This window comes from Saimiri boliviensis, chromosome 2 (genome assembly GCF_048565385.1).
Source record: "Saimiri boliviensis isolate mSaiBol1 chromosome 2, mSaiBol1.pri, whole genome shotgun sequence".
Classification (NCBI taxonomy): domain Eukaryota; kingdom Metazoa; phylum Chordata; class Mammalia; order Primates; family Cebidae; genus Saimiri; species Saimiri boliviensis.
Window position 1 is genome coordinate 172062627 of NC_133450.1, and position 126355 is coordinate 172188981.

The window sequence follows — 126355 nt, forward strand, 5'->3', positions numbered from 1 at the left end:
GGCTCCTCCAAAGCTCAATGCTACACAATAGCGAGGTGCAGTAGCTCACACCTATAATCTCAGCATTTTGGAAGACCACGGCAGGAAGATCCCTTGAGGAGTCTCAGACTGGCCTGGACATGGTGAGACCGTGTCTCTACAAAAAATATTTTAATTACCTGGTGTGGTAGCTCACACCCATAGTTCCCAGCTTCTTAAGAGCCCTGAAGCTGGAGGCTACAGTGAGCTGTGGCCAGGCTACTGCACTGCAGCCTGGGTGACAGAGTTAGACCCTATCTCAAAAAAAAAAAACAACAACAACAACTACTACACAATAGTATAAACAAGAAAGACATCAATGAACCAAGTTCTGTGTCTTGGAAGAAAACCTATCAGTGATGTATCCAACTCAGAGACTCACCAAAAAACTGACAAAATTCCAGAAATACTACTCCCCAGGACAAATGTTGTAATGCCAATGTACTGCCTAGTCTCGACGTCTCGACTCAAAGTACCCAAATGTACATATAACTACCATTTCCTTCAAGTAACTAAAAATCATGGAGAGATATTTATTCATGAGCAAATATACAAGTAAAAGCTAAAATTAAGGATATTTCACTTGCAAGTGGTTGAGTTTCTCATAAATAACATGCAGGTATCCCCTCACTTCATCCTGCAAATAAACCCAAAGAAATGGTCCACCTTTATTAATGGTTTTCCGCTAAAATGAGACAAGTTAGATCTCAATAATCTGTTAGCGGGTTCCCAAAAGAAGTCAAAGCTATCTACAAAGGGTCAGGAAATGGCGGCATAGAGAAAAGGATGGAGCATGGGGAAGAAACCTAGTGAAAACTGACCTGTGAGGTGAATTAACCCAGGGAAGGACAAATCAGGAAACGAAATAAGCCATAACTCCCCTTTGGTCTTATCTCTCCGAGTTCCTCCTTTTGTTCAGTAAACCAACTCAAACTTAAAGACTTTGGGATTGAGACTCAGTCTGCACTGAATGTGAATTAAATCAGAGAAGGTTATCTACCCACATCATATACTGCCAATTGGGACAATATTGGCATTGATTGATTTAAGGCCTTGAAGTAAAGATTTGAATACCCAATGAATTTAACAATCCTCCAAGTTTAACCTCAAATGAATGTCTGCTCCCCACCCACCCAGTTCACTTGGAGATGATTTTACAACTCAAATGTGTATGAGCTTGTCAGAGTCTGTTCTCTTTGGCCGAAGCTCAGCCTATTCATAGCACCCCAAGATTTTCAACTGTTTTGTTGCCACCCCAAAACTGAAAGGCAGATATTGGTAATCAAGCCTTTGCTAAAACAACCAGGCTACTGTCTTGTCAACTCGAGTTTTACAACTTCACTCAGATTCTGTGAAACACCTGGTCCCAACCAACCACGTGTCACGCCTCTGATAACACAATATACAGATGTCGCTCACCTCTGTGTTTTCAAAAGGCAAAATCCATCTCCAACTCAGGATTTCCCAGGCTGCCCCTAAAAATATGGTTTATGTGTGTGTAAACAGAGATTAAATGTGAGGTTTTATGTGAGTGAGGAAAAAGCAGACAGTCAGGAATGGTTCTCCTGCCGAACGTAAATAATGTTTGTTTAAGCAGAATGCCTAGGAGAGCCTGAGAGATTGCATGGTCAGCATTGAGACCAGAAAGCATGCCTGGGAAGCCTGCCTCCCGCTCTGGGTCTTCACAATGGCCAGAATGGACTTTGTTACAAATCCTGTGAAACATACCAGACAAGCTGTGAACAACTTAGTTACCAGGTGAGCACGTTGAGGAAACCTCTAATGGTGAAGGCCAGGAGTATGGTGATAAAGTGTGTCATAGGCTTGGTTTTCTTACCCTAAGCCCCCATCATCATTTTTTAAAGAACAGTGAAAGGGCCAAGAAATGGCTTGCCTGAGGCCAGTGAAGACTGGCAAAATTGGTTTTCAGTCATCCACCTACAGACAATCCCTGCATTATAATGATTTGACTTACAGTTTCGCAACTTTACACAATGGTGCAAAAACAATACACATGCTGTACACTTCTTCACTGACAATGGGCTATGTCCAGATAAACTCGTCAGAAATTTAAAATACTGTAAATCAGAAATACACTTTTGATTTCTGATTTTTTTACTTATAATGGGCTTATCAGACATAACTTGTTTGTTGAGGAACATCTGGGTTCTGTCTCTTGGCTGGAGGCCAGCATGTCTCAGTGCTGGAGCACAGGGCAAGTGCCAGCCATGGACCCCTGAGCTGAGTTTCTTCAGCCTGAACAGACCCCCTCCCTGCTTGAGTGAAGAGATTCAAGGTAACCCCTTAAAAGCAGGCCCCCATAACCTGAATCTTCTGCACCCTTTGCACGGTGAGGCTTTGCCTTCGTACTTGGCAAAGTACGAAGCTGGGATGGAAAACAAAGTCCTCATCAAACCCTGGTGGTCCTCACTCAACCCTTCCCTTACCAGATGAGCCCCCATCCCTTCTCATCTCATCTCCTTCTTCCTCATTTCTTTTTCCATCACTTATCTTTCCTTTTCCTCAGAGTTTAACATACTTTGCTAAGCACCACCTCTGGGCTCCAAGGACACAGGGGTAAGAGCCTAGTCCCTGCTTTAAGGGAACTCACCGTCTAACTGGGAAGCAGACACATCCCACACAAATGACAGTGTGTCCTACCACAGTTATGAAGTCCAAGTTCTGGGGAATCTCCAGCTCTTCTACTTCATTTGGCTCCTTCCACAGTCAGCACTCAGCGATTGCTCTCTTTAGTCCTAATCCTCTCTCACTGGGGTATTTGCAAAGGTCTCCTAACTGGATTCTTTAAATCTGCTCTGGTCTCTTCCAATCCACTTTCCACACAATAGCTAAAACTATTGTTATATTGCCTGTAAAACTTCATTTCTGCCTTCATTTCATTATTTATCCAGTCGTCATTCAGGAGCAGTTTGTAGTTGTGCGGTTTTGAGTGAGTTTCTTAATCCTGAATTATAATTTGATCACACTGTGATCTAAGAGACTGTTTGTTATGATTTCCTTTCTACTGCATTTGCGGAGGAGTGATTTCCTTCTAAGTATGTGGTCAATTTTAGAGTTGGTGCAATGTGATGCTGAGAAGAATGTATATTCTGTGGATTAGGGTGGAGATTTCTGTAGATGTCTATTAGGTCTGCTTGGTCCAGATCTGAGTTCAAGTCCTGGATATCCTTGTTAATTTTCTGTCTTGTTGATCTAATATTGACAGTGGAGTGTTAAAGTCTCCCACTATTATTGTGTGGGAGTCCAAGTCTCTTTGTAGGTCATTAAGAACTTGCTTTATGTACATGGGTGCTCCTGTATTGGGTGCATATATATTCAGGATCGTTAGCTCTTCTTGTCACATTGATCCCTTTACCATTATGTAATGCCCTTCTTTGTCTCTTTTGATCTTTGTTGGTTTAGTCTGTTTTATCAGAGACTAGGATTCCAACTCCTGCTTTTTTTTTTTTTTCTCTCCATTTGCTTGGAAAATCTTCCTCCATCCCTTTATTTTGAGCCTATATGTGTCTTTGCATGTGAGATGGGTCTCCTGAATACAGCACATCAAAGGGTCTTAACTCTATCGAATTTGCCAGTCTATGTTCTTTTGACTGGGGCATTTAGTCCATTTACAATTAACTTCAGTATAAACTGATATGTATATAAAAAATTAACTTAAATCTGTACTCTAGGGACTGTTAGGTAACATTTAAAATACCCAATCATAAATCCACCCTCCAGAAGTGACCATTGCAAGTACTTCAAGTATTATTATCTAAATCTGCACTAGCAGGTTCATTAATCATACAACATTTATTAGTCACATAGGAGTAAACTGCTGGGTTTGAGGACTGGAGAGACTAAACAAACATGACCTTATACAGATAATCTGAGAATCCAGCTACTATTATCTGAACGTGCCCCCACTCCATTCCAAAATTCAGATGTTGACAATGTGGTGGTATTAAGATGTGAGGCATTTAAGAGGCACTTAGGTTATGAGGGCTCCTCCTCTCATGAATGGGATTAGGTTCCCTAAAGAGACTTCACAGAGGGAGCTCATTTCCTTTCTGCCCTTCCACCTTCTGTCATGTGAGGACACACCATTCCTCCCTTCTGGAGGATGCAGCATCAAAGGCTCCGCCTTGGAAGCAGAGAGTAGTCCTCACTGGCACCTTAATCTTGAACTTTCCAGCCTCCAGAACTGTGAGAAATAAATTTCTGTTCTTTATAAACTGCCCAGTTCGTGGTACTCCTGACAGCACAAATCAACTAAAACACCAGCAAACCCAGTAGCCTGATGATCCAAGTCTAGCCTTGTCTTTGGTTCTGTGTGTCCAACTCTGTTTGCCTGATCTGAATAGGTAAGTTTTTGGCTGATCTTACTTTAGGAACATTCACCTTAGAGTAACTAAGTGTTTATCAGGGTGCCTAGGGTTGAACAATAGGACTCACTTAAGTTCAAGGAGTAGATTATACAAGTACTTTGGACCCGTTTGCTAGCATTTGTGCCCATGCCAGAATTTGGTCTGAGACTTGTTTTCACGGTAACACACCACCTCAGGTACTGAGGCTGTGTGGGTGGAGACACAGCCTCAGCCTCTCATGGATGGGAGCTGCCCATCTATACCATCATAACTTGGGAACTGTTGATCAACAAAAATGGCTTAAATCAGTTCACAAAGAGACTTTCTCAAAGCATGGTTTGAGTTATACCAGTCCTCTGCTTTAAAATCTTTATACCTTCCCACTGTTGTTAGGATAAGGACTGAATGCCTTAAAATAACCTGAAGGGTCTTACAACAGCCCAGCCCCATTTCTGGCCACTCTCTCTGGGTGACTGGCCTCAGTTCCATGAAGGCTCCATTCTCCTTCTGCTACCACCTTCTAATGAGACATGAATTAGCAACCACCACACCCACCACCATCCACTCTTGTTAAATCAGGGAAGGGCAAATACAGAGGCTATAAGATGCTTGTTAAAGTCTTTTAAATATTGATCAATTATACAACTCTTTTCCCCATCGCCTTGCAGCAAAGGCAGAGAGCAGGGCCTCTCCATCTTTGACAGCCTTGAGAGTTGGATGGGTGGATTGATGGATGGATGGATGGACGGATACAGATGGATAAAAGGAAGGGAGGAAGAGGTGTGGTCAGTGCTATGACAGGACATCCCATCCATCCCATGCCAGAGCTAAGTCAGCTGCAAGGGGCTGTGGAGGAAGGAGTAGGAAGATCTAGGAGGGGCGGCTTATATGACAGGACATATGGAGGGAGAAGGCAGGGTTCCTGAGTCCCCACCTACCACACAGGAAACTTGCTGGATAAGTAGAGAAAATGAATGCCTGGAAGGGCTGAAGAGCAGCTGGGGGCCATCTGGGTAGGCTCCCTGGGATGTGCCCCTGGACAAGAGAATGTTAGAGCAACTGACCCAGGACTCTGAAAGAGGGGTTACACAGGCTGGAAAAGGGCACTGTGATGGTCTCAAGTCAGGCAGGCTCCTGGAGCCCACGGCAAAAGTAGGAGTCTCATGGAATCTTCATGAGCTTCTTAACCTAGAAGAGAAATCCTCCTTAAATACCATTATTTGAGGTTTAGATGTTACCAAATCACAAAAAAATACATTTTTCCTTGATGTTTCCAAAGGAATTGTTTTCTAGAGTGAAGAGAATCCAATCTAAAGTGATTAACTATTTTATACTAAGAGCTTAAACATTTAAAGATCTCTTCAAATAACCAGCTCCTGGCTGTAATCACTCCTTTTTATAGATTAGTCTTGTAAATAAACATCATGTAAAGAAAAGCTCCATTGGAATCTAGTCAACACTTTTACATCTGTGTTCCCAGAAGCAATTATCGCATAGGTCTGAATGCTAACTCTGTGCTAGGTACAGTGGAAGATCTCTCTCTCTCTCTCTCTCTCTCTCTCTCTCTCACACACACACACACACACACACACACACACACACACGCACACACTCACACAGTTACTGTTCCCAAAGATTTTTCAATCTATTTCTTAGGTCATATACCCGTAAACTGCATGCCCTTTAAAAGCATTCCAAAATTCATTCTTTTCTCTCAATCTGAATGAAGAGTTGATTCTTGCATCTCTCTAGCACTCCCCTTCTTCCAACTTACCATTCAAAAACTACTATCCACAAGGTTTGTTTTACAAACCTCATTTCCTCTAATCCCCGGAGGAATCTGTGAGGACTCTGCCAAGTTGTTCAACCTCTCTGAGCATCAGTTGCCCATCTGGAAAGGCAGGAGTAACAAGAGAGGAGTTGCGTGGATTGAATGAGATGGGATGTGCTGGTGCTTTTAGAACTCAAAGGGGCTTTACACAGGAGATACTCGCATGAGTCCATTGTCCATCATAAATGAACTTTCCCAGGTCCCCTGTGTCTGCACTTCGGCTGTACAATAACCTCTCATTTATCAAGAAGCCAAACAATCTAAACTGTCAAAGACCAGCATATTTTAACATTCAGAGCTGACCCCGAGATGCTACAGGAGCCAATGAGATTTTCAAATCATAAAAGATAGATTGAACTACATGTTTGCAGGGCATGTGTATTTTATGGTATTCTAAACTTATTTGAAAAATTTATGATGAGTACTTGGCAGTACTTCTCCATGTGTGTTCCAACAGGTTTCACACAATAAAAGGGCTCTATCGTCACAGCTGAAAAATGTTGCTTCTTCCTGCTCAATATGCATCCCTCCCTTCCCTGGAAACTACACCTCGATTTTCCTTTGGGGATCCACCCCATCCCTTTAGCCCTCATGCAGTTCATGCAGTTCACACGAGATTGACCCGACACATACACACTGCTTCATCCAGGGGTGGACCCCAATTCAAGCCTGGATGATTAGTATTTTCTATTGCTACATTGATCAGCTCAGGGATCGGCATAAAACTCAAGTCGGGCAAGACTCCATTCAGGGATTTTTGGACACGATTCAGTGGTTTCAGGATACTGGAACCACTGGGAAGCAGAGGCCCTTTTCTCTCCATTAGAATTGCCAGCTAAAAGGATGTTGTAAGGTCAGTGTAAGAGGGCAATGTAGGAGAAAACAAAGCCAAAAGCTAAAGACCAAGACCTCATCACATCACCGGAGCCCCTGGTTCCAACTATGCCTAAAGTCAACAAAGAAAACCCTAGACTGCTCAATTGCCTGAACCAATAAATTTTCTTTTTTGCTTAAACACTTGTAATTGCAAGAATGCTGATTCATACACTGGGTTATATGAAGTTAAACAAGGCTTCTTTACTATAAGGCTTCACAGAGCTTTCCAAATACTAGCATGCATTACGAATCCCCAACAGGGAGACATAATATACAGCATTCCCCAAACTTATATGTCCAATGATTTTTTTTTTTGGAAGACCATATCATAGGGCTTGTAGTCCATAGAAAACACCTTGGGAAAGGCTAATACATATTACCTGTAAGTTAACCGAATATTAAAATACTACAAATCCCTATTCCCTTATTATTCTAGATAAATGAGACAAATGGGAATTCATTTATCCAACACTGTTGATGCATTTTTCCATACTTTAAAAATGTATGTATATAATTTTTTATTCTTTTTTACTAAATTGGGGTCATAAGCACAAACCATGGTATTTTTTCCAGACTTAATGAAATATATGTATATATACAGTCTTTTTTTATTATTATACTGGGATCATAATTTCTGAGCTGCTACACTTTCGAGTTCTGCATTTTAAAATATTTTGGGCCTCTAGCCTCAGTGCCAAGCTATCAGCTGTCACTCCGCTTCGTTTAATGTATCTACCTGTAGAAGCAGCCCCTAGTACTCTGCTGTGAGCTAGTAAACTGAATGAAAGAAACTCAGTGGAACTGTGTGTTTAAGTCTGGGGGTGGGCAATGCACTGAGAGCGAGACCCAGGGTAGGGGAAGGTACTGAGTGGAGTACCTAAGTTTCTGTACGTAAAATCTACATCGAGGTATCAGTGATTTTGGCAATTTAAAAGCCACTTTTTCCAGATTTCTGCCTTGGTTTTGGACAGCTAAAGTTTCCAAATAACTGACCTTCGAATATGGGAATTGTTACACTACTTAGCCAAGAAAAGAACCACTCCAACTTGATAGTAAGCACTGAACTCTGCTTAGGAACTTTAAAATGAAAAGTTCTTTTTTTAAAAGCCAGGAGCATCCCTAGTCCAAAAATTCCATTTCTTCCTAAGTCATCCATTGGCACAGAAGTCAAATTTCAGTCATTTTTCAGGCATTTTTTTCCTGCCTGTAACTCTCAAGTCACTGATTGCCTGTTTAAAGGGTATTTGCAGGCTCCCCTGTTTTATGATCTTATAATAAAACAGATGGGGATTTGGGACAACAGGAAGGTAATTAAACTCCCTTCTTGTCATTGAAAGTATAGCCTTGGCCCTAAGCAGTGGCAGAGACAGGCAGGCTGGCTGGTCTGGGCAACAAGGCCCATGAAAATCAGTGTTAGATTCGATCACAGCAGTGGAAACTCCTGAGTCTTTTTCATTTGCATCAAGCTGGGTTTGCAGTCATACTTAGAGGCTTGACAAGGAAAATGCATCAAGGTTTCTCTTCTAAGTATCCAAGGATCCAGAGGCTTCCAGAACCAGGGCACCTGCAGCCCAGTAGTGTGGCTGAAAGAGAAGCCCAGCCTAGCATTGCCCTGATGCTTTTTCCAGACTCCAGAGCACATGTTCTGGAAGGGTCACAGGCTCCTGGGCTACTGTTGCACCCTCAAAGTGGGGAGGAGCCAAGCACCTGCTCAGACAGCCATGTGCAATTCTGAACCTGCTCTGCCAAAGAAAACACCCCTGTCTGCCCCAACTCCAGCATTTATGCTCAGAAAGGCCTCTGTCTTCCCGGTTCGAGGGCTGCTGACCAGATGTGGACTGGGTGAAGGCGGGGCAGGTCCAAGGATCCAGGGGGCCATTAATCCGCAATTGTGCACACCCCGCCTACTCCACCTACTTCCTCTTGACAATTGCACAGCTAAAAAGCACTTTTAGAGGAAATGGATCCCTCAGTTCATCTTCCCAATGAGTCATTTTGGAAAGCTTTTTTCTTCAGATCTTGTTGCCCTGAGGCAGTTAGCTCCACTCCTGGTTTTAAAAGCAGAAAAGGGAGAAGGAGGGACTCATTTCTCAATATCTACATCACTTCATTTCCATTTTAGATATATAATAAAAAGGCAGAGAGAAGTCACACACAAAAGCAAAACCAGAAGACAGGACAAGTAGTGCTGTCTCCCCCACCTCAGACCCCAGCCAGGACTGTTGCCCCTGACCTCAGAACTGGGCTGCGGTGTCTGCTCAGCTGCCTCTGGTCTACTGGTGCTATCTGAGAGGGTGTGGAGGTGGACAGCTGGGGCAGAGGATGGAGGTGGGAGAGCACAGCCTCGGGGAATGGCTTGGGGTTCAGAGGCTAGCGACCCCTGCCAGGGTTCCCTTCACCCGCACACACCAGTTAGCCTGGTGCTTATTCTACTCCAGATTTGCCCTTCTGCCCAGCCAAGGCCAAAGTCACCCTCCAGGTATGCTTTGCAGTAGAGAAGACTCCAGTGAAAGCCCACGAGTGCTTCATCCGCTTCAACTGGCTCTAGGCCAGGTCTAGCAATGGGCTGCCTGGCTGTGCTTACCCCTTCCCACCCATCACTCACACGACACTACACCACAGTAGAGGCATAATGAAATATAAAATACCATTAAGAAGAAAATGGGAGGAAAGTCCTCAAGGGACAAGGGATTTCAAGAAATCTGAAGAGACAGGAGGTAGATGCTGGAGTGATGACTGACAAACATAGAAGAGGAGGCCACAGCCCAGAATGAACATACTGCCAGGGAGCTGGAGCCGCAGGAAGTGGGGTCTGCAGACACGAGCTGGCGGGTCTCAGGATTCGAAATGACAGGCACCACAAAGGGCAGGGTAGCAAGTGGTGCATCACTAACAAAGGACCTATCCTTCCCCATCCTCCAACCACTGCCCAGCACAAGAGCTTGAAGCCAGGCCAGAAAAGGAGGCTCGTCTTTACAGATATCGATGATTGAGAAAATGCAGCAAGCAGTAGAATAAAGAGGACTTTAAGCTGATTTGGTGCTATATTCAGACCTTAATGGGACAGAGGGTTGGAAAGTGAATTCCTGATCCCCCCAAAATGAGGGCAAAATACCAGAATCTTCACCCACACAGGTGGCCCCCTATGTAACGTGAACCAAAGGACAAGCCCTACCCTGGTGACCTAGGCTGCTGACAGGATGGCAGACCTGCCCACGGCCTGAGGCAGTCAAATAACACCATCTTAGGAGGACTGCATGCCCAGCAGATGACCCCGGGCACCATACCCTAAACCAGCGGACAACTTCCAGCCAGCCCAGGGCTTCCACACAGACAAAGCCCACTGTTTGCAGCCAATCAACCTCACTGGGAGAATCTCCTTTCCTCTGACAGAATAGAGTTTGCCATCCTTCAGCTATAAAAGCCCTACTCTCATTTTTCTCACCAGAACCTCGTCCCCAAGAACCTGCTCGATTCTGCATTGAAACAGCTTTCCTGCATAGCCATAAAACTTTTTTGCCTTGTGTTCTATTATATTAATATCTTTGACCTCTAGGTATTTCTATTTCATGACACACCTAAAGTTTTGGGAACCCTGGGCTAGGGTAGGTGATCAAGCTCCCACTTCATTCTCCTAAGTGGAAAATACGCAATATAAGCACATGCACACATTTTTGAGAGAAGACAACATGTTTGAAGGGTTCCATTGTCAGATTTCTTTTTTTTTTTTTGAGACGGAGTTTCGCTCTTGTTACCCAGGCTGGAGTGCAATGGCGCGATCTCGGCTCATCGCAACCTCCGCCTCCTGGGCTCAGGCAATTCTCCTGCCTCAGCCTCCTAAGTAGCTGGGATTACAGGCACGCGCCACCACGCCCAGCTAGTTTTTTGTATTTTTAGTAGAGACGGGGTTTCACAATGTTGACCAGGATGGTCTCGATCTCTCGACCTCGTGATCCACCCGCCTCGGCCTCCCAAAGTGCTGGGATTACAGGCGTGAGCCACCGCGCCCGGCCCCCTTGTCAGATTTCTTGAACGAGATCATACCAGGTATAGGGCAGTGTGTGCACGTGTGCATGTCCGTTCATCACAGAGCCTTTTACCAGCAAACTCAATATGAAAGCCCAGCACACAGACCTGCTAAGGAGGAGCTTGGATGAGAACTGAGGAGGAAACCAGGGCCCCATCTGCTCAGCTCCTCTTTCCTCGTGGCCCAGTTACTCTCTGAACCCAGACTTTCAGGGACACTTAGCAACCCTGACACAAAAAAACCAAAGAGTAATTTACCCGAATGAGGAAAAAAAAGCCTATTTTTACTTTGTAAAATATGTACAATAAAAAAACGAGCAATGATCCTTACCTGCACACTTGTAAACATTGACTGATGAAATGGTAAGGAGATTCAGCCAGGCCCAACTCAGCAATTGTCTTCCTCATCCTCACCTACATTTAATGAGAATTAACTGTGAGTCAGGGCTAAGTGACCTGCACATACACTATCATTCAATCCAAACAGCAAAACTATGAGGCCAGGATTGCTATTATCCACATTATCACATGCTGAAGAATTTGACCAAGACCTCATAGCTAGTGGTGGCAAGCGCCAAGGTGCAAGGCCAGGTCTGGACTCCAAAAACCATGCATGTTCCTCACTACTGTGCTTCACAAGGCCCCACAGTAGGCACTTTATATTTTTTCTGTATTTTCTAAGTGTTTTCTTTGTGAAAAGAAATGATTTCTTTAATCATTTTCATAATATTAAGGACATTCTCATTTGGAAGCCAATAAAAAAAAAAAAAGAGAACAGTACAGGAAGAGTTGGTTTCATAAGACTAAGAGGTAACAGGCAAGACAGGGATGCCCTAGGGTGGCCTCTCCAGCCTGGATCACCACGAAGAGGACCTCATTACAAAGACAGGCCTCAGACAACATTCTTCACTCCAACAGGGTCTGCACTCCTCCACCGGCCACGTCAATCCCATCTTTCAGCGTCTTCCCTTCCTGGTGATTGCAAACATTAGGAAAGCTTATTAGCCTTGATGTTACCAAACACTGTCATCTAATTATACCAGACAGAAAGGGAGAGTCTATGAGAAACAAAATTCCTCATCTGCCAAAACAAAGCATGACTAAAGTCGATGAATCAGCAAATAGCAGTAAATGCTTATTATTTAGGAATGTGAAAAGAAGTATTAGCAAAATAGATCATTTAAAACTGTTCTCTCTGGGGAGGTAACAATGGGGGAAGGCTCAGCAGCAGGGATCTAAGAGATGGCTGTATTTTTGTAAGCATTTTAGCACTATTTGGCTGTTCAAATTAAGTGCCAGTTTTTTTGATTTGTTAAAAAAAAAAAAAAAAAAAAAGGAATAAAAAATACCTCCGTTCTTAGTGTAATCCTTTAGCTTAATCCACTCCAGTAGGCTCAGACACAATGTGATTTGATGTGGTTTGTGGAGCCAGATCTGAGACACAGAAAATGGGTGGTACCTGGTGTTGTGGAAGAGCCGTGAGTCACAAGACCTGGATTCTCATCTTGGCTCTGCTGTTCTGGGCTGTGTGGCCTTGGGAGAAGTTGCTTAACCAATCTGAACCTCTCTAACCCCTAATGGCAAGCATTTAGACCCCATACAAACTAATGAGAGGAATTAATAACATAGATCCAACCCAACAAAACAAACAAAGCTCATGGTGAGGATGCAAGGTGTGGGGACCTGTGAGGCCTGGGTCAGGTGGGTGAGAGCTACGGAAAGATAGTGCCCTAGATAGGAAGGATTAGGCCCCTTGCCCATCCACCAGGCCCTGAGCCCAAGCCCAAGCCTCTTAGACATGAGCTGAACTCTCCTCCCCTTCTCCATGCTGCGCCCAAGTTCCCTGAGACCACGGAGCATATTTTAGGATTCTGTGAACTCGAGAGAGGTGAGTGTCCCAGACTTCAGTCTGCATCCCTCTGTGAGGCTCATCCACACCCATGAGTTCATCTAAATGGCACAAAGTCTTTCCTCAATTCTGCCCAATTAAAAAAAAATAATATTCAAGTTAATTGACTGTATGGGACCCTCTTTAACAAAGGCCCTCCTCGATTTTGCTCAATTTAAAAAAAAAAAAAAAAAAAAAAAAAAAAAAAAAAAAAAACTTCAAATTATTTGGCCTTAGAAACAAATGTGGTAAAACCTTAGGCCCAAAAGAGAAATTCCAGGGCAGAACCTGGCTCACTACTATTGTCACAGGTCTGGTCACAGCTGTCATTTTAAGACAAGTATATCCAGGCTCCCCTGAAACCAAGCCAGCCTGGGGCAATTTCTTCCAGGCTCTGAGCATTTAGAAGAGCCCACAGCTTTTGCTCACAGCTCAAGGACCAGGTGTCGACTGCCTGGTTGCCAACGGTACTTTTTCTCCCCTCTCTCCCTAGAATCATAGCCTGTACAGGCTTGGGGTTGGGGAGAGGTCTGGTAGGTTCATGCATCCCTGCCTCCCTTTTTCTTTCCCTCCACCACCTTTGACTAAAGAGACATACACCCCATTGAACAGCAGTATTCTTGCTGGTATGTCACGCAGTAAAGAGGTAGAAAGATGCTTTGTGAAGCAGCCCTGCACTCAGAGAGCCCAAAACAAGACACCAGACCAGGCCCAAGGCACCTCCACCAGTACTGAAATACAAAGCGGATGTCAGTATAAAATCTCCCAAAGGTCCTAAGCAATACAGACTACTCTCTGCACAGACAGCACAGGAGTATAAACACACAGAGCTACACATTCACTCCCCCCAAAATAAAATTTATTCTTTGGCACGTCATACTTGGCAAGGGTTAATCATTATGTCATTTCATACAATGATTAAATTAATAAAAATACATCTGGATCAGAGAAAACCTCAGAGACCAGCTTTGATTCCATAAGCACACAGTAAAGGACCTGAAAGGGGATGGGGATGCTGTAAAGGAGGGGTTAAGGGGAGTTAATTAGCCAGTGATTAAATGTCATTTTCCTTGAGTCAAGCGATTCTCGTTTTATTCAAGTGTTCTGGAAGTGGTGATGAAGATTTTTTTTTTCCATTTTAGGGAATTCTTTTTTTGTCCAACAAATAATTCTCAACTGTCTGCTTTTAAAAGTATTGCATAATTTCTAAATAATAATTTTTCAAAATCAGGCTGACACTTCCAACTTCCTCTGATTGGAGTTTTCTGAATCATCCACAGAAAGATGGCTGCTCTGCTGAGAGCCTGCCTGGGAAATCCGCTTGTATATCCTGTGCCCCGAAGCATCCACTTCCTTAAAGGTGTAGCCAGGAGGCTCAGGGTATGAAGCTAGGCACCTGCCCATTTCCTTGGGAGTAAAGCTGATGGTGTAGGTGGTCTGGGCCTCCACAGGGACATTTCCCCGAGGGCCAGACCAGTGAGGCTTACAGCTTTTGGTATTGATCGGTGGGTGGGGCACGTAGTGTGCCTGAGTGGTGGTCAGGTAGTCCAAGGGCTCGGTGGGAAGGTTCAGCTGGGGAATAGGCTTGACTGGCTCTGCTCGCATGCTGGACCACTGCTTGTAGTCATCCTTGGTGGTGGTAGAGCCTTCAAAGCGGCCGCTTTTCTTAATCTGAAGCGCAGGTCGGCAGGACAGAGCTGGGGCACCATTAGGGTATGTGTAATGGGCCTGCGCTGTTGTCAGAAGGTCCATCCTCTCTTCGGGAGGGACGTAGGGGATGGGAGCCTTGGAGAACATCTGGGGTGTTGGCCAAGCTTGGTACTTATCTCGAAACTCAGTGGTGTTAGAGAAAGGCATGTCTAGCCCAGGGGGACTGGCGAGAGGTTTCGAGCTCTTGGCAGGCTCCCCCATCAGGCCCCGGAAGGATTGTTTGTGAGTGGTGAGGCTCTCAAAGGGGATTTCACAGGGCCTGAACTTCTCTGCTTCGTGCACAAAGCGCTTCTCCATGGGGTGGGCCACGTAGCTCATCTTGTAGTTAGTCAGATCCTCTAACGGGATATTACAGAGCTTTGGCATGGCCAGAGGTTTACAGCTCATGGTCTTCACAAGGCCCTTTATGGGGTAATCGTCCTGGTGTGTGGTCCTATAATCAAACCTGACTGATGCCGGCCGGTATTTGTGCTCCAGGCGAAGTGGCTCTCGTCTTGGTTGGTTCCAAGGCAAATAATCAGCTGAAATTAAAGCAGAAGAGATGATTAACATTAAATCAAGTCAATCAACTTACATATATTCTACAAAGCCCCACGGTCATAAGCCAGTCTCCAATGAAGCATTCTTTGAGACAAAGGAAGAATAGAGCACATCCCCGCTACCACTGCAAACACCGGATGTGTCAACTCTATGGTACTTGCAGGCAGAAGAGAAAAATTTACAGGAGTTCTCATCACACCCCACAATGCTGCATGCAGGGATCTCAGAGGGTCCATGGCCGTGGGAGGATCCAGGGAATCCAATCCTTCAGAGAAATTCAACCACTATCTTACTCTGACCCTGGAACACTTCCTTTCTTCTGCAGGGAAGGTACTTTCTCTGAATCAGCATGGAAGGAGTGAGAAGGTGCATGTGATGTAGTGAGACAGGCAATTCACAGCCCACCACTGGCAGGCCACCAGCCGATGAACCAGGCCTACCTGGTCATCTGTGGGGTGGCAGCCATTACGTCCCTGTAATCCTCACATCTAATCCACATAAATCAAATAGGATGCTGGGAATAGGGCATTGTATTGGCTGGCGAGAGAACAGCAGCTGCCACTTGTATAAAACTTACTGTATAACTAAGGCAATGTTCTAAGTGCTTTACGTATTAACTCATTTAATCTTCAGACTGTCCTAAAAAGGTGGATACTATCAATGCCAGTTTTATAGATGTAGAAATAGATACATAGAAAATTAGGGTATTTGTCCCAGGTCACTTGGCTAGAGGTGGAAAAGCATGAATGCAAATTCAGACCCAGAGCTCATGTTCTAACCCACTCTACTCTCTGGTTCTAACAATTAAGGAATACCAAGTACATGTCAGTCAACTGTGCTCAAGCCTTTCCATAAAATGATCTTGTTTCATCTTCATAGTAACACTTTGTGATGGGTATGATTATCTCCAGGCTACAGATTTCTAAAATCAAGGCTCAGAGGAGCTAAGAACCTTGCCCAAAAGTCACATGGCTAGTGAGTTGATTTGGAATTTAAACTATATTGTTGACTCAAAAGCCATGTTCTTCTGATAGCTCATATCACATATATTTCCAGATGGAGTATAAGTTAAAAAAAAAAAAAAAAAAAAAAAACAGGGAAGATTTGCAGGAAGAAAAGAAATTCAGAATGTTTGAAGAAAAGAAAGAATTGGCCATTCTAGGAGATGTCCATCTCAAGAGAAACCTCTGCTGTGGGGCTGAAATGGCCAACATAAAGGGAGGCCTAGACCCAAAAGAAATCTGCACTAGAGATGGCCTCCATGCATCCTGAGGAGCAGATACTGTCTTCAGGCAGCACTGCAAGCCTTTCAAACTGACTTTACCACTCAGGGCCTCAGGCCGCACCAAGACTCAAAGTTCAGGGGAGAAAAATGGGACCACAACCATGTGATTCAACCTCCTTGGCACTGCTGGCATTCTTTCATAATACTCGACTGACATCCAAGACCTATGTTGCCCCATTGGGCCCATAAATTACCAGGTTTAGAATAGTCCTGGTGAGCCCTCCAAATCTACAGGAAATTCTCTTGCTTACTGCTTTACAGAAGGTTAGGAAAAAAGCAGCTTCCCAGGAGCCTTGGGTATATGCACCAACACTAGTGAAGTCCCCAGGCACAATTTATAACAGCTTTATTGGAGTCTAATTTGCATAACACAATGTACCATCTTAGGTGCACAATTCAGTGACTTTTATAGTTGTATACCCATCACCAAAATCCAGTTATAGAGTATTTACATCATGCCAAAAATACCAATTATCTTCATTGTAGTCAGTCCTGACTCCTATCTCCAGCCCCAGGCAACCATTTGCTCTTGGTCTCTGTAACTGCATTTTCTGGACATTTCATATAAATTATCTAATATGTAGCATTTTGCATCTGGCTTCTTTCACTTACTGTAATGTAACTGAGGTTCATCCACATTGTAGCTTATATTAGTAGTTCACACCTTTTTATTGTTGAATAATATTACATTATATGACACCAAATTTTGTTTATCCATTCACCAATTGATGGACATTTTGAGTTGTTTCTACTCTTTGGTTATTACAAAAAAATTCTGCTATGAGCATTTATGAAGCAGTCTGTGTGTGAACATATATTTTCATTTCTCTTGGGTAGATACTAAGAAGTAAAATTGCTAGGTTCTATGGAAAATTCTATCTTTAGCTTTAAAAAAAAAAAATACTGCCAAATGTTTTCAAAATGGAGAAGTAGATGTGTCATTTTACATCCCACCAGCAATGTAGAACATTCTCATTTCTCCATGTCCTCATCAACACTTGTTATCATCTATGTTTTTAAATTATTATAGACATTCCAATAAGTAGTAGTATCTGGCAGTGTCATTTACATTTCTCTAATCACTAATGATGTGGAATATCTTTGCATAGGCAGTGCTTAGATACTTTACGGATGAAGTTACATCAGTAAAGTATCTATTCAGACGTTCTGCCCATCATTTTAAATTAGACTGTCTTCTTGAGTTATGGAATTCTTTCCATGTTCTAAATACAAATCTTATACCAAGTATGTGATTTACATTTTTTCTAAGTGTATCACTTCTCTTTTCATTTCCTTATTTTAACAAAACACCCACCTGAGACCTCTTTTCATTTTCTTAATGGTGTCTTTCAGAGGGCCCAAAAGTTTCAAATTTCGATACAGTCCCATTTATATTATCTTTAATAAGTCATGCTTTTGATGCCCTAAAATCTTTGCCTGTCCCAAGATATCACAGATTTTTCTCTGTTTTATTTGAAACTTTTATAGCTTTAGCTATTACATTTCGGTTTCTGACTCTTTATTTTTGAGTTGGGATGAGGTAACTTCTTCTTTTTGCATGTGGATATTCAACCATCCCAGTACGATTTATCAAGAACACTCTCCTCTCCCACCCTGAAGTACCTAGGCACATGTGTGAAAAGTCACCGACAACGGAAGTAAAGGCTCATGTCTGTACTCGCAACTTAGTTGCATCGGTCATTGTACTTGTCTTTATGTCAGTACAACCGTCTCAATTACTGTAGGTTTAAAGTTTTGAAATCAGGAAGTATAAGTTCTTCAACTTGGTTCTTATTTTTCAAAAATACTTTTAGCTATTCCACTTCGTTTGGATTTCACATGTAAAACCTAAAATTACTTTGCCAAGTTCTAAAAAGGAAAAAGAGTCTGTTGAGATTTTGATAGGAATTGCATTGAAGCTACAGATCAATTTGAGACAACTCTACCTTAATAGTATTGAATCTTCCAATCCATGAACATAGAATGTCCACCATTTTTGTTTAGATTTTAATTTCTCCCAGCAACATTTGGTAGCTTTAAGCATATCAGACTTGCACTTGTTTTTTAAAACTTCATTCGTAGTATTTTATTAATTTTGAGGGTATTGAGGACAGTTTTCTTGATTCCATTTTGATTGTCCATGCTAGAATATAGAAACAATTTTTATATATTGTTCAGTATTGATGTCTTGCTGAACTCATTAGTTCTGGTAATTTTTGTGGATTCCTTGATATCATCTGCATACAGGATGATGTTGTCTGAGAATAAAGACAGCTTTGCGTTTTTCTTTTGAACCTAGATACGTTTATTTGTCTGGTTGCTTTTTTTGCATTATTGCACTAGCTAGAACCTCCAATACAATATGGAGGGGAAGTGGTGAAAGCTAACATCCTAGCCTTGCTCTCAATCTTAGGGGGAAGCCATTTAGTTTTTCACATTAACTATGATGTTTTATAAGTACAGATTTTTTTGTGGACACCCTTTATCAAGCTGAGGAAGTTTCCTTCTAGTCCTAAGCTTGTTGAGAGCTTTTATGAGTGTTGAACTTTGTCAAATGCTTTCTGTCAACCAAGTAGCTTTTTTCTACTTTATTAATGGGATGTATTAATTCATTTTCTGATGTTACACCAACTTTGAATTCCTAAAATAAACCCCATAGATTTCTAATTGATTCTGTAATTGTCTTTTAAATGAATTAAAAGAAAAACTTATCTTTTTAATGATTTAAGAAGAAAAATATCTATTTACCTAATTACATTAACCAGTATGCTTTACTACTTTGTGTAGATTTGTACTGCCCTCTGGTATCATTTCCTTTTAGCCTGAAGGACTTCCTTTAGTATTTCTTGCAAGCCAGGGAGCTATAACTTCTCTCATCTTCACCTGGGAATGTACTTTGCCTTCATTTCTGAATCATCATTAGATATGAAATTCTCAGAGGATAGATTCTTTTTTTCTTTCAGTCCTGTGAATATAGGACTGTGAATAAAGGCAACCAACTGCCTTTAGTCCTCCATTGTTTCTGAAGAGAACTCGGCCATTAATAATGTCATTTTCCTGTATGTGATGAGTTCTTATGCCTCCTTCCAAATCTTTGTTTTTGGCTTTCAACAATTTGACTGTGTTATGAATAGATGGGGATCTCTTGTACTTGTCCTATTTGGATTGTGCTCTTGGATGTATTAATAAACATTTTTCATAAAATTTGGAAACTTTCAGCAATCTATCATTTTTCTGCCCCTTTCCTCTACTTTGGGGGCCATGATTATGTTAGTATACTTTATGGTATCTAAAGGTCTGAGTTTGGACCTTTCTCTTAATTTTTTTTCTGTTCTTCAGATTGCGTGTCTCTATTGAACTATATACATTTGTGCTGATTCTTAAGCCAGCTCCAATCTGCTGTTGAGCCCCTCTGATGAATTTTCTATTTTAGTTATTGCCCTTCCAACTCCAGAGTTTTCATTTAGTTCTTTATTATTTCTTGTTACTGATATTCTCTATTTGATGAGCAATTGTTGTCATACTTTATTTCTTTAAATACGCGTTCCTGTTATTCTTTGAACATATTTAAAACAGCTACTTTGAAATATCTGTCTGCTAAGTCTAACATCTGGGCTCCTACAGAGACACTTTCTGTTGACTGCTTCATCCCCCCATGCATGGGTCATACTTTCCTTTTTCACATCTTACAGTTTTTTTATGTAAACGTAAGGCTTTAGATGACATGTTGCAGCAACTCTGGATTCTGATCCCTATTGGGAGTTGGTTTTGCTTGTGTTTAGTGGCTCACCTGCACTAATTCCATAGTCTTATCTTCCCTGCAGTGTATGGCCACCAATATTTTTGTTCATTTTTTCTTTTTAATTAGTTTTTATTTTATTTTATTTTTGAGATGGAGTCTCACTCTTGTTGCCCAGGCTGGAGTGAGTACAGTGGCACGATCTCAGCTCACTGCAACCTCCGCCTTCCAAGGTGCAAGCAATTCTCCTGCCTCAGCCTCCCAAGTAGCTGGGATTACAGATGTCCGCTGCCACACCCGGCTTTTGTTTGTTTTAAGTAGAGACGGGTTTCACCACATTGGCCAGGCTGGTCGCAAACTCCTGACATCATGATCCACTCACCATGGCCTCTCAAAGTGCTGGTATTACAGGCATGAGCCACCATGTCTGGTGTCCTAAGGGTCACTCTATGTCAGCATAGTTTAGTGGTCAGTCAGTGATTGGTCAGAAGTTAAACTGAAGCACATTAAGCCAGTTAGGCATTCACACTTTCCCAACGGATCTGTGTGTGGGTTAGGAAAAACACATATAAAGATCAGGCAGTTTATAAGTCTGAATTGGCTTTTACTTCCTACTGGGGTTTCTCAAGTCTCCCCTACACAAGTACGAGGCCTAACACCCACCCAGGAATGCTGAGTTGATAGATGGGCTCCTCTCTGATTGCCCTTGAGCCTGCACACAGCCTTGCCCACATGCACAGCCTTCCAGACCACCAGGAATACCTATGAACTTATCAAGACCCACTGTGTCTGTCTCATTCTCTGAACTTCCCTGCTTAAATTTCTAGCTGGTTTGCTGGTCTGTTGCTTGCCACAACTATCACTATAGCCTCAGACTAACTCAGAAGTAGTCTTCCCTGATTTCTTGCCATTGAGATCACTATTGTTTTTATTGAAACCCCTGGGTATGCACTCTATTCCCAATCAAGTCAGGCCCCACTGACAGCAGAGCTGCTTGTTTACACAGCCCAGCCTGCTCAGGCAGAGCCCCACACAGATGGAACAGTGGGGGTGGGGATGGGGTGATGGAGGCAGCCCCAGAATAAAACACCGCAGACTCCCAGTGTTCATAACCAAGGTACCATAGTTTCTCTTTAATAAATACTTCTCAATTTTTTGCATACCAGTGGTTGATTTCCAGAGTCTAGAAATGGTTGCTTTTCACTGTTTTGTCCAGTTTTGTCACTGTATTTTGGGAAGAGGATTTACCAAGCTCCTTATTCCTCCACTCCAGAAGTCCTGATATCCTCCCCATCCCCTGGCACACTCTTAAGTTTATTTTAGGCTGATAATACTACCAACTATTATCCAAAATTGGCTTCATTTTAATTGAAAATCTAATCTTTCTCCAAGAGCCATTAATGGCTCTATCAGCATCTTGAAAGCATTAGGGGGCCTTAGAGGGAACCATCTTGCTGAATATAAACCACATGTTTCCTCCCCACCCCCACCCCCACCCCCAGACTTTAGGCCTTGCTGAATAGGGGCATCTACCTGTAGATGCCTACATACTGCCTCAAGGTACTTGGGGGTGGCGAGGACAGGGCTTTTCTGGCTCTCTTCTGTGATGGATGAAGTGTTAAGAAAACAGGTTCCTAAGCTCAAAGTTGCCTCATATGATTTCTGATGCCCAACAATATAGTTGAAACCACATTATTATCCAAGCCTCCCGGCTTTCTCCACCCAGCATTTATTACCAAAAACCTCCAGAGGACCCTGAAAAACCTCAGAATTTCACATGACAAACTATTCACATGCCAGTAAAGCCCTTCAGGGCCAGAGTGTCATGTGGGTAATTGGCAAGAACTTCTTTAAAAAGGATTCCATTCAATAACGTGCCTTTAAAAAAAAAAAAAAAAAAAAAAAAAAAAACAGCTAAACCTAAAGCTGAGCATCAAGTAATTACACTCTCAATCTTTCCAATTGCACAGTGTTTTGAAAATGTCACAAATTACAACCAAATGCTGCTAGAGCATATTTTATTGGTGGTTTTCTGGACCCCAGTAAAGGTGCTGGCCCTACGAGTAAAAAGGGGAAAAAAAGATTTTTTCTGTGGAACCAATGTAAGCAAAGCATACAGACAAAATATAGATAGCACCCATTGAAATACACACATTTAATGATCTTGGTCTTTGGTTTCTTTTGGGGTGGTGGAAAAAGAAAATCAATGTATGCTCATAAAACATGAAGCTTGCTATGTAAAAGACTTACAAAAGTGGCAAATTTTCACAAGACACAGACAAGTCACCCAAGGGCTGATACACCAGGAGATAAGGGTGTGGCCCCTCACAAACGCATGGGGTTATTCAGGACTGACCTGACTGCCTGGTAGATGGCATGGGCCTTCTCAATCCTCACGCCTGCTCCTGACCAGGACCCACAGGGTAATAGGCTGGGTGGGATTTGTGCAGATGTGCCAAACTCCGTCACTTGGAGCTCTTGCAAACAATGGTTCAGAACCATTCATCCATTTATTCCCTCACTTGACACACTTCGTTGTGTCATTCCCTGTGTTAGATGCTGGGAATACAGATGCTGGGCATTCAAGGCACCGTTTGGGCAGCCACTTTATTACAGGTGAGTGATAGAACAACTAAACCACTTTAAGTAATAGAACATAAGTATTTGTTATAGTCTGAATGTGCCCCAAAATGCATGTGTTGAAACTTAATCTCCAATATGGTGGTACTGAGAGGTGAGGCCTTTTGGGAAATGATTATGTCATGAGGCCTCCACTTTCATGAATGGATTGGCACTGCTGCACAATGGCTGGAGGGAGCTAAGTCCAGCCCCTTTTTTTCCTCTGCCTTTCATCACATGAGGACACAGCAACATGGCACCACCTTGGAAGCAGACAGCAGACCCTCACCAGACACCAAACCTATCAGCTCCTTGATTCTGAACCTCTCAGCCTCCAGAACTGTGAGAAATTTCTATTATTTACAAATTACTCAGTGTCAAGTATTTTGTTACAGCAGCACAAACGAACTACGAAAGTATTATTCAAAAAAAAAAACCTCTTAAGACACACGTTGCAAAATGGCACCTATAATCAATATAAACATAAATATGTTTCCTTTAGCCACATACTGATTTGTTTTAAAATTGGAATTTCAGAGGAAAACTATGATATCCAACCTCAAATGCGTATGTTCCAAGAATAAAAACCCTGTCCATCTATGCATGCCTAGTTTGAGCAGTGCAGTTGAGACTTGACTGGTGTGCATTTATTAACTCTGTTTAAGTAGGCAAGCAGTTAACAGGTACCAGAAGTTTAAGGAAAGTGAGGAAGAAAACAGGATTTTTTCAATTTTAGCTTTGTCACTAGGGAAGTCGGCCATTATATTAGTCAGTTCTTGCACTGCTATAAAGAAATGCCTGAGACTGGCTTATTTATAAAGAAGAGAAGTTGAATTGGCTGATGGTTCTGCAGGCTATACAGGAAGCATGGTAGCATCTGTTTCTGGGGAGGCCTCAGGGAGTTTTACTCATGGCGGAAGGCAAAGTGGGGAAGGCGTCTTACATGGCAGGAGCAGGACAGAGAAAGCGATTTGGGAGGTGGGGAGGTGCCATATGCTTTTAAACAACCAGATCTCAGGAGAACTCACTCACTACACAGTACTAAGGGGGTAGGGGGTGCTAAACCGTTAGAAACCATCCCCATTATCCAATCACCTCTCAAAGAGCCCCACCTCCAAAACTGGGGATTGCAATTCAACATGAGATTCTGTGGGGGCAGAGTTCCAAACTCTGCCAGCCATGATTCCATTTAAGCTGTGGAATATGCACTCTTCTGTAGTTTGAAAAAGGCAGCTTGAGACACAGCTATATGGACAAAGGGTGGGATAGAGGAAACTTGCAGTGAAAGAAATGAAAGCAACAGTACTGGTGAGGTGGGGTGGGGTGTGTGTGCATGTGTTGAGTGTTAAGTAGTTTGCTGGGGAGAAGCAGGGAGAACCTCTCTTTAAATACTACAAATAGACCTCCTCCATCCTTGCCAACCCCTAAGACAAGCAAGGAGCATTTTCCACTTCCAGACCTCTCCATGGACCTAGGGCAAGGTGGGAGAAAGGGAACTAAACTGAAAGGCAGTTGCTCTGAAGAGCCTCTCCCTATACGAAGATGCATAAACCTACGGGGGCCGTAAAGACCATGTAGAGGAGAGGTGAGTCTGCCACTGGATATGCCCTATCAGAGTCCCTCATTTCCTCCACCAATGGTAGAAAGTGCTTTTTACAGCTTCATTCCTCTAACTCACCTGCTCAATGTCTGTGGTGCCTTATTTCTGGTCTCCTTGTAAACACAGGATAAAAAGGGAGAAGAATGCATTCAGTAGAGGCAAGAGTGCCCCCCAACACCCTGCCCGTGATCATGCACCTGGTTGTATGGACTCCTTTGTAAAGCACCTGTGTGGTGCCTGCTGTGAGAGGGTAATTGGCAAAGAAAAAGACCAACAGATCCCTGCCTACTGGAGCTTAGAGCCTGGCCATTAAAAGCAGCATTAAAAGTGCACAATGAATGACAAGGCAGGGGAGAACAAGGCACCTAGACAGCATCCAATCTGACATAGGGAAAGGGCTGAGAATGTGATCTTTCAGCTGCTAGCTGAAAGATAAGTGCCAGATCAAGGAAGCAGAAGGATTCTATATAGAAGGCATCACATGTGCTACACAAATGCCCTGAAGCAGAAAAGAAAGGAGGAAGGCACCTGAAAGAAGGCCCTGAGGCTGGAGCAGAGGCGCTCAGAAAGAAGATACCAGGGCCTCCCAAGGCATCAGAGGAGGTAGTAAAGGTTTGGGTATTTATCGTCATAGCATCAAATGATTTGAAAAAGTAATGATTTTATCAAATGATTTTTGGAGGCGTTTTAAGCAAAGGAGAGGTCAGATCAGATTGCCATGTTTAGAAGACCTCTCTGCTCCCTTTCTGTGGCAAATGGGTAAGAGTTGACAAGACGGGAGATATGCTCAGGTGTGTGCCCAGGTGTAGACATGGAGAAAACAGGATTAGGCCTTTGCCAGGAGGCAATAGCAAAGGGGCAGGAGAGAGAGAGCATCTCAGCCATCAGTAGGAAATGGAGTCCAAAGATAGCCCACAGAGTAGACTTCATGGGGACGGACTGACCCAGGAGGGGCTGGTGGTAAGAAGGAGGGCTGAGGCATCAATGGATTGGAGGGCCAACAGGGCTAAGGACTGTCATGGAGGGAGGAGATCAGAGGACAAGTCTGAGGATAAGATGTGCACAAAGGCTTCAGAGGTGGGACCATTTCAGGGTATGATGACATGCAGAATGTGGCTTGACAAAAGGTAGCAATGCTGGAGTGTTAGAGAAGGAAGCTGAAGAAAACAAAAGGGCGGAGCGCAGGTTGCTGAAGAGGCCCATGCTAATCCAGTTCTCAGGTCGTAGAAAAATCAGAGAAACTCAACCATGCACAGGGTCCTCCAGGACAAGAGAATGAGAGGCCCTTCCAGGAGCTCACATCCCTCCAACATTCCTACCTCCACTGCCATCTTCACCCTAAATGCTTGGCTTGACTAAATAAAAGCGGCCCTCTTCACAGCCATTTAGGGGTCCATGAACTGTTTAGCACGTCCTCCTAGGGCAACGGTGGGTATCACAGGCATGAGTTATTGATTACAAACCTGGTCTCCAGGCTCATGGTCTCAGTCTTTGCAGCTGAGCTCCACAGAGTTGCTGTCTGCTTGCGCAACACATATGACCGTATCTTGTGTCTCCACTAGGCTAGAAAGTCAAGGGCAGGCCATTATGCTTCCTTCAGTTTCTAGGGCCACACCTCATAGGTAATATTAATAGATACTCAATAAAGAAAGAAGCAATCCTGTTTATATAAAGTTCAAAACTGGCTAAACTAATTTAAGGTATTAAAAGTTAACATAATGGTTACATTCTGGTTGGGGAAGGCGACAGAAATGGAGTAGTAATGTTATATTTCTTGATCTGGGTGCTATTTATATGGATGTGTTCAGTGAAAATTCATTGACCTGTGTAATTATGATTTAAATACTTTTCTATATGTATGTTACATTTTGATCTATTTTTTAAACAGGTGAATGAATCAATCAGTGGTAGAAACTAACTTAGCTTGAACTTGAAATGTTTCCCCCCAATATAGGACTCAAACTGCATGCTAAGACAAGAGTTGGCAGATAATTTGTTCAAGGACCAGATATTAAGTGTCTTATGCCTCACAGACTATAGTGTCTCTGTCACAACTATTCAACTTTGCCACTAGAGTGTAAAAAACAGCCATAGATATTTGTAAATGAGTAAATATGGCTGTGTTCCAATAAAACAGGAATACTGAACTTGGAATTTATGTCATTTTCACAGTCTTCAAATAATATCCTTTTGATGTTTTTTTCAATTATTAAAAAATATTTAAACATTCTTAGCTCTCCAGCCACACAAAAACAGGCTGCTGGCCAGATCTGGCCTGCAGGAAGTAGTCTGCCAACTCTTGCACTAAAGGGCTATGCACATAAAACACATTTCCTAGCCTGCACACAGGCTCAGCCTGTCTTTCCCCCAGTCTGCCCCTCTGTGCTCTCCCACCTTTATAAGTAGGCAAACACTCCATCTTGTCACTACATGGATATTTACTGTCCCGAGGTTTGATGGGGTCCACTCGACAGACAGGGTAGGAATTGTAATCTTTCTTATACGTCGTGAGCAAATCCATATTCTCTTCACTTGGGACGAACTGGTCATATTGGTGGACCTTCACTGGTGCCACTTTGTGAGGCCCAAAATCTCTCCTGTAAGGAAGCAAGTGCATGCTGTTGGGGTGCTTGGCTTGCAATAAGGCTGTGTTTTCCTCTCAACCCAACTCTACAAACATCTGCTGAGAAATCGTGTTCTACTCTACACGCCCCCACACTCCCCAAACTGTTCTTCCTCCTCTATTTCCCACTTTTGAGAAAGGTACCATCAATTTCTTCTCACCCAAGTCAGACACCTGTACACATCCTTGACCTCCTCCCCTCACGGCCCCAGAGTCTGTCATTCACCAGTGCCCCTCCACCCCACTGGTTTTTCTTTCCCCTTGCTCCAGACCCTGACCATTTCTCACTTGGATCAGGTGACAGCCTGCCACCTGAGCGTCCTCCTTTATTTCTCTCACTTCTATTCAATCCCCATAATGTGGCCAGAATAAACTCTCCAAATGAAAATCAGATCACTCTCTTTCCCCAGTTTTAAAAATCTTCCAGGTAAAATTCAACTTTTAAGAATAATTCATAAGCTTTCCTGGACCTGGCTCCTGCCTTACTCACCCTTATCTCTCAAGGTCCGCATCCCACCTGAGCACCCTCCACTCCAATCACAATGCCACCACTTTTGCACCTGCGCCTTCCAACTTCCTTCCACACAACCCCTTCAGTGTGGAGCTAACTTCCTTTCAGGTGCCACGGCCACCTTCTCCATGTTCCCAAAAGCTTCTCCTGCTAATATGTATCTCCTTCCTCTACTTAGCCTATAGAAAACCCAGAAAAGGGAAACACTGAAATAAATGGAGACCCTGAGTCCTTCATTTCTCTGCTGTTTGGTGTCAGTGCCCCCATTATTTCAGGGAGTATGAAAACGATAGGATCGAAAAAGTATAATGGTCTTCGCTAAACCGGAAGCAGTCCCTCCCCAAAGTATCCCAGATAAAAAGGCCCAGATGCTCCCTGCAACGCCCACCAGGAACCGCCCTAAGGAGCCAGGGCTTAGCTTGGACTTGCATTGCCCTCCAGGGCACTCGCAGCTTCCCATCTCTCAGTGCTAGCATTTCCCTCCAAAGGCTGTCTGCTTCACACAACAGACTGTTCTTGCCTGGAACCCATTTATCCAAGTGGACAAAGGGAAGGTAGATGTTTCCCCAATGGTGCTTGCCAGAACAGCCCCGTCAAGGGAAGGGGAAGGTTTCCGGACAGGAAAACATTAGGCCCAAACACCAATAAAATCCACTTCCCGGCCAAAATCTGGAGCAGCATTACTGAGCCATGCTTGACTAGCAAAGGTAACACGCTCCACTATAACCTGTCTTGCGTGAATTATACACATGATTGTCAGTAAACCCAAACCGGGTCCTGAAAATGCTTGGTGGGGTGGGAGGAGGAAGTTAGGAAGCAGGAGAATTAGTCTCTCTAGGGCTCTAAGGAGGAAATGGGAGATGCTTCAGTTGAACTCCCCTAACACCCTCTGGGTAGATTTTAAAATATATCATAGCAGCAGTTATAGGACATTCAGCCTGGGCTCCCTTCCTAGAGGCCCTGCTGTTAGCCTGAAGTGTCTGGAAGCTGACAGTGTATATCGGGCTTATGGAGGGAACAGACTGAACAAGAAACCAAAGGTCAGCTCCCACATCTATTCTTCTCCGTGAACGAGTACTACACACTCGTGGTCTGTCTCTTCAGCACTAAACCAGCTGCAGCAGGAAACTAAGAGGGTAAAGCCTTAGGCTGCAAAGACAAATGAAAATGCCCAGAAAACGCCATCTGAAAACCAGCTGAGTGGAAAGGGACTCCTGGTCAGAAAGTATACATTCCAAAGGGAGTACTCCCAAGGAAGTTGAGCTCTCCTCACTCCCAGAAGAGTGGGACGGATTTCAAAGCCACCAGAGACCACACATTCCTAAACCTTCATAAAAGCATGTGTTCAGTGATGGCTCCCTAATCCTGCACCCTATTCATTTCCAAGGAGTATCAAGAGGTTCCAAGGGCAAGCAATGAGGAACAAAGCTGGGTTCCTGAGCTGCCACACTGAGCCCAGCCAACCTCAGAGCACTTAGGAATGATTTCTGGTTGTGAGCCTGCCACTCTTGGGGATCCTGTACCCAGAGGCCATGGCAGCCTCTTCTGTAGTTACTCTGACCGAGAGGACCAGTTTCCTCTCAGGGATGCCACAAGAACCTCCCTTCAAAGGCTGCCGGGCTCTTGATAACTAAAGCACCCTTACTGCCTATCTCCCATGCCTTCTACTGGAAAAGAGCAGACAAATGCCCAAAACCGAATCCACCAGTTCACAGACTATCCCAAAATTAGTTTCCCAAAGACAAAAGCCAATCACCTTCTCCAGTACAAAATATAAGTTCCTTTTTAAGTGTTCCTCTGTGGTTTAATGTATTGATCAGTTATAACTAAGGCAAATGATTATGGGTGGTAGGGGGAGGCGGTATCTACTTCTGAAGAGAAGAAAAATTTTTAAGTTTGACTTTTATAACCTACCCAAACATAGTTACTGTGGCTTAGGAGTGAATTTAATCTGAATTTATGTGTTTCCTCATTATGTTTTTATGCTGAGAACATTCACTGAAACCTGTCATTAACCACAACATAACTGCATGTCCCCAATCACACGTAATCTTACAGCCTTTAAATTCATGTAAAAGAAAAGACTATATTTTAGTCTTCCCCAAAATTACTCAAATTAACTAGCTTTTCTTTTTAAGAACACTGGATCTCTTCTCTCTTTCTGTGGTACATTTCTCTGTGCACATGTGACGTGAACCAAGAAAAGGAAACCGGTCACAGATACAAGTTTCTTTTAGGTAAGTAGCTGTAAAAGTTATAGAGTAGGGAAGGCCAAGAGTTAAACTCAAAGTTAAGTAAAAGGTTGGAGTGGTCCTGCTGGGAAAGTTGTAACAACTTGACTTCAAATTATTTAGCAAAGCTGGAGAAAGGCGTTTGACAAGACTCTGACAAAAGGAAAGAGGAAATAACGTTAACAGCGAACTAGGTTCCTGAGCCTGGCGGTGGGAAATGAAGATTTTCACCATGACAAAAGGGCCACACAACACTTGTTTTAAACCTATTTGTAATGCTTATTTATTCAAACTTCAAGATTTGTTAGTATGTCCAATTTATCAGTTATATTAAGATGGAATCCATCTTAAAACGAGTCCTCCTCTTGCCCAGAGCCAACCTCTTTCCCCCTGCCCTCTTTCTTGGGAACCTCATCTTTAGACCATCTCCCCGACTGTGATTTTCCCTCTTCCTCCCTACTGTCTCCTTTCTCCACTGAGTGTTGTCTCTGATCTCCAAAGGTAAAGAGTAAAATAAGACAGTCCTCACTGGGCTCTATTCCCCGCCAGTTTTCCCTTCTCTCTTTCAGAAAGGGTGCTCTACAAGTACAGACTTGCTGTCCTCTCCTCATGTCTCACCCATCAGATCTGACTCCCCTCACCCTTGATACTCCAAGTATCACCTTGTTTTCCAGACCCAATCACTGCTTCTCATCTTTCTCCCACTGTGCTTTATCATAGTATCCATCCTCTCAATTTTTCTATACTCTCTCCCTTGACTTCTGTGATACTACTTCTCATGATCTGTTCTTTATCTCCTCTGTGAGGTTCTGCTCTTTGTCAGTTGATTTGACTGACTTCATTACTTCTACATGTAATTCTCATACTTTCCAAGGTCAAAAGGCACCCGTCTAAAGAAACTGTTCTGCCATCCTAAGCAGCTTGGGGAGTCCATCTCAATGTGCTGCAAAAGATCCTTGGCTGAATCACAGGGCTTGATTCGTGCCCCCAATCCTTATGGGACATAGAGTCCTCCTTACCCTCACTGTAACAGATGGGATTCCAAGCCCATGCACTCCAGGATCCAAGTTACACAGCACCTGTCTTCTCCTCTGCCATCTGAGCCCTCAACTCCCACTAGGACTGAGGCAAACATCTGTTAGCACTTCATATAAACTCCAGACAAAATATTTCAAACAACTTGAAAGATCTAAAGAGGTGGATTCTGGGGAGAGCCAATAGGTGGTGGAAGCGGAAAATGGCGCTGTGTGAGGCTTTGCTGATTATTTTCCATTAACTATGTAAGATTCAAAGCTTCCAGCCTGAAGGTCAGCTCCAGTCTGTGTCAGGCAGGGCAGCTAAAAGATGAATCTTTCTTGATTATCTTTTCTTGACTACAAAACCAGAGGACTAAGTTTGAGGCAACCACAGATGCTGGAAAATGAGGAAAGAAACCTGAAAATGAGACAGCAAAAAACAGGAGGCCCTAAATCCTGTACATAAACTGGGCCCAAATCTCTGCATGACTTCACATGTATGGGGCAGATTTCAAGCTAAAGAACTCAAATGAGATTGGAGCTGCCACCCAAGACACAGAGTTTGCATTCTGAACAATCAAATTACCTGCCTGCCAAAGATAAAAACACTCTTCGGAGGAATGCAAACAAGTATATAAGGTGTCCACAACATAGCAACATTCTCTCTGTATAAAAATCAACCCAAAATTTGACCCATGCTCAAAAAAAAAGATAATTATGGAGACCAACTCCAAGCAGACCAGACATTTGCAATTAGCAGACAAAAATTTTACAGCTTTTTAAACCACGCTCAACAAGGAAAGCAACATAAAGTCATAATAAAATAAAAGACAGGAAATCAGGTAAGAGAAGTAGAAACTGTATTAAAAAGAATCAAATGCAAATTATAAAACTGCAAAATATGTGAAACAGAACATTCACTGGATGGGCTTAATCACCAAATGCAGATAAGGAAGAAAAACTTGGTGAAGTGAAAACTAGATTAACAGAAACTCTCCAATCTGAAGGACAGAGAAGGGGAAGAAAGATTGGGGGGAAAAATGAACAGAGCATCAGGGAAAGAAAAATTGCTGGAAGAAATAATGACCAAAATGTCTGCAAATTTAATCAGAAATACATTATAGACAATTCAAAGGCTCTGAGATTACCTAAGCAAGTCCAGTGCTGAGAACTCTATCTGCACTGTGTTCACACTAATTCTCAGGCCCAGGCTAAGAAGGCTAAGTACACCCCAGTGGTACAGCTCTGAGTAGGAGACTCAAGTATGTATTTGCATAAAAAATATATAAAATTCAATAGGCAGTACAAGAGTCAAGCCTGCTACCAACTTTCTTGCTTCTTTCCTGAACTTTGGAAAGGATACCAAATGCCTTTTCTCTCTTAGCTCTTCCCTCCCTTACTCTCCTTGGTTTACCAAGGAGTCTTGTCACTAAGTGATAGAGTTGATGCTGCCAATTCCCTGTCCTCTGCCTTTCAGCCACACCCATCAAATTCCAACTCAATTCTGTCTCCTCACTCTGTGCCGCCATTCCACTCTACCCATGGTCCCTCTCCCTTTAGGATAAAGATCTAACGGCACTGAAGACTCACCTCTTTCTTCCAATGCTTTTCATTTTGCCCATCTTTAGGAGCTGGCTTAGCTAACAGAATGTCTCAAATTGGGGTCCAAGTGTTTTACATGGTGACATGCCTATGGGGAAATGAGGCTTGAAGTGCAAACCTCTTATTCATAAATTGATCTCAGGTCTATCTAAAGGCAGATTCTACACCAGAGAATTATCAAGGACTGCAAGAAACCATTTCACACTAAGAGTGGTTGGAAATCACAAGCATTCCCCTCATGGCACCTGCTGTAAATCCCCAAGATTTATGGCCAGTAAGAGTTGTGTGTAGCTGTAATCATGCCTCACGCTGCGATGATAACCTTTCCAGAAACCAGGTGTTTTTTTGTGTCTGGGCTTAATCACCAAACCCAGCCAAGCCCTGGACCACATAACTTTTTCGTTCAGCAGGTGGGAACCCTATATCCAACCTCAGAAACTAAGCAGAGTCAATGTTTAGATAAAGTAATAAGAGTCCTAAGAGCAGAAGGGTGACAATCTGTGCAGACACAGGGGTGTGCAGACACTGGGCTGATGCATCCCTTCCCCTGTAAGCCTCCAGGGGAACACCCAGATACTAGCTTCTTTACATTTCCTGAGAGTGGCATCATTTTGTTCTCAGTCTATGAAAAATAGTGCCCAGTATGGCAGGCACAGGGTTGAGAATTAATGAAACTGTGGTAGAAAGGAGAACACAGATGTCTTCTACTCATTTTCTCCTTATTTCTCTTTTTAGGGTAGGAAATAAAAAGAATTTCATACCTGCTCTTTTTCCTCCCCATGGATAACCTTGATCCTGCCACTTTTTTCTTTTTAAGGCCCTTATGTTGATTAATGGCTTATTTTGGAAATTCTTTCAGAATCTGCTTTCCTCTGCTTTAGCCACACTTGATGTACATGACATATATCGTTACTCCGGCTCTGGCAGGGGCAGAGGGACCTTCTGGGTGATATATTTGTTGTTGTAAGTGACACAAGGCAAGGATAATTTAGGACCGGTCAGAGGGTAAGTTTTTGTTTTGCGAAGTACCATCAGGAGGAGGCAGGGCATGGAGTGGCATATGGGGGCCTCAGAGCTAGGTGTCGGGGCAGGACTTCAGCCCCAGACCGAGGGTTTGTCCTCATTCTCCTAAGCTTGTGGGCAACTAACAAAGCAACCTGCAACAACAAACTTTTAAAGCATCCTTGTCTGTACTTTTAGGATAGGAAATATATCAATGCCTGAAGCCAACTAGACATTTCACAAAGTGTTTATTTCCTGCAAACTGGAAATTGAAAGATAAAAAGACCCACACCTGGAGACCGAACATGATTATTTGCAAGCCACATTTTAGTGCTATTCTTATCCTTTCCTACCAGTTACATGTCTCTGGTACATGTGCTTAGGACTCTTACTTGGTGTTGACCAGGGTTTCATAAAAGAAAAGCAATGCTCAGAAACTGTTCACGCTTCTTATTATGGTCTTTAGACTCTCAGAGACAAAGAATACTGTTTTCCTGGCAAAGAGAAGCCCAAACTTTAGGGTTTATATTCTTTAATAAGTCATAGGTTAAAAAAAACAGCTGCATAAATTATAATTTTTTAATACATCAGGACCCAGAAACACTGTGCTTAAACCAAATCATTTAAGGTAAATGCTTAGAATAAATGTAATCATCTGGCCTTGGCAATATAGCAAATTCTTGTTTCTACAAAAAGTTTAAAAAGTAGGCCGGGCACGGTGGCTCACGCCTATAATCCCAGCACTTTGGGAGGCCGAGGTGGGTGGATCATGAGGTCAAGAGATCGAGACCATCCTGGTTAATATGGTGAAACCCCGTCTCTACTAAAAATACAAAAAATTAGCTGGGCATGGTGGTGCATGCCTGTAATCCCAGCTGCTCAGGAGGCTGAAGCAGGAGAATTGCCTGAACCCAGGAGACGGAGGTTGCGGTGAGCCCAGACCATGTCATTGCACTCCAGGCTGGGTAACAAGAGCAAAACTCCGTCTCAAAAAAAAAAAAAAAAAAAAAAAGTAGTTGGACATGATGGCCCATGCCTGTATTCCCAGCTACTAGGAAACTGAGGCAGGAGGATCACTTGAGCCCAGAAATTCAAGGCTGCAGTCAGTGAGCTATGATCACATCATTGCACTCTAGCCATGGCTACAGAGACCTTGGTTTTTTGTTTTTTTTTTTTTTAAACAACAACAACAACAAAGTGGCCTGATAAAAATCAAGCATGAGACAAAGCCCTAAACTCCCTCTCATTCTCAATACCCTGCACAGTGGTTCCCACGAAGCTCAGAAATCCTTTGACTTTATTTCTCCCATTGTGGGTGCTCCTGCCCCAACACCTGGACATGGACTGCCCATGGATCTAGAAGACAGCAGTGTTGTGTAGAGAGGAGAACCTCCAACTCACAATCTCAACAGATGTTTCCAGTCCTATTCTGGGGAACACCTGAAGGCAGAATGAGTTAGAATGGTTTTGCTTCTCCTAGGCCATCTGGGGCCTTTATTAGCACAAAATTACGAGACAAAGGGGCAGCATTAGGAAGAAAAGTCACCAGGTCTTGGGCTCCAATGTGCAAGCATTGTGCTGGAACACTGAACATTCACCATCAGCTCTACCTCACAGCAATCCTGCCCTTCAGGGATGAGAACACATCAGTCTTTGAGGTCTCAGCTGAGGACAGAACTATACAATCTGAGACTGCCCAATCACACTCAAAGATGTTTCTGATCTACTAGACCACCAGTCGCAGGTCACTAACTAAGCTGTCCATGGCAGATTCTGTGAGAGCCTTGCCTATAGAACAACCCTGAACTGAGAATTTTTCTGCACTGCCTCAGTGCAAAGACCTCTGCAATACTGATATACTGAGCCACGTGCCTCAGCCACTGCACAGACCTAGAGCTAAACAATCTGAGTTTGGGAGTCAAGAATAATTTAAAAGGAAAAAAAAATTATTTCTTCCTATTTCTTGAAGAACATTCAGGAGAACCCCAATTCAAAATCTACAGCATAATTTTAAGAAAAAAAAAAAACCTCACTTTTTCTCTATTGCCAAGTTCTCTTTCACCACGCCCATCCCCAACCTACTCAAGCTGGCCTGGAACTTTTCATGTAACAAAGCCCAAAACTTGCTTTTCGGCAACATCCCCTACTCTTTCCATCCCATAAATATTTTTCTTAACCTCCAATCCTTTATTATATCAATCCAGCCTTCCCCCAAGAATCCTTTCTCTTTAACAGAGGATTTGGGAAAAACTGAGAAGGCTCATAAATGCAGGATTTTCTTTCCGAGATATAGTACATTAAGGCATTAATACCATATACTGATACTGTACATTAATGCATTAGCACTGTACTTTATTACATTACTATTATACATTAAGCTCTGCATGTTTCTACATTAGTGTTGTGTGCACCTGCATATATTAATACTGTTTGCCCTCACCTTGATGTAGTCAGGCCTTCCATTGGTACAGACCCTTTCTGGTACTCCCGCCTTGGCTTGAAGGACTCTCTGGGCAAGTAAGAGTGATAGAGAGGGTAGTTCTCGGTATATTCGGAGAGAAGACATGGTTTCTCTGTTTGATCATAAATCTTGGTAGGGAGATGTGGACAGTGATGCCGCCTGCAAAAGACACGGTTAGCTTGGTTACCTTCTCGGGAGGGATGCATCCAGTTTGATAAGAGTACTCCACCAAATGTGACTCAGACCGTAAAATCATGTGACAGCCAACACTGAAAACCAGATTTCAACCCTCGCTTTTTTCCAGTACGTGAAAGGGCCAGGAAATAAAGGTGGTCTGTAACTACAGTTGGTTAATAAAAATTCCTTGGATCACAGAATTACACAAAAGCATGAATTACACACAAGCTGTTACACATGCCACATTGCTTGTGTAAGCATGGAAATATTTCTGTAATAGAGAAACAGCTATGTCCCAAGCACTCTAAGTGCCACCCAGCTGCCCCAGGTCCTCCCCCGTGGTCTCCCATCAACCCAAGAATTCAGGGCTTACTATTCACCTAACAGGGTGCTCTAAGGCTCTCCAATAGGGCCAACCAGGGTCTTTTCTAACTGGTTGGCTCCTTGGTCAACTCAGAATATCATCATTGTACATAAATGATTTCACTCAAAGCAAAATCACCTCAGTTCTGAGTCCACCAAACACCACTGACTATGTAAAAACCACCTTCACGTGGAAAGTCTCCCTCCTTTATTCTTCCAGGTCTCATTGCAGTTATTACAGTCTTAGAAAGACTTTCCCAGGTCTGGGATCATCTTAGACCCAGGATCCACCCCGCCTCTGCATCCCCTCTCCCCACCACTCTTCCCTGTGTCTGCACATACTTTCTCCCATGGCCCTGCGTGTGCCTGCCTCATCACTTGCAGCTACCCGTGACTGGCACGTCTGTTGGTGAGTTTATTGTCTGTCTCATCTGTCACGCTCAGGACCTTTTTCAACCTTGTCCACTGTTCACTGTATATGATATACATCTCTATATAGCATATCCTGAATTTTTCATTCAATAAATGTTTACAGAATACATACTGGCACATTCAGTAAACATTTCTTAAATGAAAGACTGAGTATAAGTGAATGCTTAAATAAACTTTATGCCTAGTGATGAATGAACTGAACAAACGATAGACAGTATCTAGCACTTATAATTGTCAGTGAGCTTTTCTATTTTACATGCATGGTAATAAATGAAACTTATTGACTTGCTACTTACAGCTGAACTAAGGCAGCTGTTAAAGCTGCACAAACTAAGTGAAGGCAGTTTATCAATGTTGTGTGTGCCCAAAGACAATCTTCACAATCCAGCTGGGGTCCCTCTCGTCATCAGGCACCAGCAAATCAGCAAAAACTCCATGCTAGTGTTTTCCAACTTAGCTACCTTAATAAATGGCATAGAATTTTTTCCCGTTTTCACACTGGACTGACTTTTAATCGCAGAAACTAACATGCAATACTTTGGGGCAGTACATGGGGGAAGCGAGAGAAAATGAGAGAAAGAGACCAAGAATTCCTCACTGCTCTAACGTAAAGCTATTTTCCAGGCAACAGCTGGCATGCTGCTCCTGTTAGTAAGTTCAGCCTTTTATATAAATATTGCTGCCATCACTGTTGTTACTATGTACTGCTCTTCCGTCTACTCCCCAGAGAAAATCATTAACACCTGTACTGTTCAAATGGTAAGAACTGCATATGAGCAAGTACCGTCAGAGATATCCCTATTTATTTTCTTCTCACCTACAGATTTATCAGAAACACCTTAATATGGCATGAAATTGCCTCATTCACTATTTATTTGTATTATAAAAGCAGTATTGATTTGTGGTATTTTAGATATTCCTCAGCATTTACAAGGAAAATCTTCTACAAACATGCCGTCCTTATAGTATGACTATCTAAATTTCGCAGTGTTAAATACAAAGTTTGCCTTTTCTTTTTCAGAATGCACATTGTTGATATTTCATGTACAAAGCTATATAGTTCTATTTTATATACATTTAATAAAATATCTCCTAATTGTTGGCACATAAATTGAGTGCTTTAAAGCACTTTGTGTACATTCAGGAGATAAATTGTTATGTTTGCGTAGTCAACAAAATACCCATCTCTCACAGTAGATACATGTTAAATGTTATTGCCATTTCTGTGCTCACAATCAGTCTAATTACCTGAGATTCAATTTGAGCCAGCCAGTACCCTATCATTTTAGGATTCCTGCAACCCTCAAATCAAAAGCCAAGAAGCACTGGCTACCAAAAATACCTCTGCATATGTATTTTATTTACCCACATTCTAAAAGAAAAGTCAAGATTTATTCAGGATAACTTAGTTTCAGGCACTTACAATAAAATGGACTCCACAGACAGAACGTTATTTTCTCTTTTCAGTGCCCCTGTTTTTTAAACTGGTAAAACTACTTTCATATAACCCCCTTTCCATATTGTGACTTTTAAAAAATATAACACACTTTAAGGATTTATTCCAAAAGAAAAATAAATTTAATGGCAAAATCCTGCAATATGATCAGCATCATGAAAGAGGATTTCAGAACAGCAACAAGCTTCTACCCAGACATTGATGGTCCATTAAATGGAGTTTTATCAATATATTTATAGTGCAGACTTTGACTTATTGCTGGTTAAATGAAACCTTGTCTCACTCCGAAATATCAAAAACTCGTATGCAAAAATAAATGTTTCATTGCCTGAGTTTGCTCATGGAGTCATCTCCTTTCCCTATCTGCACCCTGAACACCCTAATTACCCCCCTCAAAATACCCAGCCACCATGTCTCCTCATTGGTGGTCTACCCAGCACTCATTAACCATTATCCTGAATCCGTCAAGGATAAAGATCAAGTCTGACATCTTTTTATTCTGGAAGTTAGTCAACATTACATATATATCTATGCATGTACTGTTGGATATATATATGTAATGTTGGATATATATATATATATGTAATGTTGGCATATATATATATATATATATATATATATATAATGCTGGCTAAGTTTCATATATATACACATATATATACACACATATATACACACACATATATATATGCGTGTTTGTATATATATGTGTGTGTATATATATATATAAAATAGATGGATGAACAGTCAGACAGTGTATAAGAGGATGATCTGCTGAAAGAAACATACCTAGAAACTATCAAGAAATGGAAAATAGGCCGGGCACAGTGGCTCACACCTGTAATCCCAGCACTTTGGGAGGACGAGGCGGGTGGATCACGAGGTCAAAAGATCGAGATCATCATGACCAACATGGTGAAGCCCTGTCTCTACTAAAAAACACAAAAATTAGCTGGGCATGGTGGCACGCACCTATAGTCCCAGCTACTCGGGAGGCTGAAGCAGGAGAATTGCTCAAACCCGGGAGGCAGAGGTTGCAGTGAGCCAAGATCGCACCACTGCACTCCAGCCTGGCACCTAGTGACAGAACAAGACTCTGTCTCAAAAAAGAAAACCAGAAAGTAATTTGTTCTAACATTAGAACAGCCAAAAAGGTAAAGACGGATTTCTCAACCTTTAAGAACTAATTTGTATCTAAAGAGTTTGTAGAACTGCCATGCCTAGGGTATTTAAAAGTAATCTTGGCAGCCATGGTCTAAAGAACTGAAACTTCAAGCTCCGTGATACTTGTGTCATTCCAAGAGCTGCCTTGGCCACCTTGTTTGCACCCACAGACAAACCCAGATGGACTCACAGGCCTGGAAGGAAAAGGCAAACCTACCAGAACTCTCTAAAGTCTTTCTACTCCCGAATTCACAATTCCCAGGGGTAAAAGGACATAACCCTGACTTTCTGGTACTTGCAAAAGAGAGCAGTAGAGGCCTTTCAGTGGCCCCCAGAAAGAATTGATTCTGAGCACTGACTTCAAGCTAGAATCTTTTTTTTTTTTGGCGGGGGGGAGACAAGGTCTCACACTCTGTCATCCAGGCTGGAGTGCAGTGGTGCCATCACAGCTCACTGCAGCCTTGACCTCCTGGGCTCAAGCAATCGTCCACCTCAGCCTCCCAAGTAGCTGAGACCACAGACGCAAAATCATGCCCGTCTCAATTTTTATTTTTTATAGAAATGGGGTCTCACCATATTCCCCAAGCTGGTCTCAAACTCTTGAGCTCAAGCAGTCCACCCAACTCAGCCCCACAAAGTGCTGGGATCACAGGCATGGGTCATCACACCTGGCCTAGAATCACAAAATTGAAAAGGGCCATAGGGAATATGTGTTCTAGTATCTCCGTTATCTGCTATGAAGATGAAAAATCTGGAGCTCAGAATGGAGTACGTGAACCAATCGTAGATATAGGCTAGGTCTCTATCACTTCCAGATGATCAGGTACATTTCCTAACATACAACTAGCTCAAGCCATCTAGGACTCTCAGGTAACCCTAGAATGGATAATAGAACTTTAAGAATATAACAACTGCATTCGTACACAGGTAAGAAAAAACAAAGAATAGTTTCCTCTAGAATAATGTCATTCAATGGAAATAGAATGCAAGCCATGTCATAGATGCCATTTTTAATTTTCTATTATAGTAGCCACATTAGAAGGGTAAAAAGACCCAGGAAACGCTGCACCTGCCTATAGTCCCAGCTACTCAGCAGGCTGAGGAGGGTGGATCGCTTGAGCTCAGGAGTTCAAAGCTATAGTAGGCTATGATCATGACTGAATAGCCACTGTATTCCAACCTGGATGACATAGTATCTCTAATAAAAACTAAAAATTAAAAAAAAAAGTAAAAAGAACCGTGAAGTTAATTTATCTCTCATTTAACCCAATATACCTAAAATATTATTTCAATATCCATTTTAAAATTATTGAGGTATTTTACTTTCTTACTACACTTCAAAATCTGGTGTGTCTTGTACATTTCACTCAGTTCAGACCAGACACATTCCAAATGGTCAACAGCCACGTATGGTAGTGTCTTTTCTATTGGAAAGGGCAAGGTCTAAAATTCAAAGGTACGGACAAAAGAACTGCAAGCATTTTGGTACCAGAAGTTTTCTCTGAAAGTGTAGGAAAGATAAGGACACTAAAAAATATTTTGTGGACTAATACAATATCTGTCTCTTTCTTAAACTCTCTCTAACCTGTCATCATATGACACAATCAGAGGCATTAAAACACATGAAAAAGAAGCATTTGTTCATAATTCATCTCGATCTATAGGACCAAGTTTCAGTTTTATGCACTTGTAGCACTCGCTGCAGCTGCTCACTTTCCTGCCACTCTCACTTTTTTTTCTCTGTCTTCAAGACCCATCTTGAATGCCACCACTACCACCCTTGCCTCCCCACAAAGCTGCTGCTGATCCCACTACACAGTTACTGGCTATGACTCTTCTGCTCAGAGTGTGCCTAGGGTTATGTCCCCACCTCTTCTTCTACTGTACAGCCTTGCAAGATCCTCTACACTTTTTTTTTTTTTTAAGAGACAGGGACTGACTTTGTCACCTAGACTAGAGTGCAGTGACACAATCACAGCTCACTACAGCCTCAAATTCCTGGGCTTGAGCAATCCTCCCACCTCAGCCTTCCAAGTAGCTGGGACTACAGGTGTGCACCACTGCCCAACCTAGCTAATTTTTGTATTTTTTGTCAAGATGGGGTTTGCCATGTTGCCCAGGCTGGTCTCAAACTCCTGAGCTCAAGTGATCCTTCTGCCTCAGACTCCCAAAGTGCCGGGATTACAGATGTAAGCACCATGACCAGCCTCAACTTTCATGGTAAGAATTTTCATGGCTGCAAACCAAGCTGTTCCTCGAAACAAACCCATGACCATTCCCTCTACCACCAACTGGCAGCTTGTATAGTAGCTGGTATAACATAACTTTGAGCTTTTCAAACAAATAAACTTCTATAGTGTTTTAGACCCTAATCTATAAAAAGGGCAGCATCTTGTGGCTATTCATGACTTGTCTTGCCTCCACCATAGTCTTCTGGAACCCCGTGCTGACTCTAGCCTGGTGTGGGGAGTGAAGAGGGTTCTCCTTCACTCAAGGAGGCAGGGTGCACAGTGGAAAGGGGCTCAGGAGGCAGGAAGATCTGGATTCCAATTCTGGCTCTGAAACTGACTACTTGAGTAACACTTGAGAAAACCACTTCTCTGAACTTCAATCTTCTCCTCTCTAATCTGTAGATAACAATTTCTACTACTTAGTATGGTTATGTGAATTAAATCAAGTACTGGAGTTCAAATGCCTAACCCTGTCCAAGGCAAACACACTGTAATTAATAGGCTAATTTATGGGGCAATTACTATGCACCACATAGGCTAAGAGTTTTATATATTATTCCATCTAATCTTCACAACAATGCAATGAGCAAAACACTATCATCACCATTTTACAAACAGGGAAACCAATGCTAAGAAGCTGGTATCCTGCTCAAGGTCACATAACCAGAAGGTGATGAAGTCATGACTGGAAGCCCAGGTCTGCCTGATTTCAAAGCCTAAGCTCTTAAATCATGGCCATACATAACGTGGCTCAGTAGAATACCAGCCTGTACCAAATAATTTTCTTTTCTGGCTGCTCTGATAAACCTAAGGGCAGTCAATAAATAGTCTATCTGTCCTTCCAAGTTTCCTCAGTCTTCCAAGACATTCTTCTCTTGCCAGCTGACCCTCAAAATATCCCAATACAGGCCAACAAATAGATACAACTCCACTCCTCTTTAAAATTCTGATCTTTCCCACAGAACTTTCTTTGCTGCTTAAACAAGAGTATCATTAGATAAAGTAATAATGGTAATAACCAGGAAAATTTTTAAAAAATAGAATGCTAGATCTAGAAGAACCCTAGAGATCAGCCAGCCAGCCCGCTTCATCATACAGATGTGGATGCTGAGTCACCGCCCAAGGTCACACAGCTGGTCAGCAGCAGCCTTCACCCCAGGGTTCAATCACCTCCCGCATAACTGACTTCCACTTACAATCCAATTTCAAACCCAAAGTTCAGACTCTTAAAGGATTTGCAGCCCATTTTTCCTTTTTCCCAGTAGTCGAGAGCTTGTGACCTGTCACAGCTGCTGAGCAAGGGAGGAAAGCAGTGGAGAAAATGCATTCTCCATCTAGGAGAGGGGAAGCTGCCCAGGATCGCCAAACACCGAGTAGTAACAGTCATCCTTCCATGCTGATAGCTTAGAATGATACCAGGGTGCCTGGAAGAGCAAAAACTCTAGATACTACAGGCAAGGCCTTCTCAAGGAGGATCTATGTCTCTGGACTGGTGTTTTGTCTTAACAACCCCACAACCCAATTAGCCTCAGGGAAAGAGAAAAGCCCACACTTTTCCTCAAGTACATTTGTGTTTACCTGCAGTGGGTTATTAACTTTTAAAATATTTATTTACTTAAAGTTGTTTTCTTTTATGACATACCCAGAGGCCTAAGGACAAGTGAGAATACATTTATGAATTGCAAAATAAGACAACTTTTGGACATAGATAGATATACTTTACAGAAATACTGTGGCACGATACCTCACACTCCCTACCTACACCTTGTCTATGGAGATCTTTAAAGAATCAGAACAGCGTGAGAAATCTGATTAACTCCAGCTTATACTCTGCTCATGGTGCTGGTGAAATGGTCAGGGATCATAAACCGGAATCTAGCTGGGCGTGGTGGCTCACACCTGTAATCCCAGGACTTTGGGAAGCTGAGGGTGGTGAATGACTTGAGGTCAAGAGTTCGAGACCAGCTTAGCCAGCATGGTGAAACCTTGTCTCTACTAAAAATACAAAAATTAGCCAGATATGGTGGTGGGTACCTGTAATTCCAGCTACTCAGGAGGCTGAGGCAGGACAGTCATGTGAACCTGGGAGGCAGAAGTTGCAGTGAGCTGAGACAGCGCCACTCAACTCCAGCCTAGGCAACAGAGGGAGACTCTGTCTGAAAAAATAAATAGTAAACCAGAACCTCTGACAAGGACTAACCCCTCAGTCAACCAGAACTTGGGTAACAGAAAGCAGGGCCAACCCCTGAAATATAAGTCAGAAAAAAGCAACCTTAATGGTTATCTGCTGCACATTAACAAATAGGTGCAAATGATCAGTTGATGTCTGAGCACCACAATGGAAAGATTCAGAGGCTACCACCAAGTTTAGAGAACAAGACTACCTTGATCAATTAAGCTACACCTGCCAAAATGCTGGGTTAGGACAAGGATTGGGTGAACTCTGTGAGGGAAGGGAAAGGAAGAGAAGAGAATTCTGATGGAAACGTCCACAGGCTGTTGAACACGATGACTTGTAGAAACCACACGTCTGGAAGACATCTGGTACAAGAAAGCCATAAAAATATGAAGTTGCAGGAAGAGAAAGGAATAAAAACAAAACCTTGGGGAAACCATATTTGAGAAGAAAGAAAATAAGTTTCTTCGGGGAAAAAACTGACAAAAAGAGTAAGAAAACTCTGTCACGGGGGCCAAACAAAGAAAAGACATATACATGTTCAACAGTTTGATGTGACAGAAAAAAAAAATCAAAAGACATGAGGTCTGGGGAAAAGACATCTTAATTAGTGGCTAGAAAACAGCTTTAGTAGAGCAGCTGGGGTGAGATCAAGGACTCAATGCTGAAGAAATGGAACAAGAGGCAAAAGATCATCATTCTGAAAAACGTGGTGGTGAAAGCAGCAAGAAGTTACCCAGGAGGTACTCAAGAAACGTTAACTATGGGGTGGTCATCATGGGGTAGTGGGTGGAAGAATTAAAATCCAATCATCTTGTCAACATAGAGGAACAAATTCACAGACAGCAATACTCTTATGATCAAAAATAATTGGTGGAAAAAGAGCCTGGACTGGCAAGGAGGCATGATTAAAGGCAGATAGGTGAACAACATTCAAGAGACAAACTTGAGAGAGGAGAGAAGAATCAGAGCAAAGTCTCCTGGCCTCAATCCAGTGCACAAGGTTGAGGCTTGAGAGAGCACAAGGCAGGACTAGAAGCTAGGAAGAGATTGAAGGTGTGGCTCAGGCCTGTAATCCCAGCACTTTGGGAGGCCGAGGCAGTTGGATCCGCTGAGGTCCAGAGTTCCAGCCCAGCATGGCCAACATAGTGAAACCCATTTCTACGAAGAATTCAAAAATTAACCAGGCATGGTGGCAGGGACCTGTAATTCCAGCTACTGGGGCAGCTGAGGCAGGAGAATCACTTGAGCCTGGGAGGCGGAGGTTGCAATGAGCTAAGCCTACGACATTGCACCCCAGCCTGGGCAACAAGAGTAAAACTCCATCTCAAAAAAAAAAAAAAAAAAAAAACAAGAGATTCAAAGTGTGCACAGGGTACTCTAGGAAGTGTGCTGAAGGGGATGTTAAAAAAAAAAAAAGTTGCAGAATTGATTCCAGGAGTAGTGATGCCAAGGAGAGGCCCTGCTCAACCCAGATGGCCCAGTGTCAGGACTTTGACCAGCAGCAATCCAAAGCTAAGGACCAGGTGGTAGCAGGTGCTGATGAGAGGAACCCTGTTGGAATGGGCCGGCAAGCATCAGGCTGAGAGGGCAAAAGGGATGCCAGCAAAAGCCAGAGCTGAGGTATGAGAGCCAGCGGCAAAGGATATGTTGAGCAGCTACTGGAGAGCACCTCATGGACTCTTCTGGCCCCTCCCCCTTTGGCAATCAAAAGGAAAAGGAGTTCCTTCTGTGAAAAAAATATTTAGATTAATTACAGAATCCTTTTCAAGAAGGTACAATTGCTCAAGGCATCCCTAGGAGGCATCAGGTAGGATTTTGGCAATGGCCTCATCGACTCAGAGGGAGACACAGAAAGAAATACGTCCACAACTCCTTCAATTCTTGGAGAACCAATTCTCTAGGGGAAGGAAGGTGCCACCCTAGGATGTTCTAACTCTGCACATCTCCTTTTGATGATGCCCAGCGATCACTCTTCCTGGAAGCCTATTCCCTGTTACTTCCTTGACATTTCATTACAAAAATCCCTCCTACCAGGAGGTCTTCCTGGACACCCTGGCAAGGCCATATTCGTGTTCCTCTTCCCCACACTCACACACCAACACTTGTAGCCCCTGCTTGGACGCTTAGTGGTACTCATGTACCACTGTCCCAGTGCATGGCACACTATGGGCACTGAATACATGATTGCTGAAAGCTTGCCAGAACAGGGTGAGCTCATAGATGAGTCGGTTTTGTTCACTGGACTACAGCCTGCCACAGCAGCAAAGCTGCAAACTGAGAAAAAAAAGAAACCCACTAGCTAGACTCCTGTTCATGTGTCCTGTGTGGCCCTTCCTAAGGAAACAAAGCGTGGAAATTGAATTTAAAAACCAATCCCTGAACTTCAACCTTATCTCTCATCATTCACATGCATAATTTGAGCTAGATTACAAACCTAAATATAACAGCTAGAATTACAAAGCTTTGCCTTCTTCCAAGGCAAAGATTTCTTAGATCACAGAAAGTAATAACCATAATGGAAGGAATTGATAAGTTAAACATTTATCAAAGTCAAATACTTCCCCTCATCAAAAGATATCATTGAGAAAGCAGATAAGCCACACACTTGGAAACAATGTTTGCAAAGGACTTGTATCCAGGATATAAAAAGATCATCTACAACTCAGTAAAAAGGAAAACCAAAAGCTAGGCAAATATTTGAATACACATATTGCAAAGATTTACAAATGGCCAAATAAACATATACAAAAATGCTTAACATCGTTAGTCATCAAAGAAATGCAAATTTAAACCAAAATGGGATCCCATAACACATACAAAATGGAAAAAAAAAAAAAAAAAAAAAGCCCACTCTTGTCAAAGTGGAGAAACGAATTCTCAGACATTACTGGTGAGAATGTAAAATGGTACAACCACTTTGGAAAAGTATGGAGGTTTCTTATCAACTCCTAGGTATTTATTCAAAAGAAATAAAAACCATACATTCACAAAGAGAGTTGAACAAGAATGTTCATAGAAGCTTATTCATAAAACTGAACAGGAGAAACAGCCCAGGTGGTCCATCAGTAGGAAAGTAGATAAACTGTGTTATAATCATTCAACAGGACACCACTGAGCAGTAAAAAGGAATGAACCACTTGCACAACCACAACAGCATAAATTAACCTCAAGAATATTTGTGGGCTGGATGCAGCGCACACCTGTAATCCTAACATTTTGGGAGGCCGAGGTCTGCAGATCCCTTGAGCCCAGACTGGGTACCATGGCAAAACACTGTGTCTACAAAAAAAAGATACAAAAATTATCTTTGTGTGGTGGCACATGCCTGTAGTCCCAGCTACTCAGGAAGCTGAGGCCAAAGAAACACTCGAGTCCTGAAGGCTGAGACTGCAGTGAGCTGTGTTTGCCCCACTGCCCTCCAGCTTGAACAACAGAGTGAGATCCTGTCTCAAAAATAAATTTCTGAAGCAATTAATTGAAAGAGTACATACTTTATGATTTAATTGATAACAAATTATAGAACAGAAAAATTAATCTTTACTGGAAAAAAAAAGTCAGAACAGGGGTTTCCACTGAGAGTGAGATAAGGGAGTGAGAGGGAAGGAACATGCAGAAATGTTCTGAAGTGCTAGCAGTGTTCTTCATCCTGGTAGAGACTTGGGTTAAATAGGCACATGATTTTGTCAAAACTCAGCCAGCGCACCTCAAAATTTGTTCATTTGAACACTAAGTTTCTTGCAAAAGAAGAAAACAATTACTGAACTGTAGTTAAGGAAACAAATGCTATTTAGAGGAGAATTTTACTTGATCTCTGTTATTTACTTTGAAATTTATTTATTTATTTATTTATTTTTGGAGGGAGGTTCTCGCTCTGCTCTGTTAAGCAGGCTAGAGTGCAGTGGCGTAATCACAATTAAGTGTAGCCTCAACTTTCTGGGCTCAGGCCATTCTCATGCTTCAACCTCTCCAGTAGCTGGGACCACGCATATGTGCCACCACACCTAGTCAATTTGTTTTCTGTTTATTATACTTTTAAGTTCTGGGATGCATGTGCAGAACGTGCAGGTTTGTTACATAAGTATACACGTGCCATGGTGGTTTGCTGCACCCATCAACCTGTCATCTATGTTAGGTATTTCTCCTAATGCTATCCCTTCCCTTTCCTCCCAACACCCAACAGGCTCCAGTGTGTGATGTTCACCTCTCTCTGCCCACATGTTCTCATTGTTCAACTCCCATATGAGTAAGAACATGCAGTGTTTGGTTTTCTGTTCCTGTGTTATTTTGCTGAGAATGATGGTTTCCAGCTTCATCCATGCTCCTGCAAAGGACATGAACTCATTCTTTTTTATGGCTGCATAGTATTCTATGGTGTATATGTGCCACATTTTCTTTATCCAGTCTATCATTGATGGGCATTTGGGTTGGTTTAAAGTCTTTGCTATTGTGAATAGTGCCACAATAAACATACATGTGCATGTGTCTTTTAATTGGAGCATTTAGCTCATTTACATTTAAGGTTAGTATTGTTATGTGTGAATTTGATCCTGTCATCATGATGCTAACTGGTTATTTTGTCCATTAGTTGATGCAGTTTCTTCATAGTGTCATAGTCTTTACATTTGGGATGTTTTTGCAGTTTTTCCTTTCCATATTCAATGCTTCCTTCAGGAGCTCTTATAAGACTGGCCTGGTGGTGACAAGAATCCCTCAGCATTTGCTTATCTGTAAAGGATTTTATTTCTCCTTCACTTATGAAGCTTATTTTAGCTGGATATGAAATTCTGAGTTGAAATTCTTTTCTTCAAAAATGTTGAATATCGGCGCCATTCTCTTCTGGCTTGTAGGGTTTCTGTAGAAAGATCCACTGTTAGTCCGATGGGCTTCCATCTGTGGGTAACCCAACCTTTCTCTCTGGCTGCCCTGAACATTTTTCCTCCATTTAAACCTTGGTGAATCTGACGATTAAGTGCCTTGTGGTTGTTCTTCTCGAGGAGTATCTTTGTAGTGTTCTCTGTATTTCCTGAATTTGAATGTTGTCCTTTCTTGCTAGGTTGGGGAAGTTCTCCTGGATGATATCCTAAAGTGTGTTTTCCAACTTGTTTCCATTTTCCCTGTCAATTTCAGGTACACCAATCATATGTAGGTTTGGTCTTTTCACATAGTCCCATATTTCTTGGAGACTTTGTTCATTCCTTTTTAGTTTCTCTAACCTTGATTTCATGCTCTGTTTCATTAAAGTTTATCTTCAATCTCTGACATCCTTTCTTCTACGTGATTGATTCAGCTATTGACACTGGTGTATGCTTCACAAAGCTCTCTGCTGTGTTTTTCAGCTCCATCAGGTCATTTACGTTCATCTCTAAACTGGTTATTCTAGTTAGCAGTTCCTGTAACCTTTTATCGAGATTCTTATTTTCCTTGCATTGGGTAGGAACATGCTACTTTAGCTTGGAGGAGTTTATTATTGCCCAGATCCTGTTTGCCTGGGTATAACCAGCAGAGGCTGCAGAAGAGCAAAGATTGCTGCCTGCTCCTTCTTCTGGAAGCTTCATTCCAGAGGTGTACCCGCTACATGCCAGCCAGAGCTCTCCTGCATGAGATGTCTATCGACCCCTGCTCAAAGGTGACTCCCAGTCAGAAGGCATGGGGGTCAGGGACCCACTTGAGGAGGCAGCCTGTCCCTTAGCAGAACTCACAGCTATGCTGGGAGATCCCCTGCTCTCTTCAGAGCTGGCAGGCAGGAATGTTATGTTTAAGTCTGCTGAAGTTGCACCCACAGCCACTCCTTCCCCTAGGTGCTCTGTCCCAGGGAGAAGGGAGTTTTATCTATAAGTCCCTGACTGGAACTACTGCCTTTGTTTCAGAGATACCCTGCCTAGAGAGGAGGGATCTAGAGAGGTAGTCTGGCTATGGTGGCTTTGCCACGCTGTGGTGGGTTCTGCACCCAGTTCAAACTTCCCAATGGCTTTGTCTACATTGTGAGTGGAAAACCTCCTACTCAAGCCTCAGTAATGGCAGAGGCCCCTCCCTCCACTCTACCAAGCTTGAGTGTTCCAGGTCAACTTCAGACTGCTCTTCTGGCAGCGAGTATTTCAAGCCAGTGGATCTTAGTTTGCTGGGCTCTGTTGGGGTGGGATCTGCTGAGAAAGACTACTTAGTTCCCTGGCTTCAGCCCCCTTTCCAGAGGAGTCTGGTGTTCCAGACACCAGTGGGGTATGGAAAAAAAACTCCTGCAGCTAGCTCAGTGTCTGCCCAAATGGTCACCCAGTCTTGTGTCTGAAACTGAGGGCCCTGGTGGTGTAGGCACATGAGGGAATCTCCTGGTCTGCAGGTTGCGAACAAAAACTGTGGGAAGCGCATAGGATCTGGGACAAACAGCACTGTCCCTCACAATATAGTCCCTCCCAGCTTCCCTTGGCTAGGGGAGGGAGTTCCCTGACCCCTTACACTTCCCAGGTGAAGTGATGCCCCACCCTGCTTCTGCTCACCCTCCATGGGCTACACCCACTGTCTAACCAGTCCCAGTAAGATAAGCTGGGTACCTCAGTTGGAAATGCAGAAATCACCTGCCTTCTGTGTGGGTCTCACTGAGAGCTACAGACCGGAGCTGTTCCTATTCAGCCATCTTGTCAGTCTTCCCTTTTTTGTTATTTGTAGAGAGGAGGTTTCCCCATGTTGCCCAGGCTGATCTCAAACTCATGGGCTCAAGCTATCTGTCTGCCTTGACCTCCTCCAAAGCACTAGGATTACAGGCATGAGCCACCACACCCAGCCAGAAATACATTTTTAGGAGATGGATGGATAACGGAATGAATAGATGGAGAAATGTGTCAATGTTAATGATGGAATCTAAGTGACAGATACATAGCCATTCACTTTTAAATTCTCTCAACTTTGTTATACACTTGAAGTTTTTCAAAATAAATTTTTGGGGAGAAATAGAGAGTAGAAAAAAAGTTTCTAATACTCCTTGGATTTTTTTATGTAATAGTGGCATCATGGCTAAATAAGAAAATATCCCTACTTTAATTTTGGCAGGGGGTGGAGTTTCATTCTTGTTGCCCAGGCTGGAATGCAGTGGTGTGATCTTGGCTCACTGCAACCTCCACCTCCCAGGTTCAAGTGATTCTCCTGCCTCAGCCTCTCGAGTAGCTGGGACTACAGGCATGCACCACTATGCTCAACTAATTTTTGTGTTTTTAATAAAGACGGGATTTCCCCATGTTGGCCAGGCTGGTGTCAAACTCCTAACCTCAGGTGATCCACCCACCTCAGCCTCCCAACATGCTGGGATTACAGGTGTGAGCCACTGCACATGGCAACAACTGTCCCTACTTTTAGAGAAGCATAATGAGGTGGTAGGGGTGGAAAACACGGCTGGCTGGGATTGATGGATGGCTAAGATTGATGGATGAACCCAATGTGGCAAAACCCTGATCATTGTTGATGCTGGAAATGGGACATGTGGGAGCTTGTCACTCTGTTCTCTTTTTGCAGATTTTTTTTTATCTAAATTAAGGAAATATGAATACAAATCCCTAAGCAGTGGGGCCTACATGAAACAAGCGTGTATCTGCTTAAGTAAGAGCTTCCCTTGAGGCTAATAGGCTTTAGTCCAACCACCTGGGTAAAACAGGCTCTTGATTTAAGCTGATGATAAATGCAGAGCCAACAACCAAAGGAAGCTTCCCTTCTCACACTCTGAGGTTTGTGTCAGCTGCACTAGGCTTGTTCCCACAAGGCCTTTTAGTGTCCTCCAGCCAAAAAACAGCAAGCTCACACATTTGACTGGAGTTTCATTCTCTTCTCAAGCAATCTAGGACCCTGTGAAATTCGGATGAAACCCAACAGCTGTGCTAAACAAATCTTTCCAAGGCTCTCCTCCAGGCACTGCAAAAAAAAACAACCAAAGCCCCTCTAATCCCTATTTTAAAACAGTAACTGTTCTTGACCCACCATCTCTTCCCTACCCAAGATTAGATTGCTTGCACAGCACACCGTAGATTACTTTTATCACAGCATTAATTCCACAATATTAAAAAATGCTAATTTATCACCAAACTAGACTCCTTGGTGAATAAGGGGGTATCTTGTTCACTATTTTATGAACAGCTAAGCACAATGACTGGAACACCTATATACTTAATATTTTTGGATGAACAATTTGTGAAACACATTCAGTTTATAGAGCTTTGCTATACAGTCTTACCTTATTCTATCTGCAACCCTGAGAGCTAAGCAGGGCAGTAATTACTACTTCTGCTACCACTGCCACCACCACCAATATCCCAGATGAGGAATCAAGGCCAATGGGGTTAAGGACCTGCTCAGTATCATATAATAGTCCATTTTAAAACCAGAGCTAGTGCTTCTTTTGCTGACTCCAAAAAGGATGCTCTTTTCATCACATCTCATTCCTTTCTGAGGAAAATTCAAGTTGATCTCTCAGAATATGAGGACACTGCTCTACTCAGAAGCAGAAAGCTTGGAGTTGGGGATTGTATGGCCTCTGCCTCATTAAACTTGCAAGTGAATGGAACCCAGTGAGCGTGGCTGATTCTTGGAAAGCAGGGAGTGTAAACAGTTGGATAAATGCCACCATCCATATACCCCAGATGTTTGGCTTGATGTGTGAACATGTTAAATGTCTCATAAAATTAATTAAGGTAAAAAGATAACAGTTATGCTATACGCCATGTTAATTTCTACCAGCCAGCTAACATCAACCACTCAACATGTATTAATCTGCCTCATAATTTCTCCCTCCACAAGTCCCTTTCCTCATTTTGCATAAAAAGCAAAGTGCTGTGCTTTCACTGGCCCTTTCCTGGGGATGCTCAGGTATTGGCTAGGATTACCCTCAGCTGTCATCTTTGAGATCAGATTAACCTCAAGCAGTAAAGTTCATACTCCTCCTCTCCTCTCTTAGCTTCAAGCTCAGAGAAAGAACTGGATGTCCTGGATGAGTCTATAAATAAACACTGGCCCCAGGCTGTGATCGCTGCCACTGCTCCCTACCCAAATCTGTCTACACACACGAGACACAGCCCTAGATTTGTGCTTTGGGTCTCAGCAGGTGAACTGGTGACAACTTGAGTGTGGCCAAAAGGCCCAAAGGACAGGACCCCTGGAACAGTTAGATTTCATCTGCCTCAAGAGAACATCCCGATGTTCTGGCATCCCTCTCTGGGGTGCAAGCATGCTTTTTATGACACAGAGTTACTGGAAGTCCTGGAGTCCTCAAGTGCCTTCTGAATTACTGTTAAGCAGCTTCCCAGGCACTTCTGGGTTTATAGTTGTCCCATTGCCTTGAGCCCCAAAACTGAGCCAGAGGTCTCTTAGCCTCCATGTCAGGTTTTCAGTGCCAAGATCTCCCTGTGTTAAGGTTTCAGGAGCCTTTCCTCCTCTAAGCATGGCCCTGTCTCATGCTGCAGGTAATGGGAAGGATAAATGGGTTCTCTGGGCTTCCCTGCCCCCTCCCCCCTCCCCACCCCAGTCTGACCTACACCAGACCTCCTATACAACCCATACCTTTTCCCACCTGAACCGCTACCAAAGGGAATGCTTGTTCCCCAAGCAGGGCCTTTCTGCAGCAGCAAGTGGCGGTGCAAGATGTACAGACAGAAAGATCCTGACCTAGTAACCAATGCCGAATTCGAGCAGCAAGGATTTTCTCCACTGCTCATAAGCTGCCAAAGCTGAATATTCCCCATGCCCCGCTGCCGCATGCCTCAATTCTCCGAACCTTCAGAATTCCAACAGATAACCAAAATCTCAACAACTGTTGTATCTGAACCAAAATCTCGACAACTGTTGTATCTTCCATCAAAATGTACCAGTGCTAATCTTTATTTTCTCTGTCTCTATGGAGCTTTTCAAAATATGAGCCAAATCCCCCATAATGTCACTGAAGCAAAAGAAAGACAATTTAAACAATGAATGGGATGATTTTAGAAAAAAAATCCTTATTTCACTACATTTATTCCTTTGGGTACCATCAATATTTTTCAACAAGCATGTGATTCTTAGAGACCTAAGTCACTATTGTAAGACATCCCCTACTTTCCAAAAATATCAGGAGGCTGGACTTCTAGTTTAATTATTACCGCAGCTAAGCAACTGGAATCAAATTACTTCCCTGTGCTGTGTGTTCATAATTCAGTATGTCAAAGTTGTCTCTGATTTCACTAATGATTTTGTTTGTTTGTTTGTTTGAGTTGGAGTCTTGCTCTGTCACCAGGCTGGAATGCAATGGCACGATCTCGGCTCACTGCACCCTCTGCCTCCTGGGTACAAGCGATCCTCCTGCCTTAGCCTCCCAAGTAGATGGGCTTACAAGCAGGCGCCACCATGCCCAGCTAATTTTTGTATTTTTAGTAGAGAAAGAGTTTCACCATGTTGGCCAGGATGGTCTCAATCTCCTGACCTTGTGATCCACCCGCCTTGGGCTCCACTAATGATTTTTCTATTTTTTCTCAGATGTTTAGCCCAAAGGAAAAATTTTTAAGTCACCCCTTTCCAATTGTACTTTTTCAATATATTCTCACTGGAAATCAAATTTTATGGATAGCGTAAAACCCACTCCTCCAATAAAATATAGCACTGTAAAATGTTAAAGGTAACCCACTCTCACCCCCAAACATATATCCTGCTTTATATTGATTGACTAATAATAACAAAAGAGCCGGGTTTTGCTTTTGTTACTTGACAAACACAAGAAGATTTCTAGCGTAAAAAACCAAGTTGGTTTTACATGTTTTCACTGAAGTCAGAACTTGTTAAACCCCTTGGGCTTCTGGAAGAATTCAGAGGATTTAAAGAGCGTTTCTTACTGGACCTCCCAGATGCTTGCAAAGTTCAAGGGAATGAAGAGGTGTTAGGAGAAAACAGGCAGATATACACACACAATAGGCATTCATTCCATTCTTTATTTGTGGTAGAAGAAATAATTATTTTAAATAAAATAATCTTCTTTACAAAAAAATAAATTGCACAGAATTCTCAGCTTGCTCTAATCTTTGCGAAGTAGCCCTCTTCTTATTCTCATCTCAAATTACTGAACAAACACTATACGTTTCTATTAGACTGGTTGAAGACTACTCTCCATGAGACCTGCCTTTTGTTCATAAATGTATAGAATTTGTGCATCAATAGATTTGTACACCTTCAATGATAACACTATGAATACATAACATTTCTCGAGTGCTGACTGTGTGCCAGGCACAGTTTGTACTTATCTGCATTATCTCAATCTTTACAACCTTCTTAGACCAGAAGGTCTGCAAAAAAACTCAAAACCTGAGGTTGTGAGTCATGCTACATGAACAGTCTGGGGCTATAAAGGGCCCTCATAGAGTCAGATCAGCCACAGAAGGGCATTCATGAGGAAGTGGACCTGGCGTCTCCATCTCTGATGCTCTAAGAAGTCCAAAGTACCAACAGTAAAGTCTCCTCTAGCTTCTATAAAATTCCGTCTATCTCTTTACTTATACTCTCTTTGCTCTTCCTCTGTCCAGCCCCTATATCTTTTTTTCTTCTTTGTGCCCACACTGCATTACACCTTGAGTCCTTCAGGGTCTAAGGCCCTGGCCATTTCCAACCCACAGTACACATGGGGAGGCAAAGTCCATTCACAGAAAGCAGTGGCAGCAGCCTCAGGTACTCAGGATCACACCCTCTGCCATCAGACAAAGGAAAAGTTAAAAAAAAAAAAAAAAAAAAAAAAGCACCACTCCTCACAAGACCTCTCACTGACTAGAATCAGGGCATAAATTCACCCCCAGCTGCATGGGGAGCTGCAAAATCAAAGGTGTGGAGTCAGAACACTGGAAAATAGGCAAGAGAGATGGGGTTGGGCAAGTGGTCCAAGTGACCACCCAACAGAATCTGTTCTCAAAATGAGTCAACAAAATAATGCGTTTTTATATATTGTCAGTGTCATACAGGTAGTTACCATATAAGGCTGGTGAAACTCTAATGGAATGATAACTGGTTTTAATTATGCATAAAATTAGCTTTGTGCATATTTATGTCCAACTGCACACTGCTAGAGCAGAATCATCTAAAGTACCAGCACCTTTAAAGTGGCGTTCAATACAGTTACCATACAGCTGCACATCCCTGCAGAGGTGTGGACAGATAGCATTGGACACTGCATGCCATTAAAATTTCAGAAATACATTAGAAGATACAAACTATTTTCTCTCGAGTGTTGCCTTGTATTATCTCTAGCACACACAAGAATCTCAAACAAAATGAAGCAGATGAAGCCCAGCCGTGCCTTGCCCTTATCATCATTATACATCCTGGTTGAAGGGCCCTCATGTGCCTGGTGCTGCACTGGATATGACAAGTTGGATGCCTCATCCATCAACTGATTCCAGACCAGAGTTTCTTTCAGCTCACCTAGCCACCTAAGTAGGTATCCCTGTATCTGATCCCTTTCCTCTGCAGCTTTCCGAAGCTCCTCACTTGGGTGAAAAGAGACAAAAAAATCTCAGATACAGAAAGTATTCAGTCTTACCTATTATATCCTGATCCCCTGATAATCCCACTGTAATATTCACAAGTTAAAAATGTACAATTTTGTCTTTTCATTTATTTGTCCACTTATTCGTTCATCCATATAACATTCACAAAGTTCTTGTTATATGCCATGTACTGTGTTGGGTAATAATTAGAAAGAAACATAACGTACATACTTCCTTGCCTTAAAGGAACTTATCTACCACTTCCCATCTTGAGGCCAGTATCCAAAAACTTGGGGCCCCTATGTCTTATGTTGGTGGCAGTGTTGCCCAAGGGCCAAGGAAGCAGACAGCAAGGGGGTGTAGTTACAATGGGGCAGAAGAGGCAGCCAGAATAGTTGGGAAGACTGGTTATGTTTTACAAATTAGTAAATATATTCAAAATAGAAGGATCCAGGTTCTCATCCTCAAAAGCGATTTCTAAACATGGAAAGAAAAAAGCTAGAAAGAAATTGGATTGGAACTGGAAGTGCTGGTATGAACTGATGGGCTTTTAATACACATGCACACAAGTTATTTTCCATGTGTTTATGTATATTACGTATATGTGTACGTGTGTGTCTATCTACATAGAAGCAACAAACACAGTGAACAATCAGATCTTGATTTCTAAATATTAACCTCAAGTAAAAGGAGTCAGAGCTGTTACAGAACAAGTTTGAGGGTTGAGGTAGAGAAATACAAGATGAGCCTGAAACATCTTATGTCAGAAAGTCAGGAAATGCTGAATTGATAATGGGCATATGTCAAAAGAACATGGGAGCCAGCTGGAAGGAGCTCAAATAGGGAATAATTTGAGCATTAAAATAAATGATGATAGTAATAGGTTAGAACCCACTGAATAAAATATATCAATGAGTACATACTGACATACATATATACATATATAAATGGGAAACTCTTATAGTAGAGCACCAAATAATAAATGTAGAAGAAATGATGAAAATAAGTCATCACATTTGGCATCCATTGTGGTAATGGTGGTAGATTCAGGGGAATTCATTCAACCATGGATGGATGCTAAGGCCGATGGGTAAAGTTTTGTTAAGAAACAGCATATTAGTATAGTATCAGACTCTCTCCATTGTAATCAAATACAAAGGAAACATGGTGACTTTACAGTGGAGAAATTTGGCAGACCCTCAACCTTGACCACATGATCAAGGGTAGCATCATCACAACCGTGCAGGGTGTGGCTATGGGGCAAGAAGGCGGGGAGGCTTCGAAGGCAGTAATACTTGAATCAGGTGTTCAGGGATGAAGCAGCTATGGAGAAACAAGAGGCAAGAGATTTCCAGCGGAAGTTGGACAGGTGCAAAACCATGCTGGAGTGACAGCATGGGTGCTGGGGAAGCAGGGGGGTGCAGGCTGGGGAAGGATAAATGATCCTGGACAGGCAGACAGAAACCAGATCAAGAAGAGTCTCATGGACCATGCTTAGAAGTTCAGAGCTCGTCCTCTCAGTGATGGTGTGGCATGCTGCTGCCACTACCTCTCTGCACATACGTCAGACACATCTAATCATAGCACTTCACTGCACTTCAGAGAACACACACTGCAGACAGCCCTGCCAATCAACTGCAATGGGCACCTGAAATGGAATCATTTGCCCTCCCCTGTAGGCAATGAGGAGGTTTTTAGAGGCTTTTTAACAGGTGGCAGGTATGATTTGCACTTGTGTAACAAAGCTAAACCCTAATACCAGTGTCAATTGATCAAGGGGTAAACTCTAGGCATAGTGACCCAGTTAGAAGGCCTCTACAGCAGTCCTACGCATTGTATAAATGAGAGCATGCAAATTTACACATACATTGCATAAATGAGACCACACGAAGTCAGACTTGGTTCAAACCTCATGCTTTTCTCTAGCCATTGTCAGAGCACATGTAAGGGTGGAGAGAGCACAAACATTCTCTGAAAAAGAACGCAAGGCCCAGCACAAGCTGAAAATAGTGCTGGGGGAAAAGTAAGACCCAAAAGAAAGAAGCAGACAGAACAACAGAGATGTAAGTTTCACCCACCCTGAAACTCCACACAAACACAGTTGCAAACTGACTACAGCAGTACCTTAACACCTTGGCACTACTAGACTACTTATCATTCCCCGTCATACTCAGATGCTCATTGCAAGATTATCATCAAAAGGTAATTAGTCACAGTGCCTATGTCTTAGGAAAAGACACGACATTCAAGTACTTCAGTTAAAACACACAGATACACCCATGTGTGCAGATGCAGGCATGTGACATGATTAGGAAGCATTCTAAGCCAGGATATCGGCAAAAAAAAATGTTCTCTTGGGTTTGAGGGGCAGCTGAGTACTGAGTATAGTAGAAAGAACTGCATGGAACTAGGGTCCATCTCTTCTCTAGGCCTGAAAAACGTGAGGGCTGAAAGAGGTGACCTTTTCTAACATAATAATGCTGACTTCTAACTTCCCTCTCAGAAGAATACAGCAGTGAGATCTGGGGAAGAGCTCTTGCCATGAGCACAAGCAAGTCAGGCTAAATCCTTTTGCGTGCAGGTCTGTGAGGGTAGCAGCTCGTGCGGCCAGAAACTTGGTAACATGATTGAGAAAACTAAAAACATATTGTAAGTGAAGTCCTGGGGTGCATACAGCATTCTGCTTTAAGATGCTGACTGTTTTTGAAATAAAACTTTAAAACATGCCATAAAAAGCAACTATTCCTTTGGGGAAAGAGTGGCCTAAAGTGTCTTTGATTGTAACTGTGGGAAAGACTTTCATCCGCTCTCTTTACGAGGTTAATTGTAACTCTCCCCCAAGCTCAGGGACCCTTTCCTCAGTCTTATGGTTGTAATCTTACACGTTGCATGATAAACTTTCGTTTTCCAATGAGGACATTCCAAAATGTTAAAAGTCGCGGCTATAAAAGTAGTCAAATGAGTGAAAGCTGATAAGAAACTGGTTTAGCTAGTACACGCACACACACAGACACACACACACATGTGTGCACACACAGCCTGCTGTCTTCTAACTGCACCAAGTGAAAGTCCTCAAGCTTCCTCAGGAAGGACCCCACAAAACCCGCAAACCAAAACAAATGCAAAGCTCTTAGCACAATTCCTGGCACATGAAAAGCCCTCAGTAGCTCATGGCTGTTATCATCATCATCTTATCCTTTTTCATTACTGCTAATGGGTTATAACTCAGTATTTAGCTGTCACTGAGAGAGATTTATTCCAACCAATGAGGTCATCTTCGTGGACTATATAACCACTGCAACATCCCTATGGAATGCCGCTGTGATTGCCTTCTTTTATAAACTGCAATGAGACAGTTACCATAAATGCGTTGTAACAGAAACCCCCACCATGCTGTTTTTCACAATTCTTTTCTATACAAAACCTCAACTGAAACCTGTGGTTCATACCTCCTTCTCAGATGCCAATAGGAATTAATCTGCTATACTTTAGTGTCTCCCTTATAGCAGGCTAGCTAGTAAATAATTGCATTACCATGTGTAGATCACTTACCACATGCTGGGCATACTGCTAATAGCTTTTGTGCTTATTAACCTATTTTATCATCATTACAACCCCATCAAATGCTGCTATTTTTCTCATCTATGTAGGAGGTGTCTAAGGCTTACAGAGGTTAAATCATCCAAGATCTTTCATTCAATGAGATACACAGCTGGTAAGAAGTGGAACACAAACTCAAACTAAGTGTTTCTAAATCCAAAGTTCATGTTTATGTTTTCCACTAAGTTGCAATTACTAAATAAAGGATTCTTAGCTTGGGTACCTCGAACTTCAGGAGACCCACCAGCCTCTTGGAATTGTATGTAAAATAGGGTATGTATATACACATTTTCCTCAAAGAAAGTCCACAACTGCCAGGCGTGGCGCCTCACACCTCTAATCCCAGCACTTTGAGAGGTCTAGGCTGTGGATCACTTGAGGTTGGGAGCTCCAGACCAGCCTGGTCAACATGGCAAAATCCCGCCTCTACCAAAAGTTACAAAAATTAGCCTGGCATGATGGAGCGTGCCTGTAATCCCAGCTACTCGGGAGGCTGAGGTGGAAGAATCGCTTGAACCCAGGAAGTGAGGTTGCAGTGGGCTGAGATTATGCCACTGCATACACTTCAGACTGGAAAAGAGAATAAAACCCTGTCTTTTAAAAAAAGAAAAAGAAAAAAAAAAAAACTAAACTAAAAAGTCCAAAATGATTGTTCTAAACTGGAGTGGAACCAGATCTTAAGTGTGTGTCACCATTCCCCTCACTCCCCTAAGCACTCAAATGCAGTGTCTGGCCATGGTATGTGCTCAACTACCAGCTCTCCAAATGACCAAATGCTCTTCTCGGGTCTTTTCTTGGATCCACCCCCACGCCACAGTGAAAATGCAATGAGAGTGATGAATTTTAAGGCTGTATTTTGAAGCCATGCACATGTGAGAGTTCCTAGCATGCTCCCCCAGCCCAACCTTTCACAGCCACTCACATTGTGAAAGAGCAAACAGGACCCTGTCCTAACTTCTTGCCCCAGAAAACCAAACATCTGCTTGCTCTGGCCTGAAGAGATCGCCTGCTGGGGAGGAGATGCCCAGCTTGGAACAGCACAGCACATCTGGCCCTTCCTGCCTGAGCTCAAGCCCCGTTTTCAGGGTCAGCTGTCAAGTAATCTTCTGCTTTATAAACAACCTCACATTTTAATAAGAGCCATTGTGCAAGGCGAGCTTTTGAAATAAAGTTGGTTTTCAGTCTGCAGCTGCACTAGCAGATGCCTCACGTTCTAACTGAACCCTGTAGAATGGCTATGAAAATAATTGCCCATTATTGCATTTTTGGCATGCCCACTATGCACCAGGCACTGTTCTAGATGCATACATCCATCATCCACAATTTGCAAAACAACTTAAGCAGATACTATCAACAGTTTGCAGATGGAGAACCTGAGTCTTGTCAGAGAAGTTAAATAATTCACCCAAGAGCCAAGATCTAACCCCATGTTGAGCAGACACCAAAACTGTTACACATCTCCAACTCTTCATGGGCTCCCATTTTCTCATGGACCTGAAGTTACTCTCTTTTCAAAGAAAGTTTACTCCAGTTGAAAAGTCAGACTCCAAGGCCTCAGCATCTTAGCAGCTGCAAAGGAGTATTTCACAGCCCTCTACTAAAATGACATAGATTCAGATTTTTGCTTTTACTCTTCACAAATAAAGGTAAGAAAACTTAGTATATATGTTGAATCTATTCTGGGTACCTCATTGAAAGCCATGTTCGAATGGCTACTATTCAATTAAATACAGCAACTATAGGTCCAAAGCGCTAGGCTAGAAAATATGAAAAGACCCAAAAGTGAAATAGACTTGCAGCCTCTCCCCACAAATAGATTTCCCAATTAACTGAGATTATTATATAAATCGTTGAATAGACTACTAAAACAAGAGAAAGAATTCCATAGCATGCTAAATAGACCTTAGAGGAAGGAAATAAGGGCATACCTGTTTTCATGTGAGGGTAGAAAAACATGTCATAAACTCAGCCTTTGTGAGGAAATTTCACCAGAGCTGAGAATGGGTCAGCTTTTGCACACAAAGCCTGACTGGACAATGGTGAATGAGCAGTATCCCAGCAAAGAGAAGGATTTGAAAAAAGGCTCAGGGAGAAGGCGGGGGCACTTAGTGGGACAGTCCAGAGCCTTTGGCCTGGGGATATGCATGAGGCTGAAAATCACACCAGGAAGGGTTGACTCAGCTTTTAACTTCAGGCTCTGGAGTGGGAGTGACCTGACCAGCTCTATTTTCCAAGGAGATTACTCCAGCAACAGGGTATGGGCTGAGAGGATAAGAGCCTAGAAGTGGAGCCAGCATAGTGGCCCATGCCTATAATCCCAGCTACTAGGGACACAGAGGCAGGAGGATCACTTGAGCCTAGATGTTCGAGGCTGCAGTGAGCTATGATTGTACCACTGCACTACAACCTGGGCAAAAGAGAAAGACCTCATTTTTCTTTATTTTTTTTAAGAGTCTAGAAGTAGAGAAACTAATGACAGTTGTCTGGCTGAGATGAAGACCTACACTAAAGTGTGGAAAAGAGAAAACAAAGAGTTGAGAGACATTTCACCAGGATTCAGTGATAGACTGTACTGGACAAACGAAAGGAAGGGAAATGGAGCCTGGTGGTATAACTTCCTGAAATGGGTGGTTAGAAAAAGGAGTCTGCTTAAGGAAGGAAAGAACTTCCTTTAGGTTTTCGAGCATGCTGACTTGCTCCAGTGTTTATGCTTCATGATTAACAAATTAGGATAATTAAAAAGCTTAATTTAGGTAGAGGCCTGAAAACTGGGTTATTCTAGAGTCATTTTCATGCTGGGAGGCTGCTGAGCTCATTCATAAAGCTGTGTTTCTGGCACCTTATGACAAACTCCCAGACTCCACAGTAGGAATTTAGGTGCTACTTGGGAGTGTGTGTTTAAGCATACAAATCAGAAGTATAGTGGAAGGTGGTACATGGCTGTGGTAGGTCATATTTGCAATCTGTAGTTTGAAAGGAAGCTTCAGGAGATGAAGAAGTTGAGTTTCAGCAGCTCATTAATCCTCCAGACCCACCAAAACTGGTATGTAACTTCCTTCATAAGGAAGGGCCTTGCCAGAAGGAGAAAGTTTTGTCCTAACTCCCCCAGCTGCGAGCAGCAGAGGGGAAAGAAGAGGAGGAGGAGGAGGGTGTGCATCAGGCTGGAGCTAAAGAAATGTTTCACAGCCGGGCTAGGCCCTGCCTGCCTTCTGAGATTTTCTAAATATACTAGCCCTCTTTAGTTTCCTGGCAAGTCACAAACTTTTTAAATCCCATATTTCTTATAATATTAAATAATAGCACTACATTTGTTTTATGGGAGAGGGACATATTTTTTAAAAAAAAGAAAACTGAAAGCCTGGCAAGCACAGAAGGGTATAAAGAAAATAAAAACTCATCCAGAACCCTCACCACTCATCCATCAGCTAACATCTTGGTATATTACCTTCCAGTCTTTCCCACCTGCATTTCTTACACTGTTGGGAGATTTTCGCCTTTAAAATGTGCTTATCCTGGTGGAGCATTATCTAAGAACTAAGGAATAAATTGACTCATGGACTTGTGAAATTCAAATCTGACCAGCCAGTTAGCCCAATACCTGACAGCAAAGCAGGTGTAAGGTGTTAAACCAACTTCAAAGTCTTTCCTAGGAACCTCTGGAAATAGATCTGAAGACTGCTACAAGAAATCACTTTAACAGTCGTGCTTCTCCACAGTGTTTCTAGGTTATTTCTTTGTGATTCTGATAATTACATACCTTGTTAATGGAAAGAAAAGAGAGGAGGAAAAGTAAGGAAGAGAAAGCCCCTTCCCACCCCCATTCTTAGTTACAAAATACTTTCTCATAGTCTCATAACAATACTTTCACGTCTATTAAATTTCAAAGCTGGTCCACAACAATTTCCAAATAGGTCTGGAAACTGAGGCAAGTGATTTATCTAAGGTCATACGTGTGGTTGGTGGCAAAGCAAACACTAGAACTCAGGCTTCCTCCTGACCCTTACTCCCTTTTCCAGAGAGGCCCTCCCTTTTCCAGAGGGGCCCTCCCTTTTCCAGAGGGGCCCGCTGAGCAGATTCTCTGGACAAGGGGCCAGGCTAAAGGCCCTGACAGAGCCCAGAGCCCTCCCGGCATCCATGTGATACTAATGATTTTGGCCATTTCACTCATCCACCATGCCAAAACAAAACTCACTCTCCCTTTCTGTGCCTCTGTGTATTTTTCTAACTTATCCTTAGAACAGACATTCGCAAATGGAGGTGGTAACTCCTGAGGGCATGGAATGTGCCAGGAGCTCTGCCGAAATGCTCTTACTCTGCATCCTCACAGCAGGCCCACAGGAATGGGGGCCCTGTCTCACAAGTGAAAAACCAAACAAAACAGAGGGGCTTAGCAACTTGCCCAAGGTCCCACAGTAAGTGCCAAAACCAAGATTCCAGCTCAGCTCTGCCCAACTCCAAAACCCTTTTTCTCCACAACTTACCACACTCAAGTTTATACGGATTTGGCTCTTGCAGCCTGGGTGAGCTGGACGCTGACACAAGAGAATGAAGCGAACCCTATCCCAGCACAGACTCCTTTCTCTCTAGGCCTCCCAGACCACACTAGAGGGACCAGTACCCTTGACAGCCCCTCACATGCTTCACTCCGTGTTCTCCCTCCATTCTGAGAACCTTAGATCTTCACTCACCAGGGTGACCTGCAGAGTAGGAACTCAGAATCACCCAGCTCAGCCAAAACCTGCTACAATCCTCAATACTAAAATGTCCAAGCAATGGAGATACAGTTGCCCCCAGATCTAGAGATAATGCAAACCCATTGGCCATTAGTCCCAGGCACCAAGGCAAGAAAACATCTCACTATAAAACAGCCTGATGAATTTCAATGTCACATTTCTTGGAATTCTGTGGTGATTTTTATTGAGTAATAAATTCCCTCCCCAGAGAAGGTGTCCAAGGGAGCCTGCATCTGGGGGCCCTGCCAGGAGCTCTGACACATCAGAGCAGGCAACCAGTCTTCCAGGAAAAGCTCTGCAAACTATACTGAAACACACAAAATGAAAGGGCCAGGGACAAGATCTGCTGCCTCCAAGGTCTTGTCACTGGATGACTTCCAACAGAGGCACCATAGCAGGAGGGGTTACTGTGAGCAGACCTTTTTCCTTCTGGCAACTTTGTATATAACATCAGCTGGGAGAGAGAGCAGTAAGGTGAGACTGACCAAACAACTCAATTAGTTTTTCACTCAGACAACTTTTTCACCAAAGCCATTCCATTCACCTACTTTAACTCACTGGATGCAGAGATGTCTGCTTTTGAATATAACATAACTGCTTTGGAAGACTTGTTGAGTAATATACCTTGGAAATATTACCTTAATTCATTCATTGAATTTCTATATACCAAGCCCGTGATCATTTATGGAGACAAAAATTAAAAGCTACAGTCTTAGATTTCAGAGTCCAATCAGAAGAAACAAGTATTTATGCTACAAGGTAATTGTTTTGATGGCTGTATTTCATTAAGCTTAGTGTGAACACCAAAAATGCTGAGCACCTAAATCAGCAGAGGAAATCAGGGAGAGCTTCCAAGATGAGGTGACACTTGGGCTAACAGAGTTAGCCAGATGGACCATTAGCAGAGATGTTATTCAAGAAAGAAAAAAGGAGAGCAAAAGGACAACATGTATTAGTCCATTTTCACACTGCTATGAAGAACTTACTGAGACTGGGTAATTTATAAGCTGAGAGGTTTAATTGACACACAGTTCTGCAGTGGCTGGGGAGGCCTCAGTAAACTTAAAATCATGGCAGAAGGTGAAGGGGAAGAAAGACACGTCTTACATGGCAGATTGAGGGGCTAACAGCCAAATACTTTTAAAGCATCAGATCTTGTGAGAACTCACTATCATGACAACAGCCTGGGGGAAACTACCCCATGATCAAATTACCTCCCACCTGACCCTTCCCTCCACATGTGGAGATTATGATTCAAGATGAGACGTGGGTGGGGACACAGAGCCAAACCATATCAAAAAATTTTTATAATATTCTAAATCCTTTGTTGTCACTTCAACAATGTTCACTGCATTTTTACCAGAAGTAGATTCCATCTCAAGAAACTACTTTCTTTGCTCATCCAAAGAAGTAACTCCTCACCCATTCAAGTTTTATCATAAGGTTACAGTAATTTATTCATGTCTTCAGGGTCCACGTCTAATTCTAGTTCTCTTGCTATTACCAGCACACCTGCAGGGACTTCCTCTTGAAGCCCTCAGAGTCACCCATGAGGGTTGAAATCAACTTCTTGTTGATTTCATAAGAACTCCTGTTCATGGTTATGTTTTCACCCCCCTCACATGAATCACTAATGTTCTTAATGGCATCTAAAATGGTGACTCCTTTTCAGAAGGTCAATGCCAGTCAATGCCTGGCTTCAAATCTTCAGAGGACATACTGACTCTTGGTTAGGGGTTAACCACATTCTATGACAGCTACAGCTTTACGAACTGTATTTCTTAAAAATAAGACTTGAAAGTTGAAATTACTTTTTGACCCATGGGCTGCAGAATGGACGTTACGTTAGCAGGGATGGAAACAATATTAACCTCCTTGTACATCTCCATCAGAGCTCTGGGGTGGCTACGTGTATTGTCAATGAACAGTAATATTTTAAAGGTATATTTTTTCTGAGCAGGTCTCAATAGAAGGCTTAAAATCTTCAGAAAACCATGCTGTAAAGAGATGTGCCCTCAGGTTTTGCTGCTCCATTCATGGGGCACAGGCAGAGAAGATTTTCCATAATTCTTATGAGCCCTAGGATTTTTCAGAATGATTAATGAGCATTCACTTCAACATCAAGACACCAGCTGCATTAGCCCCTAACAAGAGAGTCAACCTGTCCTTCGAAGCTTTAAAGCCAGGCATTGACTTCTCTATAGCTATAAAAGTCCTAGATGGCTTCTTCTTCCAATAGAAAACTGTTTCATCTACACCGAAAATCTGTTGTTTAATGTAGCCACCTTCATCAGAGATCTTAGATTTTCCAGATAACTTACTGTACCTTCTACATTAGCACTTCCTGTTTCCACTTGCACTTTTATGTTGTGAAGAAGGCTTCTTTCCTTAAACCTTGTGAACCAACATCTGCTAGCCTCAAACGTTTCCTCTGTAGCTTCCTCACCTCTTTCAGCCTTCACAGAACTGGAAAGAGTTAGGGCCTTGCTCTGGGTTAGGCTTTGGCTTAAGGGAATGTTGTGACTGCTGTGATCTTTATCCAGACCACTAAAACTTTCTCCATACTAGCAATAAGGCTGTTTGCTTTCATATCATTCATGCATTCACTGGAGTAGCACTTTTAATTTCTTTCAGGAACCTTTCCTTTGCATTCATAACTTCGCTGTTTGGACAAGAGGCCTAGTTTTCAGCCTGTCTTGGCTTTCAGTATGCCTTCCTAACTAAGCTTAATCATTTCGAACTTTTGATTTAAAATCAGAGAGGTGCAACTCTTCCTTTCACGTGAGCACTTAGAGACCACTATATTGTTATAATTGGCCTCATTTCAATATTGTGTCTCAATGAATAGGGCAGCCCAAGGAGAAGGAGAGATGGGAGAATGGCTGGTTGGTGGAGTTGTCAGAACACAGGCACATTTATCAGTTGTTTGCTGTCTTATATGGGTGTGGTTCATGGCACCCTAAAACAATTACAATAGTAACATCAAAGGTTTCTGATCACAAATCACCATAACAGACATAATAATTAAAAAGCTTGAAATATTGCCAGAAGTAGCAATATGTAAAAGAGACAGAAGTGAGCACATAGTGTTGGAAAAACAGCAGATAGAACTCTTCAACACAGGGTTGCCATAAACCTACATTAAAAAAACACACTATCTGCAAAGTGTGATAAAGCAGAGCACAGCAAAACAGGTTATGCCTGTACATACAGTGTAGCAGTCGGAGCTGGGATGTACACAGAAGTGAGATTCACTTTTTTGTTGGCGTTTTGAGACAGAGTTTTGCTCTTGTTGCCTGGGCTGGAGTGCAATGGCACAATCTCAGCTCACCGCAACCTCCACCTCCAGGGTTCAAGCAATTCTCCTGCCTCAGCCTCCCCAGTAGCTGGGATTACAGGCATGTTCCACCACACCCAGCTAATTTTGTTATTTTTATAGAGACGGGTTTCTCCATGTTGTTGGTCAGGCTGGTCTTGAACTCCCAACCTCAGGTGATCTGCCTGCCTTGGCCTCCCAAAGGGCTGGGATTACAAGCATGAGCCACCATGCCAGGCCTTTTTGTTGGCTTTTTCTAAACAGAGCGGCAATGGCTGGAGTTGCCGGGCTCCATGATTATACTCTCCTAAAGCTGCGCGAGGGCGGGCAGAGACCCAGCACCTCACGATAGAGCCCGAGGGCCTCTGTGAGGAAAGGAGGTAAGAGCACGCAGAGCCACCACTCAGCCTCCCCTGCCCTTTCTGTTCCGGCAGCTGCATTCCAAAGACTAATGAGAACAAGGTGCAACATGGTTTAACAATTTTGATACATTCCTTAGCAAAACATAAGTTCTTTAAAAACACATAGACTGCATTACAGTGACTCCATCAGGCAAGACACATGTCAGGGAAAAAGCATGAGAAAATTTGGCAGGTATGTCTAACGTGTCAATAAACAAAGTTTATTTTCACAAAACCCAATGGTCAGACTTGCTCATGGTTTCCTACCCAGAAGTAAGAATTACTCCCTAGAGACAGTAATCAAAGTGCAATTAGACCAGGCCTGGAATTTTTTTAAACATACTATCCTTTCTTCACACATGATTGGGCTTTCATTCTTAGCAGAGATCCTTAACTCAAAGAATTAGTAATGGGCTTTTTAGCTTTGGGTCCTTTTGTGATAACATGTAATCATAACACAGATTTTTTTTTAAAAAAAAAGCAATTCATTTACAGCTACTACTACATGTCCTTCACAATGTATCCATTAATTTATTTAACAAATAATAGCATGGCCTGTTGGGTTGGTCTCTTTCATACATAGACAAACAGAAAATCTTTTTTCCTAATAATGTCAAAATGTTTTAGCCCTTGGGCAGGAATTTATCACTCTTAGAATATTCCATTAAGGTTCTATTTAAGTAAAAGTCTTTTTAATAAAATGAAACTGTTGTAACCGGGTAACTCTGTATTTTCAAAATGTAGCAGATGGTCAAAGAACAGAGAGACCAAGGGAGGAAGGTAGATAGAATTTTAAACCAGATTTAAGATGATGTTATCATTTGCCACGGCAAATAAAATGGGAATTTGACCCTATGAAAAGAAGTAGCATTTTTCCTGTAGCATAACAGAACTGCAGTTGTCTTCTCCAAAGCAGGGGAAATGCCTCTCACCATGTTTACAAAGAATGAAAAAAAATTTACCTGAAAATAGCTACAAAATTCCAGAAAGATTCAATAGTAGGAAGGAAGGGGGCAAAAGCTGTACAACATACGGTTGTGCAGGTTGTGTACCGCACAAGAGTGACACATCCTAAGAGGGCACTGTTCACTTCACAGACATTGTTAGGTTGTATATTTATTTTGACGATGTTTCAGGGGACAATAGTGAAGGGCATTGTTTTAATAAAATCAGCATGATGATTTTCTGACAAACGGAAGTAAAATACATTGAGGAAGGGGTGCCTGTTTCTAATTTGCACAAAGATTTCATGTGAGCTAGCAGTGTCCCAGACACAGAAATTGTGGTTGCTGGATGCAACGCAATTCATGTGATTCCCTCAAACAAATTGCCACATTGAATCAACTTTTCAAACCAATGCTTTGCACACAAGCACTCCATAAATGCTTATTAAATAAACAAAAAACCACCAAGGTGACTGTCAGGCACAGTCATTCCAGGTGATTAACAAGAATGTTACTGGAGACAGTGTCATGATTTCATTGCTATTATCTCAGCACAGAGAACAACCAGAAGACTTCGGACCACACCCCTTCACCCAAGGAGAGCCACAAATTTTCTCTCCCTCTTTCTCATACTTCAAGAACAAACTCCAAGATGGCAGAACTGCAGGATGGCAACAGCCCTGGTCACTTAGTCATGGCACAAAAAGCGCCTCTGATTTTGCATGATTAATACATCTTCATTATAACTGAGATTTCAGAGTTTATTTATAACTACAGCATAGACTGGTGTTACTTGACTAATACACTAAGGCAAGGAAATATGATCCAGCTTTTCCTTTCCCTGTGATTTCCTCAGGTAGTCCACCTGCTAGCCTCCTGTGACCTCCTGTACTCAGTAATGTTATGAGGGCAAGGGTGGGTAAGCAAGAGCAAAAACTCAAGTCTCTTCCTTGGGCCAGGTATGGTGGCCTGTAATCCCAGCACTCTGGAAGTCTGATGCAGGAGGATTGCTTGAGCTCAGGAGTTCAAGGCCAGCCTGGGCAACACAGGGAGACCCCATCTTTACAAAAAAATAATTAGATAGGCATGGTGGCACATGCCTGTAGTCCCAGCTACTTGGAAGGCTGAGGTGAAAGGATTGCTTGAGCCTGGGAGGTGAAGGCTGCAGTGAGCCAGGATGGCACCACCTCACTCCAACCTAAGTGAGGGAGTGAAACGCTGCCTCAAAAACAAACAAACAGCCGGGCGCGGTGGCTCAAGCCTGTAATCCCAGCACTTTGGGAGGCCGAGGCGGGTGGATCACGAGGTCGAGAGATCGAGACCATCCTGGTCAACATGGTGAAACCCCGTCTCTACTAAAAGTGCAAAAAATTAGCTGGGCATGGCGGCACGTGCCTGTAATCCCAGCTACTCAGGAGGCTGAGGCAGGAGAATTGCCTGAGCCCAGGAGGCGGAGGTTGCGGTGAGCCGAGATCGCGCCATTGCACTCCAGCCTGGGTAACAAGGGCGAAACTCCGTCTCAAAAAAAAACAAACAAACAAACAAACAAAAAGAAAAGAAATACACCAGCTCTTCCTCTCTCTACAACTTCGTAACTGTAGACTGAAGTCTTCTAAGAGGACTCCACATTTTCAGCTCCATAATGATTCCCTTCAAGGGTAATCCCAGCTTCCTTAAGCACTACTCTTAAGATCTCCTAAATAATTTTACTGGCATCTGCTTAACTACAGAGAAAACAGCAGGCCCTTATAGTATATTCGAAAAAGCACAGAATGAAGAGTCAGATTTTAGTTTCAGCTTTACAACTTCATAGCCACAAAGTGACTCTGAAAGTGACTATCAGCGATAGAAAAGGAATTATCGGAGAGAGAGATCCAAGATGACCTATTAGCACCAGCTCAGGATTGCAGCTCCCAGTGAAAGAGCAGGGAGTGAGTGGACGCCAGACTTCCAGATGAATTTTTGTTGCCTACGGACCAGGAGATTCCCAGCAGAGGGGCCCCACAGGTCGCCAGCGTGACTCTTTTGGCCAGCGATGCTGTTTTGCCGGCATCCCAGCACGGCGGTTCTCCGTGTGGAGTATGCAGGCCCGGGTGCCCTTTTAATTGGCATTTGGAGCTCCAGGAAGGCAGAGTCGCCCATTTATCTGATTGAAAAGGGGACTGAAGTGGGGAGCCAGACCAGGAGACTCCCAGGCAGAAAAGCGCCACGAATCTCAGTGGCATGGTAGCCACATGGGAAATTGCATAGATCCCAGTGCCTTTTCAGTGGGTGACTGGGGCACCTAGGAGAGCATCGACCGTTCAATTAGGAAAAGAAAAAAAGGGGCTCCAAGGTGGAGAGCCAGGTGATCGGGCTCACCTGGTCCCACCTCCATAAAAAAACAGCAATTGGAAACACTGACAGTTCAGAGTTTTACAACAAACACAGCTGAACCTGGGAAGGTCCAGCTCTGTGGGGGAGGGGCATCTGCTGAAGGAAAACAAAGAAACATAAATAACATCACCACCAACAAGCTGTACATCCACTCCGAGACTCAATCTGAAAGTCAGCAATTACAAAGATGACAGGTGAATAAATCCACAAAGATGGGAAGAAACCAGCGCAAAAAGACTGAAAACATCCAAAATCAAAATGCCTCTCCTCCTTCAGGGGATTGCATCTCCTCATCAGCAAGGGAACAAGGCCTGATGGAGAATGAGTATGATGAATTGTCAGAATCAGGCTTCAGAAGGTGGATAAGAAGAAACTTCTGTGAGCTAAAAGAACATGTTCTAACCCAATGCAAAGAAACTAAGAACCTTGAAAAAAGGTTTGACAAAATGCTAATGAGAATAGACAATTTAGAGAGGAATATAAGTGAATTAATGAAGCTGAAAAACACAATACGAGAACTTCCCGAAGTATGCACAAGTTTTAACAGTCGAATTGATCAAGCAGAAGAAAGCATATCAGAGGTCGAAGACCAACTCAATGAAATAAAACAAGAAGACAAGATTAGAGAAAAAAAAAGGTAAAAAGGAATGAGCAAAGTCTCCAGGAAATATGGGACAATGTGAAAAGACCTAATCTATGTTTGATAGGTGTACCTGAATGTGACGAAGAGAATGAATCCAAGCTGGAAAATATTCTTCAAGATATTATTCAGGAAAACTTTCCCAACCTAGCAAGGCAGGACAATATTCAACTCCAGGTCATACAGAGCACACCACAAAGATATTCCTCAAGAAGAGCAACCCCAAGGCACATAATCATCAGATTCACCAGGGCTGAAATGAAGGAGAAAATGTTAAAGGCAGCCAGAGAGAAAGGTCAGGTTACCCACAAAGGGAAGCCTATCATACTCACAGCAGATCTCTCAGCAGAAATCCTACAAACCAGAAGAGAGTGGAGGCCAATATTCAACATCCTTAAAGAAAAGAACTTTCAAACCAGAATTTCACATCCAGCCAAACTAAGCTTCATAAGTGAAAGAAAAATAAAATCTTCTGTGAACAAGCAAGAACTCAGAGATTTCATTACCACCAGGCCTGCTTTACAAGACCTTCTGAAAGAAGCACTACACATAGAAAGGAACAACCAGTAACAGCCATTCCAAAAATATATCAAAAGGTAAAGAGCATCAACATAATGAAGAATCTACATCAACTAATGGGCAAAACAGCCAGCTAGCATCAAATGGCAGTATTAAACTCACATATATTAATATTAATCCAAAATTTAAATTGACTAAATGCCCCAATCAAAAGACACAGACAGGCAAATTGGATAAAAGCCAAAAACCATCGGTATGCTGCATCCAGACCCATCTCACATGCAAGGATACACAAAGACTCAAAACACAGGGATGGAGGAAGATTTACCAAGCAAATGGAGAGAAAAATAAATAAACAAAAAGTAGGAGTTGCAATTCTCACCTCTGATACAATAGACTTTAAAGCAACAAAGATCAAAAGAGGCAAAGAAGGACATTACATAATGGTAAAAGGATCAATGCAACAAGAAGAGCTAACAATCCTAAATATATATGCACCCAATACAGGAGTACCCAGATAAATAAGGCAAGTTCTTAATGACTTATAAAGAGACTTAGACTCACAATAATAGTGGGAGACTTTAACATCTCACACACAATAATAGTGGGAGACTTTAACATCACACTGTCAATATTAGACAGATCAACGAGACAGAAAATTAACAAAGATATCCAGGACTTGAACTCAGACTCGGAACAAGTAAACTTAGTAAACATTTACAGAACTCTCCACCCCAAATCCACAAAACAAACATACATTCTTTTTTTTTTTTTTTTTTTTTTTTTTTTGAGACGGAGTTTCGCTCTTGTTACCCAGGCTCGAGTGCAATGGCGCGATCTCGGCTCACCGCAACCTCCGCCTCCTGAGTTCAGGCAATTCTCCTGCCTCAGCCTCCTGAGTAGCTGGGATTACAGGCACACATGCCACCATGCCCAGCTAATTTTTTGTATTTTTAGTAGAGACGGGGTTTCACCATATTGACCAGGATGGTCTTGATCTCTTGACCTTGTGATCCACGGCCTCAGCCTCCCAAAGTGCTGGGATTACAGGCTTGAGCCACCGCGCCCTGCCCAAAACATACATTCTTATCAGTGCTACATCACACCTACTCTGAAAGCGACTACATAATTGGAAGTAAATCACTCCTCAGTAACTGCATAGCATTTCACAGGTTTAAATGAAATATAGGTTGACTGCTACTTTGTTATTTTCCTCCCTTATTCCTTCCTGTCTCCATTGTCACAATTATTGGCATAAAAGAGGTTTTCAATACCCATTTTTAGACTCCATTCTAGCCTGGGCAATAAAGCAAGACTCCCGTTCTCTCTCCCTCTTTCTCTTCCTCTTTCTTTCTCTCTTTCATTCTTCTTTTTCTTTCTTTTTTTCTTTTTCTTTCCTTCCCCCCCCCAAAAAAAAAAGGATTTATCAGTGATAGACAGCACAGAATCTTCTGTGAGCATGGGTGTCCTACTCTTCAAAAAGGATTCCATTACGAAACATGTGAAAACATTTTGAAAGAAAACATATAAGCATAAAGAAATATTATTTTAAAAAAGCATCCATTCAAATTTCCCTAGGTATTCAAAGCTATGAGTCACCCAAACCCCCAAATGTCCTTCCAAATCCTAAGGTGAGTAAAAGTGTTCCCGATTAGACATTTAGAAATGTCTTTATGTGTATATATTATGTTAAGCTATATGCACAAGGCTAATAAAAATTCAGCTTGCATCTGTATGGTATTCTACAATTTATTAAGTTGTTTCATATACATTAAATCATGGCAAAGCTGTGTACTTTATATGTTGAATGTATATTTTATAAAGCACTTGGGCCCTTTGGATAATCAGTATATGCACTATATGCATGCCCATTGTATGTAACAAGGAGTATAATGCTATTATTTTTAATTATTACAGTGATGTAAATTGCTGCATCTTTACTTTTATAATCTATTAGCAACCACATGTATGATTTATACGATGCTGAGCACTGTGTCAGGAATAAAACCCCTAATTAATACTAGACTCCTATGGGAAAATATGATTTGCTTTATAATGATTCACTTTACATTGGCTTCCAGATCATACAGCAACCCAAATCATGGTGTACCTAAGCACAGTTTGTGAAAATAATTATTAATCAGAGGGGAGTATAAAAACCTTTGGAAACTTCCCTCGCGTTGTGAACTTTCCCCTATAGAATGTATGCCTTTTTTAAAAAAATAAGAAATAAGATCATTTTACTTTAAAGGGACAAAAAAATCAGTTATAGAATGAGTTATATTGGTCAAAATAAGGCATTAAGGATCTCTCCTAACATCTATCATTACTTGGAAAATGGCAAATATCCCACCTCCTTTTAATGGAATCATCTGAGAATGGCTTTGAGACTAGCAAATTAATAAAACAAATAAAATGATACCAAAACAGAACATTCGATGCCTATTTCTTTTCCTTCTCTATCGCTTTTAAGTGAAACTGAAGAGCGGGCCCCTTCATCTGATACCAAGTGACTAATTCAATTAAACTCAAACTGAAGTCCTGTTTTATATGGATATTAATACTGTCTACATTGATGTTTATAAAAAGCTTTGAAATTTCTTAGGTATATTGATGTTATCTGAAGCCTAAGTGCTCAAATAGCCATAGTTACTAATGCAGATTTATCATAGAGAACTTCAAAAATATACATTTAATTTATACAGATGACCAATTCATACAGGGCATGAGCTATAGAAAAATTTACTTTTTTAGCCATTATGCACACACACACCCATCTCGTGATACTTCATTCTTCATACGTTCAGTCCTTTCAGGCTTTTTAAAAAAATAAAATAAACAATTCATAAGTTACACAATCACTAAAAGAACTAAGAAGCGGAACATCAAATTCACTCCAGACCATGTTGAAATGAAGTTTTTAATCTGAATGTGTCACTCCAAGGTTCTCAGCATGCAGGTGGCGGGCAGCTTTTCGTGGTGTACAGCTTGAGGGACACGCTAAGCTCTTTATGTGTCCAAAAGAAACTTCGACATCATGCCTGAAGTGATCAGCATTTGAGCCATTGCTCTTACGGATTGTAACCACTGACAAACAAGGATGATGAGAAAAAAGGAATTAGCTTTTTCTGAATATGCACAATATAGAAAAGGAGTTTCTTTACCTACATTATCTTACTTGAACCAAAAAACCACCTCTTGGACAGATATCGCCACCTTTGTTTTGCAAAGGAGAGAGAACAGATGCTCCGAAGGACAAGCAACAGGCCCAATGCCATACAGCTACACTCAGTGGCGGACTGAAGCCACATTTGCCTACCCTGCACACACCAAGCAAGAATTACGGAATTTTTTTTCCTAACAACTACCAAATAATCCAAATCCTACTTCCTATATCCTATATTGACAGGCATTTAAAAGCAAGGAAATCGAGTTATTCAAAGAATGTAACAAAAGCTCCCAGTTAAAATGGCAACCTCAGATAGACCAGGGCTCAGCCAGTCAATACATGCTAACCCATGGCCATGGGACAGTTTTACAGACTTGACTTGTTGATGAGCACTTTGTCAGGAAATGAAAGCCCTAATTAGAACTAAATTTCTAGCAGGGTGCAGTGGCTCTTCCCTATAATCCCAGAACTTTGGAGGCTAAGGTGGGAGAATTGCTTGAACCTGAGAGGTTGAGGCTGCAGTGAGCCATGTTTTTACCACTACACTCAAGCCTAGGTGACAAATATGATTTGTCTTACAACAGGGGTCCCCAACCCCTGGGCCAGGGACCAGTACTGATCTGTGGCCTGTTAGGAACCAGGCTGCACAGCAGGAGTTGAGTGGCAGGCAAGCAAGGAAGCTTCATGTGTATTTACAGCTGCTCCCCATCACTCACATTAGCCCCTGAGCTCCACCTCTTGTCAGATCAGTGGCAGCCTTAGATGCTTGTAGGAGTGCAAACCCTATCATGAACTGCACATGTGAGGGATCTAGGTTGTGTGCTCCTTATGAGAATCTAATGCCAGATTATCTGTCACTGTATCCCATCATCCCTAGATGGGACCATCTAGTTGCAGGAAAACAAGCTCAGGGCTCCCATTGATTCTACATTACCATGACTTGTATAATTATTATATATTATGATGTAACATATAATAGAATAAAGTGCACAAGGGTGGGTGTGGTGGCTCACCCCTATAATCCCAGCACTTTGGGAGGCCACGGCAGGCAAATCACCTGAGATCAAGAGTTCAAGATCAGCCTGGGCAACATAGTAAAAGCCCATCTCTATTAAAAACACAAAAATTAGCCATGCATGGCGGTGCATGCCTCTAATCCCAGCTACTCAAGAGACTGACGCAGCAGAATTGCTTGAAACTGGGAGGCGGGGGAAAGATCCAAGATGGCTGATCACTAGCAGCTCGGGATTGTAGCTCCCAGTGAAAGCGCAGAGAACGAGAGGACGCCACACCTTCACGTGAATTCTTGTTGCTCACGCACCAGGAGATTCCCAGCGGAGGAGCCCCTCTGGTTGCCAGCGCGACTCTTGTGACCGGTGAGGCGGTTTTGCCGGCGCCTGGGAGCGTCGATTCTTGGTGCAGAGTCAGAACAGCACCATCAATCTTAACGCCGCTGATTTAGTCGGTGCAGTGGGTTGCTCAGATTTCGGAGCTGAGAATCAATAAGTTGGACGTCCACTCAGAAACCCAATTACAAAGACGGTAAATACAAAGACCACAGATGGATAAATCTACAACGAAGGGAAGAAAACAGCCAAAAAAGGCTGAGAATACCCAAGATCAGAACGCCTCTCCCTCAGCAGGGGATCACAGTTCCTCATCAGCAACGAAACAAGCCTTGATGGAGAACGAGTGTGTTCCAATTACAGAAGCAGGCTTCAAAATGTGGATAATAAGAAACTTCTGTGAATTAAAAGAACTTGTTCTAACCCAGTCCAAAGAAACTAAGGACTTTGAAAAAAGGTTTGACGAAATGTTAACAAGAATACACAATTTACCTGGGCGCGGTGTCTCACGCCTGTAATCCCAGCACTTTGGGAGGCCGAGGCGTGTGGATCACGAGGACAAGAGATCAAGACCATCCTGGTCAACATGGTGAAACCCTGTCTCTACTAAACATACAAAAAAAATTAGCTGGGCATGGTGGCGCATGCCTGTAATCCGAGCTACTCAGGAGGCTGAGGCAGGAGAATTGCCTGAACCCAGGAGGCGGAGGTTGCGGTGAGCCGAGATCATGCCATTGCACTCCAGCCTGGGTAACAAGAGCAAAACTCCGTCTCAAAAAAAAAAAAAAAAAAAGAATACACAATTTAGAGAGGAACATAAGTGAATTGATGGAGCTGAAAAACACAATACCAGAACTACGTGAAGTATGCACAAGTTTTAACAGCCGAATTGATCAAGCAGAAGAAAGGATATCAGAGGTTGAAGACCAACTCAATGAAATAAAACAAGAAGACAAGATTAGAGAAAAAAGGATAAAAAGGAACGAGCAAAGTCTCCAAGAAATATGGGACTATGTGAAAAGACCTAATCTACGCTTGATAGGTGTACCTGAATGTAACGAAGAGAATGAATCCAAGCTGGAAAATACACTTCATGATATTATTCAGGAAAATTTTCCCAACCTAGTAAGACAGGATAATATTCAACTCCAGGTAATACAGAGAACACCACAAAGATATTCCTCAAGAAGAGCAACTCCAAGGCACATAATCGTCAGATTCACCAGGGTTGAAATGAAGGAGAAAATACTAAGGGCAGCCAGAGAGAAAGGTCAGGTTACCCACAAAGGGAAGCCTATCAGATTTACAGCAGATCTCTCAGCAGAAACCCTACAAGCCAGAAGAGAGTGGGGACTAATATTCAACATCCTTAAAGAAAAGAACTTTCAACCAAGAATTTCACATCCAACCAAACTAAGCTTCATAAGTGAAGGAAAAATAAAGTTTTTTGTGAACAAGCAAGCACTCAGAGATTTCATCACCACCAGGCCTTTACAAGAGCTCCTGAAAGAACCACTACACATAGAAAGGAACAAACAGTATCAGCCTTTCTAAAAAATACCAAAAAATAAAGAGCATCAATATAATGAAGAATTTACATCAACTAATGGGCAAAATAGCCAGCTAATATTAAATGGCAGTATTAAACTCACATATATCATTATTAATTCTAAATTTAAATTGACTAAATCCCCCAAACCAAAGACAGACAGGAAATTTGGATAAAAAACTAAAACCCATCAGTATGCTGCATCCAGACCCATCTCACATTCAAGGATACACAAAGACTCAAAACAAGGGATGGAGAAAGATTTACCAACCAAACAGAGAGCAAAAATAAATAAATAAAAAGCAGAAGTACAATTAAGCAACAAAGATCAAAAGAAGCAAAGAAGGACATTATATAATGATAAAAGGATCAATGCAACAACAAGAAGAGCTAAAGATCCTAAATATATATACACCCAATACAGGAATACCCAGACATACAAGACTTATAAAGAGACTTAGACTCCCACACAATAATAGTGGGAGACTTCAACATTAACATTAGACAGATCAATGAGATAAAAAAATAACAACGATATCCAGGACTTGAACTCAGATCTGGAACGAGTAAATGTAATTAACATTTATAGAACTCTCCACTTTAAATATACAAAATATACACTCTTATCAGTACCACATCATATCAACTTATAAGTTTAAACGAAATGTTGGTTGGCTCCTTGTTTGTTACTCTCTTCCCTCATTTTCTTTCATGTCTCCATTATTAAGGACAATTACAGGCATACCCATATTTAGACTGCATTCTAGCCTGGGCAATAAAGCATTCTCTCTCCCTTTCCCTCTTTCTCTTTCTTCCCCTTCTTTATTCTTTTTCTTATTTTCTTTTTCTTTTTCTTTTTTTTTTTTTTTTTTTTTTTTTGAGACGGAGTTTCGCTCTTGTTACCCAGGCTGGAGTGCAATGGCGCGATCTCGGCTCACGGCAACCTCCGCCGCCTGGGTTCAGGCAATTCTCCTGCCTCAGCCTCCTGAGTAGCTCGGATTACAGGCATGTGCCACCATGCCCAGCTACTTTTTTGTATTTTTAGTAGAGACGGGGTTTCACCATATTGACCAGGATGGTCTCGATCTCTTGACCTCGTGATCCACCCGCCTTGGCCTCCCAAAGTGCTGGGATTACAGACTTGAGCCACCGCGCCCGGCCCTTTTTTTCTTTAAAAAAAAAAAAAGAAAGAAAGAAAGAAAGAAACTGGGAGGCAGAGGTTGCAGTAAGCCAAGATTGTACCACTAGACTCCAGCCTTGGTGACAGAGTGAGACTGTCCCCCAACAACAACAACAAAATTAAAATTTAAAAACAAAGAAATAAAGTACATAATAAATGTAATGCACTTGAATCATCCCAAAACCATCTCCTGCCCCCACCTGCCAGTCCACAGAAAAACTGTCTTCCATGAGACCATTTCCTGGTGCCAGAAAGTTTGGGGAATGCTGCTTTACACTAAGATTTTGAGATCTTATGGCTACGGAAACCTGGTTGAACAGGTCTCTGTAAGAACTGAAGAGACTACTAAATTTAAAAGTAGTCTAGGAGGCTGGGTGTAGTGGTTCACCCCTGTAATCCCAGCATTTTGGGAGGCTGAGGTAAATAGATCCCCTGAGGTCAGGAGTTCAAGACCAGTCTAGACAACCTGTTGAAATCCTATCTCTAATAAAAATACAAAAATTAGCTGGGTGTGGTGGCGGGTGCCTGTAATCCCAGCTACTCAGGAGGCTGAGGGAGGAGAATCGCTTGAACCCAGGAGGCAGAGGTTGCAGTGAGCCAAGATTGTGCCACTGCATTCTAGCCTGGGCAATAGAATAAGACTCTGTCTCAAAAAAAAAAAAAAAAAAAAAAAAAAAAAAAAAAAAAAAAGCGGTCCAGGAATGAGGAAGTCAGAGAGTCTATGGATAACACTGAATGAACGCTATTTTTTTAAGGTCTATCCCAAAATGCCAGACACGATTTAATCCTCAGAACTCCCCAGTGAGATAGGTACGATTTCTCAGATCATCTCATTCTATAGAGAAGGAAAATAAGGCTGAAAAGATTCATAAAGTTGCCTACTCCCCACCACATATTACTTCCCCAGGGCTGCCATAACAAAGTCCCAGAAACTGGGTAATTGAACCAGACATTTGTTGGCTCACAGTTCTAGGGGCTGGAAGTCTAAAATCAAGGTGTCAGTTCCTGTGAGGGCTGTGGGGGAGCTTCTTTTCTATGCCTCGCTCTGAGTTTCTGAGAGCCTCAAGTGTTCCGTGGCTTGTAGCTGGGACTCTCCCTGTGTCTTCACATTGTCTTCCCTCTGTCCATGTCTGTCTCAGTGTCCAAATTTCCTTTTAATAAGGATGCCACTCATGTTGGATTAGGGCCCACGCCAATGACCTCATGTTACCTTGACTACCTCTGTAAAGACTCTTTTCCAAGTAAGGTCATATTTGGAGGCTGGAGCATTAGGACTTCAACAACTTTGGTGGGGGTACAATTCAATCCATAACACACAGCTAGGAAGTGATCAGGCTGCATGCAGTCAACAACTACTCAATAAACCTGGCACCTCCTCAGGGAGGCCAAGGTAAAGGCCAGAGCACCTTCAAGTGAGAGGGTTGAGACAGCTGTGGGCAGGCTGGAAGTGGCAAGAATAAGGGAGATGACTACACCTCATGAGTGAGTATATTCAAATGACTTAAGAACAATTAATTTTTTTTTTGAGACGGAGTTTCACTCTTGTTGCTTAGGCTGGAGTATAATGGTACTATCTCAGCTCACAGCAACCCCCGCCTTCCAGGTTCAAGTAATTCTCCTGCCTCATCCTCCACAGTAGCTAGGATTACAGGCATGTGCCACCAAGCCCAGCTAATTTTGTATTTTTAGTAGAGATGGGGTTTCTCCATGTTGGTGAGGCTGGTCTCCAATTCCCGACCTTAGGTGACCCACCCACCTCTGCCTCCCAAAGTTCTGGGATTGCAGGGATGAGCCACCGCACCTAGCCAGAAAATTTTTTTTTTTAACTTTAAGTTCTGGGATACATGTGCAGAGTGTACAGGTTTGTTACATAGGTGCAGCAAACCACCATGGCAATGCATACCTATCAACCTGCCATCTAGGTTTTAAGTCCTGTGCACATTAGATATTTGTCCTAATGTTCTCCCTCCCCTTACCCCCGACTCCCAACAGGCCCCAGAGTGTGCTGTTCCCCTCCCTGTGTCCATGTGTTTTTATTAACAACAATTTATTTTAAACAACTGCCCCTCACATCTGTTGAGGGCTTGTCCATGATCACGCCTGCTATGTGGGCAGCACTGTGCTAATCCTGTAGGTGCTACAGGACCCAATTCGCCTCAGCCTCTGCCTTCAGACAGCTTTCCTTCTCATGGCTCAGCCAGCTTTGAGGGTGAGAGGGTGCAGACATGTCCCATGTAATCACCAGAGTGAAAGACATCACATCAAAGACTGTACAGGAGAGGTACAAGTTACAGTGCACGATGAAAACAGAGGAGCACAGCTTTAATTTCTATTCCAGATGGCTTCCAGAGAGAACAGGCTCTGCTCTGGGCGGGATTCCTACAGAAAGGGGTATAAGGTAAAAATACAGAAGGCAAGGAGAACCAACACTCATCAAGACCCTCATATGGAGACCCAAGGCTGGGGGTTCTCATGTAAGCTACCATACTCATTCCTTAAAGTCACCCTATGCCATCAATATTATCCCCAATTTATGAGAGAAGCAGCTAAAGCTTGGGAAATTCCAGGGAGGGGGATAGGCCAGAATCATAACCCCCCAACTCAGCTGAAGAACCAAAGGTCTAGCTGTGTGCGGTGGCTCACACCTGTAATCCCAGCACTTTGGGAGGCTGAGGTGGGCAGATCACCTGAGGTAAGGAGTTCAAGACCAGCCTAACCAATATGGTAAAAACCCTGTCTTTAAAAAAAAAAAAAAAAAAAAAAGAACCAAAGGTCTTGGACAGCACAGCATTCAGGTAGCTGGCGCTCAAGAGGTTGAAAAGAAAGGCAAACCTACAAAATGAGTTAAACCAAATCAATTTACCATTTCTGACACCAAAATAAAAGTATGGCCCAGAATGCAAAAATTAGAGACCATTTACCAAAAAATATCAAGTCTGCTCAAATTCACTGCAGTAAAATAATAGGTTACTGTAGCGAAAATAGAGGAAAAATTCAGAAAGGTGTCAAGTGGTCATGTTTAAAAATGGAAGTCATCATGCCGCCAGGGAGGGCAGCTATTGATATGTGGGTGTGTTTGTGTATGTGTGTTTTTACATGTACATTTTCTCCCTGAAGCCATTAAAACCTTAGGAGAATTTTATGACAACAATGTGTCATGTATGTAAAAGATGGATGGGTTAAAGTTACTGTTTTCTTAGGATCTCTCTGGCATTTGACAGCCACGCACCAGCGCACTATCTGGAAAGATTTAGGACTTCTGCTGTAAAATTATTTATTAGTTGTTATTTATACTACGTGCTCACTGGCAGACCACCCAGAGCTATAACAATAAAAGCAGTCACGCTGCATCTCTCCAAAACAAGCAAAAGACCAAGGGGGCTGCCTCTAAGTGTCACCACTGAAGGATGTGGCTTCCGGCAACAAAGTATGTTATATGTTTTGAAGGTGCTGCAATCCTAACAGAGACCCCGGGAAATGGAACCCGCCTGGGCTCAGCAGGAGTGCTCTGCTCGGGGTAAGCCGTCCTCCTCTCCGGGCCTCAGTTGTCATCTACAAAAGGAAGGGCTGCCCCCAAAATCTCTAAGATCCCTTCCCCTCTGAATTCTAGGTTGTAAAAGACTGAAAGCTATTAGCAGTTCCACACTAACCCCCAGGATGCAATCTGGAGCTAATCCCAGTGCCTGGGGACCTCAGGATCTGACAGGCTGCCAGCATCTCCTCTAGCTTCCAGTTGGACCTGTTAGTGAGCTAACAAGACATGTTTGAACATTCTTAAAGGCCTCAAAAGAAAAGCTCCTTGTACACTGTTTAATTTTATTAAATATGTCAAGGTTGTGGTTCCATTAGACCATCCAAGAAGTGATTGAGTTTTTCTTTTTGAAATGTAGAAAATAACTATAAAATGTCACACATCTACTATTTATGCTTATTTAAGTAAATGAGCACCAAAAAATAAATTAGTAAAACAAGATTCTCCCTCCCTTTTTACACCCCAGAAATACCTTTGGGGATTTGTAATTATTTCCCTGTCTAAAAACTTAACTCAATGCAGACACACGAATACCCTCTTCTTAAGTACACGGGATTATTCCATATTAATCCCCTCCTTTCTAGCGATCAGTATCTCTTTCTCTCAGGCTGAAGCTCCATCAGCCAGTCTCATTTGTGGGATAATTAACTCAGGGAGCTTTCCAGTGGTCTTAGGTCAGCCTCCTAATTTTGCCAAGGCTGAGGTAGCCCAACCCAGTTAAAAAGTTATCTGTTCAACCAAGGTCACCTAGGCTTACTGTCTGGAGTAGAATTTGTGATTCCAAGTCCTGCTCTTTTTCCACTAAGGAAGAATGTCCTCCTAGCTTGCAAGAAAGAACACAAACGGATGATGCTGCCATTCCCTTTCCTAAGTTTTACTCCTATTTATGATTCCTAAACCTGGCTGCATCCCAATCACTTCCAGGGACCAAGTCATACCCCAAGCCTAATAAATCCACTCATAAAATCTACATTTGTTTCAAAGTCCCCCCCAAATGATTCAGGTTTAGAAACTACTACACATTAATACTAAACACAGAAATAAAGAAAATAAAAATAACACAATATAGAGAACTTTAATAAAATTTTTCCTTCCCAGAAGTTTTATTATGTAGGCTGGGCACAATGGCTCACTCCTATAATCCCAGCACTTTGGGAGGCCAAGGCTGTGGATCACTTGAGGTCAGGAGTTCAAGACCAGCCTGGCCAACACGGTGAAACCCCGTCTCTACTAAAAATGTGAAAATTAGCTGGGCGTGGTAGTACATGCCTGTAATCCCAGCTATTCGGGAGGCTGAGGCAGGAGAATCACTTGAATTCAGGAGGTGGAGGTTGCAGTGAGCTGAGATCGTGCCACGGCACTCCAACCTGGGCAACAAGAGCAGAACTACGTCTCAAAAAAAATTTTTTTTTAAAGCTTTATTATATGAATTTCCAAACATATTCAAAAGTAGAAAGCAGTTAATAAATCCCCAGATAAGTATCATTCATTTCTCACAATTATCCAGGTTCTGCCACACTTGCTTTACCAATCCCCTTTTCTTCTTTGCTGCAGTATTTTGAAGTCAGTCCCAGAAATCATCCTCACATACAGTCATGCACCACTTAAATGATAGGAATACATTCTGAGAAATGAATCGTTAGGCAATTTTATCATTGTGCAAAAAAATAATACAAACCAAAAAATAAAAATAAAAAAGTTTTATCATTGTGCAAACATCCCAGAGCTTACTTACACAAACCTAGATGGTACAACCTACTACACACCTAGGCTATATGGTATAACCCATTACTCCCAGACTGTAAGCTTGCATAGCGTGTTACCACACTGAATACTGTAGGCAATTATGTATCTAAACATACAAAAAGTGCAGTAAAAATACAGTATTAAAATCTTATGGAGGGCCGGGCGCGGTGGCTCACGCCTGTAATCCCAGCACTTTGGGAGGCCGAGGTGGGTGGATCATGAGGTCGAGAGATTGAGACCATCCTGGTCAACATGGTGAAACCCCATCTCTACTAAAAATACAAAACATTAGCTGGGCATGGTGGCGCGTGCCTGTAATCCCAGCTACTCAGGAGGCTGAGGCAGGAGAATTGCCTGAACCCAGGAGGCGGAGGTTGCGGTGAGCCGAGATCGCGCCATTGCACTCCAGCCTGGGTAACAAGAGCGAAACTCCGTCTCAAAAAAAAAAAAAAAAAAAAAATCTTATGGAACCACCATCATATATTCAGTCTTTTGTTAACCACAATGTCCTTATGCAGCACGTGGCTGTACTTCAATATGCATCTCTACAAAAAAAGCATTTGATATAATTCAACATCCTCTCTCAATTAAAGAAACGCTCAATAAACTACAAATAGAAATGTCACTACATGATAAAGGCCATGGATGAAAACTCACAGCGAGCATCATACTTTGTGATGAAAAACTGAAAACTTTTTCCTAAGATAAGAAATAAGATAAGGATGCCCATATACACAACTTCTATTCAACATAGTATTGAAAGTTCTAGCCAAAGAAATGAGGCAAGGAAAAACATAACAAAGCCATCCAACTGGAAAGTAAGAGGTAAAATTATTTCAGTTCACAAACGACATGATCTCGTATGTAAAACCCTAAAACAAAATTCTAAAAACAGAACTAATAAATGAATCCAGCAAAGAGGTGCAGGGTGCAAAACCAACATACTAAAATCAGTTGAATTTCTGCACACTAACAATCTGAAAATAAACCATTTCATTTACAATAATGTCAAAAAGAATAGAATACTTAGGAATAAATTTAACCAAGGAAGCAAAAGACTTTTACATCAAAAAAGATAAGACATTGCTGAAAGACATTAAAGATGATAAATAAATGGAAAGACCCCAAGCTGATAGATAGGAAGACTTAGTACTATGAAAATGACAGTATTACCCAAAGTGATCAAGCCCTATCAAAATCCATGGCTTTTTTGGCATAAAAACCTATTCTGAAGTTCATATGGAATCTCAAGGGCCCCCAAACAGCTGAAATAATATTAGAGAAAAACAAGTCACAAAGTATAAAGACCCACACTTCCTGATTGCAAACCTGATTACAAAGCTTCAGTAACCAAAACAGTATGATACTAGCCTAAGGTCAGACATATAGACCAGTGGTATAGAATACAGCCCAAAAATAAACCCTCACATACACGGTTAAGTGATTTTCAACAAAGGTATCAAGACTATTTAATGTGGGAAGGACAGCCTTTTTTAACAAATGGTGCAGGAAAAGCTAGATATCCACACGCAAAAGAATGAAGTGGGACCCTTACCTAATACCATATACAAAGACTAACTCAAAATGGATCAAAGACTTAAGCATAAGAACTGAAACTATAAAATACGGAGAAGAAAACATATGGAAAAATCATGACAATGCATTTGGCAATGATTTCTTGGCTATGACATCAAAAGCACAAAACAAAAGAAAAATAAATTGTACTTCATCAAAATTAGAAACTTCTGTGTAAAGTACCCTATCAGGACAGTGAAAAGGTAACCACAGACTGGAAAAAAATTTTCAAATCTGATAAAGGATTAATATCCAGATTACATAAGAATTCCTACAACTCATGAAAAACAAAACCAATTTTAAAATGGCAAAAAAAGAAAAAAACCTTGAGTAGACATCTCAAGGCAAAAAGGACATGAAAAGATATTTAGTATCACTAGTAATTAGGGTAAATGCAAATCAGAACCACAATGAAATACCACTTCACACCCATTTGGATGGTTCTTATTTTGAAAAAGAAAGAGAAGTGTTGGCAAGCACGTAGAACAATTAGAATCCTAGTGTGTGTTGCTGGTGGGAGTGTGAAGTGGTATGCTGGTGGGAGAAGTGTGAGATGGTGTAGACTGTGTGGAAAACAGTATAATGGTTTCTCAAAAAGTTAAACACAGAATTACCATATGATCCACCAATTCTACTTTCAGGTATATATCCAAAAGAATTGAAAGCAGGAACTGAAACAGATACTTATAGACCAATCACAGATGTGTTATTCCCAATAGCCAAAAGGTGGAAACCACTCAAATGTCCACGAACAGATAAATGGGGCTGGGCATGGTGGCTCACACCTGTAATCCCAGCACTTTGGGAGGCCAAGCTGGGCAGATCATGAGGTCAGGAGATTGAGACAATCCTGGTCAACATGGTAAAACCCTGTCTCTATTAAAAATACAAAAATTAGCTGGGTGTGGTGGTGCACACCTGCAGTCCCAGCTACTTGAGAAGCTGAGGCAGAAGAATCACTTGAACCCAGGAGGCGGAGGTTACAGTGAGCCGAGACTGCGCCACTGCACTCTAGCCTGTGTGGCAGATGGAGACTTTGTCAAAAAAAAAAAAAAAGATAAATGGATAAATAAAACATGGTAGTAAACACAAAACATATAAAACAGATCATTCAGTCTTAAAAAGAAATAAAATTTGGATACGTGCTACAACATGAATGAACCTTGAAGGCAAATTGTTAAGTGAAATAAGCCAGTCACAACAGAACAAATATTGTATGTCTCCACTTATGAGGCACCTGCAATAGGCAAATTCACAGACAGTAACTACAATAAAGGACACTAGGGTGGGGCCAGAAGGAGGGGTCATGAGAAGTTGTTTGGTTTAACAGGTACAGAGTTTGTCTGGGATGATAAAAAAGGTTCTGGAAACAAATAGTGGTAACAGTTGCACAACATTGTCAACATCTTGATAGCACAGAATTGTACATTTTAAAATTGGTTAAATAAGACCAGGTGTGATGGCTTACAGCTCTAATCCTAGCCTTTTGGGAGGCCAAAGTGGGAGCATCACTCAAGGTCAGGCATTGGAGACCAGCCTGGCCAATGTGATGAAGCCCCATCTCTACCAAAAATAGAAAAATTAGCCAGGCATGGTGGGGTGTACCTGTTATCCCACTTATTCAGGAGGCTGAGGCAGGAGTATCACTTGAACCCAGAAGGCAGTGAACTGAGATTACACCACTACACTCCAGCCTGGGTGACACAGCGAGACTCCATCTCAAAAATGAAAGTAAGAAAATAAACTGGTTAAAATGTTAGATTTTAAGTTACGTATTTTATCACATTTAAAAAACAAAAAGTTCAACTTTTAAAAATACAGACTTTTTTGGATCTAGTAATGTATTTTTAAACATTTTAGAATCTGTGACCTGAAAACTAAATCTGACTCACTTCTTTTAAACATTTAGATTCTCCTTCCCTCTGTGCCATTCCATAGCGTTACCCTAGGTAACCAACTTCTGTTTAGAACAGCAAAACATGATTTGCTTTTCATAAGACTCATTTCTACAATCATCATCTAAAATCAGTAGTCAACAAACTATAGCCTTTGAGCCAAATTCAGCTTGCTACCTGTTTTTTCTACAGGTTATGTCCTAAGAATGATTTTTACATTTTAAAATGATTGGAAAATTTACAGGACTATTTCATGATATGTGAAAATTTCATGTAATTTCCATTTCACGGTAATAAATTTTCACTGGCGCACAGCATGCCCATTCTTTTATGTATGGTCTATGGCTGCTTTTGTACAAAGACAGAGCTGAGTAGTCACAACATAGGGGTTACAGTCTGAAAACCCTAAACATTTACTACCAGGTCCTTTTTTTAAAAAAATAATAATAATAATAATAATAATAATAAATAACAACAACAAAAAAAAAAAAAAACAGGGTTTCTATGACCCAGGCTCGAGTGCAGTGGCACCGTCTCAGTTCACTGTAGCCTTGACCTCTGGGGATTAAGTGATTAAGCGATGCTCTCACCTCAGCCACCCAAGTAGCTGGGACTACAGGTGCATGCCACCACACCTGGTTAATTTTTGCATTTTTAGCAGAGGCAGAGTTTCACCATGTTGCCCAGGCTAGTGATCTTGAACTCCTAAGCTCAAGCGATCCGCCCACTTTGGCCTCTCAAAGTGCTGGGATTAAACACCTGAGTCACCATGCCCAGCCTACCTGGTCCTTTATAGAAAAAGATTGCTGATTTCTGATCTAAATGATCAACTCGGAAAAGGACAAACTGCAATGTCAAATTCCACTGAACTTCCCTTTGAGCTAACACAACACTCAGTTGTTATTTTTAAATATCTGAACAATATGGCCATTCTCAGGTTGAACGGACCTTTGCTTTCACAAATTAAAATGAGGATTTCTGGAAGGAGCAAAAAGGTATTCTGAAGTCCATGGTAACAAATTGAGGGTGAACAGGGCTTCACCAATATTTGAAGAGAGGCTTGCCATATTTTAAGAGTTGAGTGATTGTGGCAGTATCTACCCCAATATTTATCTTCTACTTTTTCTTTAGCAAAAGAATCCCCAAATCACTGTGCCAGCTAAAACGTCTTCTATAATACTTCTGGGAGGTCTCCTTAAAGGGTGTGCATGTGCTGTCATACCAATCCCACTCAGCCCGACTGGAAGAGAAATAGGACCAATCAGAAAGGAGAAGGAGGGGAGCCCCAGCCACTGCAGGGACTTTTTCCAAGGGCAGGTCCAGGAGCAACTGTATCTGGCAAACACACCCATTCTCTGGAAGCCCTTTTCAGCATGCATGCAACTTAGCAACTCAGCGAGGGAGATGTTGATCACAGCACTGAAAGTTCATTAATCACCAAGTTGAAAGCAATTGATCATCTAGGTAATTGATGGGTCAATTCAGTCCAAACTCATCCATATATGCAGCAAACTATTATTTCCAAAAATGTCCAGTTTGCTTTTAAACAAAGATATTTTAATCAGTGCCCCTACACAGCAACAGCAGCCAGAATTAAGTCTGTCTTGCCTATAATTTTCCTTCCCTGTGTTCATAGAATAAAAATTATGCAAACCAGATTTGGCTAAAACTATTTTCTGTATTTTTAGAGTACAAAAAATCATCTTCACATTATTTTTCAAAACTGCCAACTTTTTAAAAAAAGTTTAATCCCAGCAGAGCTAAGAAAGGTAAAAAGGTAGTTTCAAAATTAAGTCACCCCAACCATCACAGCAGAAAACTTTCCAAGTCGAGGTTAATTTTTAAGCATGGGGAGTCCCTGCCACTTCTGGGATTGCAGCTCCAGTTGAAACTAAAAACTCAACTAGGAATACCCAGAGATATAGCCATGATGACATAAACAGCTCAAAAAGAAGCCCCCAAGTTTTAAGATGTGGCAAAAAGAGGGAGCTGCAGATGCTTTTTCGGCTCTGTGCAAACTCCGGAGACCCCAGGTGGAAACTGTGAAGTAATAGAAGTAATTTGGTATTTAAATCTGTGCAGAGAAGAGTAACAGAATGAAATGGAACGAGCATTAGGGAAAATTGAGATTTCTTGTGGTGTTATTCCCCAAGTGGAAGCACTCTGCCTACTAAAACAGCTGTGAGAAATCCTGACATGCTTACACTCTTTCATTACCAAAGGCACTCAGATTTTCCTTTACTCATGCAATTTCCATCACCTCAAAAAGAATATTCACCCTCTAAAGAGGTAAAGTTCATTAAAGTTTTGAGTTTCTCTTTTAAACAAACTTTTTTTTTTTTTTTTTTTTGAGACAAGGTCTTCTCTGTCAAGCAGGCTCAAGTGCAGTGGTACCACTTCTGCTCACTGCAACCTCTGCCTCCTGGGCTCAGGAAATCCTTCTGCCTCAGCCTCCCAAGTAGCTGGGACTACAGGTGCGTACCACCACATCTGGCTTGTTTGTTTGTTTGTTCTGTTGAGACAGGGTTTCGCCATGTTGCTCAGACTGGTCTCGAACTTCCAGGTTCCAGAGATCCACTAGCCTTGGCCTCCCGAAGTGCTGGGATTTCAAGCAGGAGCTGCTTTACCTGGTCTACATTTTTTATCTTAAAAAACTTATATAGAAGTTGGGACCTAAGTAAGGTTTCCTTTCACTTATCAGCACCTTACCCTTTCCAGGAGGTTCTAAACCTCCTCAGGCAACCAGTACCACGTGCAGTAGAGGGGCAGCCTTGGCACACAGTCATGGTCCCATTTTTAGGACTGGAACCCACATTTCCTGCCTGCTTCTGAATCAGTCTTTCCATCAGCTCACTTCTAATGAGAAATAAAAGATAATCCCGGGGCTATTTGCTGTTTCTTTACACCCTTCTAGTTCTACTAAACCTACCCCATATAACCAGGCTCCACATTTCTAGAAAAAAAATTAAAAAATAATAAAAACCCTATAGTCTTTTAGAACTTAGCCAAGACTATTAGGAGCAGAAAAATCCTAAGCACCGAAAACACTGAAGTTGTCCCCCAAAGCCGTTACTTATTAGTCCTGGTACAGACCTTTCTGTACTCTTTACTCCTTTATACAGAAATATATTATTGGGCTAGCTGACTCTCCAGAATAGAAGCAACTTATTTTTAAAATAGGGGTTAAAAAAAAGACAATTACAGGCAGGCATGCTTATCAAAGAAATCAAGAAAGTATACAACACATTTTAGGAAATTTTTTTTCAACGTGATCACCAGGAGCAGTAAGGATGGGGAACTTTTCCTTTCTCAGTAAGACCACATAAAGGAAATCTTTTTTTAGGCCCAATTACTATGATTACCACCAAATATTGAACATGTAGCTATATGCCAGGCTCTGCATTAAGTGCCTAACATACATTACCTCGCACAATCTTTTCAATATCCCCATTTTACGTATCAGGGAACTAAGGCTCAGAAAAGTTTTTTTTTGTTGTTGTTGTTGTTTTTGAGACAGAGTTGCTCTTGTTACCCAGGCTGGAGTGCAATGGCGCGATCTCGGCTCACCACAACCTCCGCCTCCTGGGTTCAAGCAATTCTCCTGCCTCAGCCTCCCGAGTAGCTGGGACTACAGGCACGCGCCACCATGCCCAGCTAATTTTTGTATTTTTGTATTTTTGTATTTTTAGTAGAGACGGGGTTTCACCATGTTGACCAGAGATCTCGATCTCTTGACCTCGTGATCCACCCAACTCGGCCTCCCAAAGTGCTGGGATTACAGGCGTGAGCCACCACGCCCGGCCTAGAAAAGTTTTTAAAAGAACAGATCTGTCTAACCCCAGCATCTCTAACCTCTTCACTACACTACAGTATCCTGCACTGCTTTCTAATTGTTTTATGTAGATGTTTCAGTTGCATAGATTTTAAACTCCCTAAAAATGTAAGAATCGGCCAGGCGCGGTGGCTCAAGCCTGTAATCCCAGCACTTTGGGAGGCCGAGGCTGGTGGATCATGAGGTCAAGAGATCGAGACCATCCTGGTCAATATGGTGAAACCCCGTCTCTACTAAAAAGGCAAAAAAAAAAAAAAAATTAGCTGGGCATGGTGGCATGTGCCTGTAATCCCAGCTACTCGGGAGGCTGAGGCAGGAGAATTGCCTGAACCCAGGAGGCAGAGGTTGCGGTGAGCCGAGATCGCGCCATTGCACTCCAGCCTGGGAAACAAGAGCGAAACTCTGTCTAAAAAAAAAAAAGTAAGAATCACAGCACTTTGCCCACTTTCCTCCCTGAGGTGGGCGGATCACGAAGTCAGGAGTTCAAAATCAGTCTGGCTAACAGAGTAAAACCCCGTCTCTACTAAAAATACAAAAAATAGCCAAACGTGGTGGCAGTCACCTGAAATCCCAACTTCTCAGGAGGCTAAGGCAGGACAATCACTTGAACCCAGAAGTTAGAGGTTGCAATGAGCTGAGAGATGCCACTGCACTCCAGCCCGGCTGACAGTATGAAATTCCATCTCAAAAAAAAAAAAAAAAAAAAAAAAAAAAAAAAAAAAATCAGGTCTTCTACTTATCCTAATAGCACCCTGAACCTAAGCCAAGTTCAGAGCACTAAAAAAAGCTTTCAAATACATGCTTGACTGAACTTCACTATCAAATAACTCATTTTCTAACTGTCCTATCTCTCCAAATCCTATCAAACCACCTGCTGAGGCATTTGAGCCCATTGCCACTTTCCAACGAGGCAGGCAAGGATGGGCACGACCCACAGTGTTACTAAACACTCATTCCCTGCTTCATCCCTTGCACTGGGAATGTGAGGCCATAGATGACTTTAACAAAACATGGCTGAAGGAGACACGCCCGGGGCACAGTGGATTGTCCCCTAAACTGAGTACATGAATAAAACCTAAAGATTCTATAAGCATTCAAGTTCCTTGTGGGCCCAGAGCTAAGCCCCAAACTGTAGGGCCCAAGGCTGAGTCAACATCCTAACTATAGGCAAATTGCTGGAAACTAGGGTCAAAACTAGGATTCAGATAGAAAGATACATAGACTCAGTATTAGTTTTACCTAAAGGAATATGGCTACGTTATTCAACTCAAAGTGATGAAAAAAAATTTACCAGTTTTAACAACCAAAGCTAGTTTTTAAATAACCCAAAATCTAAGTATGACACTTATGAACCACTTCAGTTCTTTTTTCCTCTTCTTCTTTCTCAGATTTTTTTTCTTTTCTTTTCTTTTTTTCTTTTTTTTTTTTTTTTTTTTTTTTTTTGAGATGGAGTCGCCCAGGCTGGAGTGCAGTGGCGCAATCTCAGCTCACTGCACCCTCCACCTCCCAGGTTCAAGTGATTCTCCTGCCTCAGCCTCCCAAGTAGCTGGGACTACAGGTGTGTGCCACCATGCCCAGCTAACTTTACATATTTTTAGTAGAGACGGGTTCACCACGTTAGCTAGAATGGTCTTGATCTCCTGACTTTATGATCCACCCATCTAGGCCTCCCAGAATGCAGGGATTATAGGCATGAGCCACCATGCCTGGCCTCTTTCTCAAATTTCTGTATTTTTACTAAACCATTTCAATTTTACCAGTATTAAGGATAGATTTTAACGAGAGGAGAAAAGATGAGGCAAAAGATGTTTGTTTTGACCAAAGGCAAACAAAGAGAAGAAAAACCAGAGAAAGTAAGATTTAGAGCCTTTTTCACTTATCTATCCTAGTTACCTTCTGGGGGTTAAGAGCTAGTTTTATTTTCTGAAACCTTTGAGATCTCTTTAGGAGCAGTTAGAGTTGCTAAGGAGCCTCACGTTTAATCCTCCCAAAATCCTTAGGCCTGAATTATTAAAATCATCTGTAATAAGTATAAATAGGACCTGGAGTGGAAAATGTCACATGTGAATGTAATCAACGGTACCAACCATACAGGGAACTCTGGCAAGGTACCTATAAGTACTGTCTGGATAAGGAGGCCTGGCAGAAGGGCTCCACCCACCCAGTCCCTAATCTCAGAAGGACACTTCAGAATACCACGGCAGTACCTCAAATGTACAAATGGCAGCATTCCCCTTGCTTAGAACTCAGACAAGCAGCCTGTGATTATATTTTGGCTCCTACTTTTAATTTTTCTAAACAGAAAGTACACTCTGGCCAGCCAAAATGAGTTTCTAGGCACCCTTAGTAGATCTGTCTCATTCTAAATAAACTGGCATTTTGGTTTACACAGCAGCCTGTATCAGCCAGGTTAATACGAAGGGAGGCTCTGCAGAATTCAGGGGGCTGCTCTCTCAGGATGCTGACAAAAATCAAGATTCTGCGCCAACAAAAAGCACCATCAAGTAATGCTAGGTTGTGAGGTGGTTTCTATAGGTGATGCTTTTCTCTACAAACAACCCGGCCTCGTCAGGCCTCTGTCAATTTCCACAACTTCCACTTAGGCTGACGGTGGCTCCAGAAGCTATGCACAGGTGCCTCTTGCATGCCTTTTCATCAGACTGGCCTTCCACATAGATCCTGGAGGGGAACCACACCAAACAGAAGGAATTTGTAAAAAAAGTAAATAACAATAGCACAAGGCATAAAGCATGCCAGTTCAGCACACAAAATGCAGGTGGGGGCCTAAAGATCTTCACCACCGCTCAGGTAACAAAGTCAAGCTAGAGTAGCAGGCTTTGCAATGCCAGTCCCTTTTGCTTTCTTAGAGATTAGATTGCCCTCTTGTGGGAAATAGGAGGGTAAAGTTTCACGGTATTTCCCCTTATCTTTTTCCATCTTGGCTATTTAGATAGAACACATCCTGTCTCAGGGAAAGAGCTGACCATTACCATTTAGAAATACAACCACAATACTATCATGTCTTTTGATTTTTCTGAATAAACTGGAAGTACGAATTTTTTTTTCCTCCAAACAGTCTTGCTGTCACCCAGCCTGGAGCTCAGTAGTGCAATCTCTACTCACTGCAACCTCTGCCTCCCAGGTTCAGGCAATTCTCCTTCCTCAGCCTCCCAAGTAACTGGGATTACAGGCACACATCACCATGCCCAGCTAATTTGTATTTTTAGTGGAGACAGGTTTTCACTGTGTTGGCCAAACTGGTCTCAAACTCCTGATCTCAGGCGATCTACCCACTTGGCCTCCCAAAGTGCCAGAATAACAGGCGTGAGCTACCACACTCAGCCAAGATATTTAAAACTCATGAGATTTTACATGTTAGCAACCAATATCCACTTTTTTTTTTTTTTTTTCTGGAGATGAAGCCTTACTCTGTGGCCCAGGCTGGAGTGCAGTGGCACAATCTTGGCTCACTGCAACCTCTGCCTCCCAGGTTCAGGCAATTCTCCTGCCTCAGCCTCCTGAGTAGCTAGGATTACAGGCGTGCACCATCACACCCAGCTAACTTGCATATTTTTAGTAGAGACGGGGTTTCACCATGTTGGTCAGGCTGGTCTTGAACTCCCGACTTTGTGATTGACCCACCTCGGCCTCTCAAAGTTCTGGGATTACAAGCATGAGCAACCACACTCAGCCCCAATATCCCATTTTTAGGAAAACTATTTAGCAGGCACCCAGGTCAGGAGCTGGGCATGTTAGTCTGTAATAGAGTCTGGTGAGTCTGAAAGACAGGTTGTCAGTATAGTTAATAACAACGTGTCAGTAAAGCTAGTATACAGAATTAAATATCAGCATAGTTTGGTGAGCCTGGAACAGAAGTGGCTTGGTGGGGAATGGCTGGAAAGGTAGAGTAGGGGCTTGAGTAAGGGTAGAATTTGTTCTGTAATCAACGGAGAACTGTCAAAGGCTTTAAATTGGCAAAATCACCAAGAGCAGTGGCTCGTATCTGTAATCCCAGCAATTTGGGAGGCTGAGGCAGGCAGATCACTTGAGGCCAGGAGTGCAAGGCCAGCCTGGCCAACATGGCGAAACCCCATCTCTGCTAAAAATACAAAATTTAGCCAGGTGTGGTGGTAGGCACCTGTAATCTCCGCTCCTCAGGAGGCTGAGGCACAAGAATCCCTTGTACGTGGCGGGTGGAGGTTTCAGTGAGTCAAAATCATGCCACCGCACTCCAGCCTGGGCAACAGAGCAAAACTCTGTCTCAAAATAATAATAATAATAATAATAATAATAATAATAATTTCATTTTTAAAATAAAAAACTGGCAAAATTACCTGATCGTAGTTTTAGAAAAACTGCCATCAGAAATATCACTCACTAGCCGCAGCTAGAGCAGGAGTGAAAATAGAACCAAGTAGCTCAAAGAAGCCTCCAAGCATACTTAAAAACTACAGGAGGCTTTGCTGGTAGATGGGATCTTCTTCTATAGATTTAAGACTTCCTCTGGGAGGCTTAGAGGCTCAGGAGGTCCACAGCTTTGTCACAGGTATTACCCACCTGCTGTCTACTCTGTTTTGGGGAACAACTAGAATGCTGGACAACATCCAGTCATCGAGGCTCTACACGAAAAAGCCAGTGCTGCTGAGAATCCGTGTTCCCACCTCCGCAGGGTTAGGAAGTCAAGACCACTAAACAAGACCACTGAAGAAACTGGCAAAATTGGGAGATCAGGAAAGCATAAAAACCTCCCCAAGAGATTTCTCTAATACTTAAAGGAGTGGAGAGTAAAAGGTCCTTTCCTGAGAAAGACAGAAGGCAAATCAGAGCTCCTAACAAGAGAGAGTACTTCTTGCTGATGGTGTTGAAGTGCGGTGAGTGCTGGTGTCACGTGTCAAAGCTGGTTCCACACAACCCCTTCCAAAAAAGCCTAAGAACAGACAGCATCTTTACCTTGCTTCTTTTTAATCAATGCCTAGAAAGATTTGGAAGTCTTGGCCGGGCGCGTGGCTCAAGCCTGTAATCCCAGCACTTTGGGAGGCCGAGGTAGGTGGATCACGAGGTCAAGAGATCGAGACCATCCTGGTCAACATGGTGAAACCCCGTCTCTACTAAAAATACAAAAAATTAGCTGGGTGTGGTGGCGCATGCCTGTAATCCCAGCTACTCAGGAGGCTGAGGCAGGAGAATTGCCTGAACCCAGGAGGCAGAGGTTGCGGTCAGCCAAGATCGCGCCATTGCACTCCAGCCTGGGTAACGAGAGCAAAACTCTGTCTCGAAAAAAAAAAAGAAAGAAAGATTTGGAAGTCTTAAAACTATCTCTTCCTGTGTCAAACAGGCTGGAGTAAAATGGCATGATCATGGCTTTATTGCAGCCTCAAGCTCCTGGGCTCCAGCAATCCTCATGCCACAGCCTCCCAACTAACTGGGACTACAAGTGTGCACCACTATGCCTGGCTAATTTTTTTTTAGTTTTTTTGTTTTTTGTTTTTGAGACAGTCTGTCATTCTGTCACCCAGGCTGGAGTGCAGTGGTATGATCTCGGCTCACTGCAAGCTCTGCTTCCTGTGATTCTCGTGCCTCGGCTTCCCAAGTAGCTGGGATTAAGTGCATGCACCACCATGCCCGGCTAATTTTTTTATTTTTAGTAGAGACAGAGTTTCACCATGTTGGACAGGCTGGTCTCGAACTCTTAACCTCAAGAGATCCACCCACTTCTGCCTCCCAAAGTGCTGGGATTACAGGCATTAGCCACCATGCCCAGCCCATTTATTTATCTATTTATTTAAAGAGACTAAGTATCAGTCTTGGGGGCCTGAGGTGGGGAGGGAAGCTAAAAAAAGAGAGAGAGAGAGAGAGAGACTGACTCTGAGTATCACAATGTTGCCCAGGCTAGTCTGAAATACCTGGCCTCAGACAATCCTTCTTCCTCAGCCTCCCAAGTTGCTGCGATTACAGACATGAGCCATGGCCCCCAGTTATCTCTTTTTGAAAAACCACGCATTTTTTTTTGTTTTTGAGACTGATATTCAATGACGTAGCCATGTTTTGTTTTGTTTTGTTTTGTTTGAGACGGAGTTTCGCTCTTGTTACCCAGGCTGGAGTGCAATGGCACGATCTCGGCTCACCGCAACCTCTGCCTCCTGGGTTCAGGCAATTCTCCTGCCTCAGCCTCTCGAGTAGCTGGGATTACAGGAACTCACCATCATGCCCAGCTAATTTTTTGCATTTTTAGTAGAGACGGGGTTTCACCATGTTGACCAGGATGGTCTCGATCTCTTGACCTCGTGATCCACCCGCCTCAGCCTCCCAAAGTGCTGGGATTACAGGCGTGAGCCACCGCGCCTGGCCTGCCATGTGTTTTTTAAAGGGGGGTTCATCACCCACCTGCATCTGAATCACCAAGGTTGTTAAAACTTGCAGATTCCTGGGCCTCAGACCCACAAAATTAAAGTGTATGAAGTAGGGTCCAGAAATTGCCCTCCTTCAAACAGCTCTCCAGTTGATTCTCAGGTACACCGAAGGCTGAGAGCACTGGAGTTTCAGATATTCACATGCATGGGAAGGGCACCATCATGAGAAAAACTTTGTCCTCTCCAAGGACAATAATGTAAGATCCATTCCTGTGATAAGCCATTAATGCAAGGCTATAAAAGCATAACTGGGGCCGGATCTGGTGGCTCACGCCTGTAATCCCAGCACTTTGGGAGGCCAAGGCAGGCAGATCATGAGGTCAAGAGTTGTAAACCAACCTGGCTAACATGGTGAAACCCCATCTCTACTAAAAATACAAAAATTAGCTGGGTGTGGTGGCACATGCCTATAGTCCCAGCTACTCAGGAGGCTGAGGCAGGAGAATTGCTTGAACCCAAGAGGCGGAGGTTGCAGTGAGCTCAGACTGCATCACTGTACTCCAGCCTGGGTGACAGAGCGAGACTCTATCTCAGAAAATCAATTAATTAAAGCATAACCCATGGCTTGAGAAGGCCTCTAGCCCAGGAATTCTCAACTGGGGCAATTTTACCCCCCAAGACAAATATGGCAATGTGCAGACACATTTTTGATTGTCTAAAGTGGAGCAGGTCCCGCTGGCATCCAGTGGGTAGTGGCCAAGGATACTGCTAAATACCCCACAATGCACAGGACAGGCCCCACAACAAAAATGCCCATTGATGCCGCAGATGAGAAGCCCTGCTCTAGCCTAAGTCGAGCCTTTCATAAATAAATATAGAAATGTAAACAAAAGTTATCTTTACCTAGCCTTTTTTTTTTTTTTTTTTGCTACCTAACATCTTTTTTTTTTTTTTTTTTTTTTTGCTACGTAACATTTTTTGAGCTACATTTCTTTTATTTGATGAAGTCCCACCATATTCAACTTGTGGGAAGCAGTGCCCACCTGCCACTACAGAAATCAAAGAGTGATACGCCTCTCCCAAGCAGCCCTCCCCCACCTCCTCCGTGAAGCCTGAGCATGTGACCAAGGCCTGGCCAATCAGAAGCTCCCCTCTGCAACTTTAATGTAGACCGATTGGGCCTGGCATGGTGGCTCATGCCTACAATCCTAGCACTTTGGGAGGCAGAGAAGAGCAGATTGCTTGAGCCCAGGAGCTTAAGACCAGCCTGGGCAACATAATGAGACCCTGTCTCAAGGAAAAAGGCAAAAAGGAGGGGAGAGGAGGGGAAGGGACCAATTGATGCCAAAAAATTTGGGGTGACACCGGAGAATACAAGGGAAGGGACAAGAATTGAAAAACTACCTATTGGGTACTGTGCTAACTTCCTGAGTGACAGGTTCAACCGTACCCCAAACCTCAGCATCACACAATATACCCTCATAATAAACCTGCACACATAGCCCCAGAATCTAAAATAAAAGGTAAAGAAACAATTGTTTTTAAAAAACTGGGGTGACAGTCAATAATCCATTCTACAGACAGCGACACTGGCGGCGTCAGGGCATGACCAGCGACAGTGGTTGCAGCTACAGCATGCTGTGCCAGAGCAGGCCTCAGCAGCCGACTCACCAGACAGTCTGCAGAGTGATTTGGGCTGTGGCTCTGGCCTCCTGGCCTCTCCTGTACCTGTCCATATTCCAACCTGGCCTCTCCACACATCTGCAAACTGCCCCACAGCCTTTTTCTTAAGCAAGCCAGTGTCCATTGCAGTTACTTCCACCAAGAATCCTGAATAATGTAACCATTCCAGGAGTTTTCCTGAATCCATCATTTATAAATATCCATGCCTAGCTCCTATACCTTCTAAGGCAGGGATTAAATGCCTAAGAAGCTAAAGACACCAAAACAAAAAAACCTTAAATCCACACATGATGATTCAAAGCATGCATGCAAGTGAACTCTTAGAATAGAAAACATGGAACTGGCTGTGCATGGTGGCTCATGCCTGTAATCACAACACTTTGGGAGGCCAAGGCAGGAGGATCACTTGAGCCTAGGAGTTGGAGACCAGCCTGGGCAACATGGCAAAATCTCATCTCTACAAAAAATACAAAAATTAGTCAAGTGTGGTGGTCTCAGGTACCTGGGAGGCTGAGGTGGGAGGATCACTTGAGCCTGGGAGGTCGAAGCTGCAGTGAGCCAAGATTGTACCACTGCACTCCAGCCTGCCCAACAGATCGAGACCCATCTCCAAAAAAAAAAAAAAAAAAAAAAAGGAACAATTATCCATGTTTTTCTTTTTCATTGTACTGTATCATGTAAAGTTATTTATCATTCTTCAAATTCTTTTGGGGGAAGAAAAGTCTCTTAAAATTCAATTCTAGATAGAGCAGTGGAAGAGAAACAGGAAGGCATGATTCACGTAGGTGTCAGAATGTCAGGAACTGCCATGGTTGGCAGAAAGGTGCAAAGAAGGCTTCCAAGACCAGAACCCAGTTCGGGAAAGGCTCCAAGGTGGCTGTGAAGTGGGACATCATAAGAGAGAAACACGGGTCATTCCAGCTTTGCAATGGAACTTGTTTCAAAAGTCAGTACGCTGCTGTTGGAAGCCTGAAATACATTTCCCACAAAAGTATTGCTTCACATCATGGCTAGAGTCCCAGGCTAGCCCGCAAAAGCCTCCTTCACATGAGCTGCTACATGCAGACATAATCAGGGGAAGTTGTGGAAGTAACAGATGAAGCTTTTAATACACTACCTAAAAGTTATCAAAGGGCTCTCAGAAAAGTGGAAGCGCCAGGTAAAAAGGCAGATTCAGTAGCAGCAGGGGTTAGAGGCAGTATGCTAAAATCTGGGTATGTGTTTTATATGTTAAATGTAGGTGCCCTAAGAACCCTCTTAATTTTCTTTGTTTTTCAGGTGCATATGGATCTCAGCTTCTTCTTCGTATCATATACCCATAGTTCTCTGTAGGAGCCTTTCAAGTCCAATGATCCTATTTAAATACATGCTCTTCTTTGCTGAGACATTAATGACAAAAAAAGTGGGGAGGCTCTTCTGTCTTTCCAGAAATCTGGGTTTCTAGTGTTGAAAATGACCCTAATTTTGTCAAACCTCCTGACCAAGGCAGGAGCCCTTTCCACAGCATCACAGACACACACCCAGCTCAATCGTCAGAAAGTCTACTTCGGCCAGACATGGTGGCTCACGCCTATAATCCCAGCACTTTGGGAGGCTGAGGCAGGTGTTTGGCTTGAGGTCAGGAGGTTGAGACCTGCCTGGCCAACATGGCAAAACCCCACCTCTACAGAAAATACAAAAATGAGCCAGGCATGGTGGTGCATGCCTGTAATCCCAGCTACTCAAGAGGCTGAGGCAGGAGAACTCACTTGAACTCAGCAGGCAGAGGTTTCAGTGAGCCTAGATGACGCCAGTGCACACCAGCCTCATCAACAGTAAGACACTGTCTTACAAAGAAAGGAAGCAAAGGGAGGGAGGAAGCAAAGGGAGGGAGGAAGGAAAGGGAGGGAGGAAGGAAAGGGAGGGAGGAAGGAAAGGGAGGGAGGAAGGAAAGGGAGGGAGGAAGGAAAGGGAGGGAGGAAGGAAAGGGAGGGAGGAAGGAAAGGGAGGGAGGAAGGAAAGGGAGGGAGGAAGGAAAGGGAGGGAGGAAGGAAAGGGAGGGAGGAAGGAAAGGGAGGAAAGGGAAGGAAGAAGGAAAGGAAGGAAAGGGAGGGAGGAGGGAAAGGAAGAAAAAGGAGGGAGGAAGGAAAGGAAGGAAAGGGAGGGAGGAAGGAAGGAAAGGAAGGAAAGGGAGGGAGGAAGAAAAGGAAGGAAAAGGAGGGAGGAAGGAAAGGAAAGGGAGGGAGGGAGGAAAGGAAGGGAAGGGAGGGAGGGAGGAAAGGAAAAAAAGTAAGGGAGGGAAGAAAGGAAGGGAAAGGAGGGAGGGAGGGAGGAAAGGAAGGACGGGAGGGAGGGAAGAAAGGGAGGGAGGGAGGAAAGGAAGAAAAGGAAGGAGGGAGGGAGGAAAGGAAAGAAAGGGAGGGAGGGAGGGAGAACAGGAAGGGAAGAAGGGAGGGAAGGAAAGGAAGGGAGTGAGTGAGGTAGGAAAGGAAGGGAAGGAGGGAAGGAAGGAAGAGAGGGAGGGAGGACACGGAAGGAGGGAGGGAGGACACGGAGGGAGGGAAGGAGGGCACGGAGGGACGGAGGGACAGAGGGCGGGCACGCGGGAGGGCACGTGGGAGGGCATGCGGGAGGGGAGAAAGGGAGGGAGGGAAAACTACTTCAGCTTCCTTTTTGAGATGAAGTCTCACACTGTCACCCTGTAGTGCAGTGGTGCAATCTCAGCTCACTGCAATCTCCACCTCCTAGGTTCAAGTGATACTCCTGCCTCAGCCTCCCGAGTAGCTGGGACTACAGGCATGTGCCACCACATCCAGCTTTTTTTTTTTCTTTTTTTTTTTTTTTTTTTTTGTATTTTTAGCAGAGACAGGGTTTCACCATGTTGGCAAGGATGGTCTCAATCTCCTGACCTTGTGATCCATCAACCTTGGCCTCCCAAAGTGCTGGGATTACAAGCATGAGCCACCATGCCCGGCTGACTACTTCAGTTTCTTATGGCTCTAACTGCTACAAAATTCTTTATTAGTATTGACCCCAAATCCATTTTCATGCAGTGACCACTCATGGGTCTTGGTCCATGTTCTGAACAACCCAGAACAAGTAAAAGCCCTCTTCTGTAGACCACAGCATTAAACACTAGGTGATCATCCATCCATCAGCTGATGTCAAGTTCATGTTTTCTCACTTTCAGAATGCATTCCCCATAACTTGGCCATCCTGGTCAGCAGCAGGTATTTAAAAAGGGGGGCAGGGGCAGGCGCGGTGGCTCACGTCTATAATCTCAACACTTTGGGAGGCTGAGGTGAGTGGATCAACTGAGATCAGGAGTTCAAGACCAGCCTGACCAACATGGAAAAACCCCATCTCTACTAAAAATACAAAATTAGCCAGGTATGGTGGTGCGTGCCTGTAATCCCAGCTACTCAGAAGGCTGAGGCAGGAGAATCGCTTGAACCTGGGGAGGTGGAGGTTGCGGTGAGCTGAGATCGTGCCATTGCACTCCAGCCTGGGCAACAAGAGAAAAACTCTGTCTCAAAAAAAAAGTGTTCACAGGGAAAAGCATCCTTCAATTGTGGTCTGATAAGGCACAAGTGCAACGAAGTAATCCATCTGCTAACCTGGACACTCTACCCCCATTTAGCATGAAAGTAAGTTAAAGCTTCTTCACAGCCACATCAAGCCATCACATAAAACTGTAGTTAAGTAAAACCCCAAGACCTTTTAACAAACTGAAAAGGCCAAGATAAACCACCTCCATTACAACTACATATAATTGATATTTCATACCAAACATAAAACTTTATGCTTACTCTTGCTAAGTTCCAGCTTATTTGGGGCCCAGTATTTCAGCCTGTCAAAATAATATTTTTTTATTTTTTTATTTTTTTTGAGACAGGGTCCTTCCCCATTTACTGGGCTGGGATTCAGTGGTACAGTCTCAGCTGCATCACTGCAACCTCCGCCTCCCAGGCTCAAGCCATCCTCCCACCTCAGCATCCCTAGTACCTGGGACTGTAGGCACACACCACCATGCCCAGCTAATTTTTTGTAGAAATGGGCTTTCACCATGCGGCCCAGGCTGGTCTTAAACTCCTGGGCTCAAGCCATTTGCCCACCTCAGCCTCCCAAAGTGCTTGGATTGCAGGTGTGAGCCACTAGGCTTGGCCAAGATAATTTTGAATCTTCATTCTGTCACCTGTTATGCTTGCTATATGTTCTCATTTTGGGTTCTCAGCACGTTTAATAAGGATGTCTTCTGTGTCTTCAAGTTCTGATTAAAAATGTTGACTAAGATAAAGATAACGATAGAGTTCTAGGGCATGGGGATATCGTTCCAGTATCACTAACAATGGTGATATGTTCTTAGCAGGTAAAAAGCCATCAAAACACTCTTTTGGCCTGCTTGTTCAATAACCTGGGAATCCACCTAACCTAATGCTATCATCCAACCTGTCTTTCGCTAACTTTATCCACAAGGATATCTTGACAAGAGCCTTTTTAAGTCTAATTGTTTCCTCTTCTAATTATTTTCTTCCTACCTCTATCCTTATTACATAAAACAGCTGTCCTCTAGCTGCCCAGTTTGTTGCATGTAACCCCACCCCTTCTGGTACTCAGCTGACTGGACCACAGCAAGAGCCTGATGCCAGAAGAGCCACCTGTCACAGGTAGACTCAGCCAGGTGATCTTCTCTTTGGAATTTGAAAACAACATATTAAACTCTTCAGTTCTCGAAAATGAGAAGTGTTATAAAGCTAGGGTTGGGGCAACCACAGACAGCCCATGTGCAGAGGAAGTCACAGTGTCCAGAAGAAAACAGATCAGATGCCCCAAGAGTCATGAGGTCTGACAAAGACACATACTCCCAACTAGCAAGTCAATAATTTTGGAGAAGTCAGGGAAACATCTGTCCATCTTCAGGTCTGTGCCCGTGTCCCCTTTCCCTGACTTCTCTTCAGGTCTCCAGCAGAGGCTATAGGAGACCTCTGCAGACACCTTCAGGGCCCTGACATGGATGTTCTCTGGACCTGGAAAAAAACACCGCTATAGATAGTGGAGACTTCACTGTCTGAGGATCACTGACTTTTGAAAGTCAGAGATGTTAAAGGACCTGAACAAGTTCACAAAGCTTATAAGGAATTAAATCCAGGGCTGCAATGCCAACAGTTGTTGCATGTTCTTCCCCTAACATTACTCACTGCCCTCCTATATAAAGCAAGGTAGAAGAACAAGGTATTCAGGCTGGGCACAGTGGCTCATACCTGTAATCTCAGCACTTTGGGAGGCCGAGGCAGGCAGATCACCCGAGGTCGGGAGTTCAAGACCAGCCTGACCAACACGGAGAAATCCTGTCTCTACTAAAAATACAAAATTAGCTGGGTATGGTGGCTCACATCTGCAGTCCCAGCTACTCGGGAGGCTGAGGCAGGAGAATCGCTTGAACCAGGGAGGTGGAGGTTGCAGTGAGCCGAGATTGTGCCACTGCACTCCACTCAGAGCTGTTGTTCACAGATTGCACGTAGATTTTCTTCATTTGGAAAAGACCTGAAATGCATCATACTTGAAAGAGAAATTGGATTATTATGGGGAAAGATGGTGATTTTTAAAAATAGTCACTGCATAATGAGTAGTTTCTAAAAGTTAAGTTACTGACCAATACTGAGAGAAACATAACTGCTTTTTTATATTACAGACCCAATTTTTAACATTAGAATGAGGGGTTTTGGGATAGTCTAGATCAGGCATCCCCAAACTGCGGCCCCCTGAGGCCATTTATCCAGCCCCCAGCCGCACTTCAGGAAGGGGCACCTCTTTCATTGGTGGTCAGTGAGAGGAGCACAGTATGTGGCAGCCCTCCAACGGTCTGAGGGACAGTGAACTGGCCTGCTGTGTAAAAAGTTTGGGGACGCCTGGTCTAGATATTTAAAATATAAGGACATATTTTGCTTAGTGGTTAACTTGACAGCCAAAAAGCACTGCCCTTTCCTTTTAAAGAAACAACCAGAGAAACTTCAGATACTTTGAACAAGCTGGTAAAGACAATAAAAGAGTAGTATGGTATGCTATGCAGGGAGGAGGTCTTTAACCCCCAGAATCATTGTTTGGAAGACTTGCAAAGTTCTAAACTGAATAGCAACTTAACCTCAGTGTTAATGTCGGTCTGAATTCACAAAGCCTAAAAATTGCTAGACTAAAGTGAGGCATCCCAGAAAGGGCAGAGGGCCTCCCAGAGTATAAAGAGCAGATGAAGTCTTTGCAGACTATTCTTATCATCCAACATTTTTTTCTTTTTTTGAGACAGAGTCTCCCTGTGTCACCAGGCTGGGGTGCAGTGGCACAATCTTGGCTGCCTACAACCTCCACCTCCCGGCTTCAAGTGATTCTCCTGTCTCAGCCTGAGTAGCCGGGACTACAGGTACGCACCACCACGCTCAGTCAATTTTTGTACTTTTTTAGTACAGACGAGTTTTCACCATGTTGGCCAGAATGGCCTTGATTTCCTGACCTCGTAATCCACCTGCCTCAGCCTCCCAAAGTTCTGATATTACAGGCAGGAGCCACCACGTCCACCCTTTGTCATAGGACATTTTTTTTTTTTTTTTAAAGACAGAGTTTCGCTCTTGTTACCCAGGCTGGAGTGCAATGGCGCGATCTCGGCTCACCGCAACCTCCACCTCCTGGGTTCAGGCAATTCTCCTGTCTCAGCCTCCTGAGTAGCTGGGATTATAGGCACGTGCTACCATGCCCAGCTAATTTTTTGTATTTTTAGTAGAGACGGGGTTTCACCATGTTGACCGGGATGGTCTCAATCTCTTGACCTCGTGATCCACCCGCCTCGGCCTCCCAAAGTGCTGGGATTACAGGCTTGAGCCACCGTGCCCGGCCCAGCCATTTTTTAATACCTGCAAGTTAGTAAACAAACCTAACTCTCTTCTCTAGAGTACAAGCTCCACAGAGCTTCTGGCAGGATCTCCCACTCAAACTCAAATGCTCAGGTAAGTATGCTTCCTCAGGCTTCACTGCCTAGAACACAATCCTTTATGTTTCTTTAATAACATCGACCTATGCCTTACTAAGGATGCCCATTGTTCTAGTTGCTTATTTAATGCTGACTCAATCCTCTCAATAACCCTCAAAGTCAGGTTCTAGCTCCATTTTGCAGATGAGAACACTGAGGTACACAGAAGTGGAAACTTCACTGTGAAATGGTTCAACATGACACAGCTGGGGAGTAGAAATTCTGGGATTTGAATCTAGATGATCTGGCTCCACTGTCTGTGCTTGAAACCTCAATACTCTGCCACTTCTCATAGTAAATCATCACTGAATCATTTGTTGAATAAAGTTAAGAAAAATGACAAGAATGGAATGGAGATAAAATATCTTCAAGGAAATATTAGCAAACTACAAATCCACTCAGAAAAACTAAAACATTAGCAGATTTAAAGTCAGCCTAATTCAGATATTGGACATTTTTTTTTAAAACAAATAGCCTCGTGAATGGACTTTTTTTTTTTTTTTTTTTTTTTTTTGAGACGGAGTTTCACTCTTATTACCCAGTCTGGAGTGCAATGGCGTGATCTCAGCTCACCGCAACCTCCGCCTCCTGGGTTCAGGCAATTCTCCTGCCTCAGTCTCCCGAGTAGCTGGGATTACAGGCACGCGCCACCATGCCCAGCTAATTTTGTGTATTTTTAGTAGAGATGGGGTTTCACCATGTTGACCAGGATGGTCTCGATCTCTTGACCTCTTTATCCACCTGCCTCGGCCTCCCAAAGTGCTGGGATTACAGGCTTGAGCCACCGCGCTGGGCCTTGGACATTTCTTTAAACAGGAGGGGAGGGGAGGAGATGGGAGGGGAAGGAAGGGGAGGAGAAGGGAAGGGGAGGGAAGGGGAGGGGGGAGGAGGGAGCCAGGCACAGTGGCTCACACCAGCACTTTGGGAGACCAAGCGGGAAGATTGCTTGAGGCCAGGAGTTTGAGACTAACCCAGGCAACATAGTGACACTTCAACTCTCTATTTTAAAAAAAGAAGAAAAGAAATGCTACTCTTTTAAGGCTTTTCTGTGGGGGAAAAGACTGTTTTATCTGTGCTAATCCCCTACTCAAAATCCATCTGTGGCTCTTTGCTGGCAAGTTCACATTCTGAGACACATAAGGGCCCCTCTGCAATTTGCTTCCAGCATGATCTCCCATGTAGGCTCAAGTGCTCAGGTGGACATGATGTCTTCCGTGTCTTTGACCGCCATGCCCAGCAACAGGGGCAGCCTCACCCAACCCTGATACACCCTTTTCCTTCAGGGCCTGTGCTCCTCTCCTGCCTAATCCTCACACCCACCTTAAGAATATCATACTGTTATCCCTACTTTACAGAAAGGTAACATGGTTTGCATAAGCTCACACAGTTAAAAAGTGGCAGAGCCAGCATCTGAAACCAGGCTGCCTGCCTCCAGCTTCACTTTCCTCATCACTTCCCCGTCCCAAAGCCTTCCCTGGCCCCCCCCATCCCAAAGTGCCTCTCCCACCCCTGACCTCCTACATCACTTGTTTTATTGGTCTTATTCATCTATGGGATAGCTATTTCCCCCTTCTCCACCACACATCCCAAGATACGTCATCTTTCCAAAAAAAACTATAAATCACTTGAAGGTCAACAATAAATATTTTAATATCGATGGAGGGAATGATGTTTAAAACTGCCCACTGCAGAACAGAGAGAGCATGTTACTCTGAACGGATCCATTTGCAGACTGTAAGAACGAATAGATCATTTTTACTGCTGTGATTTGAATATGGAGTTGTACTCTAATTTAGTATCTGAAATTTGACATATACACACTTATGTCATAAGATGAAAGGAATATATGAACAATTAAACATTAATTCTGATATCAAAAAAGGCCATTTTTAAGGAGCATATCATAGTTTAACATGAAAAGTACATGAAATCTACAATAAAAATTCACTCTTACAGTGAAGAGAATTTTTTTCTTGACATCTCTATCTAGATTCTGCTAAAGATAAGTCATCAGCAAGTAACTGTTAAAGGCTGTTCTTTGTCTTTTTTTCCTTAATCAGAATTTATGAAGTCAATTTTATTTAAATTAAAAATAAGAATTCTTAAAATATGTAATATCAAACCAAGACCTCAATTTTTTTTTCCTTCCTCTTAATTTGTAACAGAGACTCTAAGAAAATAAAATCTAAGGTTAAGGAAATTTCCATCAATGCGAAGAAAATATTTTCCAAAATTAAAATAACAAGTTCCTCCCTGGTTAACATAACTGATTTAAGTTGCAGATACATGGCTGCCCCTGAGATCACCTTCCTCTGCAAGCTCTGTGAAAGGGCCAAATCCACATCCTTTTCAGCAATTTTCGAGTCCTCTACGGGACTACCTTTTTTTATGAAATGCTGCACATACTACCAATGCTTCATAAATATTTCATGATACATTACCCAGTCCTGGAATTTCCTGCAAGACTGCACAAAATCTTTAAAATGGTGCGCTGTAAGCCGTAAAATAATCAGATATAAAAGTAAGCTACATCAATCCCTTCATTAACAATTTTTTTACAAGAATTTTAGAAGAAGTAGTGTTACTACATTTTAATCTCAGGAGGGAGATTTGCTATTTATATTACTTTACTAAAAGGCTTTTAGAATTACACTTTTTTTATATATCAGATACTATTTTCTCCGTTGGACAAGAGCCTTCATATTGTACTCTACAGTCAAAAATGGCCCACTGGGGAGTTGAGGGGACTAACGAAGTTGGTTAATGGGTACAAAAATACAGTTGGATAGAAGAAATAAACTCTAGTGTTCGATAATACAGGAGGGTAACTATAGTTATACATTGCCATATATTTCAAAATAACTAGAAGACTATATGTAATGTTCCCAATACAAAGAAATGATCAATGTGTGGGGTGATACGTATGCTAATTACCTTGATTTGATTCTTACATGTTATATTCGTATATCAAAATATCACTTGTACCCCAGAAATATGTACAATCATTACGTATCAATTTTTTAAATGGTCCAGTGTGACTCAAAAATAGACCAGACTGTAAACTGTAACACCTAGCCCAATGTCTGATACCCAGTAAAAGATGAATAAAATTTAATTGATTGACCTAAATTGTGCTTAAAGCTTAACATGTTCCCATATATTAAAATCAATCTCAATGTTTTAATTTCCTTATCTGTAAAATAAAAGTGCTAGAGACCACTAAGATCCCTTTCAGCTCTAAAGGCCCATTAACATTTTACTTTATCTACAGCAACCCTGCCCTGTGCTCCCCCTTCCCCTGACCAAACCACAGTTTCTATTTAGTCATCAGGGAAAGAGCAGCTCAATAGACTGAAAACATCCCCAGGGAAAAGAGAGGCTAAAATCAAGGAATCCAATTTCCAAACTAAGCAATGTTTCCCATGTTGAGGGACCCACAGTAAGATAATAATATATGGGAAAATACTTTTTGAATTTTCAAAATACTGTAGAGATGGAAGGTGATTTAATGTAAAACTCTGGTCTGATTCAGTGGCTCACATCTGCAGTCCCAGCACTTTGTGAGGCCAAGGCGGGTGAATCACCTGAGGTCAGGAGTTCAAAACCAGTCTTGATCAACATGGTGAAACCCCATTTCTACTAAAGATACAAAAATTGGCTCGTGGCATCTGCCTGTAATCCCAGCTACTCAGGAGACTGAGGCAGAAGAATCGCTTGAACCCAGGAGGCAGAGGTTGTAGCGAGCCGAGATCGTGCCACTGCACTCCAGCCTGGGTGACAGAGCAAGACTCTGTCTCAAAAAAAAAAAAAAAAAAAAAAAAAAAAAAAAAAAAAAAATATATATATATATATATATATATATATATATAAAACTCTCAAGGGTGGCAGTTTTTCAATAACAGGAAATGCTAGGGATAATCAGATGCAACTGGAAACACAACACTCTCATATACAAAAGTAGGATTACTCTATTCAAAGCACTCCCACCTTGTAGCTTCTAAAGTCAAGATAGGTGGTATATTCGTTTGAAAAAAAAATTTAAGATGCTAACCTTACTGTATTTCTACAACCCACAAATGCTTTGCTCATTTGGTGTTATGTTGAAAAGAGAATATTATAACTTTTTTCTCTTTCTTTTCCTGAGGTTCAATTCAGGTATAAATTATAACATTTTATGGTAATAATTCCAATTGCAAGATTTTGATCATCAAAGAAAGGAGTAGAGCATTATTGTGGAGGCAAAGCCTTAAGCTTTATGCAGTAAAATGTTTCTTTCTTTCTTTTTTTTTTTTTTTTTTTTTTGCCCAGCAAAACTTATTAAAAAGTTTTCCAAGTTGTTGGAATCTAAATTTAGGCATTTGAAACACTTTTCACTTTGTAATCGGCCATCAACTCCAAAAGGCATACATACCACTTTCCTGAGCTCTGCTGCACCCTAAACTCTAATCGCTCATTTTAGAAAATGTCAAGTAAATCTATTTAAAAACAAAATATAATTCGGAACTCCAAAGGTTTTGCTTTTCCATTTTGGCTGATTTGGTTTAACCCACAGTGAGAATTGGTCAGGAAACGTCTGCCATCTTGTGGCCAATACAAGAACTGGCCCTAGAGAGTCACCCTTTGGTGGCTTTCCCCCAGCAGCCTTCTGCAGCTGCTCCTGCAGATGGACGCCTTCTTACCCAGGCCCCTGAGCATCCCCAGAGCCCCCTCACCAACAAGTACAATGTTCTCAAAAGTTAAAGATCAAGAACATTACAGAATTATTTGCTAAAAACAAACAAACAAACAAACAAAAAAACACCTTGGGAAGAAGAGAATGTGGGAGAGAAGGGGGAATAAATGTGTGCCTCTTTCTCTCCCTGGTAGCCCTGAAGGTCTCCACAAATCTCCAGGCTTAAAAAACGGGAGAACTGAAGCCCAGAGAGATCCAGTGACTCACTCAGGAACCCCAGTCTCCCCCTCCCACTCAAGGGCGCTGTCTCCAACTTCTTCACACATGCTTGTCCTCCAGACTTCCCATCGCTTTTTCCCATGACGTCAGACTGGAAAAGCTGAAAATAGACTTCCACTAGCTTAGACACCACCTGTAAGATTCCTCAGTCCATCTCAACCAGTCACTGAGCAGATGTAATTGGGGTGGGAGGGCTTTAACTGGGGTGTGAGAGATGAAGACTTCCAAATAATTAGACTCAAGATCAGTGTTGTCCAACAGAACGTCCTGCAGTGATGGAAACACTCCATATCTGCATGGGACAGGGTGGGAGTGACAATACTCAAGTAGCTACTGAGCACTTGAAATGTGGCTTGTGCAGCTGAGGAATTGAATTTTCAGTTTTAACTTTCATCTATTTAAATGAAATTGCCACAGCTAGACACCATACTGGACAGTACAGCTCTAAATCTTACATTCCTAACCCAGTCCGGCCCATTATGACCTTAACAAAAAAGATCATCCATTCATTCAAAAAGATACGTGTTGGCTGTTACACAGAAAACAGTATGTTGCTATCATACAGTACACATACAAAATAGAAAATATCTGTTTTTCCAGCATATATATAATTAATTGGGTATATAAAGCATGCTGATGCATAATTAGAGGATGAGAACACAGGGAGTGGGGTTCTTCTTTGATGGGGAGTCACAGGGCCGGTTCAGCCCTGCAACCGAAACAGCCTTACAAGTCCAGCAGCAGGAGAAGGGGACATAGGTCTTTTAGAGAACGGGCAAGGATAAGGATCAGAGAGGGGAGATCAGCAGGTCCACCAGGGGATGCCAAGAAGCCTGATCCAGTTCAAGGGGTGGTTTCATGTAAGGGAATCATGGGAGGAAAAAAAACACTAAGAAGGTAATTTAGGACCAGTCTCCAAACATAAAAGTGAGAGAACCAGGAAAGTCATGATGGGAATAAAAGGGAAGGGACGGATTAAAGAAAAGATTACAATGAAGGAGGGACCCAGACTTTAAAAAAGATTCAGTGTGGTGCAGTGACTCACACTTGTAATCCCAGCACTTTGGGAGGCTGAGGTGGGCGGATCACCTGAGGTCAAGAGTTCAAGACCAACCTGGCCAGCCTGGTAAACCCCTATCTCTACTAAAAACACAAAAATTAGCCAGGTGTGATGGTGAGCACCTATAATCCCAGTACTTGGGAGGCAGAGGCAAGAGAATAGCTTGAACCGGGGAGGCAGAGGTTGCAGTGAGCCAAGATCACACCACTGCACTTCAGTCTGGGCAAAAGAGCAAGACTCCGTCTCCAAAAAGAATAAAGAAGGCCTTAGAAAAAATGGTTTTGTAGGCTGGGCGCGGTGGCTCAAGCCTGTAATCCCAGCACTTTGGGAGGCCGAGGCGGGTGGATCATGAGGTCAAGAGAACAAGACCATCCTGGTCAACACGGTGAAACCCCGTCTCTACTAAAAATACAAAAAAAAATTAGCTGGGCATGGTGGCACGTGCCTGTAATCCCAGCTACTCAGGAGGCTGAGGCAGGAGAATTGCCTGAACCCAGGAGGTGGAGGTTGCAGTGAGCCGAGATCGCGCCATTGCACTCCAGCCTGGGTAACAAGAGCAAAACTCCATCACAAAAAAAAAAAAAAAAAAAAAAAGAAAAGAAAGAAAAAACGGTTTTGTTCAGTAATGAGTCATTCTAGACTATACAATGTTCTGGCCCAACTTAACAAAGCTCAAAAGCAAGACCCACATCTGTACATGATCTAGTTCAGTGAGTCCCAATCCTAGCAAACGGTCAGAATCACCTCAAGACAGTTAGCGGGGCCCACCCTGAGATGATCAATTCAACGGCCTGAGCAACTGATAGTTTTCAAACTCCCAGTGTGATTCTAATGAGTAGCCAGCGTTGGGAACCATTAGAGAAGATTGCTCATCCAGTTTTTAGAGTGTCCTTTAATCCTCCACACTACTGATACCATTTTTATATGCTTGTGTCATATTTGCCCTTAGTTCTCATTTCAAGACACTAACATATTAAGCACAATCCATGACCAGGACTCACATACATGATCTTATTAACTCTTAGAACAGTCCTAGGAGGTAAGTATTGTCGGTACAGATGAGGCCACTATGACCTGGAGTTGAGTTACCAATCCAAGATCCCACAATTAATGACAGCCCAGGAGAGCTGAGCCCAAGTGAGCTGAGCCCAGGTGAGCTGAGCCCAGGTTAAGGTCATAACCTCTTATCTGTTGCTCCTCTGCTGCCCCCTCCCTTCCCCAGCAGAGCAGAAATGCAGCTGTCCTGGGAAGCAGGTGGAAGGAGCATCTAAGAGATCATGTGAGAGACAGCAGACCAGTCAGCCCGCGGGACTCTGACTAAAGCCCCCGATTTCCCCTGGGACCACCTTTACCGCGCTTCTCCCAGGCATGGTCCTTAAAGGTGAGGAGAGAGACCTGGCCAGGCGATTATGAAAGTAACGCTTTCATCATTCTTGTTCAACTCTACACAATGTGGAAACAAGTTTCGCTAAAACCTTATACTTCTCTGACAGACTAACAATCTCTCGGAATGAGAAATTCAGTTACGCGACGGGAATTCTCCTCCCAGCCCATCGCTTTCCCAAAAGAAGTAAAACAAAAGGAGCAAGGCTGGTCCCGCGGGGCCAGGGGTTCTCCCTCCGGGGCCGACGCTTTCTGGGCTGCAGGGAAGGGAGTAGAGACTGCGGGGCTGTGCCCGTTTTCAACCCTCCTGCAGCTCTCAAGTGACGCAGCACAGAGGGCCCGAGAGCAGCCACGTTCTACTTGACAACACTGTGGCCTCAAAAACGTGACAAGCGGACAAACCCACCGTGAGGCCGCCTGATGAGGCAGCCGAAGGAGGCTTCCCTTCCTCGGGAGTCTGAAAACCCGGGCTCCCCCCGCCCCGCCCTGGGCACGGCCACCTTACCCGCAGGAGCAGAGTTGGCAGATGCACTTTGTCTTCACAGGGGCCATCCTGAGGCCCCGACGTCCCCTCAGAGCATCCCCAGCCGCGGCCGACTCCTGGACCCCAACCACCTGGCTTGGGGCGCGCCCAGGCTCGAGGGCCTTGGAAGGTGTTAACTCGAAAGAAAATTTAAGTGGCCCTTTTGCAACGACGTCCAGTCGTCTGTTCCCTTCCTGGAGCTGGCCTAGCACCAGGGAGCAGCAGGGAGCTCACACGGCGCGCCAACCTGGGCGACCTTCCCCCTGCACGCCACGGCCCCGGCCTCTGCAGCCCGGACTCACGCACCTGGAACGGCTGACTGGGCCCCAGGAAGCCCCGGGTCCGGGACTGGGTAGGCTCTGTGATCTCACCAGGACCAGGAGGGGCGCGCCTCAGGTGGTAATTACATCACAAGAGCCGCTTGTGAGGTCAGGAAGCTCCCAGCGCCGCACTGGCAGGCCCAGGGCTGGGGCTCTCCAGTGGGCCTTGGAGAAACCAGAAAAGGGTGGAAGTTACTAGAAAGCTCCTGGTGCGGTAAATGGTCACACGTGCAGAAAAGCTGAAAACTCCCTCACCATCACCTTGGGTGGCAGCTGCTATCTCTAGGATCCATGGTGCCCCCTCTTAGGAGAACGCAGCCCTTGAGTTCCAAAAGTCTTGCCTTGAACAGGGTTTCCAGAACTTCCTGCGGACACCGAAGCGTTTGGCGTCAGGCCTCTGCGAGAATTCCTCTCACCCACAGACCTGCGCTCTCGAGAACACAGCGGTTTAAGAGCGCTCAGGTGGGTTCTCAATCACTTCTCCAGGTGCTGGGAATGATGCCTCGAAACAGACGTTCTCAACTTCTAGTGGGCATCAGGACCACCCGGCTTGATGAAAACCAGATTGCCAGACCCCACCCCCACAGTGTCCGATTCCGTGTTTCTAGGCTAGGCCAAGGGCTTGCGTTCCTTACAAGCTCTCAGGCAGTGCCGGTGCTGCTGGGCCAGCGACCACACTTCAAGAATCACAACTTTGGAGGTTCCTTTGCGCCCTGTGGAATAGTGCTTCTTCAGCTGACCTGGTCCCGAGAGCCACCACACACCCCCACCCAGAAGTCTCCCCTGTATCAAAACTTCTGCTCTGGGAATCTAGCTTCAACAAGAAGCCAGGTGATTCTGGTTATGAAGCAAGTTCAAAAGACACCGCTCCGGCCAGCTGTTTGGACTTAAACATTTTGCCTTTCTGCTTATGGGAAATGGGAGCTTAAAGTATTGACCATCTTTATGCTTCTTTTTCTTTCCCATGCTTCCTAACTCTTTCCATTCATTTTCGTGAATGAGTCAGTCAGAGGCATCTTGGACTGCAAGACACTTAATATTCAGACGGTTTTTGTTTGTTTTGGGGTTTTTTCCTTCAGTATTAGGCTCTAGAATAGAGGTCACCAAACTATTGTCTGCAACTGGTAACCTGATTCTTTCTGGTCAGTGAGCTAAGAATGGTCTTCACATTTTTTTAATGGTTGAAAAAATTAAAATAATAATATTACATGACACTTGAAACTTACTATAAATTAAGTTTTGCATTTTTTCAACAAATGTGTATAAACATTTCTGATTATGCCTCTCGGCCCACAAAAGCTAAAAGACTCACTTTTTACAGTGTTCCAACCCCAGCTCTAGAAAGTCAACAAAGTAGATTAATACTGGAGCAAAGCTTATTGATCATTCTTAAAAACAGTGGGCTGGGAAGCCGTTCCTTGCCTTCCCAGTAGAAGGTCAGAACTCTAAAGAGGAGGAGGGAAACCTGGCTGAACAAGACAGAGGTGGGAGCTATTGGAAGTCAAAGCAAAGTCTGCATGCCATCCTTTGTCATCGAAAGGGAACATCACACAGCCCTTGCAGAGGAAATACGGTGCTGGACACCAGCCTTCTCTTGATGGCTGCCTAAACCTTATCCATAAATCTTTCAGCAGAAGGATGCCCGTTCATGGCCCCTGACATTCCAACTGCCCTTGTGGGTGGCCACCTTGTCAACAATCATGGTACTCCCCACTTCCCCCATCCATGCCCTCAATAGAGGGTAGAGATCTTGAAAGATGAAGATGGTGTGGATAAAATAGCCTCAAAAATGATGCAATGCTAGACAGTAGGGACAACTTCCCCTCACCTAGTTACACGTACTGTCCATCTTTTGTTACATCCAACCAACCTTACCCTGACCCATCTGACATGGTTTGGCTCTGTGTCCCCACTCAAATCTCATCTTGAATTGTATTCCCATAATTCCATGTGCTAGGGAAGAACCTGGTGGGAGATAATTTGAATCATGGGGGCAGTTCCCCCCACACTGTTCTTATTAATGTAGAGAATAAGGATCATGAGATCTGATGGTTTCATCTTCACTTTTTTCTCTTGCACCCACCATGTAAGAAAAGCCTTTTGCCTCCAGCCATGATTCTGAGGCCTTCCCAGCCATGTGGAACTGTAAGTCCAATTAAACCTCTTTTTCTTCCCAGTCCCAGATATGTCTTTGTCAGCAGCATGAAAATGGACTAACACAGTAAATTGGTACCAGTAAAGTGGGGCACTGCTAAAAAGATACCCAAAAATGTGGAAGCAACTTTGGAACTGGGTAAAAGGAAAAGGTTGGAACAGTTTGAAGGGCTCCAAAGAAGACAGGAAAATGTTAGAAAGTATGGAACTGCCTAGACACTTGTTTAATGCTTTTGCCCAAAATGCTGATAGCGATATGGACAATAAAGTCCAGGCTGAGATGGTCTCAGATAGAGATGAGGAACTTGTTGAGAACTGGAGCAAAGGTGACTCTCGTTATGTTTTAGCAGAGACTGGTGGCATTTTGCCCCTGCCCTAGAGATTTGTGGAACTTTGAACTTGAGAGAGATAATTTAGGGTATCTGGCAGAAGAAATTTCTAAGCAGCAAAGCATTCAAGAGGTGACCTGTGTGCTGCTGAAGGCATTCAGTTTTTTGTTTTTTTTGTTTTTTTTTTTTTTTTTTGAGACGGAGTTTCGCTCTTGTTACCCAGGCTGGAGTGCAATGGCACGATCTCGGCTCACCGCAACCTCTGCCTCCTGGGTTCAGGCAATTCTCCTGCCTCAGCCTCCTGAGTAGCTGGGATTACAGGCACGCGCCACCATGCCCAGCTAATTTTTTGTATCTTTAGTAGAGACGGGGTTTCACCATGTTGACCAGGATGGTCTCGATCTCTTGACCTCGCGATCCACCCGCCTCAGCCTCCCAAAGTGCTGGGATTACAGGCTTGAGCCACCCTGCCCGGCCCGGCATTCAGTTTTATAAGGGAAGCAGAGCATAAAAGTTCAGAGTATTTGCATCCTGACAATGCAATAGAAAAGAAAAACCTATTTTCTAAACAGAAATTCAAGCTGGCTGCAGAAATTTGCATAAGTGACAAGGAGCCAAATGTTAATCCCCAAGACAATGGGGAAAGTGTCTCCTGGGTATGTCAGAGATCTTCGCAGCAGCCCCTCCCATCACAGGCCCACAGGCCTAGGAGAAAACGATTTCATGGGCTAGGACCAGGGTCCCTGTGCTGAGTGAAGCCTAGAGACTTGGTGCCCTGCATCCGAGCCACTCCAGCCATGGCTGAAAGGAGCTAGCACAGACCTTGGGCCATGGCTTCAGAGGATGCAAGCCCCAAGCCTTGGCAGCTTCCACATGGTGTTGAGCCTGAGTGCACAGAAGAATCATGGTTTGGGAATCTCCGTCTAGATTTCAGAGGATGTATGGAAACACCTGGATGCCCAGGTAGGAGTGTGCTGCAGGGGCAGGACTCTCATGGAAAACTTCTGCTAGGGCAGTTCAGAGGGAAATGTGGAGTTGAAGTTCCCACATGGAGTCCTTACTGGGGCACTGACTAGTGAAGCTGTGAGAAGAGGACCACCATCCTCCAGACCCCAAAATGACAGATCCATGGACAGCTTGCACTGGGTGCCTGGAAAAGCCGCAGACACTCAATGCCAGCAAGGAGGCTGTACACTGCAAAGCCACATGGACAGAGCTGTCCAAGACCATGGGAACCCACCTCTTGCCTCAGCATGACCTGGATGTGAGACATGGAGTCACAGATCATTTTGGAGCTTTAAGATTTGACTTCCCCACTGGATTTCAGACTTGCATGGGGCCTGCAACCCCTTTGTTTTAGCCAAGTTCGCCCATTCAGAATGGCTGTATTTACCCAATACCTATACCCGCATTGTATCTAGGAAATAACTAGTTTTCTTTTGCTTTTACAGGCTCATAGATGGAAGGGATTTGCCTTGTCTCAGATGAGATTTTGGACTTTTTTTGGGGGGTGGGGTTAATGCTGCAATGAGTTAAGACTTTGAGGGACTGTTGGGAAGGCATGATTGGTTGTGAAATGTGAGGACATGACATTTAGAGGAACCAGGGGTGAAATGATATGGTTTGGCTCTGTGTCCCCATCCAAATCTCATCTTGAATGGTACTCCCATAATTCCCACATGTTGCAAGAGGGACCCGGTGGGAGATAACTTGAGTCATGGGAGCAGTTTCCCCCATACTGTTCTCGTGGTAGTAAGTCTCACGAGATCTGATGGTTTTTTTGGTTTTGTTTTGTTTTGTTTTGTTTTGTTTTGTTTTGAGATCCGATGGTTTTATCAGGGTTTTCTGCTTTTGTATCTTCATTTTTTTCTCTTTTTTTTTTTTTTTTTTTTTTTTTTTTTTTTTGAGACGGAGTTTCGCTCTTTTTACCCAGGCTGGAGTGCAATGGCGCGATCTCGGCTCACCGCAACCTCCGCCTCCTGGGTTCAGGCAATTCTCCTGCCTCAGCCTCCCGAGTAGCTGGGATTCCAGGCACGCGCCACCATGCCCAGCTAATTTTTTTGTATTTTTTTAGTAGAGACGGGGTTTCACCATGTGGACCAGGATGCTCTCGATCTCTTGACCTCGTGATCCACCCACCTTGGCCTCCCAAAGTGCTGGGATTACAGGCTTGAGCCACCGCGCCCGGCCTTCATTTTTTTCTCTTGCCACAGCCATGTAAGAAGTGCCTTTCACCTCCCACCATGATTCTGAGGCCTCCCCAGCCATGTGGAACTGTAAGTCCAATTAAACCTCTTTTTCTTCCAAGTCTCAGGTATGTCTTTATCAGCAGTGTGAAAACTAATACACCATCTAAACCTCCCTAACCCTGGTTTCAAAATTTCCTCCCCTAGGAACTATTTACTATAACTTGCTGTCAAGTTACAGCAAACCTTTCTGGGCACTTTTCTGTAAGTTCTCTCATCTATTTCTTACAACTGACATAAGTCTATCATGCCCATATTACAAATCAGAACACTGAGGCTGCGAGGTAAACTCCCTCAAGATCACACAGCTAATAAGTACTAGATCTGGGATTCAGACTCACAATAGTCTCATGCTTTTCAAAAGGACAAAGAATAAGAATAAATGGCTGTGTATGTGTGGCCAGCCCTGCGTATGTGAGAGAGCAGCAGGGTGACGCACAGCCTTCAAAAAAATAAAAATAAAATGGGTAAGTTGAATATCTTTGAGACCACTACAAACAGAACTTTTTCTTAAAGTTTTCATTTGCTTCTTAATATGGACATCTTTGTTTAATATTTTCCCTAAAATTTTTGTAGTAAAATTAATACTCAGTGGTGCTGCACAATTTTTATTCTGTAGCCTTACCCCAAACTTATTGCTGTACACCATCTGAAAAGCTACTCTTTATAGAACATTGTTTAAAGTTGTGAGATCACACCACTGCACTCCAGCCTGGGTGACAGAGTGAGACCCTGCCTCAAAAGAAAAAAAAAAGAAAAGAAAATATTAGCAAACTGAAACCAGCAACATATAAAAAGGATTAAATACCATGACCTAGAAGGGCTTATCCCAAGAATACAATGTGGTTTTAATATTGAAAAACCAACTATGGTTAAACGTTATTGCTGTTGCACTGTTTTATTTAATGCACTCTGGAACAACATAAGGGTATTGTTGGGATGTGATTATGATAACTTTAGGCTTTTAGCTCTCCTCAAAGTTTGAGGTTAAAAAAATGTTAAAAGATGTGAGTTAAAGTTTATGTGTATGATGTGATTTAGCTATGCAGAAAATGTTTAAGTTGGATGTACCTGTTTAATGTACATCTACTGTACTTAGTTCCTCCAACCTGGGTATTAGTTTCCCAGTGTTCGGGCTACCTTGAGAAAGGCCATGCTAGCTTTGCGCAGTGGCAGTATCATAGCCAATGAGGTTTATCTGAGGCGCGATTATTGCTCATTGAAAACTTTTCCCAATACCCCACCATGACAACTCGAAATATAGTCGGCATTGGCAATTTTTGGCAGTCTCTAAGGGGACTGAATTATAAAAAAATAAATAAAATAAAGAGAAAAGCCATGCTTAGAGAACTGGATTCTCCTTTGAGAAATTTTAGTATAGTTTGAAGAAATCAAGTGATAAAGAAGTTGCTGGATATGCAATAATTTGCTTTTTTATTATTTTATTTATTTATTTATTTTAGGTGGAGTCTCGCTCTGTCACCCAGGCTGGAGTGCAGTGACAAAATCTTAGCTCACTGCAACCTCCACCTCCTGGGTTCATGAGGTTCTCCTGCCTCAGCCTCCCGAGTAGCTGGGACTATAGGCATGTACCACCATACCTGGCTAATTTTTGTATTTTCACCATATTGGTCAGGCTGGTCTTGAACTCCTGACCTCATGATCCGCCTGCCTCAACCTCCCAAAGTGCTGGGATTACAGGCATGAGCCACCGTGCCCAGCCGCAATAATTTACTTCTGTTGAGTGCTACATTTTAAGAACCTAGGTGAGAAGAGTAGTTGGTTGGCTCCATCAGGTTTTATGTCTTTGAGAGAGATACAGGTCTGGGACTTCACTTTTTAAATGTTGTATGTTCCAAAGTGCAGTGCGCTGTGAATCTTTTATTTAAAAAAAAAAAAAAATTGTAGGTGCTTTCATGTATAATTGGAATGATTTATAAGATGTTAAATGAATTCTTTTTGTACTTAACCGTTGTAATCCAAAGATAAGGGTAGAGCTTATATGCCTTTCAAAAATTTTTGTTGGCCGGGCGCGGTGGCTCAAGCCTGTAATCCCAGCACTTTGGGAGGCCGAGGCGGGTGGATCACGAGGTCAAGAGATCAAGACCATCCTGGTCAGCAAGGTGAAACCCCGTCTCTACTAAAAATACAAAAAGTTAGCTGGGCATGGTGGTGCGTGCCTGTAATCCCAGCTACTCAGGAGGCTGAGGCAGGAGAATTGCCTGAACCCAGGAGGCGGAGGTTGCGGTGAGCCGAGATCGCGCCATTGCACTCCAGCCTGGGTAACAAGAGCGAAACTCCGCCTCAAAAAAAAAAAAAAAAAAAAAAAAAAAAAAAAAAAAAAAAATTTTTGTTAAGAAATAGCAAATGAATGGTTTAGGATTTCAAATAGTGATACCCTCCTAAGACATGAGCATTTGAAGAGGTTGAGCACCTAATACAACTCATTTAGCATGAGTAAAATTTGATTAAAGATGTTGGGGAAAACAATTTTTTTTTTTTTTTTGAGATGGAGTTTTGCTCTTGTTGCCCAGGCTGAAGTGCAATGCCATGATCTTGGGTCACCAGAACCTCCACCTCCCAGGTTCAAGCAATTCTTCTGCCTCAGCCTCCTGAGTAGCTGGGATTACAGGCATACCCCACCACACCTGGCTACTTTTTGTATGTTTAGTAGACATGAGGATTTCTCCATGTTGATTAGGCTGGCCTTGAACTCCCAACCTCAGGTGATCTGCCCACCTCAGCTTTCCAAAGTGCTGGGATTACAGGCATGAGTCATCACACCTGGTGGAAAATGTTTTTAAAAAGAAAAAGTGCTGAGTGCAGGGGCTCTGAGAGGCCGACGCGGGTGGATCACTTGAGGCCAGGAGTTCAAGACCAGCCTGGCCAATGTGACAAAACCCCATCTCTACTAAAAATACCAAAAATTAGCCAAGCATAGTGGCACACACCTGTAATCCTAGCTACTTGGGAGGCCGAGGCAGGAGAATCACTTGAACCCTGGAGGCAGAAGTTTCAGTGAGCCAAGATGGTGTTATTGCACTCCAGCCTGGGCAAAAGAGTGAGATTCTGTCCCCAAAAAAAAAAAGAATAAAAGAAAAAAGAGAGAGAAAGAAAGAGGTCATAAAACTATATATTGCACAGTTCCACTTATATGAAGTTTCTCAAGAAGGTAAATCTTTATAGACAGAAAGTGGACAAGCAGTTGCCTGGGTCTCAGGGTAGGAGCAGAGATCAAATGCAAACAGGGACAAGGGAACTTTTGGGGATGGTGGAAATACTGTAAAATTGAGTGGGAGTGACAGAACTGTATAGATACATATAACAAATGAATTTTACAGAATTAAAATTATACCTAAATAAAGCATTAAAAAAAAAAAAAAACTCTTGCAAAAATTCCCTTTCAGAATAAGGGGCATCCAAACTGGAAAAAAGAAGTCAAATTATCCTTGTTTGCAGATGATATGATATTATATTTGGAAAAACCTAAAGGCTCCACCAAAAAACTATTAGAATTGATCAACAAATTCAGTAACATTGCAGGATACAAAATCAACGTACAAAAATCAGGAGCACTACTACATGCTGACAGTGAGGCCAAGGTGGGAGGATCACTTGAGCCCCGGAGTTTGAGACCAGCCTGGGAAATATAGCAAAACCCTGTCTCTACAAAAAAATTCAAAAATGAGTCAGGCACAGTGGTGTGCACCTGTAGTCCTAGCTACTCAGGAAGCTGAGGTGGGAGCTTGAGAGGCAGAGGTTGCAGTGAACCAAGACTGCACCTCTACACTCCAGCCTGAGCAACACAGCAAAACCCTGTCCCTTCAAAAAAGACAATGTGGTAAATATACACTATTCAGCCATGAAAAAGAATGAGATCCTGTCATTTGCAACAACCTGGATGGAACTGGAGGTCATTATGTTAATTAAGTGAAATAAGCCAGGCACAGAAAGATAAACTTTGCATGTTCTCACTTATTTGTAGGAGCTAAAAATTAAAACCATTGAACTCATAGACACAGAGAGTAGAAGAATGGTTACCAGAGGCTGGGAAGGATAATAGAAGGGTTGGGGGGGAAATGGGGATGGTTAATGGGTACAAAAAGTAGTTACAAAGCATAAATAAGACCTAGTAGGGGCCAGACATGTGGGCTCACACCTGCAATCCCAGGACTTTGGGAGGCCAAGACAGGCAGATCGATAGAGCTCAGGAATTCAAGACCAATCTGGGCAACATACTGGGACCCTGTCTCTACAAACATTAGCCAGGCATAGTGGTGTGTAACAGGAGTCCTAGTTACTCGGGGGCACTGATGTGGGAGGACTGCCTGAGCCCAGAGGGTAGAAGCTGCAGTGAGCAGTGATCACAACACTGCACTCCAGCCTAGGCCACAGAGTAAGACCCTGTCTCAAAAAAAAAAAAAAAAAAAAACACCAAAAAAACCTAGTATTTGATACCACGACAGGGTAATTATAGTCAATAATAATTTCATTGTACATTCAAAAATAACTAAAAGAGTATAATTGAGCCTGCCATGGTAGCTCACGCCTATAATCCCAGTACTTCGGGAGGCAGAAGTGGGTGTATCACCTTAAACTGGGGAGGAGGAGACGGATGTTGTCGTGAGCAGAAATTGAACCATTGCACTCCAGCCTGGGCAATAAGAGCAAAACTCCATCTCAAAAAAAAAAAGGTGGGAGGGAGTAAGAGATCATAAAATCAAATTTTTGGAAGCAGGAGTGCACAAGCAAGAATGGTAACTAACTTTAGCTGACTCAAGAAAGATAAATCCTTAGCCAGTAGTAGGGAAAGCCAAGAAGCAACATTTTTACCACAGAACCTCCAAATGATTCAAGAATCAGCAGCATCAGAGATTGCACTATAAAAGGAGAAACTGTTTGAAGAGCTGTTTAAGATGCAATCAGACTTACAGATCCCCTTGCAGTTTCACATAGCTGGGCAATTACCCGTCTCTCATCTAAGAAGACTAGCAGTTTTTATTCCCGGCAAAGAGTAAGACAGGGTCTCTGGACTAGGGGAACACCAGAAACACTGAGGACTAGGGTACCATACTGTAAACAGGATTAAGTTGGCCTATAAACTGAATATTAGCAACCTAGCTTTCTTCTCACACTTAGTAACCAGAATGCTATTTATCAGGCTTATACTTACCCAAGCCCAGTAGAAGAATCCTGGGAGAATCTAACCAGCCAAAGACAACAGGTCTGAAGGTGGCAGGCAGCAAGAGTTTCTTCAAAGAAATGACCCAGTCATTTCAATGAACCTGATAGTCTTCATTGCTACCCATAGGTTTTAAATAACTTTAAATAGGAGCAGACGACCAACAATCACTGAACAACTGAGGAAAGTTTCTAACACGAAAATGATCAAAACGAAAGAACATACAAACAAAAGAAACCTGGAGGGCCGGGCGTGGTGGCTCAAGCCTGTAATCCCAGCACTTTGGGAGGCCAAGGCGGGTGGATCACAAGGTCAAGAGATGGAGACCATCCTGGTCAACATGGTGAAACCCCGTCTCTACTAAAAAAAAAAAAAAAAAAAATTAGCTGGGCATGGTGGCGCGT

General features: G+C 42.9%; 1 protein-coding gene and 1 non-coding gene across 2 annotated transcripts; one reads left to right on the forward strand and one right to left on the reverse strand.

Annotated features, from left to right (window-relative positions):
• Positions 1–13837: 13837 nt before the first annotated feature.
• SAXO1 (stabilizer of axonemal microtubules 1) lies at positions 13838–116041 on the reverse strand. The gene is made up of 4 exons (XM_003928135.4): positions 115703–116041; positions 35925–36104; positions 26894–27096; positions 13838–15237 (listed from the first exon to the last, which is right to left on the reverse strand). Exons 1-4 carry the CDS (start codon positions 115747–115749, stop codon positions 14234–14236), a joined length of 1434 nt encoding a protein of 477 aa, XP_003928184.2. The 5' UTR covers positions 115750–116041; the 3' UTR covers positions 13838–14233.
• Positions 116042–121927: 5886 nt separating this feature from the next.
• On the forward strand, positions 121928–122068 carry LOC120366525 (U4 spliceosomal RNA). Its single transcript, XR_005581165.1, has one exon. It is a non-coding gene; the product is annotated as a U4 spliceosomal RNA (small nuclear RNA).
• The last annotated feature ends 4287 nt before the right edge of the window (positions 122069–126355 follow it).

Coding starts and splice junctions, on each gene's coding strand:
- SAXO1 (XM_003928135.4), bottom strand. CDS start 115,749: ATGGCCCCTGTGAAGACAAAGTGCATCTGCCAACTCTGCTCCTGCGG. Junction 27,097..35,924: donor GAAGGCCTGACTACATCAAG/GTGAGGGCAAAC, acceptor GCTTCCTTACAG/GAGAGATTTTGGGCCTCACA. Junction 15,238..26,893: donor GTGTTTGCCTACTTATAAAG/GTGGGAGAGCAC, acceptor CTTTAATTTCAG/CTGATTATTTGCCTTGGAAC.